Source organism: Schistocerca cancellata, chromosome 1 (assembly GCF_023864275.1).
Source record: "Schistocerca cancellata isolate TAMUIC-IGC-003103 chromosome 1, iqSchCanc2.1, whole genome shotgun sequence".
In the NCBI taxonomy this organism is placed as follows: Eukaryota; Metazoa; Arthropoda; class Insecta; order Orthoptera; family Acrididae; genus Schistocerca; species Schistocerca cancellata.
The window spans coordinates 742,826,102-742,970,280 of NC_064626.1; positions in this window are offsets into that span (position 1 = coordinate 742,826,102).

Here is a 144,179-nt window from a genome sequence, read left to right on the forward strand (position 1 = left end):
TTGAACAGAGTATTCGCTATTAGCATCTGGAATTTATTGCAAAACTCATTTAGTCTTCCTCCTTCCTCATTCCTGCTGCCAAGCCTATATTCTCCCGTAACACGTAACACTTTTTACTATCCCTTCCCCTACAACCGCGCTCCAAACCCTCATGACTATTAGATGTTCGTCTCCCTTTACATACTGAATTATCCGTTAAATATCCTCATATAATTTTGTATTTCTTCATCTGCTGCTTGCGTCGTCGGTATGTATACCTGAACTATCGTTGTCGGCCTTGGTTTAGTGTCGAAGCTTTTGAGAACAGTCCTACCACTGAACTGTTCACAGTAGCTCACTCCTTGTCCTACTTTCCTATTTATAACTAGTTCTACTGCTGTTATACCACTTTCTGCTGCTGTATACCAGAAATCCTCATATTCTTTGTACTTTCTGACACCCACTACATCCTGACTGAATTTCTGTATTTCACTTTTCAGATTTTCTGTCTTTCCTGCTAAGTTCAAACTTTTGACATTCCATGCTCCGAGTCGCAGAACGTTATCCCGTCGTTGTTTATTCTTTTTTTCTCCTCTTCCTTGGCAGTCCCCTCCCAGAGATCAGAAATTAGGGCTAAAACGGAATCTTTTGCCAATGGCGGAATTGTTAGGACTCTTTTTCAATTTACATGTCACATCTCTTGCGCATACACGTTATGTTTCTTTGATGCAATGGTTTCCATTGCCTTCTGCATCCTCATGTCGTTGATCATTGCTGGTTCTTCCGTCTTTTACGGGCAGTTTCCCATCTCAAGTGCAAGAAAATGCCCTGAACTCCGTTTATTCCTCCGCCCTCTTTGACAAGGCCATTGGCAGAACGAAAATGACTTCTTATGCAACTGCTGAGGATTTTTATTCAGAATTTAAACAGTGGTTGGGTTTGGACCCGGGACCTAGGACGTTTTTATTAGTAGTCAACGACGCTACCCGTAGGCCACTGCTTATTATACAGGGGGCTTCAATAAGTAATGCAACACACTTTTCTGAAAGCAGATTGGTCTTATTCAGGATTTCAGTATGCCATATTATTCCCCACTTCTTAGGCTACAAAATCTTATTTTTCAGCGTAGTCTCCGTTCAATGCTTAGACACTACGCCACCTAACTGGAAGTGCCTGTACGCCCGCACGGTACCATTCTATTGTTGGTCGACGTCGAATCCAACGCTTCCTGCATCAGTAACCTCTCCGCCATTCACGTACCGCTTCCCGCGGAGAGTGTCCTTCATTTGCCAAACAGATCGTCCTTCGGCGCTGTTTATGGTCTTCTGTTAGTCGGTGAGGAACCCAGCGGGCAGACACCTTTGAGTACCCGTACTGGTGGACGAGAGTGTCAACACTACCAACAGACACGTCCAGTTGTGTTGCGAGGTGTTTGATTGTGATCTGTCGATCACCTTGAACGAGAGTGTCCACACGTTCCAACAATGCAGGAGACACAGCCACGTGCTACCAGCTGGCACGCGGGAGGTCGGACGGGTCTGCGCGACCATGTTGCGATGATGACAGACGCCTCGCCCAACGACTTACAGTGCTTTTATTTACTGCCAGGCCTCGTTAGACGTTCTGCAAGCCCTATGAATATCTGCGATGCTCTGATTTTTTGCCAAAAGAAACTCAGCGACAGCTCTTTCCTTGGAACGTACCTCCGTTACAGACGCCATTTTGAAAGCTACGAATAGCGCCTCCACCGATCGGAACTTCATGAACTATAGGGAATGTCCCAAAAGAAATTCCTCATTTTTTCGACCGGAATTGGCCGAGAAAAAAATGTGTTGCAATACTTACTGAACGCCCTTCGTATATAGGGTAGGCTATACAGGGGTATGCATCTTGAGGCCGTGTGCACGCAACAAAGATCTCAGAAAGTCAATAAATAATTCATGCATTACCTGAACTGAAGCACCAAATTGGAGAAAATTCCCCCAGAGAGCACAGCAGAAATTATGACAGTAGTTGTTCCAAACAAAAATTAAACTTTGCCCATAGTTTTAGTCAGTATGAAGAATAAAGTGTATGCATTATCATATCTCAAAAAGGAGATGGAGTCGTTTTATATATATATATATATATATACGCCAGTGGCAGAGATAGTAGGCCTAGGAGGAACGAAGATTGAAATTCTCTCTGTTTGTCCCTCTCCCTCATACACACAAAGACAACGGATCAAGAGCGGACTCGATCGACGCTCATTCGTAATGTTCAACGCCGAACACACTGAAATGAAGTGTAATGTAAACTCCGTTCACATGCCCTAGCCCGCTCACCTGTACCAACCGCCCGCCGGGTCATCCTCTGCCAATGGCGTCATTGGATGCAATATGGAGGAGCGTGAGGTCAGCACATCGCTCCCATGGTCGTTGTCAGATTTCGTTACCTACAGCCGATACTACTCGGTCAAAGAGGTCGGCAACTGGCATTGCGAGACTGCGTGCACCCCATTCCAGTCCTCGCACCAAGGAAAAATAGCTGGCAGTACCGGGAATCGAACTCGTGTCCTCTGAATGATAGTCAGTCGCGCTGACCACTCAGCTACGGACACGAATTTTTTTCTTTTTTTTTCTTTTTTTCATTTTGTTCGATTTTGTCCGTTGCATTTGTTCGGTGCGGATGTCCCAGGACACCCGTTCAAGTTCAGTGTTGAGCCGTTGACTCAGTTTTTTTTGTTACAGAGGGCAGGTAACCCTCTGAACGAACACGCTGATCTACCGTGCCGGCCGCATTAAATGTAGTGTACGTAGATGCTGTCCCCAGTGTAACTGTGTATGTTTTTCGCACTGTCATTGCGGTACGTCGCTCGAGATAAAAATGCATGGGAGCAACTGCGAAATCACGTGCAGGCCGATCGCGATATGAAAATTTCTCCCACAAGCTTCCTCGTCTGAAAGCGATCACGTCAGGAGACAATGCGACTACTCACATAACGCAACCAGACTGCACGGCCCATGTTTAAGCGATGTGCAGCAGATGCAATGAAAGGATGACAAGTATCAGATGCAAAAGACTGATGGCCAATGTGTTTTCTCTCTGAAAGGGACGGACTAACACGGAAAGGCCTTTGAAATAAACTCAGAATTTTTATGAATTAGGTTTTCACTATGTTACTTCAGTTTCCAAAGCAATGACAATGAACGCACGAAACTATTATAAAGTGACTGAGATACTGTAACCCTAAGGTTGATTTACAGGGTGTTTCAAAAATGACCGATATATTTGAAACGGCAATAAAAACTAAACGAGCAGCGATAGAAATACACCGTTTGTTGCAATATGCTTGGGACAACAGTACATTTTCAGGCGGACAAACTTTCGAAATTACAGTAGTTACAATTTTCAACAACAGATGGCGCTGCAATTGATGTGAAAGATATAGAAGACAACGCAGTCTGTTGGTGCGCCATTCTGTACGTCGTCTTTCTGCTGTAAGCGTGTTCTGTTCACAACGTGCAAGTGTGCTGTAGACAACATGGTTTATTCCTTAGAACAGAGGATTTTTCTGGTGTTGGAATTCCACCGCCTAGAACACAGTGTTGTTGCAACAAGACGAAGTTTTCAACGGAGGTTTAATGTAACCAAAGGACCGAAAAGCGATACAATAAAGGATCTGTTTGAAAAATTTCAACGGACTGGGAACGTGACGGATGAACGTGCTGGAAAGGTAGGGCGACCGCGTACGGCAACCACAGAGGGCAACGCACAGCTAGTGCAGCAGGTGATCCAACAGTGGCCTCGGGTTTCCGTTCGCCGTGTTGCAGCTGCGGTCCAAATGACGCCAACGTCCACGTATCGTCTCATGCGCCAGAGTTTACACCTCTATTCATACAAAATTCAAACGCGGCAACCCCTCAGCGCCGCTACCATTGCTGCATGAGAGACATTCGCTAACGATATAGTGCACAGGATTGATGACGGCAATATGCATGTGGGCAGCATTTGGTTTACTGACGAAGCTTATTTTTACCTGGACGGCTTCGTCAATAAACAGAACTGGCGCATATGGGGAACCGAAAAGCCCCATGTTGCAGTCCCATCGTCCCTGCATCCTCAAAAAGTACTGGTCTGGGCCGCCATTTCTTCCAAAGGAATCATTGGCCCATTTTTCAGATCCGAAACGATTACTGCATCACGCTATCTGGACATTCTTCGTGAATTTGTGGCGGTACAAACTGCCTTACACGACACTGCGAACACCTCGTGGTTTATGCAAGATGGTGCCCGGCCACATCGCACGGCCGACGTCTTTAATTTCCTGAATGAATATTTCGATGATCGTGTGATTGCTTTGGGCTATCCGAAACATACAGGAGGCGGCGTGGATTGGCCTCCCTATTCGCCAGACATGAACCCCTGTGACTTCTTTCTGTGGGGACACTTGAAAGACCAGGTGTACCGCCAAAATCCAGAAACAATTGAACAGCTGAAGCAGTACATCTCATCTGCATGTGAAGCCATTCCGCCAGACACGTTGACAAAGGTTTCGGGTAATTTCATTCAGAGACTACGCCATATTATTGCTACGCATGGTGGATATGTGGAAAATATCGTACTATAGAGTTTCCCAGACCGCAGCGCCATCTGTTGTTGAAAATTGTAACTACTGTAATTTCGAAAGTTTGTCTGCCTGGAAATGTACTGTTGTCCCAAGCATATTGCAACAAACGGTGTATTTCTATCGCTGCTCGTTTAGTTTTTACTGCCGTTTCAAATATACCGGTCATTTTTGAAACACCCTGTACATAGGTATGGGGTGGCGCTGTGGAACATAGAGTTACAAGAGGCTGCAATCTCAGCATCGGCGGCTGATGCTTTCCTTTGGCTGCGTGGTTGCTTGACAATAGCGCTGATGAGCGCAATGGGCGGAATTAGCCACACCGGGTACAGGTTGTCTCTGACGCGTCTCCTCTTCTCGTATACCTGGTGCTGGCGTAACTGTCACCGCGGTACCACCTTCGTCCGAAAGACTCCTCTGTCGCAACATGCGTACCCCACATGTCTAGAATAGGACACCTGCTGTGCACAAGAGTCCAAACTCCGTTTTACAGCCCATAATAAAGTGTTAGAACGTGTGGTGGCTGAAATAAGCGCCGAGCAGTTGTAAAGCGTGGTTTGCTACGAAATAATAGTATCTGTGGTATCTGCCGTCGTTACAAGCAATAGCAATAGCAACTTTTTGACAGTTTTTTGACTTATTTGATTCCGCTCTCCATTTCTCCTATTTAAGCTAATCTTTCCATTTCTACGTGTTATAACCAACACTTTCTAGTACTGGGATCCCTCTATTATATTTCCTCTCTACTGTTTCTTTCAGCACCAGATTAACTACTGTTAGAGGCCGTAGGAGATGTCCCATGAACTTGTCTCTTCTTCTGGAAACAGTCTTCCATAGCCTTCTATCCTCGCCTCTCCTTTTTACAAGTTATGTATTAAGATCTACCAGCAGAAGGACGTTTTCTTCTGAAGAATTCTTTCTTTACCTGTGACAGTGTACATTGCCTGAATAAAATGTGAACCACCTTGAAGACACGGTCTAATAGGTAGAACGGCCACACAGTACATTAGTGTTTTTCGTGTTTAGTGTTGTTACCAGGTCTGGTAGAGTACACAAGGAGCGTCAACAGTGTCATATGTTGAGTAATCAATGAAGGAGACGAAAATGCCGCTGCCGGCCGGTGTGGCCGAGCGGTTCTAGGCGCTTCAGTCTGGAACCGCGCGATTGCTACGGTCGCAGGTTCGAATCCTGCCTCGGGCATGGATGTGTGTGAAGTCCTTAGGTTAGTTAGGTTTAAGTAGTTCTATGTTCTAGGGGACTGATGACCTCAGATGTTAAGTCCCATAGCGCTCAGAGCAATTTGAACCATTTGAAAATGCCGCTTACTCGTGTAGGACAACGTTATCAACTCCAGAAGGAATTTGAAAGAGGCTTCAATGTGGATATCCATTTGGTTCGCTGGTCTTTCGTGCAACATCTAGAGCTGTGGGGTATTCAGATGCCACACGGACCTGTTGTTGAACTGCATGGAAATGTGAGGGCAGACATCCTCGTCGTCGAGGTTCCGATCGGTCACGCTCCACCATCACAAGGGAGTATGGACGAATTCTGCACAAAGCACATCGCAACCCGTTCACACCTGCTTCTGCCGTCCCAGAGCAAGTAATTGACTCCCTACAACATTATGTGTCATCCTGACCATTGCTTGGTGACTAGCAGCAGCCAGAGTCGAAAATTACCGTTCCTTGCGTGGGCTGCCATTAACATCACAACACGATCATAACTGGGAAGCATGGACTGCTGATGAATGATATTTCAATGCGTTCAGCGTCGAAATACGGTTCTATACCAACCCGCATGAGCATCGTCGGCGTGCATGGTGTTGACTTGGAGAGAGGTCCCATTCTTGCAATCTTTTGGAGAGCCACAGCCACAGCGATGTTACTGATGGCAACATAGAGTGAGGAACCATCGGGGATGATTTAAGGTCAGGGACTGTACTTATTGAGGGAACACTGATGACACGTCATGGACATTCTGTTTTCTCATGTATTTCTTTATGACGCTTTTCAGCAGGACGGTACTCGACGCTAAATGGCACGTGTCTTTGTGAACTGTCTGCATGAAATCGAGGTACTCCTGCGGCCAGCGACATCCTCAGATCGGTCCCCGAAAGAAAATGTGTGGCACCATCTCGCACGGTCAACTCCTCTCCAGGGCCAGTGAAGCGGTACGCTTCATGAATAACCCAACTAATGGACATGTAGAAGGCAACAAAGTTTTTATTTCGATTACTTTTGCAATGGGTCACACTTCCTCGTCCTCTCTGTACCTTTCCAGTATGTATGAGGGTATGTTGTGTGAATGAGTTGGGGTTAGAAAGGTGAAGGGCTGTTTAAAAAAATGGTTCAAATGGCTCTGAGCACTATGGGACTCAACATCTGAGGTCATTAGTCCCCTAGAACTTAGAACTACTTAAACCTAACTAACCTAAGGACATCACACACATCCATGCCCGAGGAAGGATTCGAACCTGCGACCATAGCGGTCGCTCGGCTCCAGACTATAGCACCTAGAACCGTTCGGCCATCTAGGCGCTACAGTCTGGTTCGAATCCTGCCGCGGGCATGGATGTGTGTGATGTCTTTAGGTTAGTTAGGTTTAAGTAGCTCTAAGTTATAGGGGACTGATGACCTCAGATGTTAAGTCGCATCGTACTCAGAGCCTTTTGATTTGAATAACAGATTATGTTCAATTATAACATCTAAATTTCTAATAAAATTTCAATCACCTAGAAACCAGAGTCGGATTTTTCAGACAGTTGCCTCTCCTCTCCCAAAGCTCAAATTCATAATTACGAGAGTTTGAACTTCAGTAGTGGCAACTATTTATTTACAGCTCGTACAAAATAGATACCTGTTTCAAAGTTTTACTGACCTTCAAAGTAGTCACCAGCGTTGTGTATAACCCGTTGCCGGCGATGTGGAAGTCGTAGGATACTCTTAGCAGTGCCAGTTATGTTGACAGTACGAGAGACGCGGTCTGTTGCCTGACGAATTTGTAGCAGTTCTGAAGCGAATGCCGTGAAGTGTTTCCTTCAGTTTACAAATAGAGTTGAACTCACGAGGGCTTAAGTCAGGGGAGTGCAGTAGTTGGTATAGCACTTAGCACTGCTGGTCGTGGGTTGTGTTCCAAAAATGAACAGTATAGAGAAAGAAGTGATGGCACTTTCTGCAGGATCTGACCATCATTTTCCAGGACAATGTTCAAGCACGTACAGTGCAAGCTGTTACTGATTTGTTTGACTGATGGGTCTGCTAAGTGCTATACTACCTACTGCACTCCCCTGACTTAAGCCCTCGTGAGTTCAACTCGATTTATAAATCGAAGGAAACACTTCACGGCATTCGCTTCAGAACTGCTACAAATTCGTCGGGTAATACACCGCGCCGCTCGTACTGTCAACATAACTGGCACTGCTAAGAGTATCCTACGTCTTCCACATCGCCGGCAGCGGGTTATACACAATGCTGGTGACTACTTTGAAGGTCAGAAAAACATCTAAACACGTATCTATTTTGTACGAACTGTAAATAAATAGTTGCCACCATGATAGTTCCAGCCATCGTATAAGAGAAAGAACCCCCTTACTATCTTAATAAATAATGACACATTAACTACTATTTCTCCTCTTGATAACCTTATAAATATGGGCGTAGGCCGGAAAAATGCTAGCAGCTACCGCCCCCGTTACTGTGTGCGTTGGTTTTGTGTGTGTGTCTCGTTATCTGCTGCGTACACTTGTGTTTTATTAATAATTAAAAATCAGGGTCTTTCACATGAAATATTATCACGCACACTCAACCATAGCATCCAGTAAGGGAGACAAGAATACTGTGTCATACTAGTGTATGACCACCAAACAACCAAGCAGGCAAGCAGCACCGGCCAGCACCGCAAACAAGAAAGGCGGTTACCGCCCACCAGTATCCACGATACCAGAGACTAGTTTCGCGCCAGCTTTCCGAAGGATAGGGTACAACCGCTTTATGACACCCTTTTCGAATGAGTGCATGCAGCCAGGCCAGGGTGGAAGGGTGGTACTGAAAAGTGGTCTCATACTGCCACGTTCTTTGTAAATTTGACTCGATTTTGTACTCACTGAATTAGTATAACATACCGTCTCAAACCGTGAAGTTTCATTTCGTTTCCTCCACTCCTTCTGGGCACTTCACTTCTTCTGTCAGGCGGTGTTCTTCTATATTCTTTGCTTTGATTATTCTGTGCAGTATTTTCTCCTTGGTAAGGAAATTGCTTCACTTCTTCCACTACTGTACAGTTATAAATCTTGATATTAAGCAAGAAGTTACCCTCTTTCCTATAACTCTTCACTATTGCGATGGGTATCTTCAATCCGTATTTCGTGCTAAGAATGTCTTCCAATGCGTTCCGCAGATGTTCTATGTTTTCCGCTGACGCGATGTGGATGACTTCTTCATCTATGAACTCTTGTATTGATACCTGCTCCCCCTGAATTTACATTCTTCGTCTTTAACACCAGTGTCGATGAGCTGCCATCTTGCCTTACACCCTTCTTAACAGGAACTCGTCTTTTTTGATATTCCATTTATTTCGTCTACTTGCTTTGTGAACTATTTGTCTGTCTGCTTTACCCTCAGTCTTCTAAGGATTGTGACATCGTCATGTTGCACCTTACATTGCCTTCTCTAGGTCGATGCTAGGAAAGTATCATGATTCGTCTTCAATCTGCCAGCCATTTCCAAGCAAATGTAAGAACTGCATCTCTGGTGCCCATCCCCTTGCTGAAACCGTACTGATCACCCTGTACTACATCTTCAGTTTTTCCTTCGATTCACCTCTGTATTGCTCTGGTCCCTAGTTCACAAGCGTGATTTTTCAGACTAATCGTCAAATATTTGCATTTATTCATACAAGCCTTTCGTTCTAATAACGTGTGCAGAAATCCGATAAGTCACCCGTTCCATACATTTTTGGCTCTAAAAGTATTTCTGTATGAGCACAGATTCCAATAACTCAGAAGGTAGACTACAGATTCCTGCTGACTTGTCTGAGCCCAAATCATTCAGTGTTAAGTTCTCAACACAGTAGTAATGTTAATAGCAATAGTAGTAGCTGGCTGTATAGCGCCTAGTAGACCGTGTTTCTAATGTTCGAACTCTTTTAACACATCAACTGCCCCTCCTTAGATTCATTTGAGACCATCTAGCTGCCCATTTAAATTTCAATGGCGTGAGTTAGCAATTTTCTCTATCAAGAATGGGCACAGTTTTTTTCCTATAAATCTGCCTCCTCGGTTTTTCTCTTTTCGCAACTAGTTTGATCTCTTGCGTTCCAATAGCGTGTGTAGAGAGCTTTGCAAAATCTCCGTCGTTAAGCAGGTGTCACACGTGTTCCGGTGACCCGTATCTGATCAATTTCTTACGGGAAGTTGTCAGTCCACGCTGCGCTACGCTGACAGACACTGCCCACTTCCCATGGTCTAAACAGGACGCTTTTGTGAAAGACGATATTACAGGGTCTGGTGTACTGACACCGAAGGGGTATCGTCGCTGAAGTCTTCATTTGTTAGAGACCTATTTTGCATAGCTACAAATTATTTAATGCAGGTAAATTATGATTAACACAGTCAAATTGCCAATATCAATGGCCATCTGACACACATAGCTCTTTCAGCTAAAGTTTTCAGTTTTGTAAATATAGTGCTTCCTGCATAATTATAATTTCTTATTAACTGTGAGGCGTTCCACATAAATAATAAAAAATTGTTAATTTTCGATTACATGATACATAACACAAATTTAAAGGTTGTAGAGTCAATTAAATACCTAGGGTTTACCAAAAAAAAAACAAAAATTACTCAATTGGAACCATCACATAGAAAATGTTGAGGGAAGGTGAACAAAGTCTGCATTTTATTGGTTGAATACTTGAAGATGCAATAAAATTGTTAAACAGACTGCTTAACTACGCTTGTTCATCATCTTCTGGAGTGTTCCTGCGTGGTATGAAATCGTTATCGGATGGTATCTACAGAACACATCGTAAAATTCCAAAGAGCAGCTCCTTTTTTGTCGCAGAATGGGGGAAGAGCGTGTCACGGATGTGGTAAGCGAGTTGGGTCATTAAACATTCAAATAAAGGCGTTTCTAGTGGCGAAGAGATCTTTCCACGACATTTCAGTCGCTAATTTCTCCTCACTGTGCCAAAATATTTTGCTGACTTCCACCTACCTAGGGAAAAGTGCCCATCGTAATAAATTAAGAGAAATCACAGCACACATGATATAATTTAGGTGTTCATTTCTCCCGCTTATTAATCGAGAGTGCACCAGTCGAGGAATAGTATGAAAGTGGTTCTATGAACACTCTGCGAAATACTTAAGTGTAAATAGCAGAGTAATCATGCAAATTTAGATGATATGTAAAGCGTCAAAACTGAAAAATATGCTTAGTGTATTTACACTGCTGTTAGATGAAGTATGTAATTTCAGTAGTCCATAGACTCTAGTATGCCTCAAAATGTTTATATGTGCGGCAATTACTGCGAATATTTCGTAACTTCCAGCCGGCTATAGAAACTGATAAAAAATACTGAAAGTTAATGAATATTTATAAAAGTCCGTTGAGCACTAAATTCAAATCACGTGCCACATGTTTACAGTTAATTCGTTTTAACACTTTCCTCGTTATGAAAGGCATCAGAATTATTTTCATATCACATACAATAAAAATCTGATATCAAAACGTGAAATCTATGTTTTAATCCTCTGCAGTGTTTTGAACTTAAAACATGGAAACAATTATAAAATAAGCTGAACTCTTGATAATTGATTTTACGTGAACTTTGATTTGCTAATATCGAACCTACGTCTTTGACAATAGCTTCCGTTGATAGGAACTATATTTATCTTAATATTACAGTAAAACATAGTCCTAGACAGCGTGAACAATGTTAATAATCCCAGTGTAAATGTATGCTCCAGTACGTATCGGGTGACTATCGGTGGACAAGCGAGGAATGGATCCTCACAGCGCATTAAACTCTGAAGTACGTTGGTATTTTTGTAGGAAACTGCGCAAGTTTGTGTACCGCAACTCGAGTGCGAGTGCTTGCGATAAGCCCAATCTCGTACAGTTATTCAGCTGTCGCAAGGCATGAAGTTATTGTCATTTTCTGCAGTTACTGCAGCCGTGCTTGCTTATAATAGCTGAAACAACTTGTTGCTGAATTTATTTTCTTTTAGTTGCTATTTGGAAACGTATGATGCCGCCAGGCGTTCCGATTCGCTAATATGATGCGCTGATTAGATTTAATAGATTACATGCACCTTTTGTTTCCTTTCCCAAGAGATCTTTGATTGGAACACGTTAGAAAAATAAAGAATACGTAGGCCTAACATGTTCTTTTTTTTTTTTTTTAAAATGGAAACTAATACGATGATTTTCCTTCCACAAATCGTAATAGAAATTGTTATGAAGGACGTGGAACAAGTAAATAAAATAGACGTATTTTTATTTTCTGCGTAATAGGAGAGAATGTTCTTTGGTCGGTACTTCAGTCTAGCGACTGATTTTAGAATCACGTAGAGAAATGCGCAATAGCGGCCGCCATAAGCCGTTTCCGACTTTTTATACAGTTTTTGTTGCTGCGAGAGATGAAGTTAGGTTTTTGCAATGTCCATAAATATTTTAAGTTCTACATATTTAAGCACTATACAACATATTAAAGCTATTTGGAACACATCGTTAATACTCCAGTTACAGAATTCTATGGCAAGCGAAATTCTATGCATTTTAAAACTAGTTACATAACTTGTGAACGGTTAAGCCACACTTCGGCGGTCGTGCACCATATTGTACCTTGAAAGACAAGAATGTCGTTTACTATGGAGCAAGTGACATCTGCAAATTAACTGAGTTTCCTTTATGTCTCAACAATTTTACCTGTCTTGAAAATGGAAATTTGTGTTTGTTTCCAGTAGCTTCAATTTCAAAATGTATTTAACTATAGCTGGTTTCTAATCACACTTCTGCACAATTTGATTTCGCTTACTGGTTATTTGTGTGCAGTAGAGTAATAAAGTAACAGAGAAACTAAATACCGTAATGACAAAATTTTTGCGAGTAAAGCTCTTCCAAATTTCAGTAGAATATTTTTCCATTTGGAGAACCCTTAATTTTCCGGAGTCAATTTTGTAAAAGACTGCACCACATAAAAAGTGAATGACATCATTTAAAAATGGGATAAGAAAAGGTATTAAACTTCTGCTACAGTCTAAAGTCTAAACTTGTTCCATGGTACAACACTCCCACTTAAATAAATATCACGAACATGAACTAAACGCAATCTAAAAAGTATATAGGTCCTTGCATACTTATAAAGATGCCATTACTATGGCGAAGACATGCGGAGGTCAGATAATATACAGAACTCGCCATAAGTAAAAAAGAAATATCTTAGGAAAATTTTTGGCTCAGTCTACATAGACAGAAATTCGATGAAAAGTAGATCTCAGGTATCTTATCGCTATACTGCAAAAATGTCTGACACATTCAGGGAGAGGCAATTAAAATTTTAGGACGCATTCTCAGGATGAATGATCACAGGCTGGCCAAAGAATACTTAATCTTGTCGTATCAGCTCAACTTAAGAGCAGTTGACTGATTGAAACTGAAAGACATCTTCATAAAACTGGGATCACAGGTGACACATAGCACAGGCTATGTCACCATCAGAGCACTTATCGAGAATTACCAATTTGTAAACGAGATGGGAACTGGAATCAACGGAATATAGCCAGAAGAACGGAAAGGAAACTTTGGGAAGAGAAAGAAGGTATTCTTAGTGAAGAAGAAAGCAAACTTATCCGCTATATAAGAACAATCGCGCTCCTCAGCGGGGCATAGTGAGGTAAACAAATGGGAAGCGTACGTCAGCTGGTACTGCTAAGAAATTTGTAAATGGCTTGTCATATGTTCTAGTTTTTTTGGCCATTTTTTATAGTTGCCAGCACGTTACTGAAATTACGTGTCCCAAAATAGAGGAAATTTTTGTGAAATAAAGTAACTAAGTCATTACGTAGGTTGGTCTTATTCTTAGTAATTCTGTGATCTGAGCTATTCTTTTGAAAGAGAAATATAATGTGTAGGACAAGATTCATCGGGGATAAATATTCGGGGAAGAATCGGGGAAGCAGTAGTGTAGCCATTTCTTAGAACAGGTTTCTGCAAGATAATCTTTAATAAATAACAAGGTAATTCGTATTCCAAGGCTTAAGACTTTAAAATTTGTAGGTTACCTTGGTGAGCCAAAAAGTCAGAATCTTCATCTACCGTATGAAATTAGGGAATGAAAATAAGCAAAGTATACAATCTTTCTTATTTTTGTATCACGTACGTCTGCAACATAAACATCTGAAATTAAGAATTGTTTCAAATTTGTGGACTTACGAGACAAGATGACTGTAAATTTTAATGTCGTGCTATCTTTTTGTTACGTAAGCCCACAATAATTCAGTATTAACTCTGAAACCGAGTCAACCTGGAAATACCTAACAAGTCGTCTTGATTTACGTTGTCCGTGTTATCCTGTATTACCTCTAGAATAATTACACGGTGTTTCCTTTGGAGAGGCCGCAGCCAGTTCCTTCGTTACTTATGTTTCAGCTTCGATGATTGCTTCCAAATCATAAAGCTGTCTATGAGCTGTGTAATCTGATGAAACAAATTTCCTCAAGCCTATTAAACCGACGACTGGATGGAACACAGATTGTAACAATAACGCAACCTAATTTCAGATGGTCGTAGAGACCGTTGTTTTTCATATGTCTCACAATTTCAGTTATTTCTGTCGTTTGATCGGTTCATTGTGTAGAACACTCACAGTATCAAGACATTTGAAATCTTCACCAATAGCCGACGGAGAGTGGGCCAGAATCGCAAAATCGTAATGAAAAAAATCCTGCTTATGAATCTTGAATTGCAGGTTGACCTTAACGATGATCAGACTGTGAAATCTCGCTCATAGAGACAGATGGCGGCCTAGTTCGATTCTTGTATTTCAGGTCAAAATTAGTGCTCTGTTGTGTCTGAGGTGCCAGACTAGACGGGCGAAGAAAGTAGCGTCTATTCCACGTCATCTGTACTTCTTTTGTGTAGTCGTATTATGAAATTTAGAACTGGGTACTGCTGAAGAAGGTATGTAGTTAAATAAAAATCCGTTTAATTGTTTAGTCGCTTGCTAACAACTGCTTAAATAAATGTTCGCGCCGAAAAATAAATGAAGCACATAGAGCAAAGAAAAGCAAGAATATTACGTAGTCCACGGCAGTCCTTTATATCTAGACTTGCCTAATAAAGTATGTAATATTTTCTACGTGAATCTCCAGTGAAATTTAACTATCCATCAGTATTCCATTGATAAGCCTCAATTCAAATGGTAGCTAGAATATGCCCTCATTAGGGAAGTTAGAGAAAATAAATAGTGTAATTATGTAAACATGAACCTCTTTTTCATGTATGTTACAAGCAAATATTAAACAGGATAATCAAAACCGTAGCAAAGACTGAGCTGGCGTGGTAGGGCTCATATATAAGGAGCAGTGAAAGGGAAATGACAACAGACTATTTAAGGAGCATGACGCGGACTTTGGGAACGCAGGTAGGTATGTGTGTAGAAGTGCCTTCTATTGGGAATCTGGAAGGAACAGTGTGAACGTTCACCGCTGTGCCATTTGTCTGCTAGGCGTGCTCAGCGTAACGTCAGCGAGTCGTGCGTTGTCCGACTTCACTATGGAGGCAGGGAAAATGGAACAGCGAGATGTATTGCCGTTCTTGACTGCGGAAGGAGTATCAGGAAGTGAATGTCTGCTGAGTATTACGAACACAGTATGTGAATTTCATCAACGATTTCGAGAAAGTCGGGTATCACTGAAAGACAGCTGTCGGCCAGGACACGCTCGTCGTTTCATTATCCCTTTTGTCATCGTTACGATGGATGCTGTGGGCAGAAGTGAACGAACCTGGACGATGAAAGACATTCGGCTCATGTTGAGCATCACTCAAGGTACCGCTCACGCCACCATTTTAGGCGGGTCGCAAGACGAGACGCTGGTCCGTGAGGTGACGCACGGGGGCTCACGCCAAATTCCTCAACGGCAGCGTGAGTCACGGTGACAATCATCGCAAGTTGGATCGCAGTTTTAATACGCAGTTTGCTGAGGAAATTTGGCTCTGGCAGAGATGGCGACTACTTCTGCTATGTTAATAGATATAAGTTCAGAATCGGATTCCGATTCTGAGTTTGAGTTCGAAACGGTGTGTTACATCGCTTTGATGAAACTGGCTACAGGTTCTCACGCCGAAGAAGGCACGAGGAGGACCATATGGCGTGAGTCAGAAGGGGCAGAGTAGCCGGTGAGAAAAGCCCTTGCTGTCGCCAGGGCTACTGTATATATAGCGAGAAGTGGGCAAATTTCATTATTATCAATTAACAGAAACCGTATTTTCGCAGCAGAAACAGAATTCTATTAGTCATCAGGACTATCCAACAACAAATCAATTTAAACAGTGCTCATAGAACGTCGTGTCATCACTCGGGCGACAGTTTCGATTCTATATTGATATCAAAGACGTGGTTCAATCCACCTATTCCGTTTTCACTGGTAGATATGGAGGGCTACACGCTAGTAAGGAATGATACTGTAAGGAACCTAGGCATCTTTTTTGATAAACATTAACCAGGACAGAGCACATCACGAAAATTTGCTACAGAGTTTTAACAATATCAATGTAGAATGTTAACAACGAATTACAATGCAACTTACTATTTCGTATGTCCTTTTCCTTGGCCACTTCCTCCCATTTCTCAGCTTTCAGCTTCGTTTTCAAGTAATCTTCATGGCTTGTATCATACGGAACTTCGCGAACACGTACGGCTTCAATTAGTTTTTTTTTCCATTTCGAACTACCAACAGCCAGAATCACCGTGAGCCTCGCAGTAAACTGCGTACAGGAAACTGCGGTCCGCAGGGTCACCAAGCGCAGGAACTGTGTCACGTCACGCTGCGCTCTAACGTGCGCAGGACCATTCAGTGTGTGGTTCGCAAAAACTCACCGTGAGTCACCCTGTGTCACCTCACGGACCTGCGTCTCATCTTGCGGCCAGGTTAACAGAGCAGGTGAAGTTCCTGAAGATCTGTGCGCAATGGGTTCCCCACAGCCTGACGGAGGAGCAGAAGCTACACGGAGATCACTGCAGCACCTGGAGCGGTATCACAGTGAAAATCGTTTCCTGACCAGTACTGTCGCGAGAGATGTCTACATCTGCATCTACATATATACTCCGATAGCCACCAAACGGTGTGTGGCGGAGGGCACAATTCGCGCCAAAGTTATACCCCCCCCCCTCCCTCTGTTCCACTCGCGGATCGCCTGAGGGAAAAACGATTGTCTGAACGCCTCAGTGCGAGCTCTAATCTCCCTATGTTTGAATGGTGATCATTGCGCGATTTGAATGTTGGTGGTAATAATATATGCTCTACATCCGCGGCGAAGATCGGATTTCGGAATTTAGTGAGCAGCACCTTCCGTTTAGCGCGTCGTCTATCTGCAAGTGTGTCCCACTTCAAACTTTCTATGAGATTTGTAACGCTCCTGCGATGGCTAAATGTACCGGTCACCAATCTTGCCGCTCTTCTTTGGACCTTCTCAGTCTCTTGAATCAGACCAAACTGGTCTCATAAAGACGAACAGTAATACATGAACTAACGTATTGTAAGCAATTTCCTTTGTTGAAGGACTGCATCGCTTCAGGATTCTACCAATAAACCGCAATATAGAGTTCGTTTTGCCCGTTACTTATGTAATCTGATCATTCCATTTGAGATCATGGTGTCATTTTGAGAAGAAGAGCAAACGTTAGAGCCAACAATGAAAGAACATGGATTCGCACTAACCGAAAAAAATCAAAAGCCATGCACTCCAATACCGGAAAGGTTTTTATTACCTTTCCCTTTCCCTGCTACGAACCGCTGCTCGTTGACTTTCTGGTACATGGCGCCACAATTAACGCACAACGGTACGTGGACACTTTGCAGACATTGCAGCCCAGCGTCACGTCCAAACTTCCAGGAATACTGACGGACGGCATCATTCTGTTGCAGAAGATGCCAAGATTGTCGAGACTGTGCTGCAGAAGTTTCGCTGGGAAGCCCTTACACATCTTCCGTACAGTCCCAATCACTCCCCATGCGATTTACATATTTTTTTGGAGCCCTAAAGAAAGACATTCGCGGCCGTCGATTTGCTTCGGACGAAGAGGTGCACACCTGCGTACAGTAATGGTCCGTTATGCAGCCACGAACATTTTTCCGAGAAGGCATTGATCGCCTTTTCTCACAGTGGAATAAATGTACGTATTAATAATTATGGCCCTTACTTTTGAAATAATAAACAGCTTGCTTATTTTTTTCCGTCTGTCTCGCTTTCATTTGGCTGTCCCTTATAGTATCGCGATGAAGTAATTTTTATATTTCACTACAAAATAATGGTTCTGTCTACCAGTAAGAGTCCATTACACGATGCCCCTTTCTTCAAAGTGATACTCAATTGAAACGCACGCGCGCGTGCTCGCGTTTGAGTGTGTGTGTGTGTGTGTGTGTGTGTGTGTGTGTGTGTGTGTGTGTGTATGTGTGTGTGTGTGGGCAGGTGGGTGGGTGGAGGTGAAAGACAAGCGTTGGATTTATGAAGATGGTTTTTTTTCCAGTCGGGAGGAAGGAAGGCGGGAGCCCCATTCTACATACGGCTATGAAAATAAATAAATAAAAATGATTTAATGAAGTTGTTAAAACACAAATCAGAGTAACATTATATGGGGTAACCACTCTTTATTAATGTCACTTTCTGGTTTGACTGGTGTCACTGTCGAGGTCCCAGCGAGAGAGATTTTCGTGTTGCTGCAGTGTGTCCTAACTAGAAAATTGCAAGTAATTATTAGCAACGCTACAAATCTGTGTACAGATAAGAGTGGACCTTCCACTACAGTGCTCGACAGTACGAGGGAAATTATTTCAGCTTTATATAGAAAGTTGAGAAGCAGCGACAAAATACTTTTTTAAGGTGTTCGACAGCTGGCTTACTGACATTGTGAAAACAGGAAACAACTGATCAGATCCAAAACATAAAGAACCTAAAGAATTATTTGACAGATCAAAACGAAAAATAACCGAGAATTCCGTTAATTTGAGCTACCCAAATGACTTTTCGAGCTTCAGGAAAAGTGGACGCTTCACAGACTGTAAGAAGCGTTTCATCCTCCAGTTCATCCACTGTAACAAGGACTGGGGAAGATTCAAATTCAGCATAACGACACAAGTTTTAAGGCAACGTAAATGTGACTTATTTTTGACATCAAATTATCGAAAGAAAAGTATCAACGATTGATTAATTGATCTAAGAGAATAATTTTTGTTGCCTTATGGGACTCATAATTTTGACTTTTACAAATTTTAAATCTCTGAGAGTAACTGTCCAGGACAGTTTGATGTGGAACGTCCACATGAAGTTACGTGTAGGGAAGAGAGATGGTAGAATAAGATTTGTAAGGAAAAACTCAGGCACACCAGAGGCTGTCTACGAAATCCTTGTTGGAATAGTTCTCATGTATTACTCGTTAGGATGGAGCGTGTTTCATCTTGTATTATACAAGACAGAGACAGAACAGATGTACTGTAGCAGACAGAGACAGAACATATTGAAAAGTGGGGTGTATATTTCATCACAGGGACCATCATTTAACTTTTCAAGTTTGTTATGAGATTCGTTACCAGCTTGGGAAGGAAACTCCAAAATACTGATTCATATCGTCATTGACACAAGTCTTGAATTTTGGGTATATTTTGCGCAATTCTGCCACTGTATCTGCTTTACGAGACAGCGAGGCATCGGTGAGATCATGGACGCTTGGAAAGGAAAATGAAAGATGCTCAAACAAATACAAGGGCATGTGTGTACTGACTTCTGCCCTTTATAGTCACCGTCGATGGAAAAGCGCATCAGGAAAAGAAGAATGAATTATACGGCTTCAGGTATCATCGGAATTTCCCCTTGCAGAATAATGCGTGGACGTTAGCCAGGAAAAAAGAATCGTGCGCTTGGCTGAGCTAACATATGCTCTTAGGAGCTTGTCATCAACTTCACGCCACAGACAGTGATTTGTTCCCCAGTGGAAGCGTAGATGCCTGTAGGCGCCACGTCGGTATCGAACATCGTTTTCAACAGTCTCTTACTTTCTCTTAAATGGCTGGGAGAAACTCTATAACACCGTGTTCGACCAGAACTGCAAGGAGGATTGAACGTAACATCAATGTCATTGGAGATACGACAGTGGATCTACTGGGGAAGGAATCGAACGTAACTTTACGCGAAGGAATTATTTCAGCGTTCGTATAAAATGAAGGGGAGAACGGTAACCTATATCCGCAAAGGCCGGCACGAAATCCACTCCTACTAATCATTTCGCTCCTTATGTAGAGCATGTTGCAAGCCTTCACGGGGCCAAAGATAGTAGTTACCAGTATGTCTGACAACAGATAAAACTCAGCGCTGAATACTGCACCTGGTAATGGAACGAGTAGGCGGTTAATAAGAGAATTTAGCGAACCGGACCTTATGTATGAAAGAGGCAGAAAAATATACTGGGTGCAATTTCGTCATATGATGACATGGTTGGAGACCGTGGCTGTTATTTGAAGACAAATGTTGATGTTGTTGAGACAGCGACCAGCCACAAATTTATTTTAAGTTCCTTTATTCAAAAGGTACCGTTACCGGTTTCGAATCATTACAATTCATCGTCAGACAGCTTTCATGCTTTCATTAGAACATGTGATGCACTTTTTACTGACAACTGATTCCTAATGAAAGCATGAAAGCTGTCTGACGATGAATTGTAATGATTCGAAATCGGTAACGGTACCTTTTGGATAAAGAAACTTAAAATAAATTTGTGGCTTTTTGCTGTCTCAGCATCATCAACATTTGTCTTCAGAATATACTGGCATTTGGAGTTAACTTGAGGTAGGATCGTTGAGAGATGTCTACACGTATTTGCTCTAGACGTAAATTTCTGAATTGGCCGTCTGAGCGTCCCTTGACGCAACTTGAAAGTTCAGTGCGTTCATACTTCCTGGGAGTTTGTATGTTTAACTCGAACAAATAGCAATGTTAAGCCAGAGACACTGGTTGAATTGTGGCCAAGTAAATGAATGTGAGTGTTAGACTTTAATAAAGGTTGGAGGTCACAGTGGGGCAGCCCAATCACTCAGACGCGAGGTTAACAAATATTAATATTTTCAACATTTCGCGGCCCTGTCAGCAACTGTATAAATATTAATTTTAATTAACAACAGCCTCAGTTGCAATGTTTACCTAGATTTACCTAGGTTTCAGTTGAGATAATCCAACCTTCTTCAGAATAAAAGGAAATATTTTTTAGTTTTTGACGTTGTCCATTAAGGACAAATCGTAGTTACTTTTATTCTGAAGAAGGTTGGGTTATCCCAACTGAAACCTAGGTAAATCTAGGTAAACATTGCAACTGAGGCGGTTGTTAATTAAAATTAACAAATATTAGCCTCTGCTTATATTTTCTGATTCATACCGACCATTTGCTGCACTAGGACACGTGGAGTTACCTCCTATGATGAACCAAGAAGTGCTTCTCGGACATTCTAGAGCAAACCATCCGCACACAGTGTAACGAAGAGGAACATGAAATTCATGAGAGGATACTGCGCTAGAATACTGTTTGATCACCAAGAAGGATACACTGCAGGCCTGAATTCCAAAGATTCAAAAGTATAGATCTATGACGTCGAGAAATCTGCGCGCACATCACATGAGAAATATAACTTGACACAAAATGGAATTATCGGCAACTAAAGGATGAAGGGATCGAGTTGGATGGAAGTTACATACGAATGGCAGGGCGCCCAGATCTTTAAAGATTAAAATTATTCAGATGGTAGAGACAATTTGTCAGAGTACTTCGTTCTCTGTTGTAAAGTCAGACAGGCAGTTGGGCACCAACCACCCAAGTCCTGTGTTTCAATAACCTGCTTCTGGGCATGTGAGACATAATCATGTATAATGAAACTACCAAAGTTCTAGCAGTTATTGCCTTGATAAAGGCTGGCTACAATAGCAATCGAACCTCAGTAGTTGTATTACATACTACGTGGTTACCCACGCAGAAGTATTTCATTGAAATTGACTCTGGCTGCGAAAGCCTACCCACTCGCAGTTCCACTGTATTGAAACTTACTGGATTATTATATGCTGGACTGGGATTCGAACCCTGAATCGTACGTTTCATGAGCAGTGGTCTTATCAGTGGGGATAGCTATCCACGTACGACACATGACTCACCCACATAGCTTGACTTCCTTCTGCTAAATTACACCATGTAACCCCAAAGGTGTATATGGGAGTGAGATCCGGCGATCGCGTTGGTCATGGTACGGGATTTCCCTTTCTAACGGTGAGAGCATACGACATTCAACTGGTGTTCACGGTCATTAGTGTTGAAACGACATACCGTCGTGGACAACAAGAGATTCAGTCTCCAACCACTATGACAAACTTCTTGAAAAAACACCAGATGACAGACACTGTTCAGACGGGGTGGTAGCCAATGACATCTTAGTAGTTTGTCTCGTACAGTTTCAGCTCACAAGTTGATAGAGTGTCATTTCTGGTGATATGACACGATCACACCATCTTATCAAATGTATCCAGACACCAAATTAGTGGACAATAACGTATGGTGTGGGTTCACTCTTCGTCTTTATAATGACTTGAAATCTGCTGGGGACACTTTCAGTGAGGTGTCTGAATGTCTGTGAATTAATGGCAGTCTTTCCTTCCTCTGGCAACGGCCATGCCGCAATGGATACACCGGTTCCCGTCAGATCACCGAAGTTACGCGCAGTCGGGTGTGGCCGGCACTTGGATGGGTGACCATCCGAGCCGTCATGAACTGTTGCCGTTTTTCGGGGTGCACTCAACCTCGTCATGCCAATTCAGGAGCTACTCGATCGAATAGTAGCGGCTCCGGTCACAGAAAACCATCGTAACGACAAGGAGAGCGGTGTGCTGACCACACGCCCCTCCTATCTACAACCCCATCTGAGGATGGCATGGCGGTCGGATGGTCGCGATGGGCCACTTGCGGCCTGAAGACGGAGTGCTTTCCTTCCTCTAAGCTGATATGAGAGAGGGTAGTGATATGGGGCGCTGTGGTCTGGGACGAAGTCGACATTCTAACTCAGCCCAAAGATGTTCCATTGGGTTCAGCTCGAGACTCTGGACAGGCCATTCCATTTCAGGAATGTTAATATACACAGATAATTACCTCACAGGTGAAGCATCATGACAGAGTATATTGTTATGCTGAAACTATCAACTGTTCTTTTATTGTACGGAACACACGATGGTGTAAAATGTGTTCATATCCTTCCGCATTTAGCGGTTTTTTAAACTCAGCAAGATGAACACACACTACCCAAGGAAAACATCCCACATCCGTAACAGTTCTTGCACTGTACTTCACTGTTGACACTACACATGATGGAAGACAAGGTTTTCCATGTGTTCTCGAAACCCAATCCCTTCCATGGGATATCCACAGGTTACAGCGTAATTCGTCACTCCGAACAACTCGACTCCAGTCGTCCACTGTCCTGCGGCCTCACCGAGCGAGGTGGCGCAGTGGCTAGCACACTGGACTCGCATTCGGGAGGACGACGGTTCAATCCCGAGTCCGGCCATCCTGATTGAAGTTTTCCGTGATTTCCCTAAATCGCTCCAGGCAAATGCCGGGATGGTTCCTTCAAAAGGGCACGGCCGACTTCCTTTCCGAGACTGATGACCTCGCTGTCTGGTCTCCTCCCCCAAAACAACCCATCCCCAACCCAACCTGCGGCGTCGCTCTTTACACCAGTTCAAGCGTCGCTTAGCATTGACTACAGAAATATTTGGCTATTGAGGAGCTGCTCGGCCATTGTACCCCATTATTTTTAACGTCCTATGCACAATTGTTGTGCTAGCTGGACTGCTGGTAGCATTTTCGAGATCACTGGCAATTCCTTCTGCTGATTTCTTGTGATGTTTACAACCACTGTCGACAATTCTTGCCTGTCCCTGTCTATAAGTACATGGTGTCTGTCTGTTATTGGTTTAGCTGTTATTTCTTTAAGACTGCATTTTACAATCACATCACTAACAGTCGACATGGATAGGTTTAGAAGAACTAAAATGTCTCTGATGGATTTTTTACTCAGGTGACATCCAGTGACTAGTGTACGTTCGTAGTCAGTGAGCTCTCCTGACTGACCCATTCTGCTGATGCTGCATCACTACTCACATCAGAATACCCTCGCGTCCTTTTATACTGGTAGGTCCGCCTCAGTGATACTTAGTGGTCAAAGCCACATGACGTAGGAGTGTAGAGAAACTTTTAGTAAGATAATGTATATATTACGGCAGTGGCAAACAACGTCACTGTTAAAGAAACCTCATCTCTGAACTATAAAAACTGTGTGAGGTCGGGCACTGCAGTGCAGTGCTGGATAATCCATTGACAGAAGTCTGAATTCAAAATCATATGGTTTCATGGTTTGCACACGTTGCTTATGACAGAGATATATCTGCTGCCGCAAGAGTACTATACGCAGTTTTGTCTCCGCAGATTGCTAACCACCGATTAATTGACTGGAACTTATAAACGCTTCTTCTCCCAAACGATGGAATACAATCTCCTGAAACTCTGCAGTACGAACGACTCTTTGCTGAAAACCACAGCCTGCACTGTGACTTGAACAACCCAATTTCTCATAAGTCTGTCTATCCTTGCTGATAACTTTCATGTAATTAGGATGGCACCTGATGCGAAACCTGTCCTTGCAGATTCATTCGGCTTTCTGGGCACTACATATCGTTGTGATATTCATTAAATGCACGTTTGAAAATCGCGATGACCACTAATAGACACTCCATGTGGCATGGACACTTCACAAATTATCATGTTTTGTCCGTCAAGGTCGCGCCAGCTACGTCGATGAGTCAGGTTGTTGTTTCTTATTAAAGGTAATCTGTTTACAAACACGTGCCTCGCACGCACTGCTCGTAACTCGTTTCGCCTGAAATATTCATTGCGCATCATTCAGTTCCTCACTTCAGTTTAGGACCGTCAAGTCTATTTAATCTTTACCTCAAGGTTTTGCACGGTTTGTGTAGTCTGAGTATGTGATGTACGTACAGTGCTGATTTTGGTGGCTGCTACTAGTAGTGCCCCTCTCTGCTATACAGAAGTGTCACCGGAAACGTATAACGTGTAAAGATTTTCAGAGACCGGTTCCACTCACACAATTTGTCAGGTTATTTAAATTATTTAATGAAGCCACTTGTTACGAGGTATAAACCTCATCTTCAACCTACAGTGGCTATACAACATTTCACCAAAGTATACTTGGATACAGTCACTGGTGACATGTAGAATGCCAATATTCTGCTGCTGAAATTTAGCAGTCTAGGAACTCTTGGTATAGAGTTAGTCTAGGACACATCACATGTCTCTTGTAGTCTGTACCATTGTTGTTGTTGTTGTGGTCTTCAGTCCTGAGACTGGTTTGATGCAGCTCTCCATGCTACTCTATCCTGTGCAAGCTTCTTCATCTCCCAGTACCTACTGCAACCTACATCCTTCTGAATCTGCTTAGTGTATTCATCTCTTGGTCTCCCCCTACGATTTTTACCCTCCACACTGCCCTCCAATACTAAATTGGTGATCCCTTGATGCCTCAGAACATGTCCTACCAACCGATCCCTTCTTCTGGTCAAGTTGAGCCAGAAACTTCTCTTCTCCCCAATCCTATTCAATACTTCCTCATTAGTTATGTGATCTACCCATCTAATCTTCAGCATTCTTCTGTAGCACCACATTTCAAAAGCTTCTATTCTCTTCTTGTCCAAACTATTTACCGTCCATGTTTCACTTCCATACAAGGCTACACTCCATACAAATACTTTCAGAAATGACTTCCTGACACTTAAATCTATACTCGATGTTAACAAATTTCTCTTCTTCAGAAACGCTTTCTTTGCCATTGCCAGTCTACATTTTATATCCTCTCCACTTCGACCATCATCAGTTATTTTGCTCCCCAAATAGCAAAATTCCTTTACTACTTTAAGTGTCTCATTTTCTAATCTAATACCCTCAACATCACCCGACTTAATTCGACTACATTCCATTATCCTCGTTTTGCTTTTGTTGATGTTCATCTTATATCCTCCCTTCAAGACACCATCCATTCCATTCAACTGCTCTTCCAAGTCCTTTGCTGTCTCTGACAGAATTACAATGTCATCGGCGAACCTCAAAGTTTTTATTTCTTCTCCATGGATTTTAATACCTACTCCGAATTTTTCTTTCATTTCCTTTACTGCTTGCTCAATATACAGATTGAATAACATCGGGGAGAGGCTACAACCCTGTCTTACTCCCTTCCCAACCATTGCTTCCCTTTCATGTCCCTCAACTCTTATAACTGCCACCTGGTTTCTGTACAAATTGTAAATAGCCTTTCGCTCCCTGTATGTTACCCCTGCCACCTTTAGAATTTGAAAGAGAGTATTCCAGTCAACATTGTCAAAAGCTTTCTCTAAGTCTACAAATGCTAGAAATGTAGGTTTGCCTTTCCTTAATCTTTCTTCTAAGATAAGTCGTAAGGTCAGTATTGCCTCACGTGTTCCAACATTTCTACGGAATCCAAACTGATCTTCCCCGAGGTCGGCTTCTACTAGTTTTTCCATTCGTCTGTAAAGAATTCGTGTTAGTATTTTGCAGCTGTGGCTTATTAAACTGATTGTTCGGTAATTTTCACATCTGTCAACACCTGCTTTCTTTGGGATTGGAATAATTATATTCTTCTTGAAGTCTGAGCGTATTTCGCCTGTCTCATACATCTTGCTCACCAGATGGTAGAGTTTTGTCAGGACTGGCTCTCCCAAGGCCGTCAGTAGTTCCAATGGAATGTTGTCTACTCCGGGGGCCTTGTTTCGACTCAGGTCTTTCAAAACGGCTAAAACAGTCACGTGGGCCCAGTTACGGGTGTAGTTTTGTGGGATATTTACATATTCCGATTGTAGCTTCAAGATGAGATTTGTGATTTGTGCCTCGAAAAATGTTGCTTTATTAGAAATTTTAAGTAAATCAATAGATTGTGTGTCTGGTAGAGGGTCAATCGATCCGTCTGCCGTATACACAAAAAAAAGCAGTGGAACTCTCTACTGATGCGGGAGGGCATTATCTTGGTGAAATGTAAGCCCAGGATGGCTTGTCATGAAGGGCAACCAAAGGAGCTTAGAATATCTCTAAGTACCGCTGTGGTGTAAAGGTGCCACGAATGACAACTAAAGGGGTCCTACTATGGAAAGAAATGACACTCTAGAACATCATTCCTGAGTGTCCGTCCGTATCGTGGGCGACAGTCAGGTTAGCACCCACCTCTGTCCGGAGCGTCTGCAGATGCGTCTTTGCTGGTCACCGGGGCTCAATTCTAAGCGGGACTTATCAGTGCAGACATTTCTACGCCAGCCAATGGGAGTTCAGGCCGAAGTGTAGCGTGCTGCTTCTTTGCAGACATGAACAGTCACTTTTGGATGGCAGTTAGTTCGATTTTTAGTTGGGATTCTCTATAACGATTAACTCAATCGTTAGGAGCAGTACCGAATTCTCGTGAGTGATGATTTTAGTATCGTTTTAAGTAACGCGAACCGAACTTGGTTCTCAAATCGGTCATGATTCACTTCATGCACCGATTCTTTTCGCTATGAGTCACGAGCTGGCTTTGACGATTCAGTTACTAATGGTAGATGGTGAACTTTCCCCTCGAATGCTCAGTGAGTTAGACTGTTTGTGTGTGAGCTGCTCCTCAGTGTTGCGTTTCCTTAGTCCAAAAATCCTTGCTGACTAATGATGATCGGTACGTGACTAGTAGGAATAGTATTTTTAAGTGTGTTCCATGTAAACGCAGTTTCAAGAGTACGCTCCACCCGGTAAATAAAAGTTTATCGTGCAACTATTTAGTTCATTAAATTTCGCCACAACATGCAGACCTGCAGACATTCCTTCCTCCTGTTATCTCTAACGGAAATTTATCTGAAATATTTAATAACATATAAACTTCCATTTTCCTTCAAAACTTTTTCTTAAGAATTTACTTTATTTACTAGCAATTCATCAAGAACATTAACATATTTAATCGCACTATGTGAGCGTTGAAGTAGTTGCCAGTGGGTAACTGATGAAAACAAATCAAATTTCTTTCAACAAATGTAAATTTTATTCCTAAAAGCCTTTTTTATTAGAAACAGATTTAAAATCATAATCAGAAAGCATCCTCTAAATATCAAGTTACAATTTATTCAGAGGCAGAAAGAACAAATTTTTGACTGTATTAGTTTTCGGGCTGAGAACCTTGCCGTTCCCTTTTGACACGGCCGTAGGCACGACCGCTCACAACAACCTCTGAAAGACTACACTGGTGCAAATCTGCAACACACCAGATTACTTTAAAAATTTTAACCACTCACACAAGCACATAAAATATGCACCCCGTAGGAGGGATGGAAATGGTACAAAACACTAACGTTAAAAGATTAACTTGCCACTGAAGGTGCAACTTGATTAAAAAAAAAAAGTGTTGCGGTGTAAGGGTGGCAACTTTATATACTAAAATGACCATTTACATAAAAACGCATGAAATGCAGTCTTACATAAAATATACAAGATTGGTCAAACATGCCCTACATCACACACGTATACCGCCTCCCAAGATAATAGGCAAGATGAAAACATATTTCAGGAATTAGGCCGTTATACTTCAAGCAATAAATTCGTTAACACCGAATCCGACAAACATGACAGAGGCAGCTATTAACGTATGGCAGATTGACTGGGAGATTACTGAACAACCCGAACCGCAGGTTGTTCTAACCTGCCCCTACTCCACAACGGAAAAATGGACCACCCAATTCATAAATAACCACCTTCCCGCGGGTGGGCAAACGGCGAAGAATGGTGGGACGACTCCAAAACAAAGCGGCTGGTGACCTCACCAAGAAAACAAGTAGAATTTAACAAGTAAATGAAACAACATATCACGAATCACTTACTTACTTAGTCCGCCGCTCGTGGTCTCGCGGTAGCGTTCTCGCTTCCCGAGCCCGGGGTTCCGGGTTCGATTCCCGGCGGGGTCAGGGATTTTCACCTGCCTCGAGATGACTGGGTGTTTGTGTTGTCCTCATCATTTCATCATCATCCAGGAAAGTGGCGAAATTGGACTGAGCAAAGGTTGGGAAATTGTACGGGCGCTGATAACCACGCTGTTGAGCGCCCCACAAACCAAACATCATCATCACGAATCACTTAACTTCTAATAAACTGCAATTTCTGGCGAAGACCTGGCGCAGCACCCCCAAAACGCTCTCCCGAACCGCCCGCTGCCAGCCGCTTCAACGGACGCAGAAAGGCGCGTCGATCTCCCGACTCATGGCCAGACCGATGTCGTGGGTTGACTCCTGTTGCTCTCGTGTCGGCCGCGAAGCCACTATCCCTCGCTATACGGCGCGGCCCACTGGACTCACGTGGCGACCTCACATGCGCCGACGCTCAAGGCGGACAAGTCATCTTGTGTCTCAGTGCGCGACCGACCAACCGATCGATCCAACCGCCAATGACCTTTGCCCGAGCAACTCGAGCAGACTGGCGGCCTAACGAGCAGACTGAGATACAGGAACTCAGCCCCGACCGGGCGACCACTAGCTGAGTTCTGTTACTGGCGGAGTGGCAAGACTCTCATTTGCCGGCTTTAAAGTTTGATCCGAACGACAGACAGACACTAACTGCCGCACAAATGCGAACGAGAGACAGACCAACAACTGGTGACGAGTGACTGACCCAGACTCACTCCGACTGACCAACTGATCGACTGGCGAGCTCATAGCGCCCCTTAAATGCACGTGAACAGGCAATCTTTCCCCTTTCGCAACAGAGGAAGACACCAAAGCTGCGGTTGCCACAGCGGCGCCACCGCCATAAACGGAGGACGACTACTTCACACTACGCGCTGCGGCGCGCTCTTCAAAACAGCAATTTTTACCACGGCTCAGGTCGTTCTGGCGTTCACTAATTAAATTTCCGTTGAACAGATTTGTCTTTGCGGTAGAAACTTGGGCTACTACTGGGGCTACAACTCTGCTTCCGCCGTTTATTCTCAAAGTTCGAGGCTTTATTGTGAGCATCTTACAAAAAATTTACGCTTCGAAGTACTGGCCATCGCTGGCCACTACTTTCTCCCATCTTTCGGGCAGTATACGAATCCCGCGGCGGAAGAACTGGGCGTCTTCCGAGAAGATCCATGCATCGATCCAATTTTGAAATTGTTCATATGACAGGAAGCGCTGGGCAGCCAGGTCGTATGCCACTGAACTAAAAAGTAGGTAATCAAAGGGGATGTCTGGAGAATACGGCGGGTGGGGTAGCACTTCCCATTTCAACGTTTCCAGGTATGTTTTGGCGGGTTTTGCGACATGGGGTCGAGCACTGTCATGCTGCAAAATCACCTTTTCATGTCTATCGCTGTATTGTGGCCGTTTTTCTTTCATTGATCGGCTCAAACACATCAATTGCTTTCGATAACGATCTCCTGTGATTGTTCCCGTCGGTTGCAGTAGCATCGAAAGCTTTCTCTCTTTCACAACCACGCCGGTCTTCAACGTCAAAATCACCGTTCTTGAAGCATGGAAACCATTTTCTGCAAAGTTCTGTCACTAACAGGCGTCTCATCATAGGTCTTACCCAGCTTCTTATGAGCCTCAGCCGCAGATTTCTTCATATCAAAGCAGAAAATTAAAACCTCCCGCAAATGACGAGAATTGGGCTCGTAAGTTGACATATTCAGCCCAGAATAACTTTAAGATGCAATCAAAAATCGACTAATATTTTGATGGCGTTATGTTCTCAAATGCCTAAGCTTACTGTATGACATTTATGACCTACGGCTTGCGCCACTACTTTCCACTAATGCCGTCTACTGAAAAACGGCGGAAGCAAAGTTGTAGACCTAATACTTAATATTCGTGGAACTATAGGCGATTTGATACTAAGGGGCAGATAGATAACGTTAAGCACTGTATTTGTGCGACAGATAGCTCCCAGCTATGAAAAGTCCTTGATATAAGGCAAGTAACAATACCACCACAAAACAGCTGTTCATTAAAGCTTTTCATGTGTTTCCAAACAGTCGCTGGCGATTAACAGTCAATACAACAATATCTAGAGTGGTCCATCTCTGTCTTTTTAGAGTAATATCGACTATTTTCAAGAAATGCAAATTTATTTATGTTTTAACTTTGCTGCCAAATTCCCTACCTGTTATCATAGTAGACAGTTGACCTAAGGGAGAGAATGCGCCACCTGTCTGGGAATTGTGTAAACTCTGTTTTGTGTCTCGTGTTTTAACTGTCGGTGTGTCGTGTTACTATAGGGTGCAGAGTGGGGACTAGTCTACAATTTTCGTAAACGAGCGTCGGCAACCGGCTACATGCTACAACTCGGGCTTGCCGGAGCACAAGATCAACGGTCGTTAATCCCGGCACACACGAACTCCACAGCTTTCGCCTCCCCGAGCTACGAACTCCGCAGCTTTTACCTGCTCAATACACCAAGTTCTACCGGTTCAACACACGAATTCCGCAAATTTTATCTGCTCAACATATGAATTCCGCAACTTGCCCAAACCTACAGTCACCGCCAGTACACGAAAAGGAGAAGACCTTGGCCGTTCTCCACAACACGTTATTAAGCCATATTGTAATAGTATAGTAATGGTAAGTTAAGAACACTATATTTGTAATATAATTTTTTTAAAAAGATAAATTATTATCTTAAATATCCTATCTGACACAAGTATAATGGTTCAAATGGCTCTGAGCACTATGGGACTTAACGTCTGAGATCATCATTCCCCTAGAACTTAGAACTACTTAAACGTAACTAACCTAAGGACATCACACACATCCGTGCCCGAGGCAGGATTCGAACCTGCGACCGTAGCGGTCACGCGTTTCTAGACTGTAGCGCCTAGAACCGCTCGGCCACCCCAGCCGGCGACACAGGTATAAAGAAAGGTGTTCAAAGAACAGAAAGAGTATTACGATTATCTTTAGCTGATAATACTTTTATTCAGAAGATATTTTGAATCTAACAGTAATATTTCAGATAAGGCAGAAATACACTTCAGTAAGTGCATTCTGTCCGTTTCGGCATTTGCCACTACACAGTTTTATTATGTATGACTACTTTTTTTCTTTGGTTTTCTTTTTAGTTTTTGGAATGAACTAGAGCCGTCACCATTCAGCCGAATGTAAGAGTGTGTTTGTACTCTTGTCAAGTTACTAACAAAAATATGTTTAGTCAGCCTATGGAAACAAAGCAACATATAAGATAATTTCGAAACAAATGTCTGTAACTCTATTCTGACCGTTTCAGAATTTCGCCCTTGCACAATTTTGTTGAAACACTCGCCGTGTGTGGGAGGACTTTACCTTGCTGAAATGTAAGCCCAGAATGACTTGCCACGAAGGGCCACAAAATAGGGCATTGAGTAACGTCGGCGTACCATATGGGTGTCTCAGATGACAACCAAAAATGTGTGTAGAATGTTTAAGTTTGGCGATATACATCTACATCTACATCATACTCCGAAAGCCACCTAATGGTGTGTGGCGGAGGGTACTATCGGTACCACTATCTGATTCCTCCAACCCTGTTCCACTCGCGAATAGTACGTGGGAAGAATGATTGGCGGTAAGCCTCTGTATTGGCTCTAATTTCTCGAATTTTCTCCTCGTGGTCAGTGTACGAGATGTATGTGGGGGGAAGTAATATGTTGTTCGTCTCCTCCTGAAAAGTGTTGTCCCGAAATTTCAATAGTAGCTCTCTCGGTGATGCACTACACCTCTTTTGTAACGTCTGCCAGTGGAGATTGTTTAGCATCTCCGTAACGCTCTCTCGCCAGATAAACGATCCCGTGACGAAACGTGCCGCTTTTCGTTGGATCTTCTCTATCTCCTCTATCAGTCCTACTTGATAGGGACCCAGACAGATGAACAATATTCAAGAATCGGGCGGAAAAGCGCCTTCTAAGCCACTTCTTTCGTGGATGAGTTACATTTCCTGAAGATTCTTCCGATGAATCTGAGTCTGGTGTTTTCTTTTCCCACTATCTGTTTTATAAGGTCATTACACTTAAGTTCGCTCTAGACAGTTACGCCTAGATATTTTACGGCAGACGCTGTCTCCAACTGTTTATCATCGATAGTGTTGCTGTACAGTAGTGGATTTCTTTTCCTATGTATGCGCAATATGTTACATTTATTTACATTCAGGGTCGACTGCCAGAGCCTGCGACAATCATCAATTCCCTGCAGGTCCTTCAGCAAATTATACTGTCTTCTGGCGTTGCTACTTTGGTATAGACAACTGCATCATCTGCGAATAACCTTAAAGTGCATCCGAGCTTTCTACTACATCATTTATATATATATTGTAAACAGCAGTGCTCCTATTTCACTTCCCTGTGGTATTCCGGATATTATATCTGTCGATTTTGTTCCGTTAAGAGCGCGTTTGAGTTCTATCTGCAAGAAAGTCTTGAATACAACCGCAAGTCTGCTCCGATACTCCGTAAGCTCCTATCTTTTTCATTAAACGGCAATGGGGGACGGTGTGAAATGCCTTACTCCAATTAAGGAACACGGCATCAATCTGAACGCCGTTGTCCACTGCGCTGTGGACCTCATGGAGGGACAGAGCGAGCTGACTTTCGCAGGATCTCTGTCTGCGGAATCCATGTTGCTTTTTATAGAGGAGATGTTCATTCTCCAAAAACGTCGTAATTCTTGAGCATAAAACATGTTCCATAATTCTACAACAGATTGACGTCAACGATATAGGTCTACAATTGTGTGGATCTGTCTTCCGGCCTTTCTTAAAAACGGGAATGACCTGCCCTTTTTTTCCAGTCGTTAGATACCTTTCGTTACTCAAGCGATCTACGATAAATTACTCCTAGAAGGTGAACAAGTTCTTTCGCATAATCTTTATAGAATTTTATCGGTATGTCATCTGGTCCTGACGCCTTTCCATTGCTAAGCGATTGGAGCTGCTTTTCAGTTCCGCGACCGGTTATCTCATGATCCGCCATTTCGACGTTCGCACGACGATTGAAAGGAGGGACGCTGTTACGATCTTCCGCTGTGCAACAACTTCGGAAGACCGAATTCAGTGTCTCGGCCATCTCTGTTACCTTCGGTGTGGTCGCTGATGAATAGGTGATTTTGACCCACTTACTGATTTTACATACAACCAAAGTCTCTTAGGGTTTTTACTCAGGTCGGTTTTGACCCACTTACTGATTTTACATACAACCAAAGTCTCTTAGGGTTTTTACTCAGGTCGGTTGAAACGCCTTACTTTCAAAATCTTTGAACACTTCTCTCACTGCAATCTTTACGCTCATTTTCGCTTCGTTCAGTTTTTGTTTGTCGGCTAGGCTTTTACTTCTCTTGAATCTGAGATGAAGCGCACTTTGTTTATGTAGCGCTTTCTTAAGATGGCTGTTAAACCATGGTGGATCTTTTCCATCCCTTAAAACCTTACTCGGGACATACTTGTGTAGGGTATATTGAATGATACCTTTGAATTTTTTCCATTTGTGCTCTACATCTTCGTCCACATCACTGAATGTTTGATGCTGACTGCTGAGATATTCTGTAATTTGTATCCTGTCACCCTTGCTGAGCAGATATATCTTCCTGCCGTTGTTAACATTCATTGTAGGGTCCGTCGTCATAGATGCTGTCACAGCCTTATGATCACTGATACCTTCCTCTACGAAAACTGATTCGCTAAGTTCAGGTCTGTTTGTTGCCAGGAGGTATAAGACGTTAACCTCTCGAGTTGGTTCTCTAACTACCTGCTCAAGCTAATTTTCAGACAAGACATCCAGAAGAATGCCATACGAATCCCCGTCTCTGGCACCAGTTTTTATGGCATAACACTCCCAATTTATACCTGGTAAATTAAAGCCACCTCTTATTATAACGGTATGATCAGGAAAATTACTAATGATATTCTGTAAGTTCTGTCTGAAGCGCTCTACAACTACAGATCCTGACGCAGGTGGTCTATAGAAGCATACGACAACCATTTTTGACCGTTCTTTGATTCTCATTTTCACCCAGATTAATTCACACTTGAAATCGGTGATAACCTCGCTAGGTAGTGACAGTGGCACGTAAAGTGCCCTCCGCCACACACCGTTCGATGGCTTGCGGAGTATAAATGTAGATGTAGATGTAGATGTAGATTTTATCGAATTTTTTACTGCAATAAACACGCAGCCACCATTGGCAACTAATCTATCCTTACGATAAACATTCCAATCTGAACTTGAGATTTCGTTGTCATTGGCGTCTGGTTTCAACCAGCTTTCTGTTCCCAGTACTATCTGAATTATTACCTTCAGTAAGGGATACTAATTCTGGGACCTTTCCTTGGATGCTCCTGCAGTTTGCTAAAATCATCTGACTTTAGGAAAAGCCGGCCGCTGTGGCCGAGCGGTTCTAGGCGCTTCAGTCCGGAACCGCGCTGCTGCTACGGTCGCAAATTCGAGTCCTGCCTCGGGCATGGATGTGTGTGATGTCCTTAGGTTAGTTAGGTTTAAATAGTTCTAAGTCTAGGGCACTGATGACCTCAGATGTTAAGTCCCATAGTGCTTAGGGCCATTTGAATCATTTGAAATTTAGAAAAACATCATCCATACAGTTCCGGAGATTGCAAAAGTTGACAGTCAGCTTAACATCTCATGTATCCAAATTGCTGACAAGAATAATATACAGAAGAATGAAAAAGAAAATTAAGGATATCTTAGATGACGATCAGTTTGGCTTTAGGAAAAAAAAGGGCACCAGAGAAGCAGTTCTTACGTTGCGGTTGATAATGGAAGCAAAACTAAAGAGAAGTCAAAATACGTTCACTGGATTTACCGACCTAAAACAAGGGTTCGACAATGCAAATGGTATAAGATGTTCGAAATTCGGAGGTTAAGACAGAGGGAAAGGTGGCTAATGTAACAGGAACTAAGAGGGTACAACAAGACCAGAAGACCAAGAACAAAGTGCTTGGATTAAAACGTGTGTAAGATAGGGATGAAGTCTTTTGCCCCAAGTGTTCATTCTATACATTGAAGAAGCAATGACGGAAATAAAAGAAAAATTCAAGAGTGGGATTAAAACTCAAGGTGAAAGGATCTCAATAATATGATTCGCTTATGATATTGGTATGTGGAGAACAATTACAGGATCTGTTGAATGGAATGAACAGTCTAATGAGAATAGAGTATGGATTGATAGTAAATCGAAGAAAGACAAAAGTAAAGAGAAATAGCAGAAATGAGAACAATAAGAAACTTAACATGAGAATTGGGAATCACAAAGTAGACGAAGTTAAGAAATTATGCTACCTATGTAAAAATCTCAATGATGCACGGAGCAAGGAGGACATAAAAAACAGACTGGCTCTGGCAAACAGGGCATTCCTGGCCAAGAGATTCTAATAGTATGAAACATAGTCTTTAATTTGAGGAAGAAATTTCTGAGAACGTACGTTTATAGCACAGCACTGTATGGGAGTGAAACATGGACTTTGGGAAAACGGGGAGAGAAGGGAATCGAAGCATTTGAGACGTGGTACTTCAGAAGAGTGTTGTAAATTAGAAAGAGGTGGACTGATAAAGTAAGGAATGAAGCAGCTCTCCGCAGAATCGGCGAGGAATGGAATATACAGAAAAAACTGACAAGAAGAACGGACAGGATGTTAGGACATCTGTTAAGACATCACGGAATAACATTCTTGTTACTATATGGAGCTGCAGAGGGTAAAAGCTGTAGAGGATGCCAGAGACTAGAATACATCCAGCAAATAATTGAGGGTGTATTTTGCAATTGCTACTCTGAGATGTAGAAGTTGGCACAGGAGAAGAATTCGTGGCGGGCCACAAAGTTTGGAGCATTACGGGTAGGGCCCTCCAACCAGCTCGGGATTTTGACGATCTAACGCACCAGTTGGACGGAATTTGGCACGATATCTCTAAAGAGGACATCTAACAACTCTATCAATCAATGTAAAGCCGAATAACAGTTTGCATAAGGGACAGAGATGGACCAATGCGTTACTGATTTGCTCAATTTGGGAAGCTCTTCCTGTTGAATAAAACATCTAGATTTTTAAAATATAATCATTTGTTTGTCTGTACATGTTCACCACATCTACTGATTTCCGTTCGTTCGTGGTGCGTCGATCTTTTTTCTTAGTGTACACGTACTCCCTCTTCTACATGAAATTCCCAATTGGGATTTTCCCCTGCCCTAGTACCGCCTCACCCTGTATTTGGCAGAAAAGTCACTGACTCTCGTACAGCACGCTATACCAGTTGCGCAATTCGGGAAGTGGATTTATTGGTTAGTGGTACAACCCTTTTCCGAGTAGCAGAGAGTTTGTTCACCCATTGATCAGCCGCGTGAATTCGATCCGTCTCTGGCTGTCCTCCCTGTCTCGCAAACTAGCAAACAGTGTGTTACTGTATACAGGCAGGTCGACGTCTAAGCTGGTCCATGGCAGTTACAATTCTTTACACCGATGAATAAGCGGAAGGAGAGCGTGCTTGCTCAACTGGACAAGAGTGGGTAAGGAAATCTGCTATCATAGCCAATTAAAGGGACCACACCGTTAGTTGGCTAAACTGAGTTAAAGAAATCACAGCAAATCTGGGTGGCCGTGCGCGAGCTGAAGCATGTTATTAGCGAAAAATATACAGAAAAAATTATAAAGAAAAAAAATTAGATGAAATAATTTTAATCAAAATTGTATATGATTTAGCTCTGTAGAAGATACAGTTCTTTAAATTACGGTAATAGTTTCCTAAGATATCAACGCAACACAAAATTTGCGTGGATCGAACTGAATACCCGTTTCAAAGAAATTCCGTGTCAGCGAGTCGTTCAAACCGAAGGATAAAAATCAGGACTGAATATTCAGGTATGGAAATTATATGATCCAGTCTTGTATTTTGCATGAGACTGATTTTGCCATTTTACTTTGTTACGCAAGAATATTTTAAGGGTATCTACTCACTCTCTTGCACTTCATTAAAAGCCTTAATAAGAAACTAAGTCATTATTTGTACATAAAAAGAATAAAATCTTCTGGCTTACTTAATTTTTAAGATACAGAGGAGTTAATTGGTACATACTACGGCTTAACTTAAACATAAAACTCAGAAAATTTTGATGAACACAAAAAATGCGTAAAGGAAAAATTGGGCCGTACAATCAGATAATTTTAACGTTATTTTAAACTGTGTGAAGCAAATCATTTTTGTAAGATAATAAATTGGAATACCACATCTACAGGCAATGGAGGTACGGAAATTTGCTCACAGTTTTGAGACACGTCGACATTGGCAAGTGGAATGTGGGGGAGTCATGTGACAATATGAAGAGCCGACTTAGAAATCCTCCTTCCTTCAGTTATACACTCCTGGAAATTGAAATAAGAACACCGTGAATTCATTGTCCCAGGAAGGGGAAACTTTATTGACACATTCCTGGGGGCAGATACATCACATGATCACACTGACAGAACCACAGGCACATAGACACAGGCAACAGAGCATGCACAATGTCGGCACTAGTACAGTGTATATCCACCTTTCGCAGCAATACAGGCTGCTATTCTCCCATGGAGACGATCGTAGAGATGCTGGATGTAGTCCTGTGGAACGGCTTGCCATGCCATTTCCACCTGGCGCCTCAGTTGGACCAGCGTTCGTGCTGGACGTGCAGACCGCGTGAGACGACGCTTCATCCAGTCCCAAACATGATCAATGGGGGACAGATCCGGAGATCTTGCTGGTCAGGGTAGTTGACTTACACCTTTTAGAGCACGTTGGGTGGCACGGGATACATGCGGACGTGCATTGTCCTGTTGGAACAGCAAGTTCCCTTGCCGGTCTAGGAATGGTAGAACGATGGGTTCGATGACGGTTTGGATGTACCGTGCACTATTCAGTGTCCCCTCGACGATCACCAGTGGTGTACGGCCAGTGTAGGAGATCGCTCCCCACACCATGATGCCGGGTGTTGGCCCTGTGTGCCTCGGTCGTATGCAGTCCTGATTGTGGCGCTCACCTGCACGGCGCCAAACACGCATACGACCATCATTGGCACCAAGGCAGAAGCGATTCTCATCGCTGAAGACGACACGTCTCCATTCGTCCCTCCATTCACGCCTGTCGCGACACCACTGGAGGCGGGCTGCACGATGTTGGGGCGTGAGCGGAAGACGGCCTAACGGTGTGCGGGACCGTAGCCCAGCTTCATGGAGACGGTTGCGAATGGTCCTCGCCGATACCCCAGGAGCAACAGTGTCCCTAATTTGCTGGGAAGTGGCGGTGCGGTCCCCTACGGCACTGCGTAGGATCCTACGGTCTTGGCGTGCATCCGTGCGTCGCTGCGGTCCGGTCCCAGGTCGACGGGCACGTGCACCTTCCGCCGATCACTGGCGACAACATCGAAGTACTGTGGAGACCTCACGCCCCATGTGTTGAGCAATTCGGCGGTACGTCCACCCGGCCTCCCGCATGCCCACTATACGCCCTCGCTCAAAGTCCGTCAACTGCACATACGGTTCACGTCCACGCTGTCGCGGCATGCTACCAGTGTTAAAGACTGCGATGGAGCTCCGTATGCCATGGCAAACTGGCTGACACTGACGGTGGCGGTGCACAAATGCTGCGCAGCTAGCGCCATTCGACGGCCAACACCGCGGTTCCTGGTGTGTCCGCTGTGCCGTGCGTGTGATCATTGCTTGTACAGCCCTCTCGCAGTGTCCGGAGCAAGTATGGTGGGTCTGACACACCGGTGTCAATGTGTTCTTTTTTCCATTTCCAGGAGTGTAGTTTACCACAAGTACATGCATGAAGATAGAGGGGCAGAAATTTGTCTGTTTGCGAACAAAACATTTTGTGACAAAGTCTCTTTTTGCCTTCTCACTCCTTCAGGCTGAAACTATTTTGTCCGCTTCATAGACTTGCACTAATGCTGAAAACTTCCTACTTCCTTCACGCAACTGCACACTCGCAAGTTTGCTTCTTTTTCTTTCTTCTTGTTTTAACTATTGTTCTGTTAATTCGTCCTTCACGAGCGATGGTGTACTGGTAGAGGTACACGTTACGTTCCTCATAAAAAACCTTAATATTTAAGAAGATAAATACGCTATCTGAGCTTAAGTATCTGGACCCCTTTCAATAGACAGTAATGTGAGCTGTGTCCACCCTTCGCCCTCTTGACAGCTTGAACTACGATGAGGACACTTCCAATGAGATGATTATGACATCAGCGCTTTCTTAAGCGCAGTAAAGGGTCCAGGCTTTTAAATGAAGTAAAAGTCCGCCGCACTTCCCTGTTGGCACTACACATAATGGCAGGTAACATTCTCCAGGCATTCGCCAGTGTCTAAGCCTTTCATCGGATTTCTGCAGGTTGTAAAGTGATTCATCGTTCCAAATCACTCGCTTCCAGTCATCCACTGTTCAGCTGCGTTGCTCTTTACGCCACCTGGAGCATCGAATAGCACTGCAGGAATGTATGGCTTGTGAGCAGCTGCTCGGCCATTGTATCCCATTCTTTCTAACTCCCTAAGCACTGTTATTGTGCTAACTGGACTGCTGGCGGTACTCTGGAACTCACCAGTGATTCTTTCTGTTGATTTCATGTGTATTTTTTAACTAACCTTTGCAATGCCTGACAGTCCCTGTCCGTCAGTACATGGTGTAGAGGAATGTTGGATGAGGATGGTAACTGTCAGAATGCGCCGTATTATAACTCGTCTGAGTCTCCCAAGTGATTTGTTATTTCCAGCTACAGTGCCCCCGTTCCTATCGGTCTGTGTCACCTGGTCCCGCAATGCTGAGGACACCACTTCACTGTGTGCGAAACGCCTTGGCGTGGAATGGCTGCCTCAGTGATCCATGTAACACATTGCTGTGTGTCGGCCTCATACGGCTGCGGAGTTGTGTCAACATCAGGAGGCGCCAGCGTCGACTCAGCAGTTTCTGTCCCTGTTGTCTCAGTGCCACTCGCGGGAAGCCGCAAGACGCACGCAACGTGCTTCCTCGCTGTCGTGGCTAAAATCGCGGCAAAAACAAGTGCCCGTTATCCAGCGTCTGAATCTGCGACCCTCGCCTCGGGATGCCTCCTGCGTGTGTTGGAAGCCAACAAGACTGCCCGCAATAGCGAGCCATGGCATGGCCCGCCGCTGGCTGGCTGCAGATCCCACGTTGGCCTCAGAGGGTCCAACCAATGACCTGCCGTGGACTGGAACGCTGGCACGCCCCATCTGCTGCTGCATATAGCCAGTGGTGTGACACACCCCGCTGTGCAGGAGAGCTGTCCCACTCGAATGCCTTGTTAATAAACCGGCGCCTATTTATACGCAGCTGTGCGCCTCTGTTTAGGATGCATGCATCCGCACTCTGGGATACTTCCTATTATAACTGCACCCTCAGTTGTTTCGAATTATTCCTATTGTAGATGCATCCCACTACTTATAACCACATAAATTTGTGTCTGTTCTTACACCTGTCACCACACATGTAACAGGGGCTGGGTCTAAGTGAACTCACTGCACCTAAGGAAGTATAGTTAACTTGTAAAATTGTGTGATTTAGTTTTAAAGTCTTTGAAGCTGCCAGACAAGTCGAAAAGCTAGTTCCCTTCTTATTCATCCCTAACTCTGCCCATGTCATATTCGCATATTTTGTGCTAAGATGGGAGAATTTTTCATTCTGCTTCCCAACTTGTATTCTACCATAATTTTGACATTAGACCTTCTTAGCTGGACAACCGATGTAGATTTTTGTTGAAACTGGCGACGAATGATCCTGTATAGTTTTTGTTATCTTTCGAACCATGATGCTTTTATCGTAACACGACGGCTACAAATTACGTGTATTTGTTTACCTTCTCACAATACTTCAATCGATTCACACAAGTTTGAAATGTATTAGTGGACGCGTACGAAAACTCGCAAATAATGTGGTTTTTTTGCACAGAAAATCCGAATGAAGCTAGATTTGTGAAAGCTAGTTTCTAATTTTTTTCGTAAGAATGCATTTTATATTTATTTGATTCACTTTTAAACGTTTCCGCGCATTCAGATCAAGTAAGAACTAATTTTACTTGCTACATTTAGCTCGACTTTAAACCATCGTATCTCGACACTGGATAAAGATTATTCGTTAAAAAAATACGTTTTGACTTTATCGATTTACCTATCTCCATGCCAAGTTTGAGCCGATTTGTACAAGCTTATAGACGTGATACGCTTCAAAAACCTTCCTTTTTTTTGCGCGTAAAATTCGAAAGAAAAAAGACTTTTTCAAGTGGTTAAAACTTATCTTAGATCAACGTCCGATACATCAGTGAACAAAATTTGAGGCATCAATCTCGCTCCAGTCCGGAGTTGTTGAAGGGTGACTGTTTCTACACATAAAATCCGGACGTAGGTGAATGTTTTTGTGCTTAAAATGCGAACGGTGCACATACAATTGGTGCCATTAGCTGATCATTAATTTCAGCCCAATTAAGATCTTTTCCAGAAGGAATTCATCGATTTTCATGATTTTGTTTGGGTGCTTTGTCTGGTTCGTTGTTCAAACCTTGGTTAAAATACTGTGACATTGTTATAGCAAGACAGATGTTCGAATGGCTATACGAATGGCAGCTGGTACGCATTAAACCAATCTCATGTCCGTAGCTCAAATAGGAATGAAGCACGAAGTCCCTCCAGCATCCAGAAGCGGTGATTCTGCGCGCGGCCTTTTCAGTTATACACTGATCAGCCAGAACACTATGAACACCTACCTCATAGCCTGTATGTCCGCCTCGGCACAGATTAACAGCGGCGACACGTCGTGGCATGGAAGCAGTGGGGCCTTGGTAGGTCGCTGGAGGTAGTTGGCACCACATCTGCACACACAAGTCACCTAATTCCCGTAAATTCAGGGTTAGGGGCGATGGACTCTGACGTCAAGTTCGGTCATGTCCCGCATGTGTTCGATCGAGTTCTGATCTGGCGAACTAGGGGGCCAGCATATCGACTAGAGCTCGCCACTGTGTCACTCCAACTACTCCGTCATACTCCTGGCTTTTTGACGTGGTGCATTATATTGTTGGAAAATGTCACTGCCGTCGGGAAACTGATATTCATGAAGGGGTGCACGTGGTATGCAACCAGTGGACATACTTCTTGGCTGTCATGGTGCCTTCCACGAGTTTCACAGGAACCATTTGTGTCCATGTGAATGTTCGCCACAGCATAATGGAGCCGCCACGCGCTTGTCTCCGTCCCGCCGTACAGGTGTCAAGGGGCTGTTCCCCTGGGAGACGAAAGGTCCGCGCCCTCCCATCGGCATGATGAAGAAGGTAACGGGATTCATCAGACCATGAAACGCTCTGCCACTGTGCCAACGTCCTATGCCAATGGTCACGTGCCCATTTCAGTAGTAGTAGCCAGTGTTGTGATGTTAACATTGGCACATGCATGTGTCATCGGCTGCAGAGGCCCATCGTTAGGGGGCACTGTGTGCACTGTGTGCTCAAACACACTTGTACTCTACCGAATGTTAAAGTCTGAAGTTAGTTGTACCACAGTTCGCCACTTGTCCCGTTTTGCCTGTCTGCCCAGCCTACGAATTCGACTTCTGCAATTAGGTCTCTGTATGTCCATATTTTAGAGATCGTTGCAGGACTCGACTGTTCGATACAGGACGTCAAATTAAAAGCCTTTAAGGCGTCTAGTTTCCAAAGTTGTTTTATTTGGCTACCAGTTTCAGCGTTTTACTACGCCATCTTCAGGCCCTTGACCGACGTATAGGAAGATTCTACCTCGGTTCTGATCAAGATGGTGGTTGAAGTGATCGTTATGGCAAAAATCTACTAACACTAATATTTCTGGCCCCTGTTTTGATCAGAACTGAGGTAGAATCTCCCTACACATTGGTCAGCGGCCTGAGATATCGTAGTAAAACGCTAAAACTGGTAGCCACACATAACAAGTTGGGAATTTAGACGGCTGAAAGGTAATGGATTACAGTCAAGTTAAATAAAGTGATGCTGATATAAATAGATAAAATGACTCACTAAAAGTAGTCAGTGGATTGTGATTTTTAGGCAGCAAGATAAGTGCGGCATCTGAATGAGAGAGGATACAGAATTCAGGTTGCCAACAGCAGGGAAAAAATTCCGAAAAAGCGAAATTTGTTAACATTGAACATAAATTTAAGAATTAGGAAATTTTCTGGAATGCAGCAGTGTGCAGAGATGGCTTGTGAAAGATAAACACTTCAGGCAAGAGAAGAACAGCAGCTTTTGAAGTGTGGCTCCTTCGGAAGAATGTTGACAATTAAATGCGTAGGTTGTTTAACTAACGAGGAGGTACTTAATCGAACTGACGAAAAAAGAAATGTATGGCCAAACTGACTAAAACAGGGGACCAGTCGATAGGACACATCGTGAGGCATCAAGGAATAGTTAAATTGGTTATGGAGGGTGAAACGTCCCCTTAGAAAAATTGTACACGACTGTGCTTAAACTGACACACAATATTTTTAGCGCAACGGAATCTGACTTTCAATAATCCCTACAAAAGAATGGCCCTGACTAACATTAACCTATACCTTTCATAAATCACTTACCTCACAAAAATCTTCGTTACTCAAGCTACTGTAATACAGCGAGCGCCATTACTGCCAGCTAAATAAAAGATTCAAACTACTGAAGGCACTACCTACTGATAGGCATAGTTAGCAAATGAAAGATTTTGATAGAGAACAAACAATGTATTTACCTTAATAGTGTTCAAAAGTCATAATATATATATCAGTTCATGATATCCAGTGTTACAAATTTACCGTCTCTGTCCAGATCATCCGCTCTCAAAATTCTGCCATCTCTCTCCCCACAACCACCACTGCCGGCGGCTCACCTCCAACTGCGCAACGCTACGTGCTGTTAACAGCCAACTGACCAACACTACAATAGCCAACAACAATGCAAACCAGCCACAGACTGCACACAGCACAGCCAGTGATTTTCATACGCTACGTGGCGTTACCAATATAAAAACCTAAACAGTCTACTTACATAGCCCCCATGCACCCCACAAAAAATTTTACAAATTGTTTTGGACAGTGGCCAACACAGATTTGAAAAAATTTTTCATAATTACAATAACAAGGAAATCAAATGCACAAACTTATCGATACAATGTTGGTCAAAAGCTAAAATTTTCTCACAGTCCACAAAGACAGTCCTGATCGTTCATCACAGAAAAATTGCAGTGTTTTTCTCAAAGTCTGAGCAGTAAAAGAAAATGCACACGGAAGTAGTGGATTTCCATGCAGTCTTGAAGAAGTAGTGTTGTCCCTCCAACGGAAAGACAGTGCTGACTCTTGACATACATACAGGTAATGGGCCACAACAGAGCAAACCCACAGCAGAGTCATTCGAAGTTTTGAAAAATATTGGTAGGTAGGTCATCACAGAGCAGACCCACTATAGTCTTGGTAGAGAGTATGGTATTGGTGGGCCACCAGAGGTGCAGACCCACTGCAGTTCTTGTAGAAATAATTGTATTAGTGGATCATCAAAGGTGCAGACCCAGCAGCCATCTGTTGCGACTGTCCAGGTGCACAATCACCATCGAAGAGTCTTGTACTATATAGATAGTCCATAAACCACCACTTGTGCACTCCCAAAGTTTTTGGAATTATCCTTAGAACCAACAATGCTGTTAACCAGTCCCTTGCTGAATTATCAACACACGTGCAAACACTAACAGTCCCTGCTTCTCACATATTGTCCATATACTATGACCAATATGAACGATGAACGTGTGCAGTGAAATGTAACTTACAAGTTACTTAATTTGATGAACTGGTGTCAATTACAATTTTATAACATAAGAATACACTAACAAAGGTACAAAATAAACCATTAAAGAACATAACAAAACAGATAACATTTGTAGTAAAACAGGCTTTACAAAAGAATAGAAATAAACATGTACATCAGTGTTACAAGAATTATGACATAAGTACATACATAAAAGATCAGAATAACTTTTGAAACATCAACTTCACACAAGAGCATTAAAACAAAACAGAATAAATAATGTCTAAACATCTTTACAAAGTAAATAACATATTATCAGAAAAATTCTACAACGTAAATCTTATTAGCTAAACACATAAAGACAGGAGAAACACAAATTCACATAGCGTACTAACACAAAAGTACAGGACAGGGTTTGTTTTCAGTGTGACATTTGGTACTGCAGTCCAACCCAAAACTTCATTCTATAGATCTTTCCTCTTATTTCAACATTTGTTTCCGCCAAAAAAAAATCTTATCCACGCATGCTTTATGTATTCTGTTCACATCCTCTTTCAAAAATAGTTTTTCTCCACTGTACACTACTTTTTTGGCGAAACCATTTTCTTATAGCTTCTCAATGCATTTCTTCCAATTCATCATAGCTGGTTTCTTATATAGTCCATCCCTTTTTAAGCTAACTTAAATCTACTGAGCTCAGATATATATACCAAGGGATGAGGCAATGCAGCAGCACATAACGAATTAACACAAACAGCAATGACAAAAAAATGGAAATTGGCAAAGCAAGCAGCAGTATATATAAATTAGCAAAGCAATTGCAATATTACAACTAATATAAGGCAATGTGCAGCAAACAAGAAAAATAAATCCATAGTAAAACTGGCTTAACAGAAGAATACAAAGTGAAATTCAGTAAAACTATGCCTGGCAAACAGCAGCAGCAAATGCTATAAGCTATACCTAAACATGACAAAGCTCAAGCAGAAAAAATATTACACTAAAGACAACAATGCAGATAAGGGAAATGTATATTCACATCTTAATGTCTATGTAATTAAAGTGGTGCACCACAGCTTATTCTATAAACGAAATTACCAAGTACTTGAAAAGAAAATTCTGTATGCAATTCCTGTGAAGGGAAATGTCTTTTTGTGTCCTTCGCTTTTTTTGAAGTACATCATGAAGTTATTATTTACTGGATCTGTAGGCATAAAATATTTATATTAGTACATCTATAAAATTTTATTTTAACCAATGCTACAGTGCCGCTAGAAACTAGATATTAAACAAAATCGGCAAAGCAAGGCGTGAAACGTCATTCACTAGCCGTATGGCATTTCATAATGCAGTAAACAATCTTTCAACAAGCAAGACAATAGACGTGAAATGTTTCTCGTCATTTCATTTCAGTAAATATCCTAAATTAAGAACTCTACAGTGTAATCATGTTTTCAAGATTGAGCGTGTCGTATTTGCGATGCTTTCTACAAAGAACTGTCAGTATCGAGGTTAATGGCCTCTCTGTTATCCACCTAATGGCTTTTTCTCCAGGCGACGCACAACTGGGCGTCAACGACGCATTACGTCGAGGTCACTTAGCTTTCTTACCGAAATTTACAAGAGAAGTTTCCGCTACAGTGACAGTTTCATACAAATAAAATTTCACAAGTCCAGAAATTACAGTAGAAATGTGTAAAAACAAAATCCTATATACACTCCTGGAAATTGAAATAAGAACACCGTGAATTCATTGTCCCAGGAAGGGGAAACTTTATTGACACATTCCTGGGGTCAGATACATCACATGATCACACTGACAGAACCACAGGCACATAGACACAGGCAACAGAGCATGCACAATGTCGGCACTAGTACAGTGTATATCCACCTTTCGCAGCAATGCAGGCTGCTATTCTCCCATGGAGACGATCATAGAGATGCTGGATGTAGTCCTGTGGAATGGCTTGCCATGCCATTTCCACCTGGCGCCTCAGTTGGACCAGCGTTCGTGCTGGACGTGCAGACCGCGGGAGATGACGCTTCATCCAGTCCCAAACATGCTCAATGGGGGACAGATCCGGAGATCTTGCTGGCCAGGGTAGTTGACTTACACCTTCTAGAGCACGTTGGGTGGCACGGGATACATGCGGACGTGCATTGTCCTGTTGGAACAGCAAGTTCCCTTGCCGGTCTAGGAATGGTAGAATGATGGGTTCGATGACGGTTTGGATGTACCGTGCACTATTCAGTGTCCCATCGACGATCACCAGTGGTGTACGGCCAGTGTAGGAGATCGCTCCCCACACCATGATGCCGGGTGTTGGCCCTGTGTGCCTCGGTCGTATGCAGTCCTGATTGTGGCGCTCACCTGCACGGCGCCAAACACGCATACGACCATCATTGGCACCAAGGCAGAAGCGACTCTCATCGCTGAAGACGACACGTCTCCATTCGTCCCTCCATTCACGCCTGTCGCGACACCACTGGAGGCGGGCTGCACGATGTTGGGGCGTGAGCGGAAGACGGCCTAACGGTGTGCGGGACCGTAGCCCAGCTTCATGGAGACGGTTGCGAATGGTCCTCGCCGATACCCCAGGAGCAACAGTGTCCCTAATTTGCTGGGAAGTGGCAGTGCGGTCCCCTACGGCACTGCGTAGGATCCTACGGTCTTGGCGTGCATCCGTGCGTCGCTGCGGTCCGGTCCCAGGTCGACGGGCACGTGCACCTTCCGCCGATCACTGGCGACAACATCGAAGTACTGTGGAGACCTCACGCCCCATGTGTTGAGCAATTCGGCGGTACGTCCACCCGGCCTCCCGCATGCCCACTATACGCCCCCGCTCAAAGTCCGTCAACTGCACATACGGTTCACGTCCACGCTGTCGCGGCATGCTACCAGTGTTAAAGACTGCGATGGAGCTCCGTATGCCATGGCAAACTGGCTGACACTGACGGTGGCGGTGCACAAATGCTGCGCAGCTAGCGCCATTCGACGGCCAACACCGCGGTTCCTGGTGTGTCCGCTGTGCCGTGCGTGTGATCATTGCTTGTACAGCCCTCTCGCAGTGTCCGGAGCAAGTATGGTGGGTCTGACACACCGGTGTCAATGTGTTCTTTTTTCCATTTCCAGGAGTGTATATAAAAGTGTCCAAAAAATTTTCGCCGCCATTGTGATACATTCACGCATTTACACACATTGAAAGGTGGCTACACTGAGCCACAGCGTCAGAGATCGCGCCAGAGAGTATTGTTCCGCCGCCTCCACTGGCAGTGATTATTGAGACGTAGCAGCAAGCAGTTCTTGCCGAGAAGTTGTGGTGGACACTGCTTGTCGTGAAGTCGGAGTGGATATGTGGTAGTAGGGAGTGTTTGTTCCATGTTTTATGCAGTTATTTGATGGGAGAGATAGCAGATGTTATTCTAATGGAGATATTGTAATGATCAGGGTGCATTTCGTCAATATATATGAAGGTAATAAAACGCTATGTTCTTTTATTATTTGTGTATCGCAAATAATGCATCATTACAGGTTCAGTCAACAAAGCATCTGGCTCTAATGGAGATATTGTAATGATCAGAGTGCATTTCGTCAATATATATGAAGGTAATAAAACGCTATGTTCTTTTATTATTTGTGTATCGCAAATAATGCATCATTACAGGTTCAGTCAACAAAGCATCTGGCTTGTGTTCTTGTATTAGAGTGTAATTCTGCTTTCCTTACACAATTATAGTATTTCTAATTTTCTTTTATCACGTCAATATAATTGGTATTTAAAAATTCTTGTCTTGTTGAAGAAGAACCGTGCCAGATGTGCGTTGAGTCATACTACCACATACAGAAGAGCTACACTTGTGCTTTGTTGGCTTCGTAGGTTTTATAGTTGCTGGGGACTTAATTAATTAACTGTGTTAACGAAAATTTTCTTTCATTGTTTGTTGTTATTCTATGCAGTCAGATTGCGTACTAAAACTAGTCAGGGCCAGCCGTTTACGCGAGTCTTGCGTAAACGGACTAACAGCTACTAAAAAATATCTGCAGTATTATTTTAATTAAGCCCCCATGCACGTGGCGACCGCTGCTTCGGACCGTCCCATGGAATTCTTCTGATTGTAAAAATAGTAGACAGTAGTATTGTTGTAGTAATTTGTAGTTTAGTAATTGTAGTCTATTTTGCATGTGTAGATTTGGTAATTGGCATTCTTCTAATGGTATTTTTCAAAATTTAATTTTTATTGCCTTGTATACGCGTTTGAAGATTTGGTGCAATTATTTCAATTGTTCGATTAATCGTGTTTGAGGGAAATATTTCGTGTGAATGGTATTGTTGAAGATAAAGAGTCATTGTGTGTAATTTTCATATAGTGACGAGTTTTGTATGTTTTGTAAATGATTACACGATCGATGAAAAAGGCAAAAATGATGAATAGTGAGAATGACGAAATTGTTAACATGGCGAACTCGCCAACAGAGGAAAACAGTATGATGGATAATGAAGTGGAAAACAATGTAATAAGTCGGGAAAATATTCCGGAACCATTTCAAAATTTTTCTAAATCATAAAATTCACAGAATCCGAGATTAACGATAGAAGATTCTGGAATAGTATCGAACACAGATGGCCTTATGGCTATGCAGAAGGAAGCTGGTTTTGTGGGAAATGTGAGGGGTGAAAAGAATTTTGAAACAGTTACTATGGAGCAGTTGATGAGTGCTATATTAAATGTGGGATCACAGTTACGATCTGAATTAAAAACTGATATGGGAAGAATGGAAACACGGTTAGGATCTGAATTAAAAACAGAGATAGGAACAATTAAAACAGAGATGGGAACTTTGGAAACACGGTTAGACTCACGAATAGGTACATGTTTCAAAAATATGAAAGATGAATTAAAGAAAGAAATCAGAGAAGAAGTACAACCGATTTTGAATGCACACAATAATAGATTAGTTGCAGTAGAGATTAGACAAAGGGAACAGGATAGAGAACAGGAAGAAAGAGATCGCGTGATAGTACAGAAATTTTCAGAGTTAAATTTACAACGTGCAAAAGATAAGGAAGAAATATTTGAGAGAATCGAGGAATCCGTACCAAATTACAGAATAAATAATCTAACACAACAATATGAACAGTTAACTACCAAATGTGTCAATACTGAAACTCGAGTCGCGACACTTATGGAAGACGCAAATAAACAGAAAGAACAAATAGGTGATTTATCGGAAAGAGTTGAGGAGATTTCAGATAAATTGACAAATCTTAGTTTAAATGGGGACAGAGATTCAGATGATACAGCACCATTGCCATTTGCAGAAACCGAAGAGTACCAGAACATAAATAAGCATGTTGAAAGTCAGGGAAAATTTAATGAACGCGTTAAAAGGGAAGTGGAGGCATTAGAAAAGCAAGTCAAACAAATTGAAAGCAAAATCGTAGGAAAGGACGGTAGAAGAAATTTGGAATCACCGATAGCAGCGGGTTTTGAAGAAAGTAATTTATTTCATTTACGAGATGCAACAAGAGAGCGCCAGGCGCGCGAACTTGACAATTATCGACATTCGTACTGGGACAGACGCGGTAGGTCTTTGTCGCCACGAGGCGAAAACTTTGACTATAAACACTTTTTGACTGTTCGGAAATTTAAGATCTTCCGCAATTCTAAGAATGACATACATCCATGTTAATGGTTAGATCAATTTATGTACGCACTCCCACCAAATTGGCCACTAAGTCACAAACTGAAATTTATGTGCAGCTATTAATGTCCTCAGGGGATTCACTACTCTAAGTGAATATGTGCCGTAGCGAGCATAGGGCCCTGAGCTGTAGTGGTGCTATTTCTCTTTTAGTTTTCTGTACCGCTGCCTACTCTTTTACTATTCTTTGCATCTATCGAAACAACTCTTTGACTATCAATCTATCTAGAAAGCGTGTAAAAAAATAACCGGATATGACTATTTTACCCAAAAGTGATTTCGTAAATTACCGTTTGGACTTTACCTTCAGCAGCATTCATTCGTAGCTTAAATGAAATTTTACCTGTTTATCTTCGTGACAATATTACTTCATATGTTGACGACATTCTTATTGCTAAACATTCTTGGAGTGAGCACGACAAAATTTTGGATTCATTATTACGTATTTTTGCAAGAGTTGGCATTACAGTGAACTTAGAAAAATCTGAATTTGGTCGTTCACAGGTGAAATTCGTTGGTCACATTATTTCTATAGAAGGTATTCTTCTTGATCCAGAGAAATTAGACGCTATTCGTAATTATGCTGTTCCTACTACAAAACGTGATGTTCGTAGTTTCCTTGGTGTCTGTAATTTTCTTAGACGCTTTGTTAGATTAGGCAATTTGGTCACACCTCGTTTTTGCGATCTATCTGGAAAAATCTTTTTAAACGAAAATCGGTCGACAACTCTGTTTGGTTAGTTTGTATTCCTGATGAGTGGGTTAATAAGCTGATTTGGTATACGCATTTCAGTTATGCACACTTTGGCCCCAGAAAATGTTTTCATAAATTACGAGAAAATTGCTACTTCAATAATATGGAAAAACGTATTCGATCTGTTCTGGCCAAATGCAAATTATGTCAAAAGGCTAAGCCGCCAACAATTTCTCACAGAGCACCGTTGTTTCCTATCATTCCAGCGAAATTAAAGGACATGGCTGCAGTTGATTTGTTCGGTCCAGTGGTTCGTTCTACTAATGGTTTTGCGTACATTTTCGTAGCAGTGGAGTTGACATCAAAATATGTGTGTTTTACACCTTTACGCAAAGCAACAGCTCGTTCAGTATCTAACGCTTTCATCAAAAATTTTCTTAAAGAAGTTGGTCATGTTGATAAGGTTATATCAGATAATGGATCACAGTTTCGTTCTAAAATTTGGCTTCGTACTCTACGGCGTCGTAAGATTAAACCAATTTTCATTTCACTTTTTCACCCCCAATCTAACGCTTCAGAGAGATGGATGAAGGAAATCAATAAATTGTGTCGTCTTTATTGTCATCAGAATCACAGAACGTGGGATCAGTATCTTCATATTTTTCAAAACATTCTGAATGAACTCCCTAATGATTCAACTTCTTTACTGCCTATACTGATATTAAAAAATAAAGCACCGACAAATCGCATTTCTGAAATCGTTCCTTTTCCGCCTTCACGGAAACTGCGGCATTCTGAAGTTGTCAACCTGGCTCTACAAAATATTGCCTCTGCGGCTGCTAGAAGAGAGAAATCAGCTAAGCATCCTGGTCGTTTAAAAATCTTGTCAGTTGGTCAAAAGGTGTTAATTAAGTCTCATCGTTTGTCTCACAAAGGAAAAGGCTTGTGTCGCAAATTTTTTCTGCTTTATAATGGTCCATATAGAATTCGTAAAATTATTCATGATAACACTGTCGAAGTAGAAACTCTTAAATCTCGGCGCTCTAAGGGAATACATCATATATCTAATGTTAAAATTTTTGTGGAATGATATACTTTTGAAAATTTTTTGTAGAATGACATACTTGTGAGAAACTAACAGCTAGACGTAAACATGCGGAGAGTACAAGGATACCGCGCTGTGTTTTGGCGGCGCGGTGGCACATACTCAAAGCAACAGTGAAGTCTGCGCGCCGCACAAGGCAGTCGTTGACCGCAAACAATTGCTTTCTACGTCACGCGCCTACAGCTGATCGAGCTCTCGGTGCGAATGCACTGACAGCCGTAAACAAATACACAGTCTAATTTCTCTGACTAAATTCAGTATAAAGCTATAGTGACTTGATGAATTCTGTTATTAACATTCAGTATTTTTCAGGATACGGTTCTATAAAATATTTAAGAACTTCAGGTAAATTCTGTGCGTGTCCGACGTTAAGACGACTTGCTATCGAGAAATTTTCAGGACGAATGTAATTTCCAAGAAGAAACTAATAAACCAAAAAAAAGGTAACTGTTAATTGAGTTCATTTTCAGGTAACATATTTCCACTTAGGTACGTACTTTAGACGTAATTTGCTGTTCGCGATTACGTGATTCATACTTTGTGCTAAATTTCATGTTCTATGAATTTACTTGTGAAGCGACGTGCTTGCGTACATTAACTGATTTTGACAATGATTATTAATGAACTGAGTTGTAACTTGTGTATATTATGCATCGCTTGGCTGCTATGCTTTTTCACTGATGTCATATTTTTTAATTATGTGCCTGCTGTGCTTATTTATTTAAATTATAATTGTCACCTGATTAATTGTGCTGACTGTGGTTATGTATGTAGGTTACACTTTGTCATTTATCTGCTTGCGCCTTCATGTTTACTTATTAAGATTACATATGAACATTTATTTGCTTATGCTGATATGATGCTAATGACCTGTTTATTACGTAAGATATATGTTTACTGCTATGCGTATGGATTGCATATTTATACACTTCTGTTTGTCGTCACAACTACTCTTTAATTTAGTATATAGAAATGTTCATATACTGTGTATAAACATAGAGTTTAGGTCACACTATTGTATTAATTACAGATTGTTCGCTTGGCAGAGCCTCGTTGTAAGAATTGTGCTGCATCCACTTGTTGACATTCTGTTCACTACTGGTATATTTACTCGCTATTGCTTGTTTTGCTTACGCTCAGTGCTTTATATTTTAACATAAGAAAATGAACTGCAGTAATTCGACGAGCGACTTTAGTACAAGAAACGTCATAGAAGTCACATGAGCTGGAGGTTTTATGGAAGCTGTATAAATTTATGCTAATAGGAAGGAAGCTAACGACATGACATACCAAAACTAGGTTTAGACCATTGACAGTTATTACACTGCATTTTTTGTGAGCAACTGAAATAGGAAGTGACACTTGACACAAGAAATACTCCACATGTTTGCTTCTGTTTGCCATAATTCTTGAAGTGGTGTACACACTGTGAAATATTATGATCATTCACACTCCGTAATCGTACTTAATTACTGAGAGTTATTCGAACTAAGTCTGTTAGAAGTCATGTATGCATTTCTTTTGTTTACAATTCATAATGAGTAGAAGATTTGGGTCAGACGGATTACACAGAGGTTGCGTGTTGACAATGTGTTTTCAGATTGTATGGGATGATGAACTGAAGTTTGCACTAGGATTTTGTCTGTACTTGTTCGAGGAGACTGACTAGAGGAAAGAGTTGTTATGGAAGCGAAATGATATTGGCGATAAGGTTTATATGTATCGATGTATTGAAGAGATATTATTGAGGTATTGAGATTGTGTGAAGTTGATGATTGTTGGAGTTTTGGTGGGTAAGAGGTAAAGTGAGTGAGGTGCATATTTTTTTTTTTTGTTGGTCTATATGGAACAAGGAGGATGAAGATGGCAGACTAGAACACTCAAGTAGAAAGAAGATTGTCTACACACACTTTGTTAAATCACTAAGCAGTATGTACTTTTTTTGGAGAGAGGAAGTATTTGCATATCTTGGCACACTGACAGTTGTTCAGTAACAGTACATTTGATCTGGCTTGGCAAACATTGGTCTTGACATGATGACTATGACGTTGACTAACTATTATTGACTGTTACACATTGCTGCCACTACTACTTGATACACAAGTTGAACATAAAATTTTGACAGAATTGAATTTACACAGTTAACACTATTCAATTACACAGTAGTACTTAATGTGGATGAAAGATGAGTGAGTGTGTTTTGTGTGTTTTCCTTCCCTAATCCTACCCACCTATCTCCTAAATATTATTTTATTTGTTTGTAGTGGCTTGCACTGACACCCATAAATATTATAGGTTTACTGATGTTTGTGTATTTGCAATAGTTAATATGACAATTATCTGACATCATTTGTGTATTTGTTATGATTTGTATGTTTAGTGTAAAAGCATTTGTATGTGTATTCAAACTATTGTTCATGCTTGAACTGTCTGAGTAGTGATGGTGAATATTATGAACTGTTACCTGCACTTTTCAACATGATGTGTGCCACTAGGACATGTTTAATATCTGCTGATGAACAGTGTGATTAGTGATGGGAATATTATGGACTGTTACTTGTACTTTTTCCACATGATTGGTGCCAATAGGACATGTTTAATTTCTGCTGATGAACAGTGTGATCAGTGATAGTGAATATTATGGACTGTTACTTGTACTTTTTCTACATGATTGGTGCCACTAGGACATGTTTAATTTCTGCTGATGAACAGTGTGATCAGTGATAGTGAATATGATGGACTGCTCTCTGCACCTGCTCATCATTGCTGGGTGCAACTGATGGAACTGCTTTTATTGAAATGATGTCACTTGTTGCTCTCTGCACCTACTCAATAATACTGGGTGCACAGATGGAGCTACTTCTATGGAAATGATGTCATTTGTCGGTGTCTGCACCTACTCAACATTGCTGGGTGCCACTGATGAACTGCTTCTGCTGAAATGATGTCACCTGATGCTGTCTGCACCTGTTCCACAATGCTGGGTGCAACTGATGGAACTGATTCTACTGAAATGATGTCACCTGATGCTGTCTGCACCTGTTCCACAATGCTGGGTGCCACTGATGGACTGCTTCTACTGAAATGATGTCACCTGATGGTGTCTGCACCTACTCAACATTGCTGGGTGCCACTGATGGACTGCTTCTACTGAAATGATGTCACCTGATGGTGTCTGCACCTACTCGACATTGCTGGGTGCCACTGATGGACTGCTTCTACTGAGATGATGTCACTTGTTGCTGTACCACCTATTCAACATTGCTGGGTGCTACTGCTGGAACTGTCAACTACTTGTTTCTTGAACTGTGGAAAGGATTTATGTGAATATTTGTATAAACTGATTTTTTGTGCATTACTGTTTGTGAAAAGTTATGAGACTCTTACCTGTACATATTCGTCATTGCTGACGCTATTGATTGAACTGTTTAACCACATGATATTTGTGTAAACTATTATGTAAAGTCACATGTATGAAAGAATTTGTATTGCTTAGTGTATTTTATATATTAGGCTATTGTAAGGTCAGTGCAAAGCCAAAATTTTATCTAGTTATATGATATTTACATATTAATATTATCTTTTACTTTTGTCTGTATTTTTTTGACGAATTTGCTGGTATTTTCACCACCAATGCTGGCAAAAATACCATCAAATTCTAGCCCATGGAGGAAGGGCATATGAAAGGTGGCTACACTGAGCCACAGCGCCAGAGATCGTGCCAGAGAGTATTGTTCCTCCGCCTCCACTGGCAGTGATTATTGAGACGTAGCGGCAAGCAGTTCTTGCCGAGAAGTTGTGGTGGACACTGCTTGTCGTGAAGTCGGAGTGGATATGTGGTAGTAGGGAGTGTTTGTTCCATGTTTTATGCAGTTATTTGATGGGAGAGATAGCAGATGTTATTCTAATGGAGATATTGTAATGATCAGAGTGCATTTCGTCAATATATATGAAGGTAATAAAACGCTATGTTCTTTTATTATTTGTGTATCGCAAATAATGCATCATTACAGGTTCAGTCAACAAAGCATCTGGCTTGTGTTCTTGTATTAGAGTGTAATTCTGCTTTCCTTACGCAATTATAGTATTTCTAATTTTCTTTTATCGCGTCAGTATAGTTGGTATTTAAAAATTCTTGTCTTTTTGAAGAAGAACCATGCCAGATGTGCGTTGAGTCATACTACCACATACAGAAGAGCTACACTTGTGCTTTGTTGGCTTCGTAGGTTTTATAGTTGCTGGGGACTTAATTAATTAACTGTGTTAACGAAAATTTTCTTTCATTGTTTGTTGTTATTCTATGCAGTCAGATTGCGCACTAAAACTAGTCAGGGCCAGCCGTTTACGAGAGACATGCGTAATCGGACATACAGCGACAGAAAATTAAAAAGTATTTGCATTGCATTCTTATATCTTTATTTTAATAAAGCCCCCATGCAACATTTCATAACTCTTAAAATACGATTCTTGGTTTCCAACATCCTTTTTCTCAAATCAGAGTGCCTAACCACTACTCATTATTCCTTACCTTATTACCTATATACATATTCGTCGACACTTCAATATTTCATCATAATAAATAAATAGCATAATCAAATTCCTCATATAGCATCAGCGTATTGATCATAAACATACCTCAACAGCATAATACACATTGTCATCGTAATAATAACATCATAAAACCTCAGCCAAATCTCAAAAACGTCATAGCTTTCTGCAATAATTTCAAGCCTTAAAAAATATTCTCTGCTCATTTCGATAGTATCATCTACCTCAAATGTACTTTAAAAATCATGATCTCATATCAAATACATCATTCAAAGCTCTCATAGTATCACAATGGTTCTGAAAAAATATGAAGAGTTCACAAAGTACAGACAGAATACAATTTCATAAGTGTGAAGTTATCCAACCGTGTAATTGGGTAAACATGTGTCACTGATGTAGTAAAAAAATGTTTGTTTCTCTGTTAAATAATCAGGTAGCTGTGTAATTCTGTGTTGGAGAAATATGGTACCGATGTGTAAAGTTGTATAAGCAAATACCATATTAGCTAGAGCTCCTTGTGCTTGCCACACGCATGGTACACAAAGTAAGCGTGTACCCCCCTAAGGATTAATGTAATTATACCCTCAGGTGTTACAGATTACAGCAATGGAATGAAATGTATCACGAAAAACCTTTGTATCATTGTAATTCAAAAGTCTTTAACAATAAATGTTTTAAGTACAAAATTAATCACTCAAAAACGTGTCCTTTAGCGCTAAATGTGCGTCTTGCTATAAGATAATTCTGTGGAAGTGTCGTAGTTATCGTCCACCTAAAGCTAAGTTCTGCAGAAGTCAAGGTACTTACCTCATGATGAACAAAAGTGGAATGCTATGCGTATAGATATCGTAGTTATTACGTACAGTACCGTGATCAAGAAAGTACTATACTGTAATGTATCGTTGTGCTACGAAAAAGGCTGTCTCATTGCAGCTATACCACGAAAGTTACTACTAAAACATGTTTTACTTTCCAGAAGAATTCAGGAAAAATGTGCAGATATGAAACAGATACACCGCAAAAGCAACAATGTAAATTGTGTCACACGTTAGTAGTGTCGTGATATAATCGCGTAACTGTCAAAGAAACCAAATGCTAAGTCATCTTTAATCCCACAGAAAGTACTTCAAATAAAGAATGTATTTCCAAGTAAACCAAAATGTTGCATTAAAATCTCATTAGCAGTACCTGTATATGTTCTAAGTATGTAAGCCTTATAGTCGTTACGTAATCGTGCAACTAACAAGCAAGAATGTACACACACAATAACACTGTGTTGTCTGTTCACTATAACAATGCATTCGTAATTACTGTCTAAATATGTTCCCTATGTTCTAGACTGGATAGTTTATTTTAAAACATAGTTGCATGTTAACAGTTTCTAAGTGCGACAAAGAGTACTAGAAACGTGAATGTAAACCTTTACTCTCCCTTGTACGCAAAGTTTCAACTTCAATGCAATTATCATGTGGTATACGTCGGATTCTGTAAGGTCCATTGTAAATCAGAAAGAATTTGTGACTCAAGTGTTTCTTCTTATGTGACAATGAATGAGCTTCAATGAGAACTTTCTGACCAATATATAATTTCTTTGCATTTGCTTTACCGAGTAGTTTTCTCCTTTTGTCTGCTGCAGAGTTTATATTTTTAATAGCCAAATCAATTATGTCTTTGTGTCGAAGTTTACGTGTATTCGGAAAAGGTACAAGCTCTCTGATTCTGTTTGGTGGTTCTTCATTCTTCAGTACAAGAATAGGTGGTAAAGCAGTCGAGTCATGAGGCATTTGATTCAGCACGTTTTGAAATAAGTGTAAATATCTGTCCCAATGCTGATGCTTTCTGTGACAATAAAGTCTGCAAAGCTTATTGATTTCTTTCATAATCCGTTCAGACGGGTTACAATGTGGTGAGTACAATGAAATAAAAAAAGGTTTCATTTTATGGTTCCGAAGCATGCGTGACCAAACAGCAGACCTGAATTGCGGTCCGTTATCTGAAATGACTTTTCTAACGTGTCCAACTTCACGTAAGAAATTTTTAACAAAGCCTTGGATACAGACCGTCCAGCGGCTTTACGTAACGGAGTGAAAGAAACAAATTTTGAAGTAAGTTCAACAGCGACTAGAACGTACGAAAATCCATTCGATGTTCTGACAAGGAGTCCCAAGAGATCAACAGCAGCAAATTCTTTTAATTTAGAAGGAATGATAGGAAACAACGGAGCACGATGTGAGATATTAGATGGTTTCTCAGTTGCAGTTGCAGTTGCAACTGCAAAATCTAAGGTTTTCCTGCCGTTTGTTAAAAATGTAACGGAAAGAATAGGGAGGATCTTGACGAAGCGGAATATTACCGTAATTTACAAGCCCACCAGGAAGATACAGGAATACCTTAGGCCTGCCAAGGACGCTTGCAAACCATTGGAAAAATCTGGAGTGTATAGGATCCCATGGAACTGTGGTGATGTTTATGTGGGTACCACTAAAAGAACTGTTTCTAAACGTTTGGAAGAGCACAAGGGAAATTGTAGAAGAGGAGAAACGGAACGATCTGCTGTTGCGGAGCATGCTTTCCAGCCAGGGAACCACAATATTCGTTTCGAGGAGACGCAAGTACTAGCGGCCACGAGCGGATATTACGAAAGGCTCTACAGGGAGGCAATCGAAATCGCTAAACACCCAAATATTTCAACCGAAAGGAGGAGGGCGTCAAATTAAACGGTATATGGATGCCGGTGATAAAGAAGATGTGTACCACTCGTCCACTACTGGGTGATGGCAACGGCGATCGACGGCGACGGACAGCGGCCAATCGCACTGACGTTTTCAAAACACGTGACGTCACGCCGCGGCGCGGGGGCGCGCGGACACGGAATTTAGCGGCAGTCAGTAGCGAGCCAGTGTGTGTGTTGGACCTTCCATCTAGCTACGACCCTCTTGAAGATATCTCCCGCAGTCGGAGACGAAACGTTGGGAATCACCACAGAATTCATCAACCGACCACGGCATAACAGCTCGGATAATTATAATGGACTTGTTTATCATTGCCATTGCTCTGCTTTGTTTCAGCACCACTAGCGCTGTAGCATTGTTGTGAGTTATTCGTCGTCTAAGCTGTTCAACTACGCTCAGTAGTCTCCTGCTGCGCTGAGTATTGGATACCTCCAGTCCGGCCCACTGTTGCCATTAGCAGGCAATATTGTGGTCGCATGGGAGACAATACGTGGGGCGTCGGAGTGCCGTGAACATCTTTGGCTTTCTTGCGACCTCGCAGAAAAGTGGTACCTTGTAAGATAATTGTCTACAACAGGCTATAGTACACTATGTGGTCAAAAGTATCCGGACATATCGCTGAAAATGACTAACAAGATCGTGGCGCCCTCCATCGGTTATGCTGGAAATTAGTATGGTGTTGACCCACCTTTAGCCTTGATGACATCTTCCACTCTCTCAGGCATACGTTCAATCAGGTGCTGGAAGGTTTCATGGCTTATGGTAGCCCATTCTTCGCGGAGTGCTGAGCTGAGGACAGGTATCGATGTCGGCCGTGAGGTCTAGCATGAAGTCGGCGTTCCGAAACATCCCAAAGGTGTTCTATAGGATTCAGGTCAGCACTCTGTGCAGGACAGTCCGTTACAGGGATGTTATTGTCGTGTAACCACCCCGTCACAGGCCGTGCAAAATGAACAGGTGTTCCATCGTGTTGAAAGATGCAATCGCCATCTCCGAATTGCTCTTCAACAGCGGGAAGCAAGAAGGTGCTTAAAACATCAATGTAGGCCGGTGCTGTGATAGTGCCACGAAAACAACAAGGGGTCCAAGCCCCCTCCATGAAAAACATGACCACACAATAACACCACCGACTCCGAATTATACTGTAGGCACTACACACGCTGGAAGATGACGTTCACCAGATATTCGCCATACGCACGCCCTGTCATAGGATCAGCACATTGTGAACCGTGATTCGTAACTCCAAACAAAGTTTTTACATTGTTCATTCGTCCAATGTTTGCGCTTCTTGCTATAAGCGAGGCGTCGTTTGGCATTTACCGGCGTGATGTGTGGCTTTTGAGCAGCCGCTCGACCATGAAATCCATGTTTTCTCACCTCCCGCCTAACTGTCATAGAACTTGCAATGGATCCTCATGTAGTTTGGAATTCCTGTGATGGTCTGGATAGATGCCTGCCTATTACACATTACGATCCTCTTGAACCGTCAGCGGTCTCTGTCAGTCAACAGACGAGGTCGGCCTGTACGCTTTTGTACTGTACGTGTCCCTTAACGTTTCCACTTCACTATCACATCGGAAACAGTGGACCTAGGGATGTTTAGGAGTGTGAAAATCTCGCGTACAGACGCATGACACAAGTGACACCCAGTCACCTGACCATTTTCGAAGTCCGTGATTTCCGCGGAGCGTCTCATTCCGCTCTCACACGATGTTTAATGACTACTGAGATCGCTGATATGGAGTACTTGGTGGTAGGTGGCAGCACGATACACAATGCACCTAATATGAAAAACGTATGTTTTTGGGGAGGGGGGGGGTGGGTGTCCGGATACTTGGATCACATAGGATATGATTCCATACTCCGTTTAACTGTACCGCCACTCACAAATATATGGCATATTCTCCAATGCTAGGACTTTTATTACATATTACATGATTTTCAGCATTTTTAGGTAATTAATCATAGATGATATTGATGATAAGTGCAGTAACAGATTAGAATTTCTTATATTTCTACGGCATTACATTCTACAAATATTTACGCTTCACTTATAAAAAGCCTTCCATTGTGCAAGGTGCCATAACATGTCCGACATTCCTAGTGGAATGTAGATAATGTACGAAGACAAACTAAAGTCTCTATATAAATCTAATAGGCATAACGAAAATGAATCAAGGATGCGATGCAACATTACCTCGACATACGAGAAATATGATGTCTACAGGTTTTCGGTCTTCGGCGAAGAAGAAAAGAATATCAGTACGTTGGTCCTGCTGGAACCCATTTGGTAATAACGTCGCCATAATTCAAGTTCCCGCATTTACCGCACGCTCTTCGGAAACACGCGAATGCCACATTAATCCCTTGCCTGCAGGTCGGTGCTTATATACCCACATCAGAGTATTTTATTTCTGTAGAATGAAATTATACAGGATTGTTAGAACAATGAAGTGTAAAGCGTAAAGATTCTCTGTAAATCAACTAGTAGGAGACATCGGTGTAACATGGTAAGTGAACTTTCTGAAAATTTACGATCTTGTCGAGGCATTGTAAGTTGGTTGATTTGGGGGAGGGGACCAAACACCGAGGTTGTCATCGATCCTATCGGATTAGGGAAGGGAGTCGGCCGTGCCCTTTCAAAGGTACCAACCTGGCATTTGCTGAAGAGATTTAGGGAAACCACGGAAAACCTAAATTAGGACGGTCGTCCTCCAGAATGCTAGGCACTGAGCCAACTCTCTCGGTGGAATGGTATCGAAGAGAAAGTTGGACGGTAGGAAAAAGAAGAAACTTCGACGACTTGAAACGTGATGTTATAAAGGGTTTAAATTTTAAGTTGACAGACCAGAATAGCTCGAAAAATAAGCTTCACACGAAAAAATTTGTAGAAACCAAAGTTGATTATTTTCGATGGGGACATCTGCTGGTGCCTTAATTAGCTCCCCTGGGCGTGGGGCGGGAGGCAACTTTAAAATTTCAAAGGGGAACTCCCATTTTTTATTCCAGAATCAGATTCTACGTAACAAACTACGTACATTTTGTCTTAAACATTTGTTTTGATTCTTGGTAGTTGGCGCTGTAATTCAAGAAAATCCATGGCGATAAACTGATCGGCCCATATTTTATCGATGGTAGTTTCAATGGCAACAAATTTCGAAACCCACTTGAAAATGAACTGCCAGATCTACTTGAAGACATGAGCGTCGAACTTCGACAAAACATGTTGTTTCAACATGATAGCTGTCCAGCGCATTATTCATTAGTAGCACGCGATGTACTAGATCGACTTTACCACGGTCGCTGGATCGGCAGGGCACGTTCTGTGAATTGGCCAGCCAGATCGCCTGACCTTACCTCGCCAGATTTTTTCTTAAGATATTTATCAGGAAACGGGTACCACTCGCGAAAACATGATGCAAAGAATGAGAGATGCTTGCGCTGCAATTACACCAGACATGTTATCTAGATATGTGCAAGGATTTACAGCACAAGTCAATAAATGCAGCGAAGTTGGAGGTCATCACTTTGAACATTTGATTTCATAAAACGGTGAGATGCAAGGGATTTACGGATAACAAGCAGGCCGAAAGTGAGAGGCGAGGGTATTCACTGGAAACAATCACCCCGAAATTCATTTACTTGCAAATATTTGCAAATAATCAACAATAAAAGGAAACCAATCGTTCCTCTTCAGGACCACCAAATCTTAAACGGGAATACATTCATCTATATTTAGCGAGTGGGTCAGTCTTTTCCTCAGTTAGTCTTATACTTTGTTTACTCTATGAGTTAATGAGTTCACTCGTTAGTAAGGTTAGTTAGTTAGCTAGTCAGATGATCTGTTTGATAATTAAAAGTTGTGTGGCCTCATGACCACGAAACAAACAAAACTTACGGAATCTGCGGAAAAAATTAATATTTGGGTCAACATTTGTAAAACTAATTCCTCTCTGTCATACCCCACCCTGTGGGGAGAGAGGGAGAGTTTTAGTTTTAGCGAATCTAAATTTAGAAAGCAAATAAGTTTTTTTATCCGTAACCATTTTCCATGAAAAAATGAGAACATGGATTTTCTTGAATTACAGAGCCAACTACCAAGAATCGAAACAAATGTTTAAGACAAAATATACTTAGTTTTTTATGTACAATCTGATTCTGCAATAAAAATGAAATTTTAAAGTTGCCTCCCGCCCCACCTCTAGGGGGCTGGGGTGGTGGGCTAATTTTAGCACGAGCAGATGTCCCACTCGAAAATAATCAACGTTAGATTCTACACATTTTTTTCGTGTGAAGCTTATTTTTCAAGTTATTCTGGTTTTTCAACTTAAAATTTACACTCTGTATAAAGATTTATACTTTTCGTAATGTAAAACCTAGGGAAAGATGTTGCTAATTAAGTTTTCAAACAATGAAATAAGTGTAAATTGTATGAGGAAGGATAAGAAAGATTGTTGCGATATGCATCAAGCCGTCTGGTGTCATTTAATTCTCGAATGGATACAACACTGCGATTAAAATCTATACGGACCGAGAACCACAGAATTGTGTTATGCGCTCAATCTAGTGAAAAGACTCATTACGTTATACACGAATTGTGTCTCAAATGAAAGAATCAGTCAGCTATAAATTGTCTAAGAGCTGTACATAAATTATTTACCCTGAGATTCACATGTATAAACTTTCTATTCACTTATCTACACTCCCGCCACTACTCAGTCGGCGCACTTTTAGCATCGTCGGAATAACCCTTCTTAAACCCTCGCCATGGGTTTCCACAAAACAAAAACGTCTTTTTAGTGTTCCGCACCTCAGTATGTAAAAACGGAATCGTTATAAGACCACTTCGTTGTCCGTCCATCTGTCTGTCTTTCTGTCAGTGCTTCCGCCTGTCTGTCCGACTTTTAAGACCCCTTTTTCTCGGAACATGGTACAGGTACCAACTTGGAATTTATGTCACATACTAAGGTCCACCGTCCCTTGGCTTCTGATTGTGATTCAGTGCAGTCAAACGGTAAGGCCATTTGCGTCACAAGTTCCGATACTTGCAAACTCACTCATCAAAACCTGTAGGGTTCTTCCTGTTGGCCTAGAATGGTGAAATTCGACAAGAAGCAATGTTTCGCATTGCAGTTCAAGTAAACGGAAAAATCCGAAAACTGTTGGCTGGTAGTTACACCATGTAATTTTTTTGCATTCTGTTGTCCGCCCGTCTATCAATGCGTCTGTTAAGACTCCTTTCTCTCATGAACGGCTGGGGGTACCAAGCTGACATTTATTTGAAATACTAAGGTCTATGGTCCCTTGGTGGTGTAAAAATTTAAGCTTCTAAATGAATTCACTCAAAAGATAGGGTCATATAAGTCACATATTTTGAAACTCGCGAACTCACTTTAAGAAAGCCTTGGATGATTTATTTACACACATGGCGGTCCTGGTGGTTTAGGAGTCAAGCGTATGCCTGGAAACGGAGAAGTTTCGGGATCGAATCTCAGTGAGTCGGCGGAAGGCAGTCGTCGTTTCAATCTAGCCTTCATCTCTCAACTATTTGAGGAGCCACCAGAAACAATGCTTAGTTGGGATTCCACATTGAACTGTAGGTTCCCTTTCCACAGTTGGATATCTAGTTAGGTTAGGGTCACGTAAGTCGCCGAAGTGGCTTCCAATACAAAACCTTGCACCAGACCATTGAGCCACAAGAAAGTATTATTTTTATTATTATTATTTTCGATTATTCCCATTTAAGAGAGCGTTTGAACTTGAATTCCTTTATGATGATTGTTTATGTTTTTTCTGAGCCCAAATTTTCTTCATGTGTTCACTGTGTTGTTTCTTTCGCTCCGTTGTCCTTTGCATCCTGGTCTCTTCTGTGTTGTGGTGTCAAATTTATGTTTTTTGATGATGTTCCTGAATTCAGTTCTATTTTCTGCATTGTTTACTGTTATGTGTGCTTGTCTGAGGTCCTCTTCAACTTCTTTTATCCATTTTGTTTTTCCCCTGCCTGAGTTGATGACTTTAAGAATTCGCTTTGAAATTCTGTTTTCATTCATCCTGTGGATATGTCCGTAGAACTGCATTCTTCTTTTCCTTATTGTAACCGTAATCTTGTCTGTGTATTTGTATAATTCTGATGTTGGTCTCTTCATCCAGATTCCTTGCTCTTGTATCAGGCCAAAAATTTTCCTGAGAATTTTCCTTTCTTGTTTCTCTATTTCTTAGATTTTAGTTTTCCTACCTATTTGTGTTGTTTCAGATGCATACAGTGCCTCCGGAAGTACGACAGTGTTGTAGTGCCTCAATTTTGCGTTAATGGATATGGACTTTTTGTTATAATAGTTCCACGTGAGTTTATATGATTTCTGTAGTTTTTTTATTCTTTCCTCATTGGCCTTTAGGTTGATCCCTGATGGCTGGATGATTTCTCCCAGGTACTTAAAATGTGGTACTTGGACGATTTTCCCATGGGTTGTCACAATAGGCAATTTGTCTTGTGGCACTCTTTCTATGTACTGGGTTTTCTCATATGAGATTTGCAGGCCAGTTCTTTGTGCAATTTCGTGTAACTTCTCTATGGCGTTAGTGGCTTCTTTTCTATTATTTGTGAGGATTGCAAGGTCATCCGCAAAAGCTAAACACTTCAAATTGAATCTATTATCTTTATTATTATTATTATTATTATTATTATTATTATCTGTATACATAATTAATTGCAGAGCAGAGTGGAGGGCCTGAACCAGAGGCTCAGACGATTCTGCGACCGTGTAGGCTGCCGCCTCCGCGACCTGCGTCATAGGATGGCACGATTTCGGGTTCCACTAGATAGGTCAGGTGTCCATTACTTGAAGGCGGCGGCTACACGGGTAGTAGGGGCTGTGTGGCGCGGACCGGGCGGTTTTTTGGGTAGAGAAACACAAAAAGGGCTTCAGTCTCAAAGGGTGTAGGTCGAACGTAGGAAGTCGTAGATCTAGGAGCAATAGGAATAACAGTTGTGAACTGTCGTAGCTGCATTAGGGAGGTACCAGAGCTCCAAGCGCTAACAGAAAGCATTGATGCTCAAATAGTTACAGGCACTGAAAGCTGGCTAAAACTGGAGATAAGTTCAGCCGAATATTTTTCAAAGGACCTAACAATGTTCAGCAAGTATAGGCTAAATGCAGGTGGCGGTGGAATGTTTATTGCAGTTAGAAGCAGTTTACCTTGTTGTGAAATTGAAGTAGATATGAAACTTCCCGGCAGATTAAAAGTGTATGCCGGACCGAGATTCTAACTCGGGACCTTTGCCTTTTGCAGGCAAGTGCTCTGCCAACTGAGCTACCCAAGGACGACTCACGACAGGTCCTCAGAGCTCCAATTCCGCCAGTACCTCGTCTTCTACCTTCCAAATTTCACAGGAGCTCTCATTCTGGCAACACCCCCAGGCTGTGGCTAAACCATGTCTTCTCAATATCCTTCCTTCCAGGAGTGCTAGTTGTGCAAGTTTCGCAGAAGAGCTTCTCAGAAGTTTGGAAGGTAGGAGACGAGGTACTGGAGGAATTGGAGCTGTGAGGACTGGTCATGACTCGTGCTTGGGTAGCTCTGTTGATAGAGCACATGCCCGCGAAAGGCAATGGTCCCGAGTACGAGTCTCTGTCCGGCACACAGTTTTAATCTGCCAGAAAGTTTCATATCAGCGTACACTCCACTGCAGAGTGAAATCTCATTCTTGAAATGTAGAGTTCCTATGAGATATTATGGGTAGACGTTATTATTAGCAACCGGGATAAAATAATAACTCGATCTTTTAAACGACCTCCCAACTCAGATGATACAATTGCTGAACAGTTCAAAGAAACCTGAGTCTTATTTCAAACAGGTTCCTGACTCATACATTTATTGTTAGTGCTGGCTACAATTTATCCTCATTATGTCCAAGAAAATACATGTTTGAATCGGGAGTTACGAATAAAACATCATCCGAAATTGTTCTAAACGCGTTCTCTGAAAATTATTCCGAGCAATTAGTCGATGAGCCCACTCGAATAATAAACGGTTGAGAAGACACACTTGACCTCTTAGAAACAAATAATCCGAAGCTAATAACGAGCATCAAAACCGATACAGGGATTAGTGAATATGAGGTTATAGTAGCGAGACTGAATACCGCAAATCCCAAACCCTCCAAAAATAAAGGACAAATGTATCCATTCAAAATTACAAATAAAAATTCACTTGATGCCTTTCCGAGAGCAAATTCCACTCCTTCCAAATTAACCATTTGAATGTAGACCAGATGTGGCTTGAATTCAAAGAAAATATAGTATCGACACCAATTGACTGATTTATACCAAATAAAACTGGTGTACAAAACAGGTCAGAAGACTGTCTCAGGAACAACGAAAAAAGCATGCCTAATTTAAACAAACGCAAAATCCCCAAGAATGGCGATCTTTTACAGGAGCTCGAAATTTAGTGTGGACTTCAATGCGAGATGCTTATGATAGTTCCCACAACGACACTTTGCTCGAAATCTGGCACAAAATCCAAAGATGTTATGATTGTATGTGAAGTATGCTAGCGGAAAGACACAATCAATGCCTTCTCGGTGGGATAGCAATGGAAATACTATCGATCACAGTGCGGCCAAAGCAGGGTTACTAAACACATCCTAACGAAATTCCTTCACGAAAGAAGACGGAGTAAATGTTCCAGAATTCGAATGAAGAACAGTTGCCAACATGAATAACGTAGAAGTAAATATCCTCGGAGTAGTGAAGCAACTTAAGTCACTTAATAAAAGCAAGTCTTCCGGTCCAGATGGTATTCGAGTTAGGTTCCTTTCGGAGTACTCTGATGCATTAGCTCCATACTTAACAATCATATACAACCATTCGCTCGACAAAATATCCGTACCCTAAGATTGGAAAGTTGCACAAGTAACACCAATATTCTGATCCCGGCGGAGGTTCGAGTCTTCCCTCGGGCATGGGTGTGTGTTTTTGTCCTTAGGATACTTTAGGTTAAGTAGTGCGTAAGCGTAGTGACTGATGACCTTAGCAGTTAAATCCCATAAGATTTCACACACATTTGAACATTTTTTTGAACACAAATATTCAAGAAAGGTTGTAGAAGTTGTTGTTGTTGTTGTTGTTGTGGTCTTCAGTCCTGAGACTGGTTTGATGCAGCTCTCCATGCTACTCTATCCTGTGCAAGCTTCTTCATCTCCCAGTACCTACTGCAACCTACATCCTTCTGAATCTGCTTAGTGTATTCATCTCTTGGTCTCCCTCTACGAGTTTTACCCTCCACGCTGCCCTCCAATGCTAAATTTGTGATCCCCTGATGCCTCAGAACATGTTCCACCAACCGGTCCCTTCTTCTTGTCAAGTAGTGCCACAAACTCCTCTTCTCCCCAATTCTATTCAATACCTCCTCATTAGTTATGTGATCTACCCATCTTATCTTCAGCATTCTTCTGTAGCATCACATTTCGAAAGCTTATATTCTGGAAATGGAAGAGGATGTAGATGAAGACGAAATGGGAGATATGATACTGCGTGAAGAGTTTGACAGAGCACTGAAAGACGTGAGTCGAAACAAGGCCCCGGGAGTAGACACCATTCCATTTGAACTACTGATGGCCTCGGGAGAGCCAGTCATGACAAAACTCTACCATCTGGTGAGCACGATGTATGAGACAGGCGAAATACCCTCAGACTTTAAGAAGAATATAATAATTCCAATCCCAAAGAAAGCAGGTGTTGACAGATGTGAAAATTACCGAACTATCAGTTTAATAAGTCACAGCTGCAAAATACTAACGCGAATTCTTTACAGACGAATGGAAAAACTGGTAGAAGCCGACCTCGGGGAAGATCAGTTTGGATTCCGTAGAAATGTTGGAACACGTGAGGTAATACTGACCTTACGGCTTATCTTAGAAGAGAGATTAAGGAAAGGCAAACCTACGTTTCTAGCATTTGTAGACTTAGAGAAAGCTTTTGACAATGTTAACTGGAATACTCTCTTTCAAATTCTGAAGGTGGCAGGGGTAAAATACAGGGAGCGAAAGGCTATTTACAGTTTGTACAGAAACCAGATGGCAGTTATAAGAGTCGAGGGGCATGAAAGGGAAGCAGTGGTTGGGAAAGGAGTAAGACAGGGTTGTAGCCTCTCCCCGATGTTATTCAATCTGTATATTGAGCAAGCAGTAAAGGAAACAAAAGAAAAATTCGGAGTAGGTATTAAAATTCATGGAGAAGAAGTAAAAACTTTGAGGTTCGCCGATGACATTGTAATTCTGTCAGAGACAGCAAAGGACTTGGAAGAGCAGTTGAACGGAATGGACAGTGTCTTGAAAGGAGGATATAAGATGAACATCAACAAAAGCAAAACGAGGATAATGGAATGTAGTCAAATTAAGTCGGGTGATGCTGAGGGAATTAGATTAGGAAATGAGACACTTAAAGTAGTAAAGGAGTTTTGCTATTTGGGGAGTAAAATAACCGATGATGGTCGAAGTAGAGAGGATATAAAATGTAGACTGGCAATGGCAAGGAAAGCGTTTCTCAAGAAGAGGAATTTGTTAACATCGAGTATAGATTTAAGTGTCAGGAAGTCGTTTCTGAAAGTATTTGTATGGAGTGTAGCCATGTATGGAAGTGAAACATGGACGATAACTAGTTTGGACAAGAAGAGAATAGAAGCTTTCGAAATGTGGTGCTACAGAAGAATGCTGAAGATAAGGTGGGTAGATCACGTAACTAATGAGGAGGTATTGAATAGGATTGGGGAGAAGAGAAGTTTGTGGCACAACTTGACTAGAAGAAGGGATCGGTTGGTAGGACATGTTTTGAGGCATCAAGGGATCACAAATTTAGCATTGGAGGGCAGTGTGGAGGGTAAAAATCGTAGAGGGAGACCAAGAGATGAATACACTAAGCAGATTCAGAAGGATGTAGGTTGCAGTAGATACTGGGAGATGAAGCAGCTCGCACAGGATAGAGTAGCATGGAGAGCTGCATCAAACCAGTCTCCAGACTGAAGACCACAACAACAACAACATATTCTCTTCTTGTCCAAACTATTTATCGTCCACGTTTCACTTCCATACATGGCTACACTCCATACAAATACTTTCAGAAACGACTTCCTGACACTTAAATCTATACTCGATGTTAACAAATTTCTCTTCTTCAGAAACGCTTTCCTTGCCATTGCTAGTCTACATACTCCACTAAATCACAGGCCCATATCATTAACATCGATATACAGGAGGATTTTGGAACATATGTTATGTTGGAACATTATGAATTACCTCGAAGAAAAGGGTCTATTGACACACAGTCAAAACAGATTTAGAAATCATCGTTCTTGTGAAACACAACTAGCTCTTTAGTCACATGAAGTGTTGAGCGCTATTGACAAGGGATTTCAAATTGTTTCCGTATTTCTAGATTTCCAGAAGGCTTCTGACACGGCATCTCACAAGCGACTTGTAATCAAATTGCCTGCTTACGGAATATCGTGTTAGCTGTGCGACTGGATTCGTGATTTCCTGTCCGAGAGGCTACAGTTCGTAGTGACTGACGGAAAGTCATCGAGTAAAACAGAAGTGATTTTTGTCATTCCCCACGGTAGTGTTACAGGCCCTCTGCTTTTCCTTATCTGTATAAAAGATTTAGGAGACTATATTAGATTGTTTGCAAATGATGCTGTCGTTTATCGTCTAGGAAAATCATCAGAATGGCAAAACCATTTGCTAATGCTAAACGATTAAGATTAGATATCTATGTGGTGCGAAAATTTCCAATTGGCCCTAAATAATGAAAAGTGTGAGGTCATCCACATGAGTGCTAAAAGGAATCTTTTACACTCCGGTTACACGATACATCAACCAAATCTAAAGGCCGTAAATTCAACTAAATACCTAGGAATTACAATTACGAACAACTTAAATTGGAAAGAATACTTAGAAAATGTTGTGGGGAAGGTGAACCAAAGACTATATTTTACTGGCAGGACACGTAGAAAATGCAATAGGACTGCTACAGAGACTGCCTGCACTACACTTGTCCGTCCTCTTTTGGAGTACTGCTGCGCGGTGTGTGATCCTAACCAGACAGGATTCGGATTACATCGAGAAAGTTCAAACAAGTGCAGCACGTTTTGTACTATCGAGAAATAGGGGAGAGAGTGTCACGGACATGATGCAGGCTGTGGGGTGAACATGACAAAAACGAAGGTGTTCCTGGTTTCGGCGGGATCTTCTCATGAAATTCCGGTCACGAATTTTCTCCTCCGAATGCGAAAATATTTTGTTGACGCCGACCTACACAGGGAGGAACGATCATCATAATGAAATAAAGGAAGTCACAGCTCGCATGGAAAGACACAGGTATTCGTTTTTTGCCGCGCGCTGTTCGAGAGAGTTATTGTGAAGGTGGTGCCAGCTGCCCATGCCACGTAGAGCTACTTCACTGCGCCGGGCGCAAGGAAGTCCGACACGGTATTAGAATGTATCCTGTGACTTCCGTTGCTTCAGTGTACATGTTGGAGACAGAAATCGCTCTAAACAGTCTCTTGGCGAACGTCTGATGTTTCTTTCTCGACTGAGAATTTATTTCCGTTAAGAAGCACGTCCTCAGGTGTTTGGGCACAGAGCGTATATCAACGTCTGCCGCCTACGGCATTCGTATGGATGTCATCGGACCACTTAGCCAGGTCGACGAGGCAGAGGGGATGAATTATTCAACGGAATATTTTTTCGCAAGTTCTCTTGTTGTTTGATAATCTTAAGTCTAATTAATTGTGGGCTTGTTAGTTTCTTTTGCGAATCGGACATTCCGTGTAAGAATAATGGCGAAAGCACTTATCTGGAATCGTCGCCAAGGATGTGTAAGCTGAGTCTGAAGAGTGAGTACAACACGGACTTCTGGGTGTTTGTTCCCACAACTTCATCATTTGTTAGACCGACTTTCGTCGTGTTGCAGTCCGAAGGAAGAGACTATTTCTGTTGGCTGGAGTCTGTAAAACGCGGTTGTGCTTGGAAGCAGAGAAGACGCACGTGACTCCTTCGCCCCAGATATCCTCGAGCCTTTGGGGCACTCGTTCCAACAGCAACAGGCGTCGAGGCATTTTGTAGTCTGGACAGAGACAGTAAATTTGTAACACTGGATATCATGAACTGATATATATATATATATATATATATATATATATATATATATATATATATATATATATAATGACTTTTGAACACTATTAAGGTAAATACATTGTTTGTTCTCTATCAAAATCTTTCATTTGCTAACTATGCCTATCAGTAGTTAGTGCCTTCAGTAGTTTGAATCTTTTATTTAGCTGGCAGTAGTGGCGATCGCTGTATTGCAGTAGCTTGAGTAATGAAGATTTTTGTGAGGTAAGTGATCTGTGAAAGATATAGGTTAATGTTAGTCAGGGCCATTCTTTTGTAGGGATTATTGAAAGTCATATTCCGTTGCGCTAAAAATATTGTGTGTCAGTTTAAGCACAGTCGTGTACAATTTTTCTAAGGGGATGTTTCATATGGCGACCCTGCCAGAATACCTCACTGGAATCTTCTGATTTTTTCTTGTAGTTTGTGTAATTAGCGTAGCTTTTGTTTATTGCTAGCGCGTAATTGTAGAGAGAATCTCTTTATAGTTGCAGTCTTTCATTGTTGTACAGTAAAACAGTTGTGGCATGCAGGTAGATTTGCACCAAGTATTTCGCAGCTGCACTAGCAATTAACGAGACATTATTTTCAATGCCATGTTAATGTGTTTCCTTATTTTGCTCTTCAAATTGTGTTTTTCTGTGTTGTCGTGTGAAATATTGTGACAAAAATGGCGTGTAAAAAACGTAACACTAGGCTCCAAAGTAAACCGAGAAATGACAGTGAAGACGAAAACAGTGTGTTAGCGCCGCCAAGTAATGAATTAACTAATGTTCAAAGTAGTAATTTGGTAATTGTGCATAGGGAAATGGAGCGGGCTGCAAATAATGGTGTAGGCAGTGAAACAATTAGTGAACAGGGCAGCATTATCGATCGATCGGTTGGACATCTCGCTTCAGGAATCCGAAATGACAGGACACAATCTTGCAAATACTGTAGATTCAGGTTTTGCGTCCTCGCTGTTTTCTCAAATAAGTCAAGACACATTTTCTGCTTTTCAAAATGCGAATATTGCCGGTTCAAATGCACTGCCAAATAGCACTAAGGAACATGTTTCAGACATCAGTGCATTGTTATTACAGTTAATGCAACAAATGGGACAAAGGTACAAAAGTTAGACACAACGGAACAAAATCTTCAAAAGTTAGACACAATGGAACAAAATCTTCAAAAGTTAGACACAATGGAACAACACCAGAGACAAACACAGCAACAGTTAGACGCAATGGAACAAAATCTTCAAAAGTTAGACACCACGCTTGAACAAACATGTGAAGATTTAACTACTGAGTTACATAAAATCGAATCGAAATGTCAAAAAGTCTGTAATGACGTAAAAACACTAATTTGTGAGCATTTCCAACCTATTTTTTCGCGGCATGAAAATACTTGACAGAATCACGAAGCAGCCATAAAAGAACTGCAAACTATTGTTCATAAAAATCATGAGACCATGCAAGCTAAAATTGACTCAGTTGCATCTACTTGCAAAAACTCAGGAAAACTTAAAGGACACATTAGATATTATTTCAACACAAATGGACACCCTGAAACTTGGTTCAGAAAAACACACTGAGGAAATAAGTCCACTAGTGGAGAAAGTAGCCGAACTTTCGGATCAGTTCACTAACTTATCTACAAAGGTGGATGATGATCTGAATGACACAAGACCTGTAGCCTTCACTGACACAGAAGAGTATGAACAAATTACGAAATTCAAACAAAATCAGAATCAAATTAATACGCAACACAAAAGAGAAATCCGGGAAGTACAAGATCAGTTGTCACAAGTCATACAAGAATTACATATTTCAGAGGACACTCGCACTCCAACACGGGAAGAGGGACACAGAAATACGGAAAAGCCACAAAATAATAACACAGGGCATTTCAGAAATTATGAAAGAAATTGGCAAGGTGCACCGACTTTTGAGATGGAACTGCTGACACGACGTAACAGTGACCGATGTTCGACTCGCCGACATGATGATTTTGACTATAAGCTGTTCATTACTACACGTAAATTCAAAACATTTAACAATTCTGGCAACGACATTCATCCACAAGCGTGGCTTCATCAATTCTCTCATTGTTTTCCTCCCAACTGGTCATTAGAGCACAGATTAGAATTTATATGTGGCTACTTAGAGAATGAACCAGATGTAAGAATTCGATCGGTCATTTATGATTGCCACAGTGAAGGAGAATTTTATCATGCCTTCCTCTCAGCATATTGGTCTCAAGCCACACAAGACCGAGTAAAACATAGCATCATAATGATGAAACATTTCGAAAAATCTGAATTTTCCAGTCTTGTGAAATATTTTGAAGACATGTTGCACAAGAATCAGTACCTGCCAAACCCATACAGCCCCTCAGAACTCATCCACATTTGCTTAATCAAATAGCCTGAACAGTTACGACATATTATTTTATCAGGACGTTACAAAGACGACATTGAAGATTTTTCAGGGACTATTACAAGAATTGGAAATTGACACTGACAATCGCGGAACGCGAAAACAGGAGCACAACAATTACAGGTCACATCCATCACAATTCCGCGATGACAGAAATAATAAATGGACACGACAAGGCTATTCTCACAACAAAAATTGTGACCAAAACAGACACCACCCGTATGACAACCGTTGGCAGAGTAGTAATAATTACAGGGAAAGATCACCTCTCCGCGGTAATGACTATCACAGAGACAATCAGAGAAACAGACAATATGGGAACCAAAATACAGTAATTATTATCAAGGGAGACAGAATAGCTTCAGACGCAACGGTCCAGTGCGCAGTTACGATTCAGGGAGAAATTCTCCACCATGTGATCGACAAGAAAGAAACTATGGAATCTACCGACATGACGACAGACGATATGATCGTAACGACAGAGCTGAATTGCATCAGAACTGGCGGGATTAAAACAGGGCAGGGCCCTCTCGTCAAGGTGAATTTGTAGAAGTTAGGTCTCCAAATCCCAATAACGACGCGCGCCAACAAAGAGACAATAGGCAATGACTCATACCGCTGGCAGCCACAAAACATACTTATGAAACTGAAGATGCAGCTGCCGTAGCTAGTAATTACGTAAAAATGGAAAACATTAGGAACATCTTACTCCAGGAACATGACGTAAAACATAACAACATTGCATATCCTGTGATTCACATTACAGTAAATGACGTAAAATTTATGGGAGTACTTGACCCTGGCAGTCCCATTTCAGTAATTAATGAAACAGCTTTTAGCAAATGCAACAAATCGAACGATTGCCCCACACTTCCTTTACGTAAGATTAAATTACAAGGTGCAATTTTTGGAAAAAGTGTAGAATTCTTTTGTCAAAGCCACAGCTTCTCTATGAACTTTCTTAATGTTCCATTATTGTCGACGGAAATTATATTGGGAGTAGACTTTTTGAATGAATACAAAGCAATCTTAAACTTTCACGATGCTGAAATAAGTTTAGAGAAAGAAGGTAAGTCAATAGCTTTGAAATTTGAAGATTGGCTCTCAAACCATGACGAGGAAATTAATCGGCTTTAGCTTCTGTTAGACAACAGTTCGGAATTTTCTATGGAACTAGACACTAACAATCACTCTGCAAGTACTGACAGGGATGATATCGACGGCATATTTGATACTAATGAGTTAATTCAGAATAAAATTCAAACAATTGAGAATTGTAATAACACTGATAGGCAGGACCTTTTAGAGATTTTACAAGCACATTCCACAGTTTTTACTCACAAAACAGGAACAATCAAGGGATTTCAATGCCAATTTCGTGTTCGTGAGCATACTAAATTTTGTGTTAGACTATACGTAATTCGAGCACATTATAGGGGATATGGGCATTATTGAGCCTGCAGTAAGCTCATACAACAATCCACTACATGTTGTTGAGAAGAAAAATGGATCGATCAGGTTTATCTTCGATTCGAGACAAATCAGTACTATCATCATTCCTGAAACAGACAGGCCGAAAACTATGAAAGAACTTCTTCAAAATTTTAATGGTGTAAAAGTGTTGTCTTCTATTGATCTCAGATTCAGCTTTTATCAGATCTAACTTCATCCAGAATGTAGAAAATACACAGCTTTTCTTTGTTTCGGCGTTTGTTATTAATTTCGGAAACTTGCTTTTGGTTTGAACATTTCTTCGGCAGAGTTCATTCGCGTGCTAAATTCCATATTACCTGATTTCTTAAAACGTCACATCACCTTATATGTGGATGATATTCTAATAGCAGAAGCCTCATGGGAACAACATAATCGCATCCTCAACAGTTTGTTACGTATTTATGCAGAATCTGGAATTACAGTTAACTTGGAAAAGTCTGAATTCAAAGGTGAGGTTTTTGGGACATATTACATCTTCTGAAGGCATTCAGCCGGATCCTGAAAAGTTAGAAGCAATCAGAGCCATTCCAGTTCCATCCACAAAAAAACAAGTCCGCAGTTTTCTAAGTCTCGTAAATTTTTACCGTCGTTTTCTGAATATGCAAATTCTAGTTACACCAAAACTTTGTTCTCTCACTGGATAAAATACTATTTGGGACTGGGACGAACAAACACAGTTGGAATTCAGTTCTTTGAAAGAATCGCTACTTAACGCGCCAATTCTAGCTCATCCAGATCTGTCACAAGATTTCTGCCTTAGCACGGATTCTTCTAAAGTCGGTCTTGGTGCCCATTTATTTCAAGAAGCCATAGAAATTAACACTACTGTTCAGAAAACCATTGCTTTTGCTAGCCGAGTGCTAACAAAATCTGAAAAAAATTATTCCGTTACTGAATTAGAAGCTTTAGCTATCGTATGGGCATTTAACAAATTCCGTTCCTTTCTTTCTGGCAAGCACGTAAAAGTATACAGTGATCATCGTGCATTACAATTTCTTATGTCTTTAAAATTAAATCATGACAGGTTAAAACGTTGGACATTGTTTCTGCAAGAATTCCACTTCACTATAGTCTACATTCCCGGCAAGGAGAACATTGTTGCGGACGCACTGTCACACGCACCGGCTGGGCTTGAGAAAAGTAACACAGAAGGCAACCTCGAGAAAAATTTCAGTATTCTTTGCATTCAGAAAGTCGCCTTTGTAAACTTCATCACCACATCTTTAAAGGACATTGCTCATGAACAAGATAAAGATCCGATTTGGAAAGACATGAAAAGTAAATGGCATGAAAAGACGCACTCTCAGATTCGGCATTATTATCTGGTTAGAAACAACTTACTCTTCAAACGCTGCACTGTTGATGACAAGCTATGGGTACTTTGCATTCCAGACGATTTTGTTAATAAGCTCATTTGGTACATTCATTTCAGCTAAGCACATTTTGGTCCACGAAAATGTTATCATATTCTTCGAACGACTTGTTATTTTAACAATATGGAAAAGAGAATTCGAAGAGTATTATCTATTTGTAAACTTTGTCAAAAGGCGAAACCATCTAATATCTCACATCGTGCTCCGTTGTTTCCTATCATTCCTTTTAAATTAAAAGAATTTGCTGCTGTTGATCTCTTGGGACCGCTTGTCAGAACATCTAATGGATTTGCGTACGTTCTAGTCGCTGTTGAACTTACTTCAAAATTTGTTTCTTTCACTCCGTTACGTAAAGCCGCTGGACGGTTTGTATCCAAGGCTTTGTTAAAAATTTCTTACGTGAAGTTGGGCACGTTAGAAAAGTCATTTCAGATAATGGACCGCAATTCAGGTCTGCTGTTTGGTCACGCATGCTTCGGAACCATAAAATCAAACCTGTTTTTATTTCATTGTACTCACCACATTGTAACCCGTCTGAACGGATTATGAAAGAAATCAATAAGCTTTGCAGACTTTATTGTCACAGAAAGCATCAGCATTGGGACAGATATTTACACTTATTTCAAAACGTGCTGAATGAAATGCCTCATGACTCGACTGCTTTACCACCTATTCTTGTACTGAAGAATGAAGAACCACCAAACAGAATCAGAGAGCTTGTACCTTTTCCGAATACACGTAAACTTCGACACAAAGACATAATTGATTTGGCTATTAAAAATATAAACTCTGCAGCAGACAAAAGGAGAAAACTACTCGGTAAAGCAAATGCAAAGAAATTATATATTGGTCAGAAAGTTCTCATTGAAGCTCATTCATTGTCACATAAGAAGAAAAACTTGAGTCACAAATTCTTTCTGATTTACAATGGACCTTACAGAATCCGACGTATACCACATGATAATTGCATTGAAGTTGAAACTGTGCGTACTAGGAAGAGTAAAAGTTTACATTCACGTTTCTGGTACTCTTTGTCACACTTAGAAACTGTTAACATGCAACTATGTTTTAAAATAAACTATCCAGTCCAGAACCTAGGGAACATATTTAGACAGTAATTACGAATGCATTGTTATAGTGAACAGACAACACAGTGTTATTGTGTATGTACATTCTTGCTTGTTAGTTGCACGATTACGTAACGACTATAAGGCTTACATACTTAGAACATATACAGGTACTGCTAATGAGATTTTAATGCAACATTTTGGTTTACTTGGAAATACATTCTTTATTTGAAGTACTTTCGGTGGGATTAAAGATGACTTAGCATTTGGTTTCTTTGACAGTTACACGATTATATCACGACGCTACTAATGTGTGACACAATTTACATTGTTGCTTTTGCGGTGTAACTGTCTCATATCTGCACATTTTTCCTGAATTCTTCTGGAAAGTAAAACATGTTTTAGTAGTAACTTTCGTGGTATAGCTGCAATGAGACAGCCTTTTTCGTAGCACAACGATACATTACAGTATAGTACTTTCTTGATCACGGTACTGTACGTAATAACTACGATATCTATACGCATAGCATTCCACTTTTGTTCATCATGAGGTACGTACCTTGACTTCTGTAGAACTTAGCTTTAGGAGGACGATAACTACGACACTTCCACAGAATTATCTTATAGCAAGACGCACATTTAGCGCTAAAGGACACGTTTTTGAGTGATTAATTTTGTACTTAAAACATTTATTGTTAAAGACTTTTGAATTACAATGATACAAAGGTTTTTCGTGATACATTTCATTCCATTGCTGTAATCTGTAACACCTGAGGGTATAATTACATTAATCCTTAGGGGGGTACACGCTTACTTTGTGTACCATGTGTGTGGCAAGCACAAGGAGCTCTAGCTAATATGGTATTTGCTTATACAACTTTACACATCGGTACCATATTGCAGTTGCAACTGCAAAATCTAAGGTTTTCCTGCCGTTTGTTAAAAATGTAACGGAAAGAATAGGGAGGATATTGACGAAGCGGAATATTACCGTAATTTACAAGCCCACCAGGAAGATACAGGAATACCTTACGCCTGCCAAGGACGCTCGCAAACCATTGGAAAAATCTGGAGTGTATAGGATCCCATGCAGCTGTGGTGATGTTTATGTGGGTACCACTAAAAGAACTGTTTCTAAACGTTTGGAAGAGCACAAGGGAAATTGTAGAAGAGGAGAAACGGAACGATCAGCTGTTGCGGAGCATGCTTTCCAGCCAGGGAACCACAATATTCGTTTCGAGGAGACGCAAGTACTAGCGGCCACGAGCGGATATTACGAAAGGCTCTACAGGGAGGCAATCAAAATCGCTAAACACCCAAATAATTTCAACCGAAAGGAGGAGGACGTCAAATTAAACGGTATATGGATGCCGGTGTTAAAGAAGACGTGTACCACTCGTCCACTACTGGGTAATGGCAACGGCGATCGACGGCGACGGACAGCGGCCAATTGCACTGACGTTTTCAAAACACGTGACAAACGTTGGGAATCACCACAGAATTCATCAACCGATCACGGCATAACAGCCCGGATAATTATAATGGACATGATATTTTCGGCCGTGAAAGTCTACATTTTAATGGTAAACAAAGCAAACATTGCATTGTATGCACAACAACAGTTGCCAAAGTCGAGATTTTGTCAGAAAGGAATCCAAGGAATTTCATAGAATGAAAAAGAAGTGGGAGATGAGATATTAGCGTTTCTGGGAGAGGAGCCGGTGGAATGTGTGGTGTCGTATAAATTCGGCTGTGCGGACAAAATACATGATGAGTACAATGATGACAATATGTGCTTAAAAAGTGGAAGTGATACTGAAACAGTATGTAGTTCATCATCCATGTCGTTCTGGGAGCCACAAATCCCAACTCCAGTGAAACGTAGTAAAGGACAATCGTTGTCTAACGAGTGGGTACATGGAACTTCATCCACAGCGTAGTAAAAAGACCATTATGAACTGATTTTGAGTAAATCTGCAGCAGTTTGACCGTGTAGTGCATAAGAAGAACTACGGATATTAAGGAAGGACGAGGCGCACTTGTTACAAAAACCGGTGTTTGCGAGTTTCAAGGATGTTTGATGCAGTTTACAGAATGTGCATGATAATGACCTACTACGTCATGAACATCAAAATTTCGCGACATAGTTACAATGATTTCAAGGGAAACAGTGGATGGTTTCATAACTTCAAACAGTGCTACAGAATTAGAAGACGTAAGATTACAAAATTTCAAATAAAGTGTCAACTTGTTGATGCACAGAAAACTGCAGAACCGACCCAATGATTTGTAGATAAGATACAGAAATTTATCCCATCGTTAACTGCCGAACGAGGTGGCGCAATGGTTAGCACACTGGATTCGCATTCGGGAGGAGGACGATTCAATACCTCGTCCGACCATCCTGATTTAGGTTTTCCGTGATTTCCCTAAATCGCTTCAGACAAATGCCGGGATGATTCCTTTGACAGTACACGGCCGACTTCCTTCCCTAATCCGATGAGACCGATGACCTCGCTGTTTGGGCTCTTCCCTTCAAATCAACTTGACCCATAGTTAGTAAGGAATTTATTTCAAGGCCTAAGAATGAAGATTTGAAGAGGAAATATACATGAAAGGAACCCTGAGAATTAGAGTTACCACGAGACGGTATCAAGAACAAAACATCAATACCTTAAACATTCGTATACGATTATGCTGACTGTTAATCTGGATGGTAAATTTGCTGGAAGGTTATTTATTACGTTGCGAGAAGATGGAGTTGCTTTGTACCCTACGATTCTTTCTCGCGTGCAAGATCTTGCAATGATAGTAGGGAATATTTACGTCACAGTAAGCAAGATCCCCCCACCCCCCCCTCCTGAAAAGTGTAAGACATGCACTTCATATCACCTGGAACCACTGGACAAATTCAGAAATTCAGCCTGTGAATGTTTTTTTTCTGTGGCTATGGAACATATTATCACACTATATGCAGCTGTGCCTCAAAGGACAGCCAGTTTGACGGTAAGTTCCAGGACAGACTGTTTCGTATTCGATTGCATGTCATCACATTCCACCAGCCCTCATCACCCCGTTACACTAGCATGATTCTATGTGCATTGTTTAAGAGTGGAAGCCTAACTGAACGTCCTGCACGGTTTGTAATTCCCAAGGAGTTCGCCTTCGATCTTGTTGGTGCGAACCTTTTTTGATCACTGCGGAGCGCCATTTTTCATTCGGGTTCATGGTGCAAGTTAATGGTTTGTTTTGATCATGTCTTGAACGTCGACGACGCCCATGTTCTGAAGGGAAATACATGCATCCCATAAAAGGTTGACCTCTGCATCTCCTGGAAACTAATTTTCTGTCGCCCTCTTGATGCACATGTCGACTCATTAGCAGCTAACATTTTTCAGGTCATAATTGCCAACAAGAAGGTTTCAAATGAGCCTTGCTGAAGATTGAACTTGCGACCTCGACCTCAAGGGGTTTCTTGCTCGAGAAGCATGTGGTTGCAGGAAACAAAACGAGTTTCGGAAAAACAGGTGTATGTTTTATTTCAAAACGACAACTCAACCGAATGTGTTCCATCTGAATTCATTGCTAGAAATTTTAAAATTCGTAAATGAACTTAAATGATCCTTTGCACACTGTCTGTCAAAATGTTCCGAGACTGATTTAATTCCTGGGCTCCAAGTGACGTCAGCGCCCAACCACGGTAGCAGTTTGAATTAGCAAATGTAAACAACAGATGAGCATTCGACCTATCAGTTGTAAGACAGCGGTATTAAGTAATGGGCGTGCGGTCGCTGTGTGTTAACGTTTTTGTGTCATAAATCTCAATGGCGGAACGAATTGAACATCTCTAACTCATGTGTTCAAGACATTCTCCAGAATATTTTGAATGAGAGAAAAGCGAACAAAAACAACGATGGATTGACGCCTTCAGTGACTTGACTGAAATGCAAAACGCAGAAAATTCTTTTCTGTAAAAAGATCATCACGTATGACGAGAGTTGGTGTTATCGCATAACCGACCATACGAGTTGAATACAAAGGGTTCCGTGTCTTGTAATCAAGTGAGGGGACCTGTAAAATATTATAACTACTAATTTAACGTTTCCGTGTTTGTTATTTATCCAGTCTTAAAACGTTTTGGAATGACGAGTTATACAGTTTTGGGTCTGTTGCAACGAACCTGTCCTTATTTTCGTGAGCTTAAAATGAGAAATAAGATACAATTAGTTGAAATTTGCTTATTCAAATGTAATAAGCCAATTTTTGCAAAGTAATACTCTTTTGTAAAGGAATGTGAACCCCAGGTCCTGGAACAGTACAGTTTCGACAGCATTTATGTGTAGAAGCTACCTGAACGCAATTAAAAAGAAAGCGGTTTCGTGATTTATCCTTCTTACGCTTTTGGGCTTCGAGCCAAGCACACCTGCGCCGCCACGCACTGCTCTAAGAAATCGCTTGTGCCCGCCCATCACGCATTTCACTTCGCTGTCACCAGCCCTGTAATTAGAGGTTTATGAACATGTTATTTAACCTTAAGTAATGGATATGCCAGAAAAGACACTTATACTGTACGAGCTGGAGGCAACAGCATATTGGTGGAGTAAATTTCGCAACGTTGAGCTTTCTCGTAATGCGGCGTCTTTTCCGTCTCTGAGAACAACTAAAATCTCATAGACAGCTGCAGCACTGGGTTCAATAAAAAACGGCCTTTAGGATCTGAAACTGATTCTGAAATTTACTGTGGAAAAAATAACTTCCTACGGGCGTCCGAGGTTGAACGACCAACGAGCCTTAGTTTTTGTATGTACATCCTTTTGATTGGAGGTGTGGGGGACCACGGCTGCTCACTATTGTAAGAAAATGAAACGCCTACAGCCGTCCTTATGATCTTATTTATTGTGTAGCTACCAGTTTCGGTACTTCAATGAGCTTTCTTCAGGCCGTAGTTGTTGTTGGAGCTATTATCACGATCCATAGATACACTGCGTCAGTGACCAACATAACTGGTTTGCGCAGACTGTAACTGTGGCGTCAGCACTCCAACCACCAGCTGCAGTGTGCGTAAACTAGTTACGTTGGCCGGTGATGCAGTATATACAGGGTTATTACAAATGATTGAAGCGATTTCACAGCTCTACAATAACTTTATTATTTGAGATATTTTCACAATGCTTTGCACACACATACAAAAACTCAAAAAGTTTTTTTAGGCATTCACAAATGTTCGATATGTGCCCCTTTAGTGATTCGGCAGACATCAAGCCGATAATCAGGTTCCTCCCACACTCGGCGTAGCATGTCCCTATCAATGAGTTCGAAAGCATCGTTGATGCGTGCTCGCAGTTCTGGCACGTTTCTTGGTAGAGGAGGTTTAAACACTGAATCTTTCAGATAACCCCACAGAAAGAAATCGCATGGGGTTAAGTCGGGAGAGCGTGCAGGCCGTGACATGAATTGCTGATCATGATCTCCACCACGACCGATCCATCGGTTTTCCAATCTCCTGTTTAAGAAATGCCGAACATCATTATGGAAGTGCGGTGGAGCACCATCCTGTTGAAAGATGAAGTCGGCGCTGTCGGTCTCCAGTTGTGGCATGAGCCAATTTTCCAGCATGTCCAGTTACACGTGTCCTGTAACGTTTTTTTCGCAGAAGAAAAGGGAGCCGTAAACTTTAAACCGTGAGATTGCACAAAACACGTTAACTTTTGGTGAATTGCGAATTTGCTGCACGAATGCGTGAGGATTCTCTACCGCCTAGATTCGCACATTGTGTCTGCTCACTTCACCATTAAGAAAAAACGTTGCTTCATCACTGAAAACAAGTTTCGCACTGAACGCATCCTCTTCCATGAGCTGTTGCAACCGCGCCGAAAATTCAAAGCGTTTGACTTTGTCATCGGGTGTCAGGGTTTGTAGCAATTGTAAACGGTAAGGCTTCTGCTTTAGCCTTTTCCGTAAGATTTTCCAAACCGTCGGCTGCGGTACGTTTAGCTCCCTGCTTGCTTTATTCGTCGACTTTCGCGGGCTACGCGTGAAACTTGCCCGCACGCGTTCAACCGTTTCTTCGCTCACTGCAGGCCGACCCGTTGATTTCCCCTTATAGAGGCATCCAGAAGCTTTAAACTGCGCATACCATCGCCGAATGGAGTTATCAGTTGGTGGATCTTTGTTGAACTTCGTCCTGAAGTGTCGTTGCACTGTTATGACTGACTGATGTGAGTGTATTTCAAGCACGACATACGCTTTCTCGGCTCCTGTCACCATTTTGTCTCACTGCGTTCTCGAGCGCTGTGGCGGCAGAAACCTGAAGTGCGGCTTCAGTCGAACAAAACTTTATGAGTTTTTGTACGTATCTGTAGTGTGTCGTGGCCATATGTCAATGAATGGAGCTACAGTAAATTTATGAAATCGCTTCAATCATTTGTAATAGCCCTGTACTGACATCAAACGGTCGTGTGTGTTAAATACATTCTCCTCCTACACTGCCGTCCGAAGACGTCTCATTAAGGAAGAGCAGGAAGCAGCACCAGCTAGGCATCGGAATGACCCTGGGTCTGCTCATGAACTCGTAATCCATCCGTCGAACGGATTCAAAGATGATTCCTTACGTTTCCAGGAAGGTACTCTTCAGCTCATCCATTCGCACACGCTGTGAGAAAGATGTTAATCTTCACTGTTCACTAATATCTCTGCTTTTCTACTGTAACCAGCTGCATTCGCAAATACTTTGCTACAGTTTCAGAGGGAAAATGACCCCTCTCCTCTCTCCGCCCGAACAGGCCGTGGCAGGCCCAACGGTACCGACCGGCCGCCGTGTCATCCTCAGCCCACAGGCGTCACTTGATGGAGGGCCATGTGGTAAACACCGCTCTCCCGGCCGTATGTCAGTTTACGTGACCGGGGCCGCTACTTCTCAATCAAGTAGCTCCTCGGTTTGCCTCATAAGGGCTGAGTGCACTCCGCTTGCCAACAGCGCTCGGCAGACCGGATGGTCACCCTTCCAAGTCCTAGCACAGCCTGACAGCGCTTAACTTCGGTGACCTGACGGGATCCGGTGTTACCCCTGCGGCAAGGCCGTTGGCCAAATGACGCCTAATTTCACAGAAATCACTCTTCTAATAAGCACTACTGTTGCCAACAGGTTTATATTGCCCCTGATGATTAGATCCCCACAACTGTGAATGTGCTATTCATGTCTGCCTTATATACGTTTTTTGTCCATCTTTGATGGCTGGACTTCTTGTGTGTTTAGTTAAATAATAACTTTATTTCATCTTAAAACATTAGCAAGGTTTTGGACTCTTTTGGTTCTGTAGACCTACTCTTATGGTTTTTTCTCTCTTGGCGTTCTATTACTGGGGGACCTCTATGATAGCTCTCGGAATTTGTATTTTATACCATTAAGGGCGCAACTGTACCAGTATAGTCCAGGTGGCTTCTAATTGGTCTTAATTTTCGGACATTCTGAAGAAGTTTTCTTGTGCGCTTTTTTTATCACTCCCTACATCGTTTGTATGTCTAGTGCATGATGGAAATCTATTGTTTGTACCTATTTAGTCTAAAACATCTTTCTGAATTACCCTGAGTATTTTGATGTTTGTTGTGCTGTCTGACACCCACATTGAACAGCCGTACTCTATAGGTCGAAGGAGTGTGCCTTTTTACGGCCCCAGTGCTGTTCGAGTGTTTATCTGTGAGCTAGTTAGGTGTGAAAATAATTTATATAGTAATCTGAAGTTGTACCGCCAGAAGAGCAAGCAACCCTATTTAAAAAACATTTTGAAAACCTATTGAATCCCGACAACCCACCAGTAGGGACAACACAGACGGATGCCCGTTTTGACAGAGTTGAAGTCCCTGAACCATCTGAGGAAGAAATCAGTGTTGCCCTAAAAGCACTCAAGAACAACAAGGCTCCAGGAGGTAGTGGTATCACAGCTGAGATGCTTCGCTTGGGAGGGGAAACACTGGTGGGTGCTTTGAAACGATTAATTTCTACCATCTGGGAAGCAGAAGTTATTCCTGAGGAATGGAAGGGAGCAATCATATGTCCCATATTCAAGAAGGGAGATGCTACTCATGTATCCAACTACCGAGGGATTTCGTTACTTGAAATTGGCTACAAAGTTTTTACAACACTGCTACTAAACCGCATGAAACCACTGGCTGAAGGAATTGTAGGGACCTATCAATGTGGGTTCGTTGCTGGACGATCGACAATTGATCACATATTTACTCTGAGGCAGTTGATAGAAAAATTCTACGAATTCAATAAGGATCTACACCTCATCTTCATCGATTTTCGACAAGCTTATGACAGCATTGACCGCGCCACGTTATGGGAAACGTTAGAGGAACTTGGCATCCCATCAAAATACATCCGCTTAATTGCTGCTTGCTACTCTCAGTCTACGGCCCAAGTGCGGTTTGGTAATCAACTATCACCATCATTCAGTATACAAAATGGATTGAGACAAGGAGATCCATTGGCGCCAATATTATTCAATTTGGCCCTGGAAAAAGTAAGCCGTGACACTTGTCGAACCAGAGAGATGGAGATGGTGGGAGCAGACACAATCTTGGCATTTGCTGATGATGTTGTGATCCTTGGCGACACTCTAGAGCAAGTACGCAGGGATACTTCCCGATTCCTCCACAATGCAGAGAAAATTGGGCTGGTGGTGAACGAGGAAAAAACTAAATATCTTGTTGTATCACGCCGCCGAGATCTCCCTCCTTCCATTGATGTCGACAGGCATACCTTCGAACGAGTTGAAGAGTTCAAGTACCTGGGCTCCATACTAACAAATAGAAGTGAAGTAACGAAAGAAGTACAGCAACGTATAACAAATGCTAATCGCATGTTCTTTAGCCTGAACAATCTTTTCAGATCTCGGCTGATATCGCAGAAGAACAAGATCCACCTATACACGACACTGGTGAGACCAGTACTTTTATACGGCTGTGAAACTTGGGCAACATCAGCAACAGCAGAAGAAGCAATATGTGCATTTGAAAGGAAGGTACTTCGGAAGATATATGGACCCATCTACAATGCCATGGAAGGTAAATGGGAACGAAGAAAAAAAGAAGATTTATACCAGCGGTATGGAAAGCCACACATTGGACGAATATTGGCGCAGAAGAGACTCCAATGGTTTGGCCACATCCTACGGGCAGACGGATCCCTTCCAAACAGAGTCCTCCACTCTCAACCCACAGGAAAACGCCCTAGAGGACGCCCAAGAACTCGATGGAAGGATAGGATAACAACGATCCTGAAAGAAGTGGAACCAGCAGCCGTGGAGGAGGACGCCAACGACCGGATGAGATGGACTGCCATCTGCAACAGCTCCCTCCTCTCGTGTAATTGACAGACACTGCGTGTGTGTTTTTTTTTTGTTTTTTTGTTTCTGTAATGTATCCCTCTTGCCTTTTAAACCTTTGATTGAATGCCCTGTTTATTTTTTCGTTTCTTCTTTAAGCTGTAATGTACATATGTAACTTTTACTACTGTATAGAGTACTTTTGTAAGTCTTTTTGTCTTCACTTTTCCTTTTGTTCTTCTTGCTGTAGGCCTTAAAGGCCCGATAAGGCAATAAATGATGATGATGATGATGATGATGATGATGATGATAGTAATCTGTTCATTTTTCTCTTTTTTGTCTGCATGTGTATTTTGAATAACATTTTTTATCTTACTTAGTCAGTCCAGGTTATTTCCGCATTGTGGTTAGTGTGCCCATCTCTTAGGTTTTATTTTCGACGTATAAACGTTACCGCTTTTGCTTCACCTGAGTTCTGTTCAACTAGGTTCTCGTCTGCCCGTTGGTATATCAGTGTTCACGGTCTCTGCAGTCATGTGAAGGTCGCACTGACCCTTCTGCTGCTCGTAAGCAAAGTAGTATCATCGACAAAATGTGATATTACTACGTGAGTGATGACACGTTAGTAGTTAGCACATAAGATGGGATGAGTGGGCCATAGTACCGTGCCGGTATGTCTTCATGTAATTTAATGCTGGAACGTTAGCCGTTCAGTTTTACGAATAATCGTCTGTCCAGTAAGAAACTGTCAAAACTTTTGATGCAGTAGTCATGGATAATTGTCATCGCATTTAGGTTTGTTATTAATTTGCCTTTCCAGACTTTATCGTACGCCTTTTCAACGTATACCAAGGTGGGCGCGAGTAATTTTCACAATTCATACTGTAAGCTATATACTCCGAAATTCGTAAAATTTGTAATTCTGAATAGGGATCAGTAGTTCATGAGTGAACTAGTTCAAATGAACTATACTGGAAAAGGAACTGTTCACAGCGGTATTTCTTTTAGTGAACTATCATTCTTTACTCCTCTCTTCCCCCACTTACTGGAAGTTAGAAGGAGCATGCATGGAGCTACCCTCCGTTTATATTGAGTACACCCACTGCCAGGACCCGAATGTTCGTAGTTCTCAACACATAACGGTGAACTGTGCGAACTGCGTCTGATCGGAAGATCGAAACCTTTCCGTTAGTTCACTTAATTCATTTCAGATTCTCTCATCCTTTGAACCTTTCTTACACTTACTACAAAACGTTTTTGGTTTTTGCACTTTATTTGCCCTGTTTCTAAACATTTCTTTTCCATCTTAAGAATGAATTTTTGTGAACTGTTAAACAATAATGAGTTTTTTCAGGTAAGAAAAAACAGATAAGTGCTCTTGATGACAATGAGAATAATCTGATCTCTACTGGTTCTCACTAACCCGGTTCCCGAATAAAGGCTTGAGTTAAAATTGAAAGCGCTCAGCCTATCCTAGCAAAAAGATTAGACGTAAAAAAAGTTATTAGAAATACAAGCACTGGGTTTGTTCCTTAAGGTCATTCAGTTTTTGTAAGCAATAAGATTTTGCTTCTGATTTATTAGTTTAAGGGGTTTTCTAAGTGCTATTATTTATTGGTACATTAACAACAAAAATGAACTATGTAGTTCGTCTGAACTAGTTCAACAAGAAATATCTCAAAAGGGGTGGTTTTGTAAAAATAAAGACTTAATCCATCTCTAATTCTGAGGATACTTTTGTTTGGAAAGCGAGATATTTCGGCCTTATTATGTCATTCTCTATCAGACGTTGTCCTAGTCGTTATACAACCATTCTGAGGATACTTCTGTTTGGAAGGCGAGATATTTCGGTCTTATTATGTCATACTCGTCTCAGTAGTTATACAAGCATCCTGCAGCACACGTAACATAAAAAAGACATAGTCATATTTTTCAATGATCCGTCTACTGTTGCAGAGTTGATTTCTTTTAATGAAAAGATCTTTTTTGAAATGAAAGCCATAGAGAGTTTCAATTCATACGATCCATTCTAGTATCTGTGGCTTCTACAGCCGTCCTATTCTGGCCGGCGCATAAAACTGGGCGTCATGATATTAATTAAGAAAGTGTTTGCAGTAGCAGTCACCTTGTGAAGGTAGAGTACCGCATGGAGCCTTTACGCACATAATTAGAAATTTCCGGGAAATGAATTCTGCTTCAGACGCGAACTGCGGGGACTGACGCAATACATGTACTCGGAGATGTGAGTCACGCTCAGTGCCTACGTTTTTTCCGCAACACATTCTTGGAAGACATTTTGCTTTCAGCACTTGATTCTAGGTACTGCTCAAAACCAAAAATGGAGGGACATAGATTCGTGACATAGATTTTTGCATGCATTGGGATGATTGAATTCTGTTGTGCAGGCGCGAATGGAAAGATTTCGTCTCTCATGTAAACCTCTATACAGTGTCTTACAACGGGAGGTCACGTGACACTGTTGACGATGATCCGCCCGGCGCATGTTTACGTTAAGCTCGACGGCCACCTTGGTGCCATTCGATGATTATGATGTTCGTTTGTGGCGCGCTCAACGTCGTGGTCTTCAGCACCCATATAGATTCCAGTCCTTCCATTTCCAATCTCGCCACTACCCGAATGATGATGAGATGATTAGTACAACACAAACACCCAGTTCCCGGACGGAGAAAATCCCCGACCCGTCCGGGAATTGAACCCGTGTCCCTGTGATCCAGAGGCAGCAAATCTAGCCACTAGACCACGAGCTGTGTACGGTGCTATTCGAGAGGCGTCGGCTATATGCTGGCACCAGGTTTCACACTCTCACTTTTCTGATCACCATCACACAACACAAACATGCCACACAGTATAAACGCATCCACTACACTCACCTACTCTTCACAAAAACGACTACGACGGAACTCCCACATATCCACAAGCAAACAGGCCAATGTGTGTGGAGGCAGGACACACTTTCCGAATAGGAGTCTGAATCAACCCAGTGGAATATGCAAGCCAATGACGCCATACGATGCTTAATTTAATTTTTAATTGGAAATTTTCAGATAACGACATCACAGTGAAGCCAGCGACGTGGACTTAACGTGACATTGAAATCATTGGGAAACAGTGTTGATCTCCCATCACTGATCAGCAGCTCATTATTGATGAAGACATTCCCTGTCCGGTCCAAAGGTGCACCCATCTCGCTCACTATGTTCAATAAGACTGAGGCTGGGTGACATGTGGGGCAGGGGTGTGGAGGGGCGATTTTGGGAGGGGGATTGGTGACACACAAAGAGTTTCATATCCTTGGAATACCCCACAAATCATTTCGTGACACTTTGGTAGCACTATGGTGGTGGACTGCATTGCTGAAAAAAAATCTGTATCACCTGCAGTATCGCCAGTCGACGTAAAAATGATCGTGCTATGGGTCCACTGTGGAAGACGACGACAGATAGAACAGTGGTCCCATCATCCATCAAATCCATGTATCCTCCACTTCCATCCCTTGTTCGGACGATGCCGTGATGGCAAGCAGAAATCATAAACTCACATAGTTGTTGATGAATGTGCACGCAGCCACTAACGTGTAAAGCGACTCGTCAGTCTTGACAACATTTGTTGATGCTCAAGACTGCTGTGAGGAGTGGCACACATATGGGGTGCTGGCTCGAATGGGATGGCTGCTGACCGATCATTACTATTTAGAGTGGAATTGACAAGATTTTTGTTGCTTTACGGCTTCTCTGTTACAGTCTCCGATAGTCGACAGCGACTACTAAAGTCAACATATTGGCAAAGTAGAACGTCGAGTCCCTCTACATTTATTTCAGGCATTGCACGTAATGCTATTAAGGGGTCGTGAGCTTTAGTGTCGTAAATTACAGGGTTCCCAGAAATATTACGACGAACTTCGAAGGCTTGTAGAGTCGTCTAGAGGAATAAATCGAGGACAGAAACCCATGTCCAGAAATGCCATTCAACGACGCTACAGAGCTTCTAAGTTATAGGCGCCGGTGCAAGCCACAAGGCCATTTCTCCGGCAGCAAACGTGACTTTGTACACTGACGGACCTTAGGCGGACCGTCTCGCAACGTTATTTATCACCCAGTGATCGCGACTGATTGCCACAATCGTCAGTGGAGAAGATGGAGCTAGCTGTTACATTGAATGGCCCTTTTTTTCCTGTGAATGCGATGCTCTTTTGCCTTGGTGGATGACGGTTTCACTCACGTTTTTTTCCATCTACAGTTTATTTTTCTCTTGGAATCCTCTAAAGTCTTCAGTGTTTTTCGGTACACAGGAGAAAAATAAGCTACAGATGGAAACTGATGTCTGAAGCCAAGGCACCAGAACATCGCATTCGTATGAGATAAGGCCTGTCTACGCAGGAGCTAGCTTCATCTTCATCATCGCGATCACTGAATAACAAACAACATTGCGAGACGGTCCGCTTAAGGTCCGTCAGCGTAAAAAGTCACGTTTGCTGCCGAAGGAATGGCCTAGTGGCACCGCCGGCACCTATAATTTCAACGCTGTGTAGCATCATTGGATGATGTTTCTGGACACGGGTTCCTATCTTCGATTTGTTCATCAAAAAAACCCCTACATCTTTTATGCGTGTTTGCAGTGGTTATATTCAGCCGCCAAATAGTTGTTAAAATCCATTGTGAAACCTTCAGCTGTCTTTTTTTTGCGCACTTCGATACTAGTTTTGGTTAATGACCATTAATTACCAGGCTTAGATGGCATAAGCTGCAGTAGAGTTAAACCATAATTTTAGAAAAGTCCACCATAGTACGTAAAATATTTCTCACAGTAATAACTGTGTACGATAATTTTCGTCAAGAAGTAAGTCCACATCGACAGCAAATAATACACTAAACTAGTAGCGAATTGTGCAAAATAAATGAGAGTTGGAGATTTCACCATGAATTTTAACGCTCTACAACCCCTCGAAGTTGACCGCAACATTTCTTAGACACCACGTACAAACTTACTGGTCCTGTTATAGCCCTACATCGACGTGGATTAACTGGGACGTTCATAAAAGGGTAAACTGTGTATACTAAGAGTCTATGTGAGCCATGTCAAGTGACTGCGAATCAGACTAACCAGTACTCTAAAAACACCTCTAACGTAAGTGCGCCAGAATCTACACGAGGTTGCAAAACATAAAACTATTCTGGAGAATAGACTGTAGAACAATGAGTACTACCTACTGTAGGCGACAGTACAAATTACGTGTCTGTTCCGTACTGAAAGTACATGTTAACTAGATATGTCATCCCTACTGTCGACTGGAGCTCCACGACGTTGCAATGAACATCTCACAAGTGTGATAACACTGTAATTCTCAGAGCTAAGTTTACTACCAAGGTGGTGTCTTTCGGGTGATCACAGTAACTTACTACTTGCCAGTTAACGGCGGCAAATGCCATCTTCCCCGCATGAGTGTACGGCTCCTGTAGACAGAGCACATCAAGGCTCATCCCCTCCACCACACTCCGAAGCTCCTGCATGACCAACCTACTATTGTGGGTGTTCAGTTGGCCTATCTGTATTCCTATCGTCATGGAAAATACGTGTTTACGTAGGATTCCGGAAAGTGTTTTCTCCGATTAAATGCGATTATTCCATTGGACAGGACTGACCATAAATTTCATCTAGATCATTGTTCGTTACGCCTCTCGAAAACCGTCCAGGTCACGCAGGGCACCGAAGTCAGTGGGGAGATTCATTGTCTTCAACTATTTCCTGTCTACAGCCTCCATGGGCGAGAAGGTGACTTTACGCCCATACTTGTATGCTACACACACCTTTTGTCTCAGAGCTGTGGTCAAGACAGCCGGCTCCTCCAGGCGGGATAACTACATAGATATTAGGATAAATTCTCCTAACTGCAGATCGGCCTGGTGTTGTGTCCACATTCGTGCCACTAACAGCACTAAGCTGTACAGTGTTCCCCTGCACAAACACCGGTCGGCCCACTACAACAGGCCGCCCTTCTTGTCTTACCCGATCTTCTGGCAAACTGTAGTCCCGGCAACAGGGAGAGGTAGCGGCTTATCGTTCGCAAGGGTCAGTCTGAAAAAAAGAAAAGAAAAAAAGTGTTACAAAGTATTGGCTGAAGTCAGGGTACATGTTATTTTGGTCTAAGGAATTAATTATTAACAGAAATATAATTAAAGGATTGGCATGAAGTTACTGTTTAGAAACGACGTTCATCTTAAATGAGAGTGATCTTAAGCTCTGGAGTCTGCCTCCATAGACTTGTGGTCAGCGTAGATGTCTGCCATGCGGAGACCTCGGTTCGATTCCCGCCACTATCAAGGATTTTTCCTTGGCGGGATGACTGGTTCGGGGTGCGTTCTGCCTCGTGATGCCAATTGAAGCCGGCCGGTGTGGCCAAGCGGTTCTAGGCGCTTCAGTCTGGAACCGCGCGACCGCTACGGTTGCAGGTTCGAATCCTGCCTCGGGAATGGATGTGTGTGATGTCCTTAGGTTAATTAGGTTTAAGTAGTTCTAAGTTTTAGGGGACTGATGACCTCAGATGTTAAGTCCCATAGTGCTCAGAGCCATTTGAACCATTTGATGCCAATTGAGGAGCTGCTTGACAGAGTACTAGCTGCTCCACCGTCTGGAAAGTCTGCAAAACGGCCGGAAGAGCGGTGTACTGACCACATGACCCTCCATACCGCATCCGCATGACGCCCACAAGGCTGAGAATGACACGGCAGCAATTAGCAATTGATTTAGTATCGGCATAATTCGTGCCAGCAGCCGCGGTTATACGATTATCTCTTGCACATTCACGACCTGGGGAATAAGTCGTTCGTAACGACCTGGAAGCATCGACATAAATGGATGTGGCTCTGATAGTTCCCATTTTAACAAGAAAGTGACGTCTAGATCTCCCACTTCACTAATTACAGAAAGAAATTGTGACTGTATAAACTTTTGAGGGTCTTATGACCAACTGGAAGCAACATAAACGATCATCTCTTTTACATGTTTGAGTTACGTAATTTTAATTTTTCGACTTCGTAAGTGCATGTTACCAAATTTATAACAGTACATACAGCTTTTGACGTGCAAATATTTGCAGTTTCTAACGGTTTTTTAACGTCAGAGAATTTTCCTGTCAGTTTATTTCAGAACGAGACCATGAATGAATGATAACCTGAATTTGGATTTGTACCCCACTAGATAACGTATGAAGCTGAAATATATTACAAAACTGTGCGACACAAAAGATCACATTTGCATGATACACTGCTAAACGTTCCATAGAGGTCAGCAATCAAGCTTCATGTGTACACTAAAGCACTGAATATGGTTATACAGTATGAGAAAGTCCCTCTGAAACGAAAGGAACACATAGAAAATGTTGTGGGGAAGGCTAACCAAAGACTGCGTTTTATCGGCAGGACACTTAGAAAATGTAACAGACCTACTAAGGAGAGTGCCTACACTACGCTTGTCCGTCCTCTTTCAGAATACTGCTGCGCAGCGTGGGATCCTTAGGAGGAGGAGGAGATTAGTGTTTAACGTCCCGTCGACAACGAGGTCATTAGAGACGGAGCGCAAGCTCGGGTGAGGGAAGGATGGGGAAGGAAATCGGCCGTGCCCTTTCAAAGGAACCATCCCTGCATTTGCCTGAAGCGATTTAGGGAAATCACGGAAAACCTAAATCAGGATGGCCGAAGACGGGATTGAACCGTCGTCCTCCCGAATGCGAGTCCAGTGTGCTAACCACTGCGCCACCTCGCTCGGTGGGATCCTTACCGAATAGGACTGATGGAGTACATCGAAAAAGTTCAAAGAAAGGCAGCACGTTTTGTATTATCGCGAAATATGGGAGAGAGTGTCACAGAAATTTGGGCTGGAAATCATTAAAAGAAAGGCGTTTTTCGTTGCAATGGAATCTTCTCACGAAATTCCAGTCAACAACTTTCTCCCCCGAATGCGAAAATATTTTGTTGACACCGACCTACATAGGGAGGAACAATCACCACGATAAAATAAGGGCAATCAGAGCTTGTACGGAAAGGTATAGGTGTTCATTCTTCCCGCGCGCTATACGAGACTGGAATAATAGAGAAATGTGAAGGTGATTCGATGAACCCTCTGCCAGGCACTTAAATGTGATTTGCAGAGTATCCATGTAGATGTAGCTGTACGATGTTGCTGAGACTCTGATAAAGAATGTCGGAGATTTTCACCTTCCAAGAGCTGATTGTGAAAGACAATAAATAATGTATGCGCTCATTGAAGCTTACTGTTGTACCATAACAGACTATTACATAACATCGCAGGCAATAAAAACCTCTGCATAAACCCACGTCATATCTAAGTTATCCATGTTGTTACATACATCATTGCCTGATTTTGTATTATTTTGAAAGATTGGACACAAATATGTACTGTAAGAAGTAAGTACAGTTAGCACGGAGTTTCGATTTCGTTGTGTTATTGAATGAAATACAAAAATACAAGCTTCATTTTATAAGAGGTTGTGTTTGCAACGCAGACACATCGTCTTGGCATACCAGTTTTATTTTTACGCTTACTGTGTTCCGGAAGCTAATGTGTTACGCAGTTGCAAATAATATAATACATCGTAACAGTTTCCATACTTGTTGGCGTTTTAAATTATTACGCATGTACGGTTACATGAATCGGAAACGGCAGCACACTGGTGGAAGAAGTTACGGATGTTTGGGTGGAACGCAGGTCGTTTCCATTACGAATGCATTGCGTAAGTTTGGTCAGTATTCTTGTCGAGCCATTAACCTCATAACAGAAACCGCGTTACCCTTACGAATACATTACATCGCAAATGAAAATGAAAAACTAAACCACAAGTTGTGAGAAACAATATTTTCTGACGATGATGTTTGGTTTGTGGGGCGCTCAACTGCACGGTCATCAGCGCCCGTACAACGCCCTAATTTTTACACAGTCCAATCTTTTACACAGTCCAATCTAGCCACTCTCACGAATGATGATGGTGAAATGATGAGGACAACACAGACACCCAGTCCCTGGGCAGAGAAAATACTCAGCCCGGCCGGGAATCAAACCCGGGACCCCGTGATCCAGAGGCAGCAACGCTATATATTTTCTGACGATTTATTTATCTGAAATGAATAAAAATTAAAATGTAAGTTAAATAAACATTGCTCTATTTTTCTTCACATAAATGTTGTACCTAATAAGGATGAACGTGTTTCTGTTTCGGTAAATAACTTCGGAAACTGTAAGATAGCGGAACCCTGGAATTGTGATGCAATGCAGTTTTGTTTTCTAGGAATGCTCATTAGCGCTGTTCATAATGTTGTTCTCTCTCTTGCTGAATATGGTTACAGTCTTCTTTCAACATTAAAGGGCTAAGAAACTGTGATAATTTTCAGTCAATGATAAAATAACAGGGTGTATACAGGGACAAGGAAAAAAAATCCCGGATTTTTCCCGGATTTCCCGGTTGAAAATACACTTTCTCCCGGGTGAACATACGCTGTTCCCGTGTTAAGTGATAGCACACTTTTCCTCGGCACTGTAAAACTTATCAGTCCTTTGAATGTTCATGGTTTTATATGCCGACGTAAAATTTCCCGGCACTTTAGAAAATGAAACTAAGGGGGAAAAAAGACGTTTTGGAAAGATCTTTGATGTACAGCAACATGTACGCTGTATATTTTCATGTTATGAAGTTATAAATTAGAATTCCATCATACACCGCATGTTACTTTCCAAAGCATTGAAATCGAGATTGCCACGCGGTTTTGTAAGCCAGTCATAGCTCATGTCACGTGATCTCGCCAGCCGAGGACAGCACAGGTCACGTGATGTAGTCAGCCAATAGCAAGATCACTCTTACATAGCGCGAGAACACAAATAGGAAAAGTTAATGGTTTAAATTAATATACAAAGTGTTGCTACAAGAAAAACAAAGCTTTCACATATAATCGTGGTCTCGAAGGTTAATAAGCTGCAAGAGACGCTAAGCTTCCACATATAATGTTGATCTTTTTTGCGCGTGTTACACTTTCAGATATACCACACAAATGTGCCAGTAAAATTTTTAATAAAGACGTAAATTTCTGATCTTCTGAGCTCGAAATTCTTCTAGATGGTCGTCCTCAAAGAGTTGATTTTTAATTGAGAGTCAAACGCTCTGTGATTAAGAAATTCATCGTACATTCTCGCACACTGTTCATCTTGTGTAAAAGTAAATTTACTTTGAAAGTAACGTTTTTCAAACAACCATTCGCATTATTTTCCCGTGACCTGTTAGAAATTGATTCGTTACAGCAGTTGCCAGAGAGCGCCAGATAACAGGCGCCACTGCTCATGCGCAGCTACGATGACGCAGGAAGCTCGTATGTTTGTACGTGTAAAACATTAAAAGATCTTGCACTATGTAACAAAAGAAACAAGACATCAGAGGATAGTTCAAGAGTATCGGAATTTCGTGAACCATACTAAAATGCGTAATTCGGCTTAAAGTGCACATTCGCATGCCCAGATTCGGATGTAAATTTTCTTGAGCACCACCAATACTGTCTGTTACGTCACGCTCATCGGAAGCAGTTTGTTGTTAGGGAGCATTGCATAGTCTTCCTAAAGCCTTTGACACACTTTGCTGTTGGCAGGCGCTTGTATGAGCACTATGTTTTGCTGTTGTATATGGCGCATTTCCTTTGCGACTTAAGTTTTATTTTCGTTTTTTTTTCCCCTCTCGTTCATGTTTTGTTGCTGCAGTATTATTCCGCAGAAGCGGGATACAGTAATATCGTTTGTTGGAGTATTGATTCTTACCAGTCAAAATCACAAAAATTTAACTGAAAACTAAAACAATAATAGTCTCCCGGAATTCTAAAAAATTCCCGGGTTTTTCCCGGTTTTCTCCCGGATGAAAAAATTCCCGGGTTTTTCCCGGATCTCCCGGTTGACCCGGGTCGTAGACACCCTGAATAATTAACGACTGAGGCACGAGCACAAGTTGAAAATTGCCACGACGTTCGCGTCTTCATTTCATATGAACCACTTCGGCATTCACCTTATGTTGTTTCAGAGAAACCAAGGAAAAACTAAATCTAGGTAGGCAGACGGGAATCTGAATTTCACTCCTACAGAATAGTATCTCGGCACTTTAACTAATGGTCCACCTTCCTCGGCGACGGTGGTTTGAACCAAGACCGCGTGCACTTGGGAGACCGTTGATCGCTAATCTGCCGAAGACAATTAGGCCAGTTCCCGAAATATTATATGAAAAAATGAAACTGTTATCTATACTACATACTTGGAAATGTAGCATGTGCCATTCAAGCCACGAAAAATTCAGAAATCATCTCAATATAAATTATAATCCTCTGGATAAACCGTATTCACTTTCATTGAGCCTGTACTTCACACTGGCCGCAAGCTTCCGGTTCAGACAAAAGGTGTCTTTCATTTTGCGAGACTTCTCTGGTGCCTTAACTGGCCCTTATTTGCTGTGAAGGATGTTTTATTACCTGTTTATTTAGATTGCAGCAAGTGACTGTTTGATTCATTTGCATAGAGTCCAGCATTGTACATAGTCAACTATTGCCCCTAGATCTTTGTATTTTCTAATTCACAAGCCTTAATATTTCTTGATTGCTTAATTACTCTTATTTAGTCCTGCTAGTGTGAGGAGATGAGCATCGCTTGTAGTCTGATATAGGCATTAGTTTTAGTTACGCATTAGTTTTAGTTTCTTCCGGTTTTTCTTCACAGACGGTATAGATTTTTGCATCTTCGGGTTTAGTTTTCCGGTCAATGACACTGTACATGAATGAAGAGCGTTCAAAGTGCCAAATCTCACATTTTCCAGAACAACCAAGATAAAATATTTCTCTTTTTGCGGGACAGCATATTTGTATCCAAAAAACTGAAGAGGTATTTTGATAGCACAAAATTACGCTGCTCACTTCGTCACTGCAAAAAATAATCAGATAAACAGGCAAATAAATAATTTATTAAGACCATTCTACGTGCCATACCAGGGTATGTTAATGAATTCTAATTACGGTGATTAATTCTAGTGCCAGTAAGAAGGTGTTTGTTTCAAGAACATTGGCATCGAGCCCCACGTTCTGTCTGAGGTAAGACAAGTACAGAAATACAGTAGTAATGTTTCAACTAGTAGAACTGTAGTCAACAGAAGTCATTTATCATCTATTTTAAATTTTTTACAAGAGAATAACAAAATTGAATTTAAGGAAAAGATTCTCTCAGTATTGACTTCAGTTTCTTACACAACTCCATCTTTGGTCTCAGATGTTGTAAAGTTTACTGTAAAACTCCATGTGCAGTTGAGGAAAAAGGACAACACAGTCAACAGGTCTTTCTGTTTTGCAACTGATAAACATGGTTGGTCTTTCAGATGAAGTACGGCATGGCATGCGTCAGCCATTACATTTCCTGCTTTCTATAAATTGATATTTTTCCATTCTTCTGTTTCAAAGCAAGAATTTTTAGGTGTTTGATATGGATGAGTTTCAGAAACTTTGATCACACAACATTTGGAGACCTTACATTCCTGCAATGACAACGTTTCAGTAGCATCTTTAAAATCAAAGAAGTCAGTTGTATGCACTGGAATTACACGGAATGGGTTCATAGCATCAGTGACTGAACAATCTTCTGTAAACATTCTGAAGCAAAGGCACTGCTTGTCCTTCTTAGTTACTCTGTACTTGCAAAATATCTGACGCAGTTCAAAAATCTGTACCCATTCACTAAAAACTTATGTGTAATGTCTTAAGACCATCACAGATCAAATGTTGGAGGCCTTGGCTCATGGTACTTGGAGTTACAGAGCGAAACGCTGCTTGACACAAAGACCATGCGGCATCAACTAATGAATGTCACAACGGCATGTTAATAATTTTTACTTTTGGACCGTCTCACTACAACTGAATGAAACACAATTTTCGCGCCATACGCGTTTCGCCTTCATTCTTTGCAAGGCATCTTCAGTGGCCTGGAGTATGTACATATCTTTACTGTTTAGTTTACGTTTTGGGACCATGTATATATAGGTTATAAACAATTCTGGTGGTTGGATTTTCTATGGCGTAGAAACATTTTAGATTCTATTTTCAGGTTCCCTGAATGATGTTCTACCCGCTGTGTTTTTTGGTGCTGTTCTTCTTCTTATAATTGCCATTTGGGTTTTTAGTTTACAAAGTTCACAGCATTAGGAACTGAACACTTGTTTTGATGCCACGTTTCGGTTATAGTTGCCGACTGTCTTATCTTACTGCTAACTTTCGAGTGTAATTTTTGGGATATCTGTGATCTGTTTGTGCATATATGTGTGTGTGTGATCAGAAGGCGGAAAGAGAGAGAGAGAGAGAGAGAGAGAGAAAGACATGTATCATGTATTTGTTTTAATGTGGCTGCATGTGCAATAGTGATGATTATTATGTCATCGTTGTTATCATTCATTTTATTAAATGTAGTAGGGAGTCTGTACTGACCCATGCTTGCTCATTTACGCATGTTTGTTTTCAACAAAGGATTTCTGGATGTGGAAGTTTACTTGCATTTGTATGAATTATTTGTCATGGTTGTTGATTATTTTCATTTCTTGTTCCTTGTTTGTGGGAGGGTGCTTATAGTGTTTTAGGTGCTCTGCAAATGTGGAATGGTTTGTTTCATATGTCCAGCAAATTATGTGTTCTTTGTACCGTGTTTTAAAATCCCTACACGTCATGGCTATGCATATTGCATCACAACTTTGACATTCAAGTTTGTGTATACCTGAGCCTTTAATTTATCCCCCTCAGGTTGTTGGTTAGCTTACGTTTGATTGGAGCGTTTGCTCAGTTGTATATGCTGTTTGGAAGCCCTGTTTCTTTAATATGTTTGCCTCTCTGTGCGTTAATTTATACGTGTAAGTCATAGTGTACCACCTGCTTCTTTTCTGTGTGATGCTGTCATTGTGTGTGTATGTTGAATGTGTTTATGAGTTTGCAGCTGTAGATAGAGTGTCCAAAAGTAAAATTTATCAACATACCGTAATATTACACGCGACTGAGGGCGACAGGACTACAAAACTTGAAGAATAAATTGCATGTTTTCCCATGATTTAACATTTATAACAAGTCGAGGGACATGGAACATAGTATCGAAAACACTACAGCACTGAAAAGGTTTTTGTGTGGAAAAATTGCCCGCATCTCGTGGTCGTGCGGTAGCGTTCTCGCTTCCCACGCCCGGGTTCCCGGGTTCGATTCCCGCCGGGGTCAGGGATTTTCTCTGCCTCGTGATGGCTGGGTGTTGTGTGATGTCCTTAGGTTAGTTAGGTTCTAGGGGACTGATGACCATTGATGTTAAGTCCCATAGTGCTCAGAGCCATTTGAACCATTTTTTTGTGGAAAAATTTCGCTTAGAACGTTTGATATTTCCACTCTTCAAAGGTTTCAAAGGGTGACATTTACATAAATTATATTTTAGAACTAATTATTTGCTCTTTATGTAAAACTCTTGAAAATCTATAGTCTTACTGGACACTGAAATGTCAGTAAGCACACAAATGAGAGGAAGTATTACAAATTCTAGATGCTGATTACATTTTTAACTCACTGTCCACAACTACAACACATATCGAAATACTGAGATTATTCTAATGAATTCTTCAGACTATTACATCCAAATAAGGAGCACTAAATTATGTTAATTTTATAGACCGTTGGTTTATGGCTATTTACAGTTTAAACGTTTGCTGCTTCAGGTGTATCACCTCGATAAGGTATTTATGTAGGATTATAGGCTTAACTCATCACTGAAGCTACGAAACAATAGATAAAACCCATACATAGGCACCAAAGCTGTTTATTTGATCCTTGACGTATTCGCAAGGACTGTTATACCCTCAGGTGGGCCATCGAGTTACAAAATTTCGGCGTAACAAGTGTTGCGTAAGGTTACAATAGTACTACAGTGAATACTTATGTTCCAGACAAAGTGGTTTTCACAATATACGTACAAATACGTTTTATCAGATACTGTCGTATTTCATACGTCGATACCGACAAAAACTTTATTTGTGAATTATATTGACAGATGTTTCGTTGTTCTAAGAAGCCGTTGCTACAAGTAGTTTACGATACATATAATACTACATCACTAAATATTCGAAAGTATATACGCGAAACGTACAAGAAAGTCACTATTTAATCAATCTTAGCGAATGTTTGGATATATAATGCACATGTATTTTTCAGTTCTTCGAACTGGCTCATTAATCTCGCTGTAACTGTTAGAATACTTGACATTCGTACTGAAAGAGGCAGAATGGCTGTGTAGAAAGCTGCGATCATTTTGTCACTTGCTTAGTAATGCGGCGCGTGCGCGTCCTCGCTCTGCCGTCACGTGGGGATCCGCACGTGACCCTCAGCACTCTTTTAGAGACCACACCTCTTTCCGTACGCAGTGGCGTTATCGTCGCTTCAGCGGTTTTCATTTTGTAGCCTCTGGCTCATTCTTTTTAATACACCTTATCCTGAGTGAAAAAGTCAGCTCTATTGAAGCAGGAACATAGAATTGCTAGCGACATTGTTTCCTACGTGGGGGGAAAATGTAATGGATAAGGTAACAGGTTCGATCTACTTTCTTATAAATATTCTCTGATGTGTTTGTATGTATACATTTTTCGCTAGCAAATAAATGTCGATATTCGGAAATACTGTTCAACTTATCAACAGTTTACTATACTTCACTACTGCCGTGAAGAAAAAATGAAGATGATAAATTCGTATTCATTGGACAAATATATTATACTAGAACTGACATGTGATTACATTTTAACGCAATTTGGGTGCATAGATCCTGAGAAATCAGTACCCAGAAAAACCGCCTCTAGCCGTAATAACGGCCTTGATACGCCTGGGCATTGAGTCAAACAGAGCTTGGATGGCGTGTACAGGTACAGCTGTCCATGCAGCTTCAACACGATACCACAGTTCATCAAGAGTAGTGACTGGCGTATTGTGACGAGCCAGTTGCTAGGCCACCATTGACCTGACGTTTTCAATTGGTGAGAGATCTGGAGAATGTGCTGGCCAAGGCAGCAGTCGAACATTTTCTGTATCCAGAAAGGCCCGTACAGGACCTGCAACGTGCGGTCGTGCATTATCCTGCTGAAATGTAGGGTTTCGCAGGGATCGAATGAAGAGTAGAACAACGGGTCGTAACACATCTGAAATGTAACGTCCACTGTTCAAAGTGCCGTCAATGCGAACAAGAGGTGACCGGGACGTGTAACCAATGGCACCCCATACCATCACGCCTGGTGATACGCCAGTATGGCGATGACGAATACACGCCTCCAATGTGTGTTCACCGCGATGTCGCCAAACACGGATGCGACCGTCATGGTGCTGTAAACAGAACCTGGATTCATCCGAAAAAATGACGTTTTGCCATTCGTGCACCCAGGTTCATCGTTGAGTACACCATCGCAGGCGCTCCTGTCTGTGATACAGCGTCAAGGGTAACCGCAACCATGGTCTCCGAGCTGACAGTCCATGCTGCTGCAAACGTCGTCGAACTGTTCGTGCAGATGGTTGTTGTCTTGCAAACGTCCCCATCTGTTGACTCAGGGATCGAGACGTGGCTGCACGATCCGTTACAGCCAAGCGGATACGATGCCTGTCATCTCGACTGCTAGTGATACCAGGCCGTTGGTATCCAGTACGGCGTTCCGTATTACCCTACTGAACCCATCGAATCCATATTCTGCTAACAGTCATTGGATCTCGACCAATGCGAGCAACAATGTCGCGACACGATAAACCGCAATCGCGATAGGCTACAATCCGACCTTTATCAAAAGCGGAAACGTGATGGTACGCATTTCTCCTCCTTACACGTGGCATCACAAAAACGTTTCACCAGGCAACGCCGGTCAACTGCTGCTTGTGTAGAAGTCGGTTGGAAACGTTCCTCATGTCAGCACGTTGTAGGTGTCGCCACCGGCGCCATCCTTGCGTGAATGCTCTGAAAAGCTAATCATTTGCATATCACAGCATCTTCTTCCTGTCGGTGAAATTTCGCGTCTGTAGCACTTCATCTTCGTAGTGTAGCAATTTTAATGGCCAGTAGTGTAAATTGATTGTGAAGGCTGGCTCTGAGCACTAAGGGACTTAACTGCTGAGGTCGTCAGTCCCCCAGAACTTAGAACTACTTAAACCAAACTAACCTAAAGACATGACACACATCCATGCTCGTGGCAAGATTCGAACCTGCGACCGTAGCGGTCGCTCGGTTCCAGACTGTAGAGCCTAGAACCGCTCGGCCACTCTGGCCGGCGGATGTGAAGGTTTGTTATGAATTTTTCTTCGACCGTTAATAAACTTTACCGTTGTTATTCCGTAATACCGATATTAACAGCTTGTGTATTACGATAGGTATCTCAAAACCTTGCTTTCACTGTTCAGTTCTAGACTAAGCGAACTGTCGTGGCGTAGGCGTTCCATCTAGTGTGAGCACACCACAATTTAATGGTGGCGTCTTCTGAGGTTCCGTACCGTTGATGTGTGGTGTGAATCCGCTTTTGGGGTCCTAGTGGTCGGTCGACCACTCTCCGCCTCTAGAATTGTGTAACATATACAAGTACGGTGACTAACGGAAGGATGTGCTAACCCAAGTTCGTGTGTTTAACAGGTTATACTTTGCGCTGGAGAAAGGCTACTCAGCCGAATCTAGATAGCTGTGAACAACAATATAAGCGATGGTTTCATCCTAACAGTACATATTATTAAAACGCTATTCTGGGACCCGGCATCACTTGCAGTGCAGCAGCAACAAAAATGCTATTTTCAATTTTTTACATATGTATTAGCCGAATTTAAAAATTTGAAATACTGTCGTAGTCTACTCATTAAGAGGCATAATCTCTTGTTAAAAATTTAAACCAGTAAGACAAGTATTACATTTAGAAAATGTGTAGTCGTGTTCAGGCAGCGAAACTGACTGCGCTCAAATCCCCGAACTTCATTCATCCAGTGTTTGAGAATTAGCTCATTTAGAGACTTCCAACAAACTTTACACGTAATTTCAAATATTTAGGAAACTTTTTCTCGCTAGCACCCGGCACATAATGGTGAAAGAAACAAGTTTATCATTTACTATATTTTCTCTTTTCACGCAGTTAAATTTCAGCATCATGCATGACGTTTTAATTTATTACTACTGCAAACTCTATTCGTACCACACTTCGCAACAGTATCTACATATATCACTGAATGTACCTGCAAAACTGTATCACTGTACGACGCATGGTTCAGGAGACATGTCGTCATAAACATTGACATGCGTGAAAAACTACCTTTTGCTTAAAGTGGAGCGCAAATTATCCTGTTTATATTCATCCAGTGTTTCAAATGGTTCAAATGGCTCTGAGAACTATGGGACTTAACATCTGTGGTCATCAGTCCCCTAGAACGTAGAACTACTTAAACCTAACTAACCTAAGGACATCACACACATCCATGCCCGAGGCAGGATTGGAACCTGCGAGCGTAGCAGTCCCGCGGTTCCGGACTGAGCACCTAGAACCGCTAGACCACCGCGGCCGGCTCCCAGTGTTCCATAACGAGACAGTTAGTGACCCCCAACAAACTTTAAGCATAATTCCATGTCTTTTCAAATTTTTTTCTCGCTTACATGCTTAAAGGCAAACATTTAACGAACTAATAAGGCCCTGCGTGTAGACTATATTCCGTTATAACAATTGATAGCCTTGGGAGAGCCACTCATGACAAAACTCTTCCATATGCTGTGTAAGATATGAGACAGGCGAAATACCCTCAGACTTCAAGAACAATGTCGTAGTTTCAATTCGAAAGAATGCATATACTGACAGGTGTGGACACTATCGAACTATCAGTTTAATAAGTCGTGATTTGCAAAATAATAACACGAATTCCCTACAGAAGAATGGAAAAACTGATAGAAGCAGACCTCGGGGAAAATTATTTTGGATCCGGAAAAATATGGGCATCCACGAGACAATACTGACCCTACGACTTGCCTTAGAAGATAGGGTAAGACAAACCTACGTTTATAACATCTGTGTACATAGGGAAAGCTTTTGACAACGTTGACTGAAATATTCTCTTTGAAATGCTAAAGGTAGCAGGGATAAAATACAAGGAGCGAAGGCTGTTGACAACTTGTACGCAACCAGACGGCAATTACAGGAGTCTAGGGCCATGAAAAGGAGCAGTGATTGAGAAGGGAGCGAGAGAGTGTTATTATCTCTCCCCGACGTTATTCAATCTGTACACTGAGCAAGCAGTAGATTAAAACAAAGAAAAATTTCGAAAAGGTAATAAAGTTCAGGCAGAAGAAATAAAAACTTCGAGGTTTGCCGATGAGAATGCAATTCTGTTAGAGTAAAGGACTTGGAAGTTCTGTTGAACGAAGTGAACGGTGTCTTGAAAGAAGGATATAATGTGAACAACAACAAAAGTAAAACAACGATAGTGGAATTGTTCAAATGGTTCAAATGGCTCTGAGCACTATGGGACGTAACATCTATGGTCATCAGTCCCCTAGAACTTAGAATTACTTAAACCCAACTAACCTAAGGACAGCACACAACACCCAGCCATCACGAGGCAGAGAAAATCCCTGACCCCGCCGGGAATCGAACCCGGGAACCCGTGCGTGGGAAGCGAGAACGCTACCGCACGACCACGAGATGCGGGCGATAGTGGAATGTTTTCGAATTAAATGAAATGATGTTGAAGGAATTAAGTTAAGAAAGAAGACACTTATAGCACTAGATGAAGCCGGCCATTGTGGCCGAGCGGTTCTAGGCGCTTCCGCCAGAAACCGCGCTGCTGCTACCGTCGCAGGTTAGAATCCTGCCTCGGGCATGGATGTGTCTGATGTCCTTAGATTAGTTAGGTTTAAGTAGTTCTAAGTCTAGGGGACTGATAACCTCAGATGTTAAGTCCCATAGCGCTCAGAGCCATTTTTTACTACATGAATTTTGCTATTTGGGCAGTACAGTAACTGATGAAGGCCGAATTGGAGATTACATAAAACGTAGGCTGAAAATGGCAAGAAAAATGTTCCTGAAGAAGAGAAAATTGTTAACATCGGACACAGACTTAAGTGTTAGGAAGTATTTTCCGAAAGTAGTTGTGTGGAGTGAAGCCATGCATGGAAGTGAAACAAGGAAGATGAACAGATTAGTCAAGAAGAGCATAGAAGCTTACGAAATGAACAGAAGAATGCACGAAGATTAGATGGGTAGATCATATAACTAATGAGGAGGCCCAGAGGCCCTGGATAGAACTGATGAGAAAAGAAATTTGTGGCACAACCCGACTAGAAAAAGGGATCGGTTGATAGGACACATTGAGAGACATCAAGGGATCATGAATTTATTACTGGAGGGAAGTTTGGGGTCTGGGAGGGGGGGGGAGGAGGAAATCGTAGCGGGAGATCAAGAGAGCAATACAGGAAGCAAATTCAAAAGCATGTAAGTTGCAGCATGTAAGATGAAGAAACTGGCAGCTACATCAAAGCAGTCTTCGGTATGAAGCCCATCACAACAACAACAGCTCAGATTTTTGAAGATGTTTTATACATGAGAGTTGGATTCTTCAAAGAGAAGGTTAAATTCTGATAACAGCCTATGCGGCAAATTGTTGTCCTTCACGAAACCTCGACGTTGACATCCCGTTCCGTTAGGTTGACAGGCGCCGTCGAATGCCACCATTTGAAATTCGTTGTGGAATTCCTGGACTTTTCGTTTCCTTCCACGTTTTCTAGAGCGAGTCTAGCCGGGGCCCCGCAGCGCCATTAGTTGTCCGCGAGTAACGGAGCGCCGTGCGCTGGGAGGCGTGTCCGCGGCAGTTAGCCGGCTACCGACCCGCAGCACTCCACTCCACTCCACTCCATTCCACTGTTGTATAGAGGCGCGGGAGGAGGGTCGACGGCCGGCGGGCAGTCCACAGCTGCCGCTGCTGCCTCTGCTGCTTGAGACCCCAAACCAATGCACGCTGACATTCTGCCCGTTTCATTTTATCTTTAGCTACGACTTATCTTAGAAGAAAGATTAAGGAAAGCCAAACCTACGTTTCTAGCATTTGTAGACTTAGAGAAAGCTTTTGACAATGTTGACTGGAATACTCTCTGTAAAATACAGGGGTAAAATACAGGGAGTGAAAGGCTATTTACAATTTGTACAGAAAGCAGATGGTAGTTGCAAGAGTCGGGGGGTTTGAAAGGGAAGCAATGGTTGGGAAGGGAGTGAGACAGGGCTGTAGCCTACCCCCAATGTTATTCAATCTGTATATTGAGCAAGCAATAAAGGAAACAAAAGAAAAGTTCGGAGTAGGTATTAAAATCCAAGGAGAAGAAATAAAAACTTTGAGGTTCGCCGATGACATTGTAATTCTGTCACCAAAGGACTTGGAAGACCAGTTGAACGGAATGGATAGTGGTTCAAAATGGTTCAAATGGCTCTGAGCACTATGCGACTTAACTTCTGAGGTCATCAGTCGCCTAGAACTTAGAACTAATTAAACCTAAATAACCTAAAGACATCACACACATCCATGCCCGAGGCAGGATTCGAACCTGCGACCGTAGCGGTCGGTCGGTTCCAGACTGCAGCGCATAGAACCGCACGACCACTCCGGCCGGCGTACGGATAGTGTCATGAAAGGAGGATATAAGATGAACATCAACAAAAGAAAACGAGGATAATGGAATGTAGTCGAATTAAGTCGGGTGATGCTGAGGGAATTAGATTAGGAAATGAGACACTTAAAATACTAAAGGAGTTTTTCCATTTGGGGAGCAGAATAACTGATGATGGTCGAAGCACAGAGGATATAAAATGTAGAATGGCAATGGCAAGAAAAGCGTTTCTGAAGAAGAAAAATTTGTTAACATCGAGTATAGATTTAAGTGTCAGGAAGTCGTTTCTGAAAGTATTTGTATGGAGTGTAGCCATGTATGGAAGTGATACGTGGACGATAAATAGTTTGGACAAGAAGAGAATAGAAGCTTGCGAAATGTGGTGCTACAGAAGAATGCTGAAGATTAGATGGGTAGATCACATAACTAATGAGGAGGTATTGAATAGAATTGGGGTGGAGTTTGTGACACAACTTGACTAGAAGAAGGGATCGGTTGGTAGGACATGTTCTGAGACATCGAGGGATCCCCAATTTAGCATTGGAGGGCAGCGTGGAGGGTAAAAATCATAGAGGGAGACCAAGAGATGAATACACTAAGCAGATTCAGAAGGATGTAGGCTGCAGTAGGTACTGGGAGATGAAGAAGCTTGCACAGGATAGAGTAGCATGGACAGCTGCATCAAACCAGTCTCAGGACTGAAGACCACAACAACACAATGCTTGGGGCATTGAAGCTGCAGCACATGTTAAACTGGCACGAAGTGTACCACATGCTTGGACAAGCATGTGATCAGCATATCACTGCAACCGCAAAAAGTATGTCGAAGTAACGCCCTCTTCCTCCTGTAATCAAGAACAGGTTATCCGGCAGGTTTCCCATTCAGGAATCGCATTTAAATCTTGATCGTTTGTGAGAAGATCGTGTTGTGCCGTATCTAAGAGAATCGTCTACCAGCACGTGACCCATTTCGACAGTGACAAGATAGTGGCCTATATAGACACTAGTTCTTCGTTCCGCGGAACTGCTGCTCGTGCGTCGTTCGTGATCCCACGATTGACATGGGAGTGTGGAATCAACGCCACACAGGATCGCAGCGACCACACGTGTCCAGCGCCAGAGAGGAAAGATATGCGGGGGTCAACCGAAGTTCGCGCACTCGGACGCCACAGTGCGGCTCCTTGAATACTGTAGAAAAATGACTGTGACAATATTTTCTACAGTGCGTAATTTCGATAGGAAAAATATATCCAAGACTGGCAATTTAGCAGAACAGTAATCACGTGTACTTCAAGTACTTTGATTCGCTTCCATATATCCGCACTGGCCCAGTTAATTCATCAGATGTTTTTGTGTTAGAATATACGAGCTGGAGAGCTTGATACGCTGTCTGGATATAATTTTTTATCTTAAAATGTTGGGCTTGCGTTATGGTGTCCACTTCTCAATCGTTGTACAACGATTACATTGCGTTTTATACAGAAAAAGCAATTATTTCATAGTAATACCCGAAAGCTCGATCGTTTTATTCCATTTTTAAAGATCTAGTTTGCCTTTAAACTTTTATTTTCTTCCAAGCAGTACAGCCCTCCGTGCGTTCTAGTCCTTTCCGAGAACTTTCCCTTTTTCAGTTATTTCCATCCGCCAAAAGTAAAAATAAAAGAAAAAAGACTCCATCCATCTCCTTCTTGGTTTATTCCTGCTTCTCTTATCCTAGATAGCTGTCCTGTGACCATACAGATGACATCGTTACAGCCTAAGTGTATTGTTTCACACTACTTCAGCAGATACATTGGAACCCAGTTTATGGTATATTCTCCTGCCACTCGTGCTACCAATTAGCATCAAATATCATGCTTACCACTTCCATATTCATTACATTCTTTACGACATTAAGTCAGCAGCAGGTCGAGAAAACCGCTTCACACGTAACTACCAAACTCTGTTAAGTTTCTTACTCTATCCCGCCAATAAATGTGGAAGAACTGGTAGCTCGCTTCCAAGCCCTCTTTCTGTTTTCAATTTTCTTTCTTTTACTTTTTTATTTTTTATTTATTTATTTATTTTTTTTTACTGTGGATGCAGCCGCGTTGTGAATAGTTCAGAGGTGCCTCATTCAGCGTGTCGCTAAATGATTGAGGATGCAGGGACGTCGCTTTGAGAATCTACTTTGAAGACTATGTGTATTTTATGAAAGACATGCTGTCGTTGCACATTTACAATACTTGCAATATTAAATCCGGTCTCTTAAAGAATGTGTAAGACGCAGACAGTGAACAGATAGTTGAAAAGTAAGTAGACTATTTATTATTCCAAAAGTAATCGCCACAACTGTTAATTCGTATATCCCACTGTGAGACAAGATGGTCAATGCTTTCACGGAAAAATGGTTGCTGTTGCCTATGGAACCATGATTGCATCCAGGAGTGCACCTCTTCGTCCGAAGCAAATTGACGGCCACGAATGCCTTTCTTCATGGCTCAAGAAATATGGAAATCGCATGGCGAGAAATAAAGGCTGTATGGAGGATGTGTAAAGGCTTCCCCGCGAAGCTTCTCCAGCATAAGCGAAACAGCCTGGGCAACCTATGGGCACGCGCACACATCCTAGAGTAAATAGAGTCTTTGCGAGGCTGGAATCAAACCCGTTGGGACTCCCATGTTATCAAGAGATACAGCAACAGTAGCAAAATGACTGGAGAGCCCAAGACGACATGTTTTTTTCTGAGTGATCTACTTAACGGGTGGCGAATAAAGAGAGCGTGGCTGTAACGGTACTACCTGTATGTCCCTCTTTCTTGAGCCTTGTCGCGCGGTTATGCACGGTCGGCCACGGTTAATCGGATGTGGTATGTTAAATTAAGGGGTGACAGGATGCCCTTCCTGTCGCCATCCTGTACCCCCCAGGACGGAATGAGTGTACCCCAATTGTCTGCATCCAGTGTAAGCCATGGAAGAGTGCGAAGGTCTTCAGATGTCTGCGAGCCGTGGAACTGAGGCGGAACGTGGGGACCAGCCCGGTATTCACCTAGCTGGACGTGGAAACCGCGAAAAAACCACATCTAGGCTGACAGGTACACCGGCCCTCGTCGTTAATCCGCCGGACGTATTCGATCCGGGGCCGGCGCGCCTACCCGAATTGAAGAAGCAGCGCGTTAGGGCTCTCGGCTACCCTGGCGGCTGGTATTTAATATACACAGATCAGCCAAAACATTATGACCACAAGCTTAAAAACCTGTTCGTCAGTTTTTGGAACGAAATACACCACAGATTCGGCGTATCAGGGATCCGACAGTTTGTTGGTAGGTTTGTGAAGGTATATGTGGCTAGATGTCTATGCACACGTCTTTTAATTTGCGTAAATAACGGGCTGCTGATTTGCGTACGCAGTGATGACACCCGATAGCGACCCAGACAGATTCTATAGCATTTACATCAGTCTTGTCAGCGTATATTATTTTAACAAGTACGTCATTCCTTTTATATTTTACGCGTGTCGGGTATTACTCTACCCGCCAGAAGTAATCACAATGTACAAACAATTAGGGTACTCCATAGATCACATTAGGTTCATTTTTTTTTAAATTTGGAACCCCCGCCTTATCCCTTGATGACATTCGGAAAGATGTGACGTGACACTGTGGCCAGCGGTTCTAGGCGGTTCAGTCCTGAACCGCGCTTCTGCTACGGTCACAGGTTCGAATCCTGCCTCGGGCGTGGATGTGTGTGATGTCCTTAGGTTAGTTAGGTTTAAGTAGTTCTAGGGGACTGGTGACATCAGATGTTAAGTCCCATAGTGCTCAGAGCCATTTTTGAACCATTTTGAACTCCCCCCTTCCGCCCCCCCCCCCTCTCAAGTGAGTTTATTTCACAGTCAGAAATGAGTTTTTTGATTGAAAATTTTTAATAAAACATGTTTTATTTAGAAAGTGTATTAATCAGTTTTTAAGAAACATTAAAATTGTATTTTAAACATACCAACCCCGAGTAGTATTCGGTCGGACAGACAGACAGAGACAGACGGACAAAGAGGTCCACGGAAACAGTATTAATTGTTTTGGCGGATACGGAAAAAATACATTTTATTGATGTATTACATACATTAAATGTCACTAAACGTTTACTTACTTTGCAGATGGAAGACAACACTGTTTGTATCTTGCTTTGAACCGTATGATTACGTAGCTTGTGAATTTCTTGAAGTATTTGATCAACAAGAGAACTTTTGAAGGTGAGCTTCAGCGTTTCGACTTGACAGTATGCCGCTCAACATACGCATTGTAAAAGTTTTGAAACAAATTGATGATGAACGCAATAACATCGGCTTTATATGCGTTGCAAAATATCTGACTGACCCATTGACTGACACGCAGTGATTTCGACAGGGCGGCAGAGAACTTCCTGAGTGAAATCTGACACTTGCGCGGCACTTGTTTCAAATCGGGAAATCCAGAGCATGCACACCTGTAAAGCATTCTAGTTCAGAGAGACCCTAAAGATTGGTGTCTACTTCAGTATTGTCTATGATCAGGATTAATGTTGTAACACAAAATGTTATCTTACAATAATGTACATTCTCTGGAATAAAAGACTGGCTTGAGATTTTCATTGACACCCCCTCTTTAAATGAGATTTGATGAGATTTTGCCGGACCGCACCATTTTGAGCTCACGTAATTAATAGACGTCCTCTAATTAGCCCCCCCCCCACGAGACATCACGCTAATACCGCACAGAAAGTAGAGAATAGGGAGCAGTTAAAAGGGGAATAGGAGCAGAGCATCGCCTGCTGTACAACACTGTTAGCATACGTAAACACATCGTTGAAATGAACATAAGAAATCTCGGAAGGAAGCAGTTAAATTGACAAAAGATTTATCAGAATTTCACTGTATCCTAGAAATATCTTTTGCAGGACAGACAAGTACGTATTAAGAGTCGTCAATCGACACAACGCAGACTCATCAAGTAAAATTGGACATGTTGCAAACAAATTACCTTAGCCGTGGATGCTAAAATTCGGAAGACGTATCTTATGATGTTTATCCATATACTACCGGAAAATGATGATAATATAGGACAAGAATCTAACTGACTTCCTATCAGTTGATAAAGGACGTGTACATAATAACTGATCAAAAGTATCCACCCCTATGTAATGCGGAATTGAGCACTAGACGTCACAAAAGGTGGACCCGCCAGTATAACAAGAGGCAGGGAATAATGTGTTGTCAGTAGAGAAGCAGGCTGCATCAACCACCACAGCTCAGTGACTTTGGACATCGAATGTCACGTTCGCAGCTCGTGGTCTCGCGGTTGCGTTCTCGCTTCACGAGCACGGGGTCCCGGGTTCGATTCCCGGCGGGGTCAGGGATTTTTCACCTGCCTCGAGATGACTGGGTGATTGTGTGGTCCTCCTTATTTCATCATTCATGAAAGTGGCGAAATTGGACTGAGGAAAGGTTGGGAATTTGTACGGGCGTTGATAACAGCGCAGTTGAGTGCCCCACAACCCAAACATCATCATCACCATCGGATGTCACCTGCCTAAAAAGTCCATCAGGGGCATGTCATTCCTTCTAAAGCTGCACAGATCAATTGTTGATGAAGTGACTGTTAAGTGCATATGTGAAGGAACGACAACAGCTAAAACAAGATCAAGCGTACCTCATGTAGTGACCGAAAGGGACCGTCGACCATTGCGAGGGGTGGTTGTAAAAAATCGCATGAAATCAACGGAAGGAACCATTCGTGAGTTGCAAAGTTTTACCAGTAGCTCAGTTAGCACAATGACTGTGCGTAGGGCATTTAAAAGGACTAGGGTAAAATGATGGAGCAGCACCCCACTAGCCACACACACCTGTAGCCAATCCTAAGCGAGGTAGTGTAAAGAGCGGCAATGAAAACGAGTGATTTGGAGTGTCGAACCACACTATAGCCTATAGCAATCGATGGAAAAGTTTGGATTTGGCGAATGCCTGAAGAAGGTTACCTGCCATCATGTGTATAACCAAGAATGAAGTACGCAGGAGATGGGTGTTTGTCGTCGTTTGGTGTTTCGTTCCCTTATTGCTCTTGACATCACGCAAAATGCGGAAGGGTATGAGTGTCGTCGTAACTGCCGTCTGCTTCACGTCTGCTGTGCAGCGAGCTACCTTAATTTAAGTATTAACTGTATTTTTCTTACTTGTCACTTCTTCTTCCGTGTGTATTTGCTTTTAGGAAGCTTTAATTGTCGGGTGCTATTAATAATGTTCCATAGATTTCGTGTTTGTTTTGAATACAGTCAGAGAGAGTCCCTTTAGTCAACCATAGTGCCAGTAGTGCTAGTGTTTGTTTTCATACAGTCCAGAGACAGGTAGTGCTATTTTCGTTGTTTTCTGCAAGAAGTGGCTAGCTCCCACAGTTTAGTGACTAAACAGCCGCCTTTAGTGAATTAGCAGTCTAGTTAAAGGTTGATTAACTCTCTTCAGTAAATTGATTCCTTAGGATGGATAGGATGTGTGACTGCTGTGTACGGACGCAGGAGGAGCTGGCCACTGTTCGCGAACAGCTGAGCGTGTTGATGGCCGCGGTCAGCCGTCTTCAGGCTGCTGCCTCGGAGTGTAGCGGCAGTGGGGAGTCTGGTGCGTCGCAAGGTACACCCCAGGTGTTACATGCTTCACCCACTGTCCCTGCTGTCGAGACATCTTCGCGGGTACCGGGCGCGGTTGGGCCACCCTCTCCCCAAGGGGAGTCGCGGGTTCAGCGGCGTTCGCAGCGCACGAGGCGGAGGGTCAATGTGGAGGCTGGCCGTGTGGCATCGCCCGCTCTGCCTGTGAGGGGACATGTGGCTGCTCCTTCAGCAAGGTCCGAGCAAGCACACGGAGGGAGGGGTTTATTAGTAATTGGGAGCTCCAACGTTAGGCGGGTGATGGAGCCCCTTAGGGAAATAGCGGGAAGGTCGGGGAAGAAGGCCAGTGTTCACTCTGTCTGCTTGCCGGGGGGTCTCATCCGAGATGTGGAGGAGGCCCTACCGGTGGCGATAGAGAGCACTGGGTGCACCCGACTGCAAATTGTTGCTCATGTCGGCACCAATGACTCCTGCCGTCTGGGTTCAGAGGTCATCCTCAGTTCGTACAGGCGGTTGGCGGAATTGGTGAAGGCGGAAAGCCTCGCTCGCGGGGTGGAATCAGAGCTATCTATTTGTAGTATCGTTCCCAGAACCGATCGCGGTCCTCTGGTTTGGAGCCGAGTGGAAGGCTTAAACCAGAGGCTCAGACGATTCTGCGAAGATCTGGGGTGCAAATTTCTCCACCTCCGCTATCGGGTGGAGAAATGTAGGGTCCCCCTGAATAGGTCAGGAGTGCACTACACGCCGGAAGCGGCTACAAGGGTAGCGGAGTACGTGTGGAGTGCACATGGGGGTTTATTAGGTTAGAGAATCCCCTCCCTAGGCCCGACAAGACGCCTCCTGAGACGCGGAAAGGTAGGAGTAGGCAAAATGCAACAGGGAATAACAATATTAATGAGCTAATAGTAAACTGCAGGAGCGTCTATAGAAAGGTCCAGAACTGCTCTCATTAATAAACGGTCACAACGCCCATATAGTACTAGGGACAGAAAGTTGGCTGAAACCAGACGTAAACAGTAATGAAATCCTAAACTCAGATTGGAATGTATACCGTAGAGACAGGCTGAACAGTGAAGGGGGAGGCGTGTTTATAGCGATAAGAAGTGCAATAGTATCGAAGGAAATTGACGGAGATCCGAAATGTGAAATGATTTGGGTGAAGGTCACGGTTAAAGCAGGCTCAGACATGGTAATTGGATGTCTCTATAGGCCCCCTGGCTCAGCAGCTGTTGTGGCTGAGCACCTGAAGGATAATTTGGAAAATATTTCGAGTAGATTTCCCCACCATGTTATAGTTCTGGGTGAAGATTTTAATTTGACGGATATAGACTGGGAGACTCAAACGTTCATGACGGGTGGCAGGGACAAAGAATCCAGTGAAATTTTTTAAAGTGCTTTATCTGAAAACTACCTTGAGCAGTTAAACAGAGAACCGACTCGTGGCGATAACATATTAGACCTTCTGGTGACAAACAGACCAGAACTATTTGAAAACGTTTACGCAGAACAGGGAATCAGCGATCATAAAGCGGTTACGACATCGATGATTTCAGCCGTAAAAAGGAATATTAAAAAGGGTAGGAAGATTTTTCTGTTTAGAAAAAGTGACAAAAAGCAGATTTCAGAGTACCTGTTGGCTCAACACAAAAGTTTTGTCTCAAGTACAGAAAGTGTTGAGGATCAGTGGACAAAGTTCAAAACCGTCGTACATTATGCGTTAGATGAGTATGTGCCAAGCAAGATCGTAAGAGATGGAAAAGACCCACCGTGGTACAACAACCGAGTTAGAAAACTGCTGCGGAAGCAAAGGGAACTTCACAGCAAACATAAACATAGCCAAAGCCTTGCAGACAAACAAAAATTACGCGAAGCGAAATGTAGTGTGAGGAGGGCTATGCGAGAGGCGTTCAATGAATTCGAAAGTAAAGTTCTTTGTACTGACTTGGCAGAAAATCCTAAGAAATTTTGGTCTTATGTCAAAGCGGTAGGTGGATCAAAACAAAATGTCCAGACACTCTGAGACCAAAATGGTACTGAAACAGAGGATGACAGACTAAAGGCCGAAATACTAAATGTCTTTTACCAAAGTTGTTTCACAGAGGAAGATTGCACTGTAGTTCCTTCTCTAGATTGTCGCACAGATGACAAAATGGTAGATATCGAAATAGACGACAGAGGGATAGAGAAACAATTAAAATCGCTCAAAAGAGGAAAGGCCTCTGGACCTGATGGGATACCAGTTCAATTTTACACAGAGTACGCGAAGGAACTTGCCCCCCTTCTTGCAGCGGTGTACCGTAGGTCTCTAGAAGAGCGTAGCGTGCCAAAGGATTGGAAAAGGGCACAGGTCATCCCCGTTTTCAAGAAGGGACGTCGAACAGATGTGCAGAACTATAGACCTATATCTCTAACGTCGATCAGTTGTAGAATTTTGGAACACGTATTATGTTCGAGTATAATGACTTTTCTGGAGACTAGAAATCTACTCTGTAGGAATCAGCATGGGTTTCGAAAAAGACGGTCATGTGAAACCCAGCTCGCGCTATTCGTCGACGAGACTCAGAGGACCATAGACACGGGTTCACAGGTAGATGCCGTGTTTCTTGACTTCCGCAAGGCGTTCGATACAGTTCCCCACAGTCGTTTAATGAACAAAGTAAGAGCATATGGACTATCAGACCAATTGTGTGATTGGATTGAGGAGTTCCTAGATAACAGGACGCAGCATGTTATTCTCAATGGAGATAAGTCTTCCGAAGTAAGAGTGATTTCAGGTGTGCCGCAGGGGAGTGTCATAGGACCGTTGCTGTTCACGATATACATAAATGACCTGGTGGATGACATCGGAAGATCACTGAGGCTTTTTGCAGATGATGCTGTGGTGTATCGAGAGGTTGTAACAATGGAAAATTGTACTGAAATGCAGGAGGATCTGCAGCGAATTGACGCATGGTGCAGGGAATGGCAATTGAATCTCAATGTAGACAAGTGTAATGTGCTGCGAATACACAGAAAGATAGATCCTTTATCATTTAGCTACAGAATAGCAGGTCAGCAACCGGAAGCAGTTAATACCATAAATTATCTGAGAGTACGCATTAGGAATGATTTAAAATGGAATGATCATATAATGTTGATCGTCGGTAAAGCGGATGCCAGACTGAGATTCATTGGAAGAATCCTAAGGAAATGCAATCCGAAAACAAAGGAAGTAGGGTACAGTACGCTTGTTCGCCCACTGCTTGAATACTGCTCAGCAGTGTGGGATCCGTACCAGATAGGGTTGATACAAGACATAGAGAAGATCCAACGGAGAGCAGCGCGCTTCGTTACAGGATCATTTAGTAATCGCGAAAGCGTTACGGAGATGATAGATAAACTCCAGTGGAAGACTCTGCAGGAGAGACGCTCAGTGGCTCGGTACGGGCTTTTGTCAAAGTTTCGAGAACATACCTTCACCGAAGAGTCAAGCAGTATATTGCTCCCTCCTACGTATATCTCGCGAAGAGACCATGAGGATAAAATCAGAGAGATTAGAGCCCACACAGAGGCATACTGACAATCCTTCTTTCCACGAACAATACGAGACTGGAATAGAAGGGAGAACCGATAGAGGTACTGAAGGTACCCTCCGCCACACACCGTCAGGTGGCTTGCGGGGTATGGATGTAGATGATGTAGATGTAGATGTAGAACACATTTTACAGAATTATGTACTGCGTAAAGTAGAGGGACAGTTCGGAGACGATGGTTATATCAGCGTGACAATGCACCCTGACATAAAGCAGCATCTTTGAGGCAGTGGTGTGTGGACAGTGACATTCGTGAAGTGGACTGGCCTCCCTAGACCCTGACCTGAACTCAATGGATCACTTTTGCGATACGTTACGACGTCGATCGTGTGAAGAAAATGACTCAGTAGTATATCGAAATTGAACCATAACATGCTGTGTTTCCTAGTCCTGTCAGCAGTGGCGGATACAGATAAACCTCAAGGAGGGGCGCTAAAGATACGAGGGTGAGTCAAATGAAAACCTTAAATTTGTAATTGTTGTTGTGGTCTTCAGTCCTGAGACTGGTTTGATGCAGCTCTCCATGCTACTCTATCCTGTGCAAGCTTCTTCATCTCCCAATACGTACTGCAGCCTACATCCTTCTGAATCTGTATAGTGTATTCATCTCTTGGTCTCCCTCTACGATTTTTACCCTCCACGCTGCCCTCCAATACTAAACTGGTGATCCCTTGATGCCTCAGAACATGTCCTACCAACCGATCCCTTCTTCTAGTCAAGCTGTGCCACAAGCTCCTCTTCTCCCCAATCCTATACAATACCTCCTCATTAGTTATGTGGTCGACCCATCTAATCTTCAGCATTCTTCTGTAATTTTGTAGTAACAAATCGAAATTTCGCGCCGTTGTCCTGTAAGTTGGTAAGCGTCCTACAAACAGCGTGCAGAATGGCCTGTAGGTGGCAGCATAGTGCAGATGCACACATACCTTCGCAGTATCAGTATAAAGATGCCGCCCCACTTGCGACTAGCACCAGGGAAGAACAGCGTTCTGTTATTCGGTTTTTGCGTAGTGAAGGTGTGAAACCTAGTGAAATTCATCGACGAATGTTCAGTACGGTGATTCATGTTTGTCGCAGCAGCAAGTCTACGAATGGAGTAGGAAGTTCGTAAATGGTGTGACTTCAGTGGAAGATGCTCCTTGTCCAGGTCAGGCACAACGAGTTGTGACTCCACAGAACACTGCAGCAGTTGAAGCCACAGTGAAGGAAAACCGCCGAGTGACACTGAATGACATTGCAGCATGTTTACAGATTAGTCATGGGTCAGCACACCACATTGTGCATGATGTGCTCCAGTTTCACAAAGTGTCTGCAAGATGGGTGCCATGGCAGCTGACTCCTGAAATGAGAGAACGACGTGTTGATGCTTTTGAAGAAGTTCTTCGGTGCTTTGAGCGAGAAGGTGATGGCTTCCTTGCATGAATCGTTATTTGGGATGAAACCTGGGTTCACTTCCATCAACCGGAAACGAAGAGAGCGAGCAAGGAATGGCGCCATTCTTCATCACCAAAACCAAAAAAGTTTCGAACAGACCCAACAGCAGGGAAGGTTATGCTGACTCTCTTTTGAGACGAAAAAGGCGTTATTTTGGAGCATTACATGCCTAGAGGGACCACTGTCACCAGTGCATCATACACAGATCTCCTAAAAAATCATCTGCGGCCTGCAATCAAGTCAAAGCGGCGTGGATTGCTGTCAGCAGGTGTCCTTTTGCAACATGACAATGCAAGGCCCCACACTGGCCGTACTACAATTGCAACGATCAGAGACCTACATTTTGAGTGTCTTCCTCATCCACCATACTCACCAGACCTTGCCCCAAGTGATTTTCCCCACGAGTAGGGGGGGGGGGGGGTGCGTGTCCTCGCTCCCGCCATATGTATCCGCCACTGTCTGTCACGAACTGAACCGTATGTGAAGAATACGGTGGCCAAGATATATACTCTGCCTAATTTAGGGGGCGTATTTCGATTATTTAAAGTCAAAAGAACCCGTTTTACTTCCAAATGTAATGAAAGTAATTACGTCAGGGTTTGACAACAAACACCAAAAGAATAACACGAAATCTTCCATAAACAGATTCGTAAGTAATTAAGAAAATGGCTGTAATTTTGTTCAGTTATTACTGTAAGAGCCAAATAAGCTCACACTTGGCCAGGAGTACTTCGTGATATGACGTATTATTGACTATAAGCACAGTTTACGTAGTTGACAGTTGCCGGATTCAAACTTCGCACTTGTAGCGGACAAGCCGCCTAACTGTAATTGATCGGTGCTTGGAGTTTAATGGCGGACGCCGCAACATACAACAAAACACGTAAATTCACCTGACAAAAACACTGTTCATATTCATAAAAATAACATCCCCCCAAAAGAATACGTAAAATGCATGTAATAACAACTACAACATAGTAAATTAATAATACAGAGAAAGTAAATATTAACAACTGCTATTAAGGACGGACTCAACAACGTCGACACTGACTGGGAACACTTTACACAAATTGTATTTTATTTTTAAAGAAAGCAGATATTGACGAAAGTTTGTTGCAAATGAGAAAGATATTAAAACTGAAACTACATGAGGTGCTTTAAGTCTTTACATGGAGAGTGCTTGGGACTGCAGCTTATCTTCGCGGGGTCTGTGCATTGTGATGTCATTGGTGGTAGCTCGTCGGTGCTGACGTCGTTGGTGGTGGCTCGTCATTGCTAGTGGCGTAATTGAAGCATCTCCATAAATCGTGAAATTGCAACTTATACATCCTCTTGCTTAGTGAATGATTCACCTCGCAATAATACAGGGTGGTCAATTGATCGTGACCGGGCCAAATATCTCAAGAAATAAGCGTCAAACGAAAAAACTATAAAGAACGAAACTTGTCTAGCTTAAAGGGGGAAATCAGATGGCGCTATGGTTGGCCCGCTAGATCGCGCTGCCATGGGTCAAACGGATATCAACTGCGTTTTTTAAAATAGGAACCCCCATTTTTATTACATATTCGTGTAGTACGTAAAGCAATATGAACGTTTCAGTTGGACCACTTTTTTCGTTTGTTAGTCCCATAGTGCTCAGAGCCATTTGAACCATTTCTGAGGACGCATGCTGTTACAGCGTGATTACCTGTAAATACCACATTAATGCAATAAATGCTCAAAATGATGTCCGTCAACATCACTGCATTTGGCGATACGTGTAACGACATTCCTGTCAACAGCGAGTAGTTCGCCTTCCGTAATGTTCGCACATGCATTGACAATGCGCTGACGCATGTTGTCAGGCGTTGTCGGTGGTTCACGACAGGAAATATCCTTCAACTTTCCCCACAGAAAGAAATCCTGGGACGTCAGATCCGGTGAACGTGCGGGCCACATCGATCAAACCACCTGTCATGAAATATGCTATTCAATAACGCTTCAACCGCACGCGAGCTATGTGCCGGACATCCATCATGTTGGAAGTACATCGCCATTCTGTCATGCAGTGAAACACCTTGTAGTAACATCGGTAGAACATTACGTAGGAAATCAGCATACATTGCACCATTTAGATTGCCATCGATAAAGTGGGGGTCAATTATCCTTCCTCCCATAATGCCGCACGATGTATTAACCCGCCAAGGTCGCTGATGTTCCACTTGTCGCAGCCATCGTGGATTTTCCGTTGCCCAATAGTGCATATTATACCGGATTACGTTACCGCTGTTTGTGAATGACGCTTCGTCGCTAAATAGAACGCGTGCAAAAAATGTGTCATCGTCCCGTAATATCTCTTGTGGCCAGTGGCAGAACTGTACACGATGTTCAAAGTCGTCGCTATGCAATTCCTGGTGCATAGAAATATGGTACGGGTGCAATCGATGGTGATGTAGCATTCTCAGCACCGATGTTTTTGAGATTCCCGATTCTCGCGCAATTTGTCTGCTACTGATGTGCGGATTAGCCGCGACAGCAGCTAAAACACTTACTTGGGCATCATCATTTGTTGCAGGGCGTGGTTGACGTTTCACATGTGGCTGAACACTTCCTGTTTCCTTAAATAACGTAACTATCCGGGGAACGGTCCGGACACTTGGATGATGTCGTCCAGGATACCGAGCAGCATACATAGCACACGCCCGTTGTGCATTTTGATCACAATAGCCATACATCAACACGATATCGACCTTTTCCGCAATTGGTAAACTGCCAATTTTAATACGAAACAAATACCGTCCGTACTGGCGGAATGTTACGTGATACCACGTACTTATACGTTTGTGACTATTACAGCACCATCTGTCACAAAGCGAAAAAAGTGGTCCAACTAAAACATTCATGTTTCTTTACGTACTACACGAACAGGTAATAAAAATGGGGGTTCCCACTTAAAAAACGCTGTTGATAACCGTTTGACCTATGACGGCGCCATCTACCGGGCCAACCATAGCGCCATCTGGTTTCCCTCTTCAAGCTAGACGAGATTATTTCTTTGTAGTTTTTTCGTTTGATGCTTATTTCGTGAGATATTTAGCTCGGTCACTATCAATGGACTACCCTGTATATTCCTCTGGTGTATTCTTCTTGTCACAGGCTGATCTGGCGTAATTGTTGTTGTGTAGATCCCGTTCTGTATGTGCGCAACTACAATCTTCCTTGCTCACACCTCTTTAACGTCCTGTACACAGTTTAAAGCAGCACACAATGGATTTTTATTCGCCGTTCGCGAAGTTACTGTCTGGCCTCTTCTAGCAATCACGATCGCGAATTCACAGTTTTGTCGAAAACAGTACCCTCGTCATAAACAGTTTAAGTCTCCTTGACGGTAAATTATATTTTAACGCGAGAGGCTGCTCATTAATTTGCGCACAAGGTAATAAATTCAAAGCACATTAGTTCATGCAACTCATACATCAGTTACATGCAAAATAGTTCGAATCTAACCAAGTCTGTCACAGTCCATTCGCGTAACCATTGTCACTGCTGTTTATAGCAGTCAATGAAACCTACGGTATTCATAGTCTAATATTTTGTTTCATAACGTCCATGTCGAAATTTAGTTGTTACTGTGACCAAAAAATGAGAACGCTGTAACAAATTTTTGTATATTTCTGTCTAGCACGATTACGCAACACGCGCGCGGAAGCCACGATGTCTAGGCGCTCAGTCCGGAGCCGCGCGACTGCTACGGTCGCAGGTTCGAATCCTGCCTCGGGCATGGATGTGTGTGATGTCCTTAGGTTATTTAGGTTTAAGTAGTTCTAAGTTCTAGGGGACTGATGACCTCAGATGTTAAGTCCCATAGTGCTCAGAGCCATTTGAACCATTTTTGGAGCCACGATGCTGCACACCCACTCATCATCCCTGTTTGGCTGGCTACTATTGACATAGTTCTCGCTTCATATTACGTTTAGATCCGCGTAGCGTATTTGACAAAAGCATTGTATAGGAGATCAAACATGCACTGACACTTTTGCATATTCAATTCAAAGAGATTGATAAAGCTAAAAACAGTGACATTTTGTACTGTACAACAAAACAACAAATATTCTAAACCGACAAAGATATGTGCGCCGAGTAAATGATCATCATCATCATCATCATCATCATCGTCATCATCATTTAAGACTGATTATGCCTTTCAGCGTTCAGTCTGGAGCATAGCCCCCCTTATAAAATTCCTCCATGATCCCCTATTCAGTGCTAACATTGGTGCCTCTTCTGATGTTAAACCTATTACTTCAAAATCATTCTTAACCGAATCCAGGTACATTCTCCTCGGTCTGCCCCGACTCCTACTACCCTCTACTGCTGAATCCATGAGTCTCTTGGGTAACCTTGCTTCTCCCATGCGTGTAACATGACCCCACTATCTAAGCCTGTTCGCCCTGACTGCTACATCTATAGAGTTCATTCCCAGTTTTTCTTTGACTTCCTCATTGTGGACACCCTCCTGCCATTGTTTCCATCTACTAGTACCTGCAATCATCCTAGCTACTTTCATATCCGTAACCTCAACCTTGTTGATAAGGTAACCTGAATCCACCCAGCTTTCGCTCCCATACAACAAAGTTGGTCGAAAGATTGAACGGTGCACAGATAACTTAGTCTTGGTACTGACTTCCTTCTTGCAGAAGAGAGTAGATCGTAGCTGAGCGCTCATTGCATTAGCTTTGCTACACCTCGCTTCCAGTTCTTTCACTATGTTGCCATCCTGTGAGAATATGCATCCTAAGTACTTGAAACCGTCCACCTGTTCTAACTTTGTTCCTCCTATTTGGCACTCAGTCCGTTTATATTTCTTTCCCACTGACATTACTTTCGTTTTGGAGATGCTAATCTTCATACCATAGTCCTTACATTTCTGATCTAGCTCTGAAATATTACTTTGCAAACTTTCAATCGAATCTGCCATCACAACTAAGTCATCCGCATATGCAAGACTGCTTATTTTGTGTTCACATACCTTAATCTCACCCAGCCAGTCTATTGTTTTCAACATATGATCCATAAATAATATGAACAACAGAGGAGACAGGTTGCAGTCTTTTCTTACCCCTGAAACTACTCTGAACCATGAACTCAATTTACTGTCAACTCTAACTGCTGCCTGACTATCCATGTAAAGACCTTTAATTGCTTGCAAAAGTTTGCCTCCTATTCCATAATCTCGTAGAACAAACAATAACTTCCTCCTAGAAACCCGGTCATATGCCTTTTCTAGATCTATGAAGCATAGATACAATTCCCTGTTCCACTCATAACACTTCTCCATATTTTGCCGTAAGCTAAAGATCCGGTCCTGACAACCTCTTAGACGCCTAAACCCACACTGATTTTCATCCAATTGGTCCTCAACTAATACTCGCACTTTCCTTTCAACAATACCTGAGAAGATTTTACCCACAACGCTGATTAAAGAGATACCTCTGTAGTTGTTACAATCTTTTTTGTTTCCATGTTTAAAGATTGGTGTGATTACTGCTTTTGTCCAGTCTGATGGAAACTGTCCCGATTCCCAGGCCAATTCAGTTATCCTGTGTAGCCATTTAAGACCTGACATTCCACTGTATTTGATGAGTTCCGACTTAATTTCATCCACCCCAGCTGCTTTATTGCACTGCAATCTATTGACCATTTTCTCCACTTCCTCAAATGTGATCCTATTTCCATCATCATTCCTATCCCATTCTACCTCGAAATCTGAAACATTACTGATCGTATTTTCACCTACATTGAGCAACTCTTCAAAATATTCCCTCCATCTGCCCAAAGCATCCACAGGATTCACCAGCAGTTTTTCTGACCTGTCCAAAATACTTGTCATTTCCTTCTTACCTCCCTTTCGAAGACTGCATATTACACTCCAGAATGGTTTTCCAGCAGCTTGACCCATAGTCTCCAACCTATTTCGAAAGTCTTCCCAAGATTTCTTCTTGGATGCTGCAATTATCTGTTTGGCTTTGTTTCTTTCTTCAACATAACTTTCTCTGTCTACCTGAGTTCTAGTATGTAGCCATTTTTGATACGCCTTCTTTTTCCTTTTAGAGGCTGCCTTGACTGTGTCATTCCACCAAGCTGTTTGCTTCATCCTACTTTTACACACTACTGTTCCAAGACATTCTTTAGCCACTTCTAGTACTGCGTCCCTGTACTTTGTCCATTCCTTTTCCAGTAACTGTAATTAACTACATTCAACTAACTGGTACCTTTCTGAGATCGCTGTTATGTACTTGCGCCTGATTTCCTTATCCTGAAGTTTCTCCACCCTTATCCTTCTACATATGGACCTGACCTGCACTTCCGGCCTCACAATCCCAATTTCACTTCAGATTAAATAATGATCAGTGTCATCAAAGAATCCCCTGAATACACGTGTGTCCCTCACAGCCTTCCTGAATTCCTAATCTGTTATTATATAGTCAATGACAGATCTGGTTCCTCTGCCTTCCCAAGTATTATGTTTAAAAAAGGCGTTTGTGATTACTAAGCCCATACTGGCACAGAAATCCAAGAGTTGTTTCCCGTTCCTGTTGGCCTCCATATCCTCTCCAAATTTACCCATAACCTTTTCATACCCTTCTGTTCGATTTCCAATCCTGGCGTTAAAATCACCCATGAGCAGAACACTGTCCTTGTCCTTTAACAACTACATCACTGAGTACCTCATAAAAACTATCCATCTTATCTTGATCTGTCCCTTCACAATGCGAATATACTGACACAATCCTAATTTTCTTGCTAGACACTGTCAAATCTATCCACATCAGTCGTTCGTTTACATACCTTATTGCAACTACGCTGGGTTCCATTTCTTTCCTGATGTAAAGCCTTACACCCCATTGTGCTATTCCTGCTTTGACTCCTGACAGGTAGACCTTGTATTCTCTCACTTCCTCTTCTTTCTCACCCCTTACCCGAATGTCACTAACAGCTAAAACGTCCAGCCCCATCTTACTTGCAGCCTCTGCCAGCTCTACCTTCTTCCCAGAGTAGCCCCCATTGATATTAATAGGTCCCCATCTCATTACCATTTGTTTGCCAAGTCGTATCTTAGGAGTCCCTGGTTTGTCAGTTAGAGGTGGGACTCCGTCACCTCCAAAGGTCCGAGGCATTTTGCTCTGATTGTTGCCAGCATCATATTTAAAGTACCAGGGAAGCAGGTTGCTAGCCTTACTTGCCCCGAGTCCCATTGGGTTTTACCCCTAACGGCTGAGGGACTAACCGGTGGATTTGGTAGTCTTTGCCGTATGAGCACAAAGGTGACTACGACTCAGAATATGTCCGAGATGCCCAGCCTTATTCCAAAGTAACTGGTATCCCGACTGTCGGGACCACTTACTTGGCCACTCATACGTTGCCCGTGGTTCATGAACTAGGACATGACTACAGGAACCCACACCGTGAACCACGCCGAGTAAATGAAGCAGAAGAAAAGAAAAAAGAAAAGAAAAAGTAATTAGCCATATCTTCAGAACCGCCCCAGGACCCAGCGTCCAAAATCACTACCTTCTCCGGTTTCGGCTCTTGAGAGGAATGAGTTGCCATTCCTCCACAGAAATTCAAGCACCGCATTGAATGTGTCCCCAGCAGAGTTCAAGCCATCGTAAAGACAAAGTATGGACACTCTCCATAATACTACTAATATGTCATAAGGGTATCATAAGGATATTTTTGATCCGTCATTGCAACTGCAAAAATCCGTGATATTTTGACCAGACGCATTTCGCTTTATTGAGTAAAGAATCATCAGTCGTCTGTAACTAAGTTTATTTACATTTTGCCTCGCTTTTTAGATCGAAAAACAGTTCGTTAAGAATAGGTTGATTTGTACATACGGTGATTTTTTGGCTGCTTTCTCGCTTACATTGGGAAATCCCGTCTGCTGGCACATCGTTGTTTTTCTGTGTTAGACACTGATAATTTTTATCTACTTTTCAGATGTTCTGCAGCAACATGCATTTCTCACAGCACAATTTTATGTCCACGACTGTATTCTGTTTGTTTTCGTACTTCAAGTATTTGTTCAAAAAATGTTCAAATGTGTGTGAAATCTTATGGGACTTAACTGCTAAGGTTATCAGTCCCTAAGCTAACACACTACTTAACAAAAATAAATTACCCTAAGGACAAACACACACACCCATGCCCGAGGAAGGACTCGAACCTCCGCCGGGACCAACCGCACAGTCCATGACTGCAGCGCCTAAGACCGCGCGGCTAATCCCGCGCGGCTCAAGTATGAGTTGATGTTTGTGTTTTGTAATGCCAACATAACCTTTTCACTACTTTGTCTTTCACCTATAATCATTCTTTTTTAAAAATAGGTGTCGAGATCCTTTTGATCAGATAGTGTATAGTATGGGCAAGGATGCCGATGAATTGAGCGGATACCGCGCCACGCATGGACACAAGCTTCAAAACCATTCGCTAAATCAAAGTTCCGGTTTTAATCGGAAAGCAAAAAAATGAAAGACATATGCGTGAAAGCGATATCGCGAATGAACATGCAAAATGAGTGCAGCAGACCGTAGCGGCAATACTTTTCGTAACCGAGAAAAATGTACCGACCTTACCAGCAACTGTCACAACCTGAATGCGGGACAACTAAAGAACTATTAGCACAGAATGCAGAGTTTTAGTTTCCGTGAAAGCGTCTGATTCACTAAATGTGCGCAAACAGCACGGTGCGAGAAATGTCTCTCGCTTGGCTACCTGCTAGTCCAAAGAGAGGCGTAAGGTCCTTCTGTCAGCAGAGTTTTTGGTCGTTCAAAGATTTTGGTTACCGAGTGCAGTATCAATGTGTACTTGCTTTTAGGAAGCTTTAATTTTCGAGTGCTCTTAATAGTGTTCCATAGATTTCGTGTTTGTTTTGAATACAGTCAGAGAGAGTCCCTTTAGTCAGCCATAGTGCCAGTAGTGTCAGTGTCGTCGTAACTGCCGCCTGCTTCAAGTCTGCTGTGCAGCGAGCTACCTTAATTTAAGTATTAACTGTATTTTTCTTACTTGTCACTTCTTCTTCCGTGTGTATTTGCTTTTAGGAAGCTTTATTTTTCGAGTGCTCTTAAGTGTTCCATAGATTTCGTGTTTGTTTTGAATACAGTAAGAGACAGTCCCTGTAGTCAACCATAGTGCCAGTAGTGCTAGAGTTTGTTTTCAATACAGTCCAGAGACAGGTAGTGCTATTTTCATTGTTTTCTACAAGAAGGGACTAGCAACCACAGTTTAGTGAATAAGCAGCCGCCTTTAGTGAATTAGCAGTCTAGTTAAAGGTTGATTAACTCCCTTCAGTAAATTGTTTCCTTAGGATGGATAGGATGTGTGACTGCTGTGTACGGACGCAGGAGGAGCTGGCCACTGTTCGCGAACAGCTGAGCGTGTTGATGGCCGCGGTCAGCCGTCTTCAGGCTGCTGCCTCGGAGTGTAGCGGCAGTGGGGAGTCTGGTGCGTCGCAAGGTACACCCCAGGTGTTACATGCTTCACCCACTGTCCCTGCTGTCGAGACATATTCGCGGGTACCGGGCGCGGTTGGGCCACCCTCTCCCCAAGGGGAGTGGCGGGTTCAGCGGCGTTCGCGGCGCACGAGGCGGAAGGTCAATGTGAAGGCTGGCCGTGTGGCATCGCCCGCTCTGCCTGTGAGGGGACATGTGGCTGCTCCTTCAGCAAGGTCCAAGCAGGCACACGGGGGGAGGGGTTTATTAGTTATTGGGAGCTCCAACGTTAGGCGGGTGATGGAGCCCCTTAGGGAAATAGCGAGAAGGTCGGGGAAGAAGGCCAGTGTTCACTCTGTCTGCTTGCCGGGGGGTCTCATCCGAGATGTGGAGGAGGCCCTACCAGCGGCGATAGAGAGCACTGGGTGCACCCGACTGCAAATTGTTGCTCATGTCGGCACCAATGACTCCTGCCGTCTGGGTTCAGAGGTCATCCTCAGTTCGTACAGGCGGTTGGCGGAATTGGTGAAGGCGGAAAGCCTCGCTCGCGGGGTGGAATCAGAGCTAACTATTTGTAGTATCGTTCCCAGAACCGATCGCGGTCCTCTGGTTTGGAGCCGAGTGGAAGGCTTAAACCAGAGGCTCAGACGATTCTGCGGAGATCTGGGGTGCAAATTTCTCGACCTCCGCTATCGGGTGGAGAAATGTAGGGTCCCCCTGAATAGGTCAGGCGTGCACTACACGCCGGAAGCGGCTACAAGGGTAGCGGAGTACGTGTGGAGTGCACATGGGGGTTTTTTAGGTTAGAGAATCCCCTCCCTAGGCCCGACAAGACGCCTCCTGAGACGCGGCAAGATAGGAGTAGGCAAAATGCAACAGGGAATAACAATATTAATGTGCTAATAGTAAACTGCAGGAGCGTCTATAGAAAGGTCCCAGAACTGCTCTCATTAATAAACGATCACAACGCCCATATAGTACTAGGGACAGAAAGTTGGCTGAAACCAGACGTAAACAGTAACGAAATCCTAAACTCAGATTGGAATGTATACCGCAGAGACAGGCTGAACAGTGAAGGGGGAGGCGTGTTTATAGCGATAAGAAGATTTCCCCACCATGTTATAGTTCTGGGTGGAGATTTTAATTTGCCGGATATAGACTGGGAGACTCAGACGTTCATAACGGGTGGCAGGGACAAAGAATCCAGTGAAATTTTTTTAAGTGCTTTATCGGAAAACTACCTTGAGCAGTTAAACAGAGAACCGACTCGTGGCGATAACATATTAGACCTTCTGGTGACAAACAGACCCGAACTATTTGAAAAAGTTAACGCAGAACAGGGAATCAGTGATCATAAAGCGGTTACGGCATCGATGATTTCAGCCGTAAATAGGAATATTAAAAAGGGTAGGAAGATTTTTCTGTTTAGAAAAAGTGACAAAAAGCAGATTTCAGAGTACCTGTTGGCTCAACACAAAAGTTTTGTCTCAAGTACTGATAGTGTTGAGGATCAGTGGACAAAGTTCAAAACCATCGTACAATATGCGTTAGATGAGTATGTGCCAAGCAAGATCGTAAGAGATGGAAAAGAGCCACCGTGGTTCAACAACCGAGTTAGAAAACTGCTGCGGAAGCAAAGGGAACTTCACAGCAAACATAAACATAGCCAAAGCCTTGCAGACAAACAAAAATTACGCGAAGCGAAATGTAGTGTGAAGAGAGCTATGCGAGAGGCGTTCAATGAATTCGAAAGTAAAGTTCTATGTACTGACTTGGCAGAAAATCCTAAGAAATTTTGGTCTTATGTCAAAGCGGTAGGTGGATCAAAACAAAATGTCCAGACACTCTGTGACCAAAATGGTACTGAAACAGAGGATGACAGACTAAAGGCCGAGATACTAAATGTCTTTTTCCAAAGTTGTTTCACAGAGGAAGATTGCACTGTAGTTCCTTCTCTAGATTGTCGCACAGATGACAAAATGGTAGATATCGAAATAGACGACAGAGGGATAGAGAAGCAATTAAAATCGCTCAAAAGAGGAAAGGCCTCTGGACCTGATGGGATACCAGTTCAATTTTACACAGAGTACGCGAAGGAACTTGCCCCCCTTCTTGCAGCGGTGTACCGTAGGTCTCTAGAAGAGCGTAGCGTTCCAAAGGATTGGAAAAGGGCACAGGTCATCCCCGTTTTCAAGAAGGGACGTCGAACAGATGTGCAGAACTATAGACCTATATCTCTAACGTCGATCAGTTGTAGAATTTTGGAACACGTATTGTGTTCGAGTATAATGACTTTTCTGGAGACTAGAAATCTACTCAGTAGGAATCAGCATGGGTTTCGAAAAAGACGGTCATGTGAAACCCAGCTCGCGCTATTCGTCCACGAGACTCAGAGGGCCATAGACACGGGTTCACAGGTAGATGCCGTGTTTCTTGACTTCCGCAAGGCGTTCGATACAGTTCCCCACAGTCGTTTATTGAACAAAGTAAGAGCATATGGACTATCAGACCAATTGTGTGATTGGATTGAGGAGTTCCTAGATAACAGGACGCAGCATGTTATTCTCAATGGAGAGAAGTCTTCCGAAGTAAGAGTAATTTCAGGTGTGCCGCAGGGGAGTGTCATAGGACCGTTGCTGTTCACAATATACATAAATGACCTGGTGGATGACATCGGAAGTTCACTGAGGCTTTTTGCAGATGATGCTGTGGTGTATCGAGTGGTTGTAACAATGGAAAATTGTACTGAAATGCAGGAGGATCTGCAGCGAATTGACGCATGGTGCAGGGAATGGCAATTGAATCTCAATGTAGACAAGTGTAATGTGCTGCGGATACACAGAAAGATAGATCCTTTATCATTTAGCTACAAAATAGCAGGTCAGCAACTGGAAGCAGTTAATACCATAAATTATCTGGGAGTACGCATTAGGAGTGATTTAAAATGGAATGATTATATAATGTTGATTGTCGGTAAAGCAGATGCCAGACTGAGATTCATTGGAAGAATCCTAAGGAAATGCAATCCGAAAACAAAGGAAGTAGGTTACAGTACGCTTGTTCGCCCACTGCTTGAATACTGCTCAGCAGTGTGGGATCCGTACCAGATAGGGTTGATACAAGACATAGAGAAGATCCAACGGAGAGCAGCGCGCTTCGTTACAGGATCATTTAGTAATCGCGAAAGCGTTACGGAGATGATAGATAAACTCCAGTGGAAGACTCTGCAGGAGAGACGCTCAGTAGCTCGGTACGGGCTTTTGTCAAAGTTTCGAGAACATACCTTCACCGAAGAGTCAAGCAGTATATTGCTCCCTCCTACGTATATCTCGCGAAGAGACCATGAGGATAAAATCAGAGAGATTAGAGCCCACACAGAGGCATACCGACAATCCTTCTTTCCACGAACAATACGAGACTGGAATAGAAGGGAGAACCGATAGAGGTACTGAAGGTACCCTCCGCCACACACCGTCAGGTGGCTTGCGGAGTATGGATGTAGATGTAGATGTAGATGTAACTGCAGTTGAAATAGTAGACGGGTTCGATTCCCGGCGGGGTCAGGGATTTTCTCTGCCTCGTGATGGCTGGGTGTTGTGTGCTGTCCTTAGGTTAGTTAGGTTTAATTAGTTCTAAGTTCTAGGGGACTGATGACCATAGCTGTTAAGTACCATAGTGCTCAGAGCCATTTGCACCATTTTCTTTGACATAGTAGAGTCACCTTAATACTGAAATGACGGTAAAAGGAGACATGTTTCAACACATTAGTCCATGCAGTCCATCTCATTTTCAAAATTCTTCTGTAGCACCACTTCTCAAAAGCTTAGATTCTGTTCCTTTTTGGTTTTGGCTCAGTCCATGATTTACTACCATAAAATTCTGTGCTCCAATTGTAAATTATCAGACTTTTCTTCCTCAAATTAAGACTTGTGTCTGATACTAGCAGACTTCTCTCGGCCAGGACGGCTGCTTTTGCTTGTGGTAGTCTACTTTTAATGCCCTCCTTGTTTCGTCTGTCATGACTTATTTTGAAACTTCCTTTCAGTGCCGGACCGAGACTCGGGTTCGGGACAGCGCTGAGCAGCGCTCCACACGTATTTGTTTACTCGCTGCGCGGGGTACTGCGTTCGTTGTTGTGATTTAGAGCTATCACGAGATATGGCGTTCTCTTACCGCAAGGCGACGGTGAAACTCACGTTCGACGATTCCTACGCGCAACAAAAGACTTCTGAAATCGAACGGTTTTTGAGAGACGACATGAATGTCGATCCGTAAGAGCTGCTAGGCATATACATCTGTCTATCATTTCCAGTAGTCTATCTCAAGATGAAGAACGAAGAGCCATGTGACACCCCAGTCAGACGTTCCAACGGCTACCGCTTTCGCCACGCTGACGGTAATGTCAGCACGGTAGCCGTGGGCAACGCGGGTATGGGAGTGCGCATATTCGAAGTGCCGATCGAAGTGCCGGCCGCGCTCGTCACTGACCCGTTGCGGCCATATGGAACGGTCCTCAGCTACACGGAAGAGAAGTGAAACACCTTTGAAACCTATCGCGTTCTCAATGGCGTCCGACAGGTACGCATCTAACTCCGCAAACACTTGAAGTCGTACTTCTTCATCGGAGGTTGCCGAGCAATCATTACTTATGACGGACAACCGCGGACGTGTGCCGGCTGTGGACAGGAAGGTCACGTCCGATCCAACTGCCTCTAGCGCCGCCTTGTCCAGGTACCTCGTGCGGAACCAGTAAGACAGCTGTGCCGACCGCATTACCGCTTACGTACGTGGAAGCGGTGCGGCAGGTGTGCACAGATGCCGCACCCATGCCGGACGCGGTGGTCTAGCGGTTCTAGGCGCGCAATCCGGAACCGCGCGGCTGCTACGGTCGCAGGTACGAATCCTGCCTCGGGCATGGATGTGTGTGATGTCCTTAGGTTAGTTAGGTTTAAGTAGTTCTAAGTTCTAGGGGACTGATGACCACAGATATTAAGTCCCATAGTGCTCAGAGCCATTTGAACCATTTGCCGCACCCATGCTGCAGTCCGACGCGATCTCGAGCTCAGCCGCCGACAACGCCGTGACGGCGGCGCTGCACGACGAGACGTCCTTAAAGGACACAACGCCCGCTACCATCACCACAACCACCACCTCCACCAACGCCGTCGTTCCAGAGGCGCCAGTTCCGTACACCGGCCTCATGGCCGAGGGTGTTGACCCCCAGCTCTTCGACGGGAGCGGATACACGGACGCGGAAACAACAGTCGCCAAGAAACGCCGCCTCTTGACGGAAGACGACCAACAGGATGGAGACAGGGAGCAAGCTGCCGACGCCTTCTCTGACGAGTCGTTGCCAACGGACTCTACCAGTACCGCCCCAAGGCAGGCATCCGACACCATGGACAGTATGGTGGCCTCACCCACCCCAGACGTTCCCATGACTGAAGCCCCTGAGGACAAAGACTATGTGATGGAGCCCGAAGCCCACGACGACGCACCGTCACCGACCCCTGGACTGCTCAAATGGAGGCAGAAGACGCACTTCTTCGCGACACGGGACCGGCGCCCCTCATGGGAAGAGCCTAACACCCACAGAAGGTCCGCGTTAAAGATACCTGCCACAAGGATGGGTAACCAAGCGGTCCCATTATCACCGAGAGGCCACCATTTGCATCTACACACTCCGCATTATCATGTCCCAGCCCACTAGTGTGGGCACAGTCAACGTTAACGGCATACGCTCTGTCATCAAAACACGCATGTTCCATGATATGCTCCGGGCGGCAGACCCTCCTTCAAGAAGTCCATCCAGAGCTGCAATTGAATATTTATGGATACACAGCCTACAGCATCCCATCAAGCGACGGTGCCGGCGAAACCGCCATTCTATTATGCAACGGCATCAAGGCATCGGAGGTCACGTATCTGCCATCTGCACGAGATTTTGCTGTCACGTGGGAGCAGTCATCATTGTCAGTGTTTACGCGCCCTCAGGGTCATTTCGTCGCAGTGAGAGGGTCGCCTTTTATTCCGACGAATTTGCTCCACTCCTGAATGGGAATACGGAACACTGAAACATAGACGGCGATTTTAATAGCCTCTTGGATCCAGCAGACCAAACACCGCACTACTCTACACACACGGCACTACGGACACGCGTGCGAGATCTGGCGCTACACGACTCGTGGTGTCTCCTTCACGGGGACCGCTGTGGCTACACACATTTCACCGACCACTCTGCCAGCTGCCTATCCCGAGGACTCCGCGCCGTGACAAGGGATGCGGAACTGTAGCCGACAGCCTTCACCGACCATTTGGCATACTTCTGCTCGGCCACACTCCCCCGACAGCTCACATAGCGCAGCCGTGGTCGTTGGACGCTGAACGTTTCCTACCTGTTCGAGGACGCATGTCGGCGGGACATCGTTGCCACGCGGGACCGCTGCTTCCAGAGAGTGCCTGCACATCCTTCCACCTTACACTGGTGGATCTACCGCTCCAAGCCTGCCCTCCGACGGACGCTCATGGGATATGGCCGTGACACAGCGTGCTAGCGTCGGGCGACGTCGGAAATTCATTACACTGCGCTGAGGGAACTAATGGCACAGCCGCCATCACGAGGACGGCAGACAGCGGTTAATCGTCTCATAGCTCGCCTACTCCGTCTCACGGCGGAACAGCATTACGGAGCCGGAGTCGGGCGAGGGTGCAGGATACCATCCCCACCGAAGTCAGAGAAAGACACCACCCCAAGCGCCACCTTATAACATCAGGCAGTAGCAGGAGGACCCGTCGACTCGCAGTGTGCTATCGCTGCGGCATTCGTTCAGCGTTACAGGACATTTTATGCCAAAGACCCACAGACTGTTGCCAGTACGGAGACATTCTGACCCCAAAGTAGTGGCCCAGGACGACGCCCTGCTGTCTGCCATAACTGCTGAAGACTTAACAGCTGCCTTGGCACGCGGCATCCCTAACAAGTCACTGGGTCCAGACGGCTTACCGAACGAATTCTACCACGCCTTCTATCCTATGATAGGCGCACAGTGGATTCAGATGTTTCAAGACTTCCTCCGCGATGATTTTACCGCCCTCACGGATTTCCTCGAAGGCATCATGACACCAGTTACCAAACCAAGAGGTTCTCACCATTGTCACGACTATCGTCCTATTTCGCTCCTGAACGCCGATTATAAACTTTCCACCCGTATCCTCCGCACACGTCTTCAGATCACCGTCGGACACATGATCCACCCTGACCAGACATGTCTAGGCGGTGACAACAAGATCCACAGGGTACTTGGCGCCTACCGCGACGTCGCGGCGCTGGCGGTGGCCTGCCGCCTCCGAGGCGCCCATGTCGTCATCGACTCTGACCACGCCTTTGATCGTCTCGACCACGGTTTCCTTCTCGCCATGCTCGAACTCATGGGCCTTTCGCAGGCGTCAGCAAGTGTGATATTAAGCTTAATTCATGGGGCACGCTCCCGGATTATGGTCAGCGGTCACCAGACTGATCACTCTTGGACGGTCGGTGGGCCAGGAATGCCCTTTATCAGGAATCTTATTCGCCGCGGCCCTTCAACGTCCTGCACAGCCTTCGCCAACGACTGGAAGGCATCTGTATTCGAGACTTGACCTTCCGATGTACTGCCTACGCTGACGACGTGGTGCTCTAGGTGCGCTCAGGCGATGAAATCCAAGCGACGCTTCAGTGGTTGTGTCGCTACGGTGCGGCATCAGGCAGTGTCGTCAACATGCGCAAGACGACGTACATGGATGTCGAGAGAGGCCTTCTCCACCCGACAGCAATCCCCTTCCAAAAGGTTCCCTCACCGAACACAATGGGGTGCAGTTCTCTGGTGCAGTTCGCCGAACTGAGACAGCCTCATATCGCCAGTTACTACAAAGGACACGGGCGCTGCTCTGTGATAGCAGATTCCGCAGTATGGATATGATTCTCCGAACGCGTTACGTCAACATTTACTTAGCGTCCAAATTTTAATTATTTTGCGCACATCCTTCCCCTAACAATCACCATGGCTCACAGTTTCCAGGCGGCGGACGGACAAATTATGAGTGCAGGTCACATATTCAAAGTTCGCTACACTAACGAGGCCTTCACTGACAGGGGGCCTGGGGTTGACTCACGTCCACAGCCGCTCGGGCGTTATACCTACGGACGATACGGCTCGCATGGACTGCGGCCAACACCAGCTTCACGGGGACGCTGCTACAGATCGTCGCTCCGCGAAATCTTCGTCCACCGGTCGCCGTGGTGCACATAGCTCCGTTTCTTGCCACATCCGAGATTTCCTGGTCTAACTGAGCTACCTGACCGAGTATCTACCGGCGACGAGGGCGACGAGCACGAGAGATAACTACCGCATCAATAAGGCACGACAACCCCGTAACAACATCGAGCAACACCCAAACATCCGCTGGACCAGGGTGTAGTGAGCCGTCCACACCCCATACCTGCCCACGTACGCTCGTTCGCTGTGGTATGTGGTGGTGAACATCAAATTAGCCACACGCCAGCGCCTCCATTCCATCCATCTCACTGACGACCCTTTGTGCCCACACTGCGCAGTCGTCGATTCGGACGCGCACCGCCTGACATATGCTGTGACGGGCAGCTGCTTCTGGGATCTTATACAGCGTATGCTGCCTTTCCTGTTGCGACGACAGCCAGAGTCTGCCATGTCGGACGAACTGCTACAGCCAGAACGAACACCGTCATCTGGCTGAAGGGCATGGTACTGTGTTACATTTTGCAAGCCGCGTCCGAAAGTGCTCTTGACTTGTGGGTCCGCCTGACGACGACTCATGAGGCGTTCCGCCACTATGTAATGTACCGCACACGACTATCGAATTATTTAGGCGTATTTTTCGAGGACCCTCCAGCCCATAGGGGCTTTCCGAGTACTAGAAGACCCACTTGGAAATGATTCAAATGGTTCAAATGGCTCTGAGCACTATAGGACTTAACATCTATGGTCGTCAGTCCCCTAGAACTTAGAACTACCTAAACCTAACTAACCTAAGGACAGCACACAACACCCAGTCATCACGAGGCAGAGAAAATCCCTGACCCCGCCGGGAATCGAACCCGGGAACCCGGGCGTGGGAAGCGAGAACGCTACCGCACGACCACGAGCTGCGGACTGGAAATGATTCACGGCACACGATTGATACTCTGAGGAAACGGTTTAGAGGGGGGCCCCTTACATTCATTACGCGAAGACGACTCGGAGGCTTCTGGTGGCGGTAGTAGGATCCAGTTAAAAGTATAAAAAATATATAAAAATAAATAAATACATGAAAAAGAATATATCTATACTCATAAATAAATGAATTTGATCAAATTAAGTTCTCTTGATCCTGTCAGACCCCTTTCCTTCCTTGGCCCCGGGGGAAGGGCGGGAATGGGGAATGGGACATCGACGCCACGCCTCGGAAGACGACCCCTCCCCTCTTTGCCCCCGTCCCTTCTCTCAGCGCATTAAAAAAAAAAAAAAAGCGTCGGTAGAGCACTTGCCCCCGAAAGGCAAAGATACCCAGTTCGAGTCTATCTGGCACACAGTTTTAATCTCACAGGAAATTTCTCGCCATTCTCATTTCTCCTATTTTCGTCTTTCTTCGGTTTATTTTCAATCTACATTCCTCATTCATTAGATTGCAGTTCTTCTCCACCTTCACTGAAGATAGCTATGTCATCGGCGAATTTCATCATTGATTTCCTGTCTCCTTCATTTTTAATCCCAGTCTGGAACCTATCTTTTATTTGCGTCATTGATTCTCCGATGTACAGATTGAGCAGTAGGACCGAAGAACTGCATCCCTGCCGTACATCCTTTTTAATCTAAGCTTTTGCGCTCGTAAAAGTACACAATGAAACCAGAAAATAGTAGCTAGTAGAATTATCTTCATGTATGCTCATGTAAGCACGCCCGGTTGGCCGTGGGGTCTAACACATTGCTTTCCGGGCGGGAAGGAACGCCGGTCCCCGGCACGAATCCGCCCCGCGGATTTGTGTCGAGGTCCGGTGAGCCAGCCAGTCTGTGGATGGTTTTTAGGCGATTTTCCATCTGCCTCGCTGAATGCGGGCTGGTTCCCCTTATTCCACCTCAGCTACACTATGTCGGCGATTGCTGCGCAAACAAGATCTCCACGTACGCGTACACCACTATTACTCTACCACGCAAACATGAGGGTTACACTCGTCTGGTGTGAGACGTTCCCTGGGGAGTCCACCGGGGGCCGAACCGCACAATAACCTTGGGTTCGGTGTGGGGCGGCGGAGGAGTGAAGTGGACTGCGATAGTCGTCGTAAGGTTGTGGACCACTGCGGCTGCGGCGGGGACGGAGCCTCTCCGTCGTTTCTACACTCCTGGAAATTGAAATAAGAACACCGTGAATTCATTGTCCCAGGAAGGGGAAACTTTATTGACACATTCCTGGGGTCAGATACATCACATGATCACACTCACAGAACCACAGGCACATAGACACAGGCAACAGAGCATGCACAATGTCGGCACTAGTACAGTGTATATCCAACTTTCGCAGCAATGCAGGCTGCTATTCTCCCATGGAGACGATCGTAGAGATGCTGGATGTAGTCCTGTGGAACGGCTTGCCATGCCATTTCCACCTGGCGCCTCAGTTGGACCAGCGTTCGTGCTGGACGTGCAGACCGCGTGAGACGACGCTTCATCCAGTCCCAAACATGCTCAATGGGGGACAGATCCGGAGATCTTGCTGGCCAGGGTAGTTGACTTACACCTTCTAGAGCACGTTGGGTGGCACGGGATACATGCGGACGTGCATTGTCCTGTTGGAACAGCAAGTTCCCTTGCCGGTCTAGGAATGGTAGAACGATGGGTTCGATGACGGTTTGGATGTACCGTGCACTATTCAGTGTCCCCTCGACGATCACCAGTGGTGTACGGCCAGTGTAGGAGATCGCTCCCCACACCATGATGCCGAGTGTTGGCCCTGTGTGCCTCGGTCGTATGCAGTCCTGATTGTGGCGCTCACCTGCACGGCGCCAAACACGCATACGACCATCATTGGCACCAAGGCAGAAGCGACTCTCATCGCTGAAGACGACACGTCTCCATTCGTCCTCCCTCCATTCACGCCTGTCGCGACACCACTGGAGGCGGGCTGCACGATGTTGGGGCGTGAGCGGAAGACGGCCTAACGGTGTGCGGGACCGTAGCCCAGCTTCATGGAGACGGTTGCGAATGGTCCTCGCCGATACCCCAGGAGCAACCGTGTCCCTAATTTGCTGGGAAGTGGCGGTGCGGTCCCCTACGGCACTGCGTAGGATCCTACGGTCTTGGCGTGCATCCGTGCGTCGCTGCGGTCCGGTCCCAGGTCGACGGGCACGTGCACCTTCCGCCGACCACTGGCGACAACATCGATGTACTGTGGAGCGGTGTCAATGTGTTCTTTTTTCCATTTCCAGGAGTGTATTTGTGCACTCTCCTCCTTCCTGTAGGCCTACTTTATCTGCGACGGCATTCTGCAGTTCCTTCTTATAAGGAGAATCTGTTAATACGACAGTTTTTCCTTTTCGTCTTGTAGTCCGCCGAGTATTTTGACAGATTAGTGGGATTGGAATGACAGCCTCGGGCGATATCTGGAAAGCTGAGTTGTTCGGCGAACGTAGCTGGTTGGGGGAGTCTGGCATCCATGAACATCCAGGCTGGGTTTGATTTCTACTTGCATCAAAATATGACGGAGCAGAACGGGACACTATCTCATTCTGCCCCGTCCCGTTCCGCCCCAAGAGCACTTTTGAGGTTAACAACTTTTATGGAGTGTAATAACTAACGTATTTAAGCGCCTTAAATAACTAAAGTATAACAAATGCCATGAACTTTAAGGGAATGTGTCATTTTAAGGTATACAATTAACAATTAACAGCTTACCTGGCGTTGAAATTCGTCAAACGTTAGAACGACGCAAGCGGTAACGTGACGGACAACAATTCACGTAGATCTCGCACTTCAAACTAAATCAGAATGGCTG